Source organism: Bufo bufo, chromosome 11 (assembly GCF_905171765.1).
Source record: "Bufo bufo chromosome 11, aBufBuf1.1, whole genome shotgun sequence".
Lineage (NCBI taxonomy): Eukaryota > Metazoa > Chordata > Amphibia > Anura > Bufonidae > Bufo > Bufo bufo.
Window position 1 is genome coordinate 9,484 of NC_053399.1, and position 130,432 is coordinate 139,915.

At 52.9% G+C, this 130,432-nt stretch overlaps 3 protein-coding genes across 10 annotated transcripts; 1 reads left to right on the forward strand and 2 right to left on the reverse strand.

The window, feature by feature from the left end:
- Nucleotides 1-10,704: 10,704 nt before the first annotated feature.
- Nucleotides 10,705-26,259, reverse strand: LOC120982258 (ephrin-A4-like). Its single transcript, XM_040412273.1, has 6 exons — nucleotides 26,129-26,259; nucleotides 14,042-14,334; nucleotides 11,678-11,746; nucleotides 11,516-11,590; nucleotides 11,198-11,440; nucleotides 10,705-10,941 (listed from the first exon to the last, which is right to left on the reverse strand). Exons 1-5 carry the CDS (start codon nucleotides 26,230-26,232, stop codon nucleotides 11,349-11,351), a joined length of 633 nt encoding a protein of 210 aa, XP_040268207.1. The 5' UTR covers nucleotides 26,233-26,259; the 3' UTR covers nucleotides 10,705-10,941; nucleotides 11,198-11,348.
- A 21,033-nt stretch (nucleotides 26,260-47,292) lies between these two features.
- LOC120982455 (fibrous sheath CABYR-binding protein-like) lies at nucleotides 47,293-49,009 on the forward strand. The gene is made up of 2 exons (XM_040412609.1): nucleotides 47,293-47,745; nucleotides 47,809-49,009. Exons 1-2 carry the CDS (start codon nucleotides 47,503-47,505, stop codon nucleotides 48,892-48,894), a joined length of 1,329 nt encoding a protein of 442 aa, XP_040268543.1. The 5' UTR covers nucleotides 47,293-47,502; the 3' UTR covers nucleotides 48,895-49,009.
- Nucleotides 49,010-50,299: 1,290 nt separating this feature from the next.
- Nucleotides 50,300-105,618, reverse strand: LOC120982454 (disintegrin and metalloproteinase domain-containing protein 15-like). 8 transcript variants are annotated; one of them, XM_040412601.1, is made up of 24 exons: nucleotides 105,496-105,618; nucleotides 99,188-99,285; nucleotides 96,185-96,258; nucleotides 95,577-95,655; nucleotides 92,510-92,586; nucleotides 89,882-90,080; nucleotides 89,758-89,811; nucleotides 81,442-81,513; nucleotides 80,651-80,820; nucleotides 80,495-80,579; nucleotides 80,274-80,416; nucleotides 80,019-80,196; nucleotides 75,457-75,549; nucleotides 75,187-75,382; nucleotides 73,941-74,049; nucleotides 55,000-55,195; nucleotides 54,726-54,797; nucleotides 54,437-54,548; nucleotides 51,797-51,941; nucleotides 51,626-51,722; nucleotides 51,214-51,291; nucleotides 50,973-51,044; nucleotides 50,574-50,698; nucleotides 50,300-50,441 (listed from the first exon to the last, which is right to left on the reverse strand). In XM_040412601.1, exons 1-24 carry the CDS (start codon nucleotides 105,572-105,574, stop codon nucleotides 50,396-50,398), a joined length of 2,649 nt encoding a protein of 882 aa, XP_040268535.1. In that variant the 5' UTR covers nucleotides 105,575-105,618; the 3' UTR covers nucleotides 50,300-50,395. The 8 variants fall into 8 exon arrangements, 7 of the variants coding, with proteins under 7 accessions (XP_040268535.1, XP_040268537.1, XP_040268536.1 ...); XM_040412603.1 differs by lacking the exon at nucleotides 51,214-51,291; XM_040412602.1 differs by lacking the exon at nucleotides 50,973-51,044.
- Nucleotides 105,619-130,432: the final 24,814 nt, after the last annotated feature.

Here is a 130,432-nt window from a genome sequence, read left to right on the forward strand (position 1 = left end):
GGACATATGCAAATTAAACAGTTGAAGGTGTGTTTATTTTAGGTTTCCAGAAGAGGAGGAGTCAGAATAGAAGGGAAGAGCCTCACACCATGTGGAGATCACAGTGGTCACCAGATGTTTATCCAAATTTCTCTTTAACAGCCTGGATAATATGACGTTTTCTTTTCTGCTGCTCCCTTTATGGACATGGAAGAAGAATAACGACATGGTCTATAACAGGGCTGATGCTTTAGAGAAGACCTCCCAAAATAAAAATCAAACATCCCTCATGCCTGTAAACCAGAAAGTCCTAAAAAAAATTGTTACTAAACAAAAAGAAAAAAAATTCCCCCCAATGTTTTAACCTTGAGCCTAAGGCAAAGTCCAGCTACACCTTGTGGAGAAAGAAGCCAAAGAGATTGAGCAACCTGAAGGCCACACATACCCCTTAAGGTATAACCTTGTAGGTAGGAAGGGACAGCAGCAATAACTCAGGGGCCTCCTTTATTGAGACATATATTAAACCTAAGGAGAAGACAATTCATTATAGGAAATTATGCAAATGTATTTGTTGAAGGTGTGTTTATTTTACGCTTGTAGAAGAGGAGGAGTCACAGAGGAGGAGGATCACACAAGCCCTCCCTGTACTCCTTAGATCCAATGTTATTGTGATCCTGACCTGCACAATGGGAGATGTGAATGACTACATGAACAGTGCAAGGAGCTTTTCCTCAAAGTGTACCTTCATTTCTATGGAATTTACATTCTGACAAATCTTGACGGACCAACTGCCGATAGGTGTGATGTCCACAGTGGACCGCAGCTGTCTACAAGACTTCTTTCACCATCAAAAACATGCACTAAGGGTTGGTTCATCACAGGCCTTCTCCATAAGATCCCAGCCCCTCCTGGCCAGAAGGCAACTGCAAAAGACCAGGACCATCCCACACCAAAGCTGGAGAAGAGCCAGTCTTGCTCTTTTTTTTTTTACACCAAGTATTGACCAAAGGCAGCAGTCTACAGGAGATTATAACCCAGCAGAACCCATAAAAATAAAGCAAAACCCAGGAGATCTCCTTTAGTAATACTTCTATTACACCCAAGAAGAAGAGAACACCCATTGGAAGTCTTAGGTCTTAACTAAACAGACCTTTAAACCATCAGACTTCTCCACAGCCCAAAGAGAGCTCTATATATAAGACCTTATACACACAGCACTACCTTCACTGCCATGCTCATTATACCTAGGGAGAGGAGAAGGCGATGCACCATAGGAAATATGCAAATCTGAAGGACTAGTTATACCCTTTTTACAGCTCGTGACTCCTCCCGGTGAGACCAGTGATTCAGACTAGATGACACTTGTAGAAGATCTCCATACACTGAGCAGTACCAGGAGCTTCTCTATAACAGGCTCCTTCCTTTCTATATGTGTAATACTCTCTACAGAGCTGCAGTATCTAAGGCGACTTTCACACCAGCAGTTTTACTGGATCCGGCAGGGTCCAGCAAAAACACTTCCGTTACAACATCTGCATCTGTTTGAACGGATCTGGTTGTATTATCTGTAACATTTTTAACATTGATAAAAACGGATCAATTTTGAACTCCTTTGAAAGTAAGTGGGGGACGGATCTGTTTTCTATCATTTTTGCTCAGAATCCCAGGGTGGAAAGAAAACCACAGCATGCTGAACAGAACGGAATGCATTTTGGAGCGCTCCGTTCACTTCTGTTCAGTTTTGTCCCCATTGACAATGGATGGGGACAAAACTAAAGCATTTTTTTCTGTATTGACCCCCTATGACAGAACTCAATACCGGAAACTATTAATGCTAGTGTGAAAGTAATAATCCTGTCATTTGTGATACTGTCTATATTTCTCTCTACGGGACAAATCTAGTATCTGTACGGAGGAGAGTACGGGTGTGCCCTGACCTCTACTGGACGGGTCTGGTATCCGTACGGAGGAGAGTACGGGTGTGCCCTGACCTCTACTGGACGGGTCTGGTATCCGTACGGAGGAGAGGACGGGTGTGCCCTGCCCTCTACTGGACGGGTCTGGTATCCGTACGGAGGAGAGGACGGGTGTGCCCTGCCCTCTACTGGACGGGTCTGGTATCCGTACGGAGGAGAGGACGGGTGTGCCCTGCCCTCTACTGGACGGGTCTGGTATCCGTACGGAGGAGAGGACGGGTGTGCCCTGCCCTCTACTGGACGGGTCTGGTATCCGTACGGAGGAGAGGACGGGTGTGCCCTGCCCTCTACTGGACGGGTCTGGTATCCGTACGGAGGAGAGGACGGGTGTGCCCTGCCCTCTACTGGACGGGTCTGGTATCCGTACGGAGGAGAGGACGGGTGTGCGCTGCCCTCTACTGGACGGGTCTGGTATCCGTACGGAGGCGAGGACGGGTGTGCCCTGCCCTCTACTGGACGGGTCTGGTATCCGTACGGAGGAGAGGACGGGTGTGCGCTGCCCTCTACTGGACGGATCTGGTATCCGTACGGAGGAGAGAACAGGTCCGGTATCCGTACGGAGGAGAGAACAGGTCTGGTATCCGTACGGAGGAGAAGACGGGTGTGCGCTGCCCTCTACTGGACAGGTCTGGTATCTGTGCGGAGGAGAAGACGGGTGTGTGCTGCCCTCTACTGGACGGGTCTGGTATCTGTGCGGAGAAGACGGGTGTGCGCTGCCCTCTACTGGACGGATCTGGTATCCTTACGGAGGAGAGAACAGGTCTGGTATCCGTACGGAGGAGAGAACAGGTCTGGTATCCATACGGAGGAGAGGACGGGTGTGCGCTGCCCTCTACTGGACAGGTCTGGTATCCTTACGGAGGAGAGAACAGGTCCGGTATCCGTACGGAGGAGAGAACAGGTCTGGTATCCGTACGGAGGAGAAGACGGGTGTGCGCTGCCCTCTACTAGACAGGTCTGGTATCTGTGCGGAGGAGAAGACGGGTGTGTGCTGCCCTCTACTGGACGGGTCTGGTATCTGTGTTGGAGGAGAGGACGGGTCTGTGCTGCCCTCTACTGGACGGGTCTGGTATCTGTGCGTAGGAGAAGACGGGTGTGTGCTGCCCTCTACTGGACGGGTCTGGTATCTGTACGGAGGAGAAGACGGATCTGTGCTGCCCTCTACTGGACGAGTCCGGTATCCGTATGGAGGAGAGAACAGGTTCGGTATCCGTACGGCAGAGAGGACAGGTGTGCGCTACCCTCCACTGGACGGGTCTGGTATTTGTACAGAGGAGAGGACGGGTGTGCGCTGCCCTCTACTGGACGGGTCTGGTATCTCTACGGAGGAGAGGACGGGTGTGCGCTGCCCTCTACTGGACGGGTCTGGTATCTGTACGGAGGAGAGGACGGGTGTGTGCTGCCCTCTACTGGACGGGTCTGGTATCTGTACGGAGGAGAAGACGGGTGTGTGCTGCCCTCTACTGGACGGGTCTGGTATCTGTGCGGAGGAGAAGACTGGTGTGTGCTGCCCTCTACTGGACGAGTCTGGTATCTGTGCGGAGCAGAGGACGGGTGTGTGCTGCCCTCTACTGGACGGGTCTGGTATCTGTGCGGAGGAGAAGACGGGTCTGTGCTGCCCTCTACTGGACGGGTCTGGTATCTGTGCGGAGGAGAAGACGGGTGTGTGCTGCCCTCTACTGGACGGGTCTGGTATCTGTACGGAGGAGAAGACGGGTCTGTGCTGCCCTCTACTGGACGGGTCTGGTATCTGTGCGGAGGAGAAGACGGGTCTGTGCTGCCCTCTACTGGACAGGTCTGGTATCTGTGCGGAGGAGAAGACTGGTGTGTGCTGCCCTCTACTGGACGAGTCTGGTATCTGTGCGGAGGAGAAGACGGGTCTGTGCTGCCCGCTACTGGACGAGTCTGGTATCTGTACGGAGGAGAAGACGGGTCTGTGCTGCCCTCTACTGGACGGGTCTGGTATCTGTGCGGAGGAGAAGACGGGTCTGTGCTGCCCTCTACTGGACGAGTCTGGTATCTGTGCGGAGGAGAGGACGGGTGTGTGCTGCCCTCTACTGGACGGGTCTGGTATCTGTGCGGAGGAGAAGACGGGTCTGTGCTGCCCTCTACTGGACGGGTCTGGTATCTGTACGGAGGAGAAGACGGGTGTGTGCTGCCCTCTACTGGACAGGTCTGGTATCTGTGCGGAGGAGAAGACGGGTCTGTGCTGCCTTCTACTGGACGAGTCTGGTATCTGTACGGAGGAGAAGACGGGTCTGTGCTGCCTTCTACTGGACGAGTCTGGTATCTGTACGGAGGAGAAGACGGGTCTGTGCTGCCCTCTACTGGACGAGTCTGGTATCTGTACGGAGAAGACGGGTCTGTGCTGCCCTCTACTGGACGAGTCTGGTATCTGTGCGGAGGAGAAGACGGGTCTGTGCTGCCCTCTACTGGACAGGTCTGGTATCTGTGCGGAGGAGAAGACTGGTGTGTGCTGCCCTCTACTGGACGGGTCTGGTATCTGTGCGGAGGAGAAGACGGGTCTGTGCTGCCCTCTACTGGACGGGTCTGGTATCTGTACGGAGGAGAAGACGGGTGTGTGCTGCCCTCTACTGGACAGGTCTGGTGTCTGTGCGGAGGAGAAGACGGGTCTGTGCTGCCCTCTACTGGACGAGTCTGGTATCTGTGCGGAGAGAAGACGGGTGTGTGCGCTGCCCTCTACTGGACAGGTCTGGTATCTGTGCGGAGGAGAAGACTGGTGTGTGCTGCCCGCTACTGGACGAGTCTGGTATCTGTGCGGAGGAGAAGACTGGTGTGTGCTGCCCTCTACTGGACGAGTCTGGTATCTGTACGGAGGAGAAGACGGGTCTGTGCTGCCCTCTACTGGACGAGTCTGGTATCTGTGCGGAGGAGAAGACGGGTCTGTGCTGCCCTCTACTGGACGAGTCTGGTATCTGTGCGGAGGAGAAGACTGGTGTGTGCTGCCCTCTACTGGACGGGTCTGGTATCTGTACGGAGGAGAAGACGGGTGTGTGCTGCCCTCTACTGGACGGGTCTGGTATCTGTGCGGAGGAGAAGACGGGTCTGTGCTGCCCTCTACTGGACAGGTCTGGTATCTGTGCGGAGGAGAAGACTGGTGTGTGCTGCCCTCTACTGGACGAGGCTGGTATCTGTGCGGAGGAGAAGACGGGTCTGTGCTGCCCGCTACTGGACGAGTCTGGTATCTGTACGGAGGAGAAGACGGGTCTGTGCTGCCCTCTACTGGACGGGTCTGGTATCTGTGCGGAGGAGAAGACGGGTCTGTGCTGCCCTCTACTGGACGAGTCTGGTATCTGTACGGAGGAGAAGACGAGTCTGGTATCTGTACGGAGAAGACGGGTCTGTGCTGCCCTCTACTGGACGAGTCTGGTATCTGTGCGGAGGAGAAGACGGGTCTGTGCTGCCCTCTACTGGACGGGTCTGGTATCTGTGCGGAGGAGAAGACGGGTCTGTGCTGCCCTCTACTGGACGGGTCTGGTGTCTGTGCGGAGGAGAAGACGGGTCTGTGCTGCCCTCTACTGGACGGGTCTGGTATCTGTGCGGAGGAGAAGACGGGTCTGTGCTGCCCTCTACTGGTCTGGTATCTGTACGGAGGAGAAGACGGGTGTGTGCTGCCCTCTACTGGACAGGTCTGGTATCTGTGCGGAGGAGAAGACGGGTCTGTGCTGCCCTCTACTGGACGAGTCTGGTATCTGTACGGAGGAGAAGACGGGTCTGTGCTGCCCTCTACTGGACGAGTCTGGTATCTGTACGGAGAAGACGGGTCTGTGCTGCCCTCTACTGGACGAGTCTGGTATCTGTGCGGAGGAGAAGACGGGTCTGTGCTGCCCTCTACTGGACAGGTCTGGTATCTGTGCGGAGGAGAAGACTGGTGTGTGCTGCCCTCTACTGGACGGGTCTGGTATCTGTACGGAGGAGAAGACGGGTCTGTGCTGCCCGCTACTGGACGAGTCTGGTATCTGTGCGGAGGAGAGGACAGGTGTGTGCTGCCCTCTACTGGACGGGTCTGGTATCTCTACGGAGGAGAGGACGGGTGTGCGCTGCCCTCTACTGGACGGGTCTGGTATCTGTACGGAGGAGAGGACGGGTCTGTGCTGCCCTCTACTGGACGGGTCTGGTATCTGTACGGAGGAGAAGACGGGTGTGTGCTGCCCTCTACTGGACGGGTCTGGTATCTGTGCGGAGGAGAAGACTGGTGTGTGCTGCCCTCTACTGGACGAGTCTGGTATCTGTGCGGAGCAGAGGACGGGTGTGTGCTGCCCTCTACTGGACGGGTCTGGTATCTGTGCGGAGGAGAAGACGGGTCTGTGCTGCCCTCTACTGGACGGGTCTGGTATCTGTGCGGAGGAGAAGACGGGTCTGTGCTGCCCTCTACTGGACGGGTCTGGTATCTGTGCGGAGAAGAAGACGGGTCTGTGCTGCCCTCTACTGGACAGGTCTGGTATCTGTGCGGAGGAGAAGACTGGTGTGTGCTGCCCTCTACTGGACGAGTCTGGTATCTGTGCGGAGGAGAAGACGGGTCTGTGCTGCCCGCTACTGGACGAGTCTGGTATCTGTACGGAGGAGAAGACGGGTCTGTGCTGCCCTCTACTGGACGGGTCTGGTATCTGTGCGGAGGAGAAGACGGGTCTGTGCTGCCCTCTACTGGACGAGTCTGGTATCTGTGCGGAGGAGAGGACGGGTGTGTGCTGCCCTCTACTGGACGGGTCTGGTATCTGTGCGGAGGAGAAGACGGGTCTGTGCTGCCCTCTACTGGACGGGTCTGGTATCTGTACGGAGGAGAAGACGGGTGTGTGCTGCCCTCTACTGGACAGGTCTGGTATCTGTGCGGAGGAGAAGACGGGTCTGTGCTGCCTTCTACTGGACGAGTCTGGTATCTGTACGGAGGAGAAGACGGGTCTGTGCTGCCTTCTACTGGACGAGTCTGGTATCTGTACGGAGGAGAAGACGGGTCTGTGCTGCCCTCTACTGGACGAGTCTGGTATCTGTACGGAGAAGACGGGTCTGTGCTGCCCTCTACTGGACGAGTCTGGTATCTGTGCGGAGGAGAAGACGGGTCTGTGCTGCCCTCTACTGGACAGGTCTGGTATCTGTGCGGAGGAGAAGACTGGTGTGTGCTGCCCTCTACTGGACGGGTCTGGTATCTGTGCGGAGGAGAAGACGGGTCTGTGCTGCCCTCTACTGGACGGGTCTGGTATCTGTACGGAGGAGAAGACGGGTGTGTGCTGCCCTCTACTGGACAGGTCTGGTGTCTGTGCGGAGGAGAAGACGGGTCTGTGCTGCCCTCTACTGGACGAGTCTGGTATCTGTGCGGAGGAGAAGACGGGTGTGTGCGCTGCCCTCTACTGGACAGGTCTGGTATCTGTGCGGAGGAGAAGACTGGTGTGTGCTGCCCGCTACTGGACGAGTCTGGTATCTGTGCGGAGGAGAAGACTGGTGTGTGCTGCCCTCTACTGGACGAGTCTGGTATCTGTACGGAGGAGAAGACGGGTCTGTGCTGCCCTCTACTGGACGAGTCTGGTATCTGTGCGGAGGAGAAGACGGGTCTGTGCTGCCCTCTACTGGACGGGTCTGGTATCTGTGCGGAGGAGAAGACTGGTGTGTGCTGCCCTCTACTGGACGGGTCTGGTATCTGTACGGAGGAGAAGACGGGTGTGTGCTGCCCTCTACTGGACGAGTCTGGTATCTGTACGGAGGAGAAGACGGGTCTGTGCTGCCCTCTACTGGACGGGTCTGGTATCTGTGCGGAGGAGAGGACGGGTGTGTGCTGCCCTCTACTGGACGGGTCTGGTATCTGTGCGGAGGAGAAGACGGGTCTGTGCTGCCCTCTACTGGACGGGTCTGGTATCTGTACGGAGGAGAAGACGGGTGTGTGCTGCCCTCTACTGGACAGGTCTGGTATCTGTGCGGAGGAGAAGACGGGTCTGTGCTGCCCTCTACTGGACGAGTCTGGTATCTGTACAGGGAGAAGACGGGTCTGTGCTGCCCTCTACTGGACGGGTCTGGTATCTGTGCGGAGGAGAAGACGGGTGTGTGCTGTCCTCTACTGGACGGGTCTGGTATCTGTGCGGAGGAGAAGACGGGTCTGTGCTGCCCTCTACTGTACGGAGGAGAAGACGGGTGTGTGCTGCCCTCTACTGGACGAGTCTGGTATCTGTGCGGAGGAGAAGACGGGTCTGTGCTGCCCTCTACTGGACGAGTCTGGTATCTGTACAGGGGAGAAGACGGGTCTGTGCTGCCCTCTACTGGACGGGTCTGGTATCTGTGCGGAGGAGAAGACGGGTGTGTGCTGTCCTCTACTGGACGGGTCTGGTATCTGTGCGGAGGAGAAGACGGGTCTGTGCTGCCCTCTACTGTACGGAGGAGAAGACGGGTGTGTGCTGCCCTCTACTGGACGAGTCTGGTATCTGTGCGGAGGAGAAGACGGGTCTGTGCTGCCCGCTACTGGACGGGTCTGGTATCTGTGCGGAGGAGAAGACGGGTGTGTGCTGCCCTCTACTGGACGGGTCTGGTATCTGTGCGGAGGAGAAGACGGGTCTGTGCTGCCCTCTACTGGACGAGTCTGGTATCTGTGCGGAGAAGACGGGTGTGTGCTGTCCTCTACTGGACGGGTCTGGTATCTGTGCGGAGGAAGACGGGTGTGTGCTGCCCTCTACTGGACGAGTCTGGTATCTGTGCGGAGGAGAAGACGGGTCTGGTATCTGTACGGAGAGAAGACTGGTGTGCTGCCCTCTACTGGACGGGTCTGGTATCTGTGCGGAGGAGAAGACGGGTCTGTGCTGCCCTCTACTGGACGAGTCTGGTATCTGTGCGGAGAAGACGGGTCTGTGCGCTGCCCTCTACTGGACAGGTCTGGTATCTGTGCGGAGGAGAAGACGGGTGTGTGCTGTCCTCTACTGGACGGGTCTGGTATCTGTGCGGAGGAGAAGACGGGTCTGTGCTGCCCTCACTGTACGGAGGAGAAGACGGGTGTGTGCTGCCCTCTACTGGACGAGTCTGGTATCTGTGCGGAGGAGAAGACGGGTCTGTGCTGCCCGCTACTGGACGGGTCTGGTATCTGTGCGGAGGAGAAGACGGGTGTGTGCTGCCCTCTACTGGACGGGTCTGGTATCTGTGCGGAGGAGAAGACGGGTCTGTGCTGCCCTCTACTGGACGAGTCTGGTATCTGTGCGGAGAAGACGGGTGTGTGCTGTCCTCTACTGGACGGGTCTGGTATCTGTGCGGAGGAGAAGACGGGTGTGTGCTGCCCTCTACTGGACGAGTCTGGTATCTGTGCGGAGGAGAAGACGGGTCTGGTATCTGTACGGAGGAGAAGACTGGTGTGTGCTGCCCTCTACTGGACGGGTCTGGTATCTGTGCGGAGGAGAAGACGGGTCTGTGCTGCCCTCTACTGGACGAGTCTGGTATCTGTGCGGAGAAGACGGGTCTGTGCGCTGCCCTCTACTGGACAGGTCTGGTATCTGTGCGGAGGAGAAGACGGGTGTGTGCTGTCCCTACTGGACGGGTCTGGTATCTGTGCGGAGGAGAAGACGGGTCTGTGCTGCCCTCTACTGTACGGAGGAGAAGACGGGTGTGTGCTGCCCTCTACTGGACGAGTCTGGTATCTGTGCGGAGGAGAAGACGGGTCTGTGCTGCCCTCTACTGGACGGGTCTGGTATCTGTGCGGAGGAGAAGGCGGGTGTGCTGCCCTCTACTGGACGGGTCTGGTATCTGTGCGGAGGAGAAGACGGGTCTGTGCTGCCCTCTACTGGACGAGTCTGGTATCTGTGCGGAGAAGACGGGTGTGTGCTGTCCTCTACTGGACGGGTCTGGTATCTGTGCGGAGGAGAAGACGGGTGTGTGCTGCCCTCTACTGGACGAGTCTGGTATCTGTGCGGAGGAGAAGACGGGTCTGGTATCTGTACGGAGGAGAAGACTGGTGTGTGCTGCCCTCTACTGGACGGGTCTGGTATCTGTGCGGAGGAGAAGACGGGTCTGTGCTGCCCTCTACTGGACGAGTCTGGTATCTGTGCGGAGAAGACGGGTGTGTGCTGTCCTCTACTGGACGAGTCTGGTATCTGTGCGGAGGAGAAGACCGGTCTGTGCTGCCCTCTACTGGACGAGTCTGGTACGTGTTCATGCAGCAGTCTGGAGCTCGTTCATACAGACGGGACATGAATTAGCAGCAGGGCTCGTGTTGTCTCAGGCGGTATTGGCGCTGATGAATGCGATGCAACCAGACTGCCCCGTGGCCTCCGGCACCGCTGCATGAAGATATGCACATACATGTACACAGTGTCGGACTCACAAGTACAATTCATTCAGGGAGCCCACCGTACACAGACGCTACAAGAGGACTGATTCTGGGGGGTGGCGGCCTCTGGACCTAGATCTGACCCTGCCGATGCCTCTATAATTATAGACCGGATCGTCTACACTGCGGTTTTGGAGATGCTGTGCTGCTGGACTGGGGGCCCACCTTCCTCGGGGGATTGGGGGAGAAGCGGACGAGTACCATGCCACGTCTGTAGTATCTGCGACTGCAGCGCCCTCTGCTGTACAGGCGCTCACACCGCAGCTTCAGTCACAGGCAAAGCTCCAACCTGCAGGGATACGGAAACAGCACAGCACTCCAAGGTGCATTGTAATAATCCTGCAGCACATTGCACCACAGAACATCATTTTCCTGAAGCACATCATTCCATTATGCATTGTAATAATCCTGCAGCACATTGCACCAAAAAACGGATCAGTGGCTAATCTTTTATTTTCCACACAATTTCTGACGTAAATCATAAAATCCTGAAATCTTCACAGAAGACAGAAAAGCCCCCAGTGTGGGGGAGGGGCAGCTGCCATATATCTGGGGGTCCTCATCTCAGCATCTCGTCTTCAGTCCTGGGGGCCCGGACCACCGAACACCTCCTGTCCCCTCGACAAACTCTGATCCAGGTCCAGAAAGGAAATCGTGGAGGAGTTACGTGGCCTGAAACAAAGGTCAGCAGACGGTCAGTCCACGCGAGGCTATCAGCCATTTCAGGGTGCACTTCAAACCCTCATCAACTACCATATCTCTGCTTGCTGTCAGTGGGTGGGGGAACAGTTACCTTTCCAATCCATCCTCTCGTCTAGGATGATCACCTACACTGTAACAAACCCACAACTGTCAGCAGGCCAAGGTGAATGCTTCCATTCAGTGACGGTAAGCAGAGATATGTGAACAGGTGAGTCATGGCACCTACCTGGCGGGAGATCGGAGGCGCAAGGTTCGGGGGTCTTTCACTACTCGTTCCGTAATAACGTGTTCAGGAGCCATCAGTGCTGCTGGGAACTCCGTCTACAGGAAGAGTGCGGGGCCCCACGGTCCAGGAGGAAGGGCCCGAGACCCCAGCGTCAGCACCAGAGGAAGATGAGACATAGAGTTAGGAGGAGGACGGAGGAGGTGAGGGGCCCGGCTGAGGAGTTTCCACTCTGCCTCCGGGAATCTGCAAGAAACATAGAACATTGAGGTCGGGGGCCACAGTATCCATATATGCTGTGCACCAAGAACGGCTACTTACCGCCCTGAGAGGGTGACCTCCTGCCAGGTTCCCCGCCCCGAGGCTGTGACTTGGGGACCTCCGTGACGGGCCGGCCTGCAGGAGAAAGACAAAAACAGAGGTCACCCCCCCAAAACTAGTAATGACCCCCATGTAATGCCATTGACCCCAGGAGGCACTTACTTGTGGGCCGACAGCAGACCGTCACGCGGAGCCTCTGACATTTACCTACACTGCCCTCGTCCGGGACCGCTGCAAGAGAGGAGATGGCGTTATATGACCTATATACCACTGGGGGCACCATCAGGCCTCTACAGACCACATCAGGCCTCTATACCACCAGGGGGCGCAGTCCAGCCTAGATATACAGATGACACCAGATATAACATGTATATAATCTATATACCACCAGGGGGCGCAGTCCAGCCTAGATATACAGATGACACCAAATATAACACATACATATAATCTATATACCACCAGGGGGCTCAGTCCAGCCTAGATATACAGATGACACCAGATATAACATGTATATAATCTATATACCACCAGGGGGCGCAGTCCAGCCTCTATATACAGATGACACCAGATATAACATGTATATAATCTATATACCACCAAGGGGCGCAGTCCAGCCTAGATATACAGATGACACCAGATATAACATGTATATAATCTATATACCACCAGGGGGCGCAGTCCAGCCTCTATATACAGATGACACCAGATATAACATGTATATAATCTATATACCACCAGGGGCACAGTCCAGCCTCTATATACAGATGACACCAGATATAACATGTATATAATCTATATACCACCAGGGGGCGCAGTCCAGCCTAGATATACAGATGACACCAGATATAACATGTATATAATCTATATACCACCAGGGGGCAGTCCAGCCTCTATATACAGATGACACCAGATATAACATGTATATAATCTATATACCACCAGGGGGCGCAGTCCAGCCTAGATACAGATGACACCAGATATAACATGTATATAATCTATATACCACCAGGGGGCGCAGTCCAGCCTCTATATACAGATGACACCAGATATAACATGTATATATCTATATACCACCAGGGGCGCAGTCCAGCCTCTATATACAGATGACACCAAATATAACATGTATATAATCTATATACCACCAGGGGGCACAGTCCAGCCTCTATATACAGATGACACCAAATATAACACATACATATAATCTATATACCACCAGGGGGCACAGTCCAGCCTCTATATACAGATGACACCAGATATAACATGTATATAATCTATATACCACCATGGGGCACAGTCCAGCCTAGATATACAGATGACACCAGATCTAACATACATATAAACTATATACCACCAGGGGGCGCACAGTCCAGCCTAGATATACAGATGACACTCGATATAACATGTATATAATCTATATACCACCAGGGGGCGCTGTCTGGATTCTATATACAGATGACACCAGATATAACATGTATATAATCTATATACCACCAGGAGATGTCTGGCCTCTATATACAGATGACACCAGATATAACATGTATATAATCTATATACCACCAGGGGGCGCAGTCCAGCCTAGATATACAGATGACACCAGATATAACAATATAATCTATATACCACCATGGGGCACAGTCCAGCCTAGATATACAGATGACACCAGATCTAACATACATATAATCTATATACCACCAGGGGGCGCACAGTCCAGCCTAATATACAGATGACACTCGATATAACATGTATATAATCTATATACCACCAGGGGGCGCTGTCTGGATTCTATACAGATGACACCAGATATAACATGTATATAATCTATATACCACCAGGGGCACAGTCCAGCCTATATACGGATGACACCAGATATAACATGTATATAATCTATATACCACCATGGGGCACAGTCCAGCCTAGATATACAGATGACACTCGATATAACATGTATATAATCTATATACCACCAGGGGGCACTGTCTGGATTCTATATACAGATGACACCAGATATAACATGTATATAATCTATATACCACCAGGAGATGTCTGGCCTCTATATACAGATGACACCAGATATAACATGTATATAATCTATATACCACCAGGGGGCGCAGTCCAGCCTAGATATACAGATGACACCAGATATAACATGTATATAATCTATATACCACCAGGGGGCGCAGTCCAGCCTCTATATACAGATGACACCAATAAACACATACATATAATCTATATACCACCAGGGGGCACAGTCCAGCCTCTATATACAGATGACACCAGATATAACACATACATATAATCTATATACCACCAGGAGGAGATATCTGGCCTCTATATACAGATGACTAAGATATAACATGTATATAATCTATATACCACCAGGGGGCACAGTCCAGCCTCTATATACAGAGGACACCAGATATAACATGTATATAATCTATATACCACCAGGAGGAGATGTCTGGCCTCGATATACAAATGGTACTTACATCACATCAGGTTTATCGAGGGGGGGGTACAGCTACTTACAGATGTAGTAATAGTCTTGTCCCGCATGGAACTCGAACCCCAGAGAATATGGGGAAAATCTGTGGATCTTCTCGGAGAAATAGATGGGCCCGGCGGGAGCGTGCGGCCGGTTACATGGCCACCGTTTGTGGGACGCAGGGGTCGTGTAGCAGCCCTCATAACCCTCACGGTCCACTATATACAGCATAAAGTTCTCAGTTTGCTCTACAGGAACCTGGAGCTCATAGTGCGGACAATAGATGTCCAAGTAATCGTTAATGGCCACCTGCACCGTGTAGTCCTCCTTCAGGAACCTGCGAGGGACAAAAAAAAAGTAGTCAATGACAGTGCAAAGGGGGCAGAGGGCAGACTGGAATACTACAGAAGTTTAAAGGCAGAAGAATTCCTAAGGGAGAGGAAAGAGACTGGGGATTCCCAAAGGGAGCAGAGGGCCTCTGTAGGAGGTGAGTTAAATAGGGGAGACACATGGAGGGTTTTACAAGGGGAGGAGTGAGACATAGGGCTTCCCGACAGGACCAATGAGATTGGCAGGGACGGATGGATGCTTGGCTCAAAACAGACCAGAAGACTTCAGGACAAGTTTACCCCAATTACCCACCTCAGATATCAGAAGTTATTATCCCTCTGATCATGTCACACCAATCCCTCTTCCGAGGAGGCCGTGGGCATCCAGCCTCCATAGTAGAAAACCATGACTGAGGGTACCAAATAAGGAAGATACTCATTTAGGCCAAGGCAGCGAACATCAGACCAGTGGAAATCCGTCCTTTGGTCTTACGAGTCCATATGAGTATTTTGGCTGTAATTGCTAGTAGCGAAGGTGAATGGACCCCATAGTGAAGAATGAAGGGTGCAACAGAGTGTGGGATGGGGACAATGCTGGAACTGAGGACACACCTAACTAGCTACTATGGTATTCTTCCACCATAACTGGTGCGCATCAACAGGACAAAACCCACCTCCAGGTTGGATAGCAGGGTGACGGGGCTGTGTCACATGACCCGACTATGGATGGAGAGGCCAGAAACTGACATCTGTCCTGCCTTCCTCCTGGGTGGCAACCACATTGAGTTCGAAGGCACAGGGCAGCTTCTGAAGAACATGAGACAGCTTTGTCACGTTGACCTCCACCAGATTTGTTCTGAAATCTGTAAATTTAAGAAACCCAAAAAACTCTTCTAGAAGAAATGGTTTCTGAATCCCTCAGCATTGCATTTATTATAAAAATTTAGCTCACAAGTCATTACTAAAAAGCACCCAGCTGACACAAGCACCCACCGCCTGGCCCTGCTCTCACACGTTATGTTCGCAGGGCGTACAGCCAGGGAGTAAATATTTGTACAAGGAACTTGTATGCGAAAGAGGAATGTGTAAGAGTTCAGAAGGAACACGACAGGCAAGTAACACACCCCTGACTACAAATCCCAGCACGCCCTGAATACAACTATTGGATCATAAGTTTCCTGAGGAGCAGGTCTACAAACCTACACAATGGCGGCAGAAGTCTGTATGCCGAATGCCTCAAAACATCCAGAAGATGACCTGGAAACCTCACAACCAGTGATGACACGATTAAAAAGAACGCAGATGTGTCCCCAAATCCTAACCATCCAAAAATCAGATGTTCCTATGAACCTTCTGTCCTGTTATTGAGAAGGAAAGGGTCAGACCTCACTACAAGGCTGAGGCAGATGTCCTTCTATGGCCATCAAGACCATCCCATGTGACCGACGGAGTTTGGGCTCCTCCACCTTAGGGGTTCTATTCATAAGACCAAAGCAGAGGAAAATGGACAATTTCAACCCTAACAGTTTGTCAAGTGAAAAAAACATTTAGATGACTGATGATGACGACATGTTGCCCAAGGTCAGTTATGGTCAGTGTGAATGGCTTTGTCGGTTGGTAGATCAACCATCAACCTTCTAATGTTTATGGTCACCTTAAGGAAAAACTTCCTCGGTCTTTTATGACCATACACAAGAACTCTGACTTCATAAATGCCAACACCAGCCCCACCCATGGCACAACGCCACATTACACGCGCCTTGCAGGTGTGGATTGATGAGCAGACAGCATGACCCTGCAAGGAATGAGCAGACAATGGAGCTGTTGTCCCCACTGTCGTCATTGGCGGAGGGTAGAGAAGTGGTGAGGCGATGGACGTTACTGGGACCTGCCTTGCAGAGCTGACACGAGGGAGGGATGGTGGCTCCAGGTGTCATGTTTAGCCGGCACAAACCATTCATGTAAAGTTCGAGAATTGTTTCTTTGAAGTTCCAGACATAAGAGCGCAGGGCGTTGGAGCACAAGAACATGGAGGTGTCACACCACTAACTACAGAAGACCCTGCAAATGCCCAACTTCACAACCTCCTGACATGGATTGTCTGAGGTCGCCTCTACGGCCTGAAGCAGAAACTGCAAATCTACAAGACAAGGAAAAGAGAAAGAAAAATGTGCTCCCCATGGAGGAGAGCTTCATTACAATCAGATCTGGCTAAACCAGGCACGGGGGAGGGGAACAGACGAGGGGGAGGGGGCCCGCACCAGCAAGAGCAATCTACATTCTTATAAAACACAAGGGGAAGGTTCAGACTGAGACATCTGAAGAAAAATGTGAAATATTGTTATTAAAAAGGTCAGAGTGTCAAATACACGTCTCATCTACACGTGATCTCTATATAATCCTCACACGTCTCTTCCTCATGTGACCACAGCTCTATATAATCCTCACACGTCTCTTCTTCATGTGACCACAGCTCTATATAATCCTCACATGTCTCTTCTTCATGTGACCACAGCTCTATATAATCCTCACATATCCTTCTTCATGTGACCACAGCTCTATATAATCCTCCACACGTCTCTTCATGTGACCACAGCTCTATATAATCCTCACACGTCTCTTCATGTGACCACAGCTCTATATAATCCTCACACGTCTCTTCTTCTTCATGTGACCACAGCTCTATATAATCCTCACACGTCTCTTCCTCATGTGACCACAGCTCTATATAATCCTCACACGTCTCTTCTTCATGTGACCACAGCTCTATATAATCCTCACACGTCTCTTCCTCATGTGACCACAGCTCTATATAATCCTCACACGTCTCTTCTTCATGTGACCACAGCTCTATATAATCCTCACACGTCTCTTCTTCATGTGACCACAGCTCTATATAATCCTCACATATCTCTTCTTCATGTGACCACAGCTCTATATAATCCTCACATATCTCTTCTTCATGTGACCACAGCTCTATATAATCCTCACACTTCTCTTCATGTGACCACAGCTCTATATAATCCTCACACGTCTCTTCATTGTGACCACAGCTCTATATAATCCTCACACGTCTCTTCTTCTTCATGTGACCACAGCTCTATATAATCCTCACACGTCTCTTCCTCATGTGACCACAGCTCTATACAATCCTCACACGTCTCTTCTTCATGTGACCACAGCTCTATATAATCCTCACATGTCTCTTCATATGACTACAGCTCTATATAATCCTCACACGTCTCTTCTTCTTCATGTGACCACAGCTCTATATAATCCTCACACGTCTCTTCTTCGATGTGACCACAGCTCTATATAATCCTCACACGTCTCTTCTTTATGTGACCACAGCTCTATATAATCCTCAACAACGTCTCTTCATGGTGCCACAGCTCTATATAATCCTCACACGTCTCTTCTTCATGTGACCACAGCTCTATATAATCCTCACACGTCTCTCTTCATGTGACCACAGCTCTATATAATCCACACACGTCTCTTCCTCATGTGACCAACAGCTCTATTAAATCCTCACACGTCTCTTCTTCATGTGACACAGCTCTATATAATCCTCACACGTCTCTTCTTCATGTGACCACAGCTCTATATAATCCTCACACGTCTCTTCTTCTTCATGTGACCACAGCTCTATATAATCCTCACACGTCTCTTCTTCTTCATGTGACCACAGCTCTATATAATCCTCACACGTCTCTTCTTCTTCTTCTTCATGTGACCACAGCTCTATATAATCCTCACACGTCTCTTCATATGACCACAGCTCTATATAATCCTCACACGTCTCTTCTTCTTCATGTGACCACAGCTCTATATAATCCTCACACGTCTCTTCTTCATGTGACCACAGCTCTATATAATCCTCACATCTCTCTTCTTCTTCTCATGTGACCACAGCTCTATATAATCCTCACACGTCTCTTCTTCATGTGACCACAGCTCTATATAATCCTCACACGTCTCTCATATGACCACAGCTCTATATAATCCTCATATGTCTCTTCATGTGACCACAGCTCTATATAATCCTCACACGTCTCTTCTTCATGTGACCACAGTTCTATATAATCCTCACACGTCTCTTCTTCTTCTTCTTCTTCATGTGACCACAGCTCTATATAATCCTCACACGTCTCTTCATATGACCACAGCTCTATATAATCCTCATATGTCTCTTCATGTGACCACAGCTCTATATAATCCTCACACGTCTCTTCTTCATGTGACCACAGTTCTATATAATCCTCACACGTCTCTTCTTCTTCTTCTTCATGTGACCACAGCTCTATATAATCCCTCACACGTCTCTTCATATGACCACAGCTCTATATAATCCTCACATGTCTCTTCTTCTTCATGTGACCACAGCTCTATATAATCCTCACACGTCTCTTCTTCATGTGACCACAGCTCTATATAATCCTCACATCTCTCTTCTTCTTCATGTGACCACAGCTCTATATAATCCTCACACGTCTCTTCATATGACCACAGCTCTATATAAATCCTCATATGGTCTCTTCATGTGACCACAGCTCTATATAATCCTCACTCGTCTCTTCTTCTTCATGTGACCACAGCTCTATATAATCCTCACACGTCTCTTCTTCTTCATGTGACCACAGCTCTATATAATCCTCACACGTCTCTTCTTCATGTGACCACAGCTCTATATAATCCTCACACGTCTCTTCATATGACCACAGCTCTATATAATCCTCATATGTCTCTTCATGTGACCACAGCTCTATATAATCCTCACACGTCTCTTCTTCTTCATGTGACCACAGCTCTATATAATCCTCACACGTCTCTTCTTCTTCATGTGACCACAGATCTATAATCCTCACATATCTCTTCATGTGACCACAGCGCTATATAATCCTCACATCTCTCTTCTTCTTCTTCATGTGACCACAGCTTATATAATCCTCACACGTCTCTTCTTCATGTGACCACAGCTCTATATAATCCTCACATGTCTCTTTTTCATGTGACCACAGCTCTATATAATCCTCACTCGACTCTCTTCTTCTTCATGTGACCACAGCTCTATATATTCCTCACACGTCTCTTCTTCTTCATGTGACCACAGCTCAATATAATCCTCACACGTCTCTTCTTCATGTGACCACAGCTCTATATAATCCTCACACGTCTCTTCTTCTTCATGTGACCACAGCTCTATATAATCCTCACACGTCTTCTTCTTCTTCATGTGACCACAGCTCTATATAATCCTCACACGTCTCTTCTTCATGTGACCACAGCTCTATATAATCCTCACACGTCTCTTCATGTGACCACAGCTCTATATAATCTCACAACGTCTCTTCTTCATGTGACCACAGCTCTATATAATCCTCACACGTCTCTTCTTCTTCATGTGACCACAGCTCTATATAATCCTCGAAGTCTCTTCTTCTTCATGTGACCACAGCTCAATATAATCCTCACACGACTCTTCTCATGTGACCACAGCCTCTATATAATACTCACACGTCTCTTCTTCATGTGACCACAGCTCAAATAAATCCTCACACGTCTCTTCTTCATGTAACCACAGATCTATATAATCCTCACACGTCTCTTCTTCTTCAGTGGACCACAGCTCTATATAATCCTCACACGTCTCTTCTTCTTCATGTGACCACAGCTCTAGATAATCCTTACACGTCTCTTCTTCATGTGACCACAGCTCTATATAATCCTCACACGTCTCTTCTTCTTCATGTGACCACAGCTGTATATAATCCTCACACGTCTCTTCTTCATGTGACCACAGCTCTATATAATCCTCACACGTCTCTTCTTCATGTGACCACAGCTCTATATAATCCTCACACGTCTCTTCTTCATGTGATCACAGCTCAATATAATCTCACATCACGTCTCTTCTTCATGTGACCACAGCTCTATATAATACTCACACGTCTCTTCTTCATGTGACCACAGCTCAATATAATCCTCACACTCTCCTTCTTCATGTGACCACAGCTCTATATAATCCTCACATGTCTCTTCTTCTTCATGTGACACAGCTCTATATAATCCTCACACGTCTCTTCTTCTTCATGTGACCACAGCTCTAGATAATCCTTACACGTCTCTTCTTCATGTGACCACAGCTCTATATAATCCTCACACGTCTCTTCTTCTTCATGTGACCACAGCTGTATATAATCCTCACACGTCTCTTCTTCATGTGACCACAGCTCTATATAATCCTCACACGTCTCTTCTTCATGTGACCACAGCTCTATATAATCCTCACACGTCTCTTCTTCATGTGACCACAGCTCTATATAATCCTCACACATCTCTTCATGTGACCACAGACCCAGAAAACTATACATTCAACCACCAGACGGAGGCCACAAACACATGTGAAGGTGTGGAAGCTTCTGGCATGACTTAGGGCTTCTGGCCCTGAAGACGAGACTTTCTCGCACATCACCTTCTAATGACTGATGGCACAGTCCTGGAAAGCCAGGAGGGCGACCCATAATCTGCCCATTAACAAGCGCTGACACAGCGAGTTCACGGGTCACATGTTTCAATCACTGTAACGTCTTCCCATGTAAACCCTTCCACTGATTGAAAGATCACCATCGGAGGCTCATTAGCGCAGTGATCGCAACTGTTCTCAGGACATACAAGTCATAATTGTCAGCATGTTTACATGGGGCAATGATTGGGAATGAATGATCACTTGGGCAACGGTTGCTCTATGGAGCCTTTCCTTGACACTATGTACAGTCTCCTTTAGAGCGCTCTATGGAGACTTTCCTTGACCCTACGTACAGTCTCCTTCAGAGCGCTCTATGGAGCCTTTCCTTGACCCTACATACAGTCTCCTTTAGAGCGCTCTATGGAGCCTTTCCTTGACCCTATGTACAGTCTCCTTTAGAGCGCTCTATGGAGCCTTTCCTTGACCCTACGTACAGTCTCCTTTAGAGCGTTCTATGGAGCCTTTCCTTGACCCTACATACAGTCTCCTTTAGAGCGTTCTATGGAGCCTTTCCTTGACCCTACGTACAGTCTCCTTTAGAGCGTTCTATGGAGCCTTTCCTTGACCCTACATACAGTCTCCTTTAGAGCGTTCTATGGAGCCTTTCCTTGACCCTACGTACAGTCTCCTTTAGAGCGTTCTATGGAGCCTTTCTTGACACTATGTACAGTCTCCTTTAGAGCGTTCTATGGAGCCTTTCCTTGACCCTACGTACAGTCTCCTTTAGAGCGCTCTATGGAGCCTTTCCTTGACACTATGTACAGTCTCCTTCAGAGCGCTCTATGGAGCCTTTCCTTGACACTATGTACAGTCTCCTTCAGAGCGCTCTATGGAGCCTTTCCTTGACCCTACGTACAGTCTCCTTTAGAGCGCTCTATGGAGACTTTCCTTGACCCTACGTACAGTCTCCTTCAGAGCGCTCTATGGAGCCTTTCCTTGACCCTACGTACAGTCTCCTTTAGAGCGCTCTATGGAAGCTTTTCTGGACCTCGTGTACAGGTGCCTTTAGAGTGCTCTATGGAGACCTGATGTCCCTAGACCATCTGTGGGAGCTTCGGGGGCTAGACCATATGAGAGATCCGCAGCGGGGGGCCCAGTTGGCACCACCACTATCACAAAGCACCATGACATCTCAATACAAATGTTTCTACGAGTGGCAAGTAGGATATGGCACTGCATGGAAGGGACCAATCACAACCACCACTGACCACACAACTGACACCAACTTCAGAAAGACACACCTCACGTCCCAGCACTGCTCGGAACAAGGGCCAAAACATTGATGTCTGGATGGATCGCAGGGAAAAAAAGAAAAAACATAAAACCCATACCCTGCAGAGTACACAGAATCAGGGGCCCCATGCAAAGCTGTCCTCACACCGAGGGGCCCAGCTGGAAACAACATGCACATCTGGTAACTATGAGCCCCACAAACAGCCCCCTGAGCTGTCACTGCAGCCAAATTGGCTGTCACCCAGCGCTGCCACCATGAGACAAGACCAGCCACAGGACTACAACTCCCAGCATGGCCTGCCGCTCATACAGCACAAAGATAAAGTTAGGAAACAAGCAGAGCTGGCGGCAGGGTGCAGAGCCAAGATAAACAGCGCCATCCATCCACGCCGCAGCCTGCGAGACGGCAAAACACAGCCCGCTCCAACATAAGCACAGGGGCCGCTGCCCAGAAAAACAAGCCCTTCCTGGAGGAGGGGAGGGGCATCGGCTCCTGGGGGCTCCGAACCTGATATAGGGGAGCCCACTGCTACAGACAATAGGGGGGCTGGGAAATGATATTCAGCTTCCAGGGCTAAGCCCCCTCTGGTTCTCATTAAAGCCTAAGCCCTCTAACAAAGGGGTGGGGGAGGGAGACAGAGTCACCAGATACAGTGTTAAGGGGTGGGGGAGCGGAAGAAAGCAGATACAGTGAGGGGTAGATAGTGTGTGTGTGTGTGTGTGTGTAAGGGGGGGGGAAGACGGCAGATACAGTGTGTGTGTGTGTGTTTAGGGGGGAGACGGCAGATACAGTGTGTGTGTGTAGGGGGGAGACGGCAGATACAGTGTGTGTGTGTGTGTGTAGGGGGAGACGGCAGATACAGTGTGTGTGTGTAGGGGGGAGACGGCAGATACAGTGTGTGTGTGTAGGGGGGAGACGGCAGATACAGTATGTGTGTGTAGGGGGGAGACGGCAGATACAGTGTGTGTGTAGGGGGGGAGACGGCAGATACAGTGTGTGTGTAGGGGGGAGGACGGCAGATCAGTGTGTGTGTAGGGGGAGACGGCAGATACAGTGTGTGTGTGTGTGTAGGGGGGAGACGGCAGATACAGTGTGTGTGTGTAGGGGGAGACGGCAGATACAGTGTGTGTGTGTAGGGGGGAGACGGCAGATACAGTGTGTGTGTGTAGGGGGGAGACGGCAGATACAGTGTGTGTGGTGGGGGGGGAGACGGCAGATACAGTGTGTATGTGTAGGGGGGAGACGGCAGATACAGTGTGTGTGTAGAGGGGAGACGGCAGATACAGTGTGTGTGTAGGGGGAGACGGCAGATACAGTGTGTGTGTAGGGGGGAGACGGCAGATACAGTGTGTGTGTAGGGGGGAGACGGCAGATACAGTGTGTGTGTAGGGGGAGACGGCAGATACAGTGTGTGTGTCCGTCAGTATAGGGGGGAGACGGCAGATACAGTGTGTGTGTGTAGGGGGAGACGGCAGATACAGTGTGTGTGTAGGGGGGAGACGGCAGATACAGTGTGTTGTAGGGGGGAGACGGCAGATACAGTGTGTGTGTGTGTGTGTGTAGAAGGAGACGGCAGATACAGTGTGTGTGTGTGTGTGTGTGTGTGGGGGAGACGGCAGATACAGTGTGTGTGTGTAGGGGGGAGACGGCAGATACAGTGTGTGTGTAGGGGGAGACGGCAGATACAGTGTGTGTGTGTAGGGGGAGACGGCAGATACAGTGTGTGTGGGGGGAGACGGCAGATACAGTGTGTGTGTGTGGGGGGGAGGCGGCAGATACAGTGTGTGTGTGTGTAGGGGGGAGACGGCAGATACAGTGTGTGTGTGTGTAGGGGAGACGGCCAGATACAGTGTGTGTGTGTGTAGGGGGGAGACGGCAGATACAGTGTGTGTGTGTGTAGGGGGGGAGACGGCAGATACAGTGTGTGTGTGTGTAGGGGGGAGACGGCAGATACAGTGTGTGTGTGTGTAGGGGGGAGACGGCAGATACAGTGTGTGTGTGTAGGGGGGAGACGGCAGATACAGTGTGTGTGTATAGGGGGGAGACGGCAGATACAGTGTGTGTGTGTAGGGGGGAGACGGCAGATACAGTGTGTGTGTATAGGGGGGGAGACGGCAGATACAGTGTGTGTGTGTAGGGGGGAGACGGCAGATACAGTATGTGTGTGTGTGTGTAGGGGGAGACGGCAGATACAGTGTGTGTGTAGGGGGGAGACGGCAGATACAGTGTGTGTGTAGGGGGGAGACGGCAGATACAGTGTGTGTGTAGGGGGAGACGGCAGATACAGTGTGTGTGTAGGGGGGAGACGGCAGATACAGTGTGTGTGTAGGGGGGAGACGGCAGATACAGTGTGTGTGTGTAGGGGGGAGACGGCAGATACAGTGTGTGTGTGTGTAGGGGGGAGACGGCAGATACAGTGTGTGTGCGTAGGGGGGAGACGGCAGATACAGTGTGTGTAGGGGGGAGACGGCAGATACAGTGTGTGTGTAGGGGGAGAGGCAGATACAGTGTGTGTGTAGGGGGGAGACGGCAGATACAGTGTGTGTGTAGGGGGGAGACGGCAGATACAGTGTGTGTGTGTAGGGGGGAGACGGCAGATACAGTATGTGTGTGTGTGTGGAGGGGGAGACGGCAGATACAGTGTGTGTGTAGGGGGAGACGGCAGATACAGTGTGTGTGTAGGGGGAGACGGCAGATACAGTGTGTGTGTAGGGGGGAGACGGCAGATACAGTGTGTGTAGGGGGGAGACGGCAGATACAGTGTGTGTGTAGGGGGAGAGGCAGATACAGTGTGTGTGTAGGGGGGAGACGGCAGATACAGTGTGTGTGTGTAGGGGGGGAGACGGCAGATACAGTGTGTGTGTGTAGGGGGGAGACGGCAGATACAGTGTGTGTGTGTAGGGGGGAGACGGCAGATACAGTGTGTGTGTGTAGGGGGGAGACGGCAGATACAGTGTGTATGTGTAGGGGGGAGACGGCAGATACAGTGTGTGTGTAGGGGGGAGACGGCAGATACAGTGTGTGTGTAGGGGGGAGACGGCAGATACAGTGTGTGTGTGTAGGGGGGGAGACGGCAGATACAGTGTGTGTGTAGGGGGGGAGACGGCAGATACAGTGTGTGTGTGTGTAGGGGGGGAGACGGCAGATACAGTGTGTGTGTAAGGGGGAGACGGCAGATACAGTGTGTGTGTAGGGGGGAGACGGCAGATACAGTGTGTGTGTAGGGGGGAGACGGCAGATACAGTGTGTGTGTAGGGGGGAGACGGCAGATACAGTGTGTGTGTAGGGGGGAGACGGCAGATACAGTGTGTGTGTAGGGGGAGACGGCAGATACAGTGTGTGTGTAGGGGGAGACGGCAGATACAGTGTGTGTGTGTAGGGGGGAGACGGCAGATACAGTGTGTGTGTAGGGGGGAGACGGCAGATACAGTGTGTGTGTAGGGGGGAGACGGCAGATACAGTGTGTGTGTAGGGGGGGTACGGCAAGATACAGTGTGTGTGTAGGGGGAGACGGCAGATACAGTGTGTGTGTAGGGGGGAGACGGCAGATCAGTGTGTGTGTGTAGGGGGGGAGACGGCAGATACAGTGTGTGTAGGGGGGGAGTACGGCAGATACAGTATGTGTGTAGGGGGGAGACGGCAGATACAGTGTGTGTGTAGGGGGAGACGGCAGATACAGTGTGTGTGTAGGGGGGAGACGGCAGATACAGTGTGTGTGTAGGGGGAGACGGCAGATACAGTGTGTGTGTAGGGGGGGAGACGTGCAGATACAGTGTGTGTGTGTAGGGGGAGACGGTCAGATACAGTGTGTGTAGGGGGGAGACGGCAGATACAGTATGTGTGTGTGTGTGTGTCCGTCAGTATGGGGGGGGGGGGGGCACAGTAAACCACTCGGGGGGGGGGGGGGGGGGGGGGGGGGGGGGGGGGGGGGGGGGGGGGGGGGGGGGGGGGGGGGGGGGGGGGGGGGGGGGCACAACCAGTACATTACGGGGGGGGGGGGGGGGGGCCCATTGGGCCTCTCGGGCTCGCGCTCTCTGACCTGGGGTTGCTAGAGTTCCAGTGCACGGCGTGGTGCAGGCTCCGGGCCGGGCTCAGCCGCTCCAGCAGGGCGCACAGACACAGCAGGAGCCCCGGGCCCCTCATCTCTCGGCCGCCGCTTCTCTCTGGGCGGAGGAGTCTCTCAGCAAACTGCAAAGGTACCGGCCCCGCCCACAGGGGCGCAGCTCCAGCCAATCAGCGCCGCCGCCCACAGCCGCTCTACTACAAAGTCTCAGACAAAGTAAAGCTCGGCAATTAACCCGTCACTGCCCGGGCCGCCGCGAGCGAAACACTAACCCCCCCCCCACACACACAACCCCGAAACAATACAGAGCGCCCCGAAACAACACAGAGCTCCCCGAAACTACACAACACAGAGCTCCCCGAAACTACACAACACAGAGCTCCCCGAAACTACACAACACAGAGATCCCCGAAACTACACAACACAGAGCTCCCCGAAACTACACAATCCACAGCTCCCCGAAACTACACAACACAGAGCTCCCCGAAACTACACAACACAGAGATCCCCGAAACTACACAACACAGAGCTCCCCGAAACTACACAATCCACAGCTCCCCGAAACTACACAACACAGAGCTCCCCGAAACTACACAACACAGAGCTCCCCGAAACTACACAACACAGAGCTCCCCGAAACTACACAACACAGAGATCCCCGAAACTACACAACACAGAGCTCCCCGAAACTACACAACACAGAGCTCCCCGAAACTACACAACACAGAGCTCCCCGAAACTACACAACACAGAGCTCCCCGAAACTACACAACCCACAGCTCCCCGAAACTACACAACCCACAGCTCCCCGAAACTACACAACACAGAGCTCCCCGAAACTACACAACACAGAGATCCCCGAAACGACACAACTCAGAGATCCCCGAAACGACACAACTCAGAGATCCCCGAAACGACACAACTCAGAGATCCCCGAAACGACACAACTCAGAGATCCCCGAAACTACACAACACAGAGCTCCCCGAAACTACACAACCCACAGCTCCCCGAAACTACACAACCCACAGCTCCCCGAAACTACACAACACAGAGATCCCCGAAACTACACAACTCAGAGATCCCCGAAACGACACAACTCAGAGATCCCCGAAACGACACAACTCAGAGATCCCCGAAACGACACAACTCAGAGATCCCCGAAACTACACAACACAGAGATCCCCGAAACTATACAACACAGAGCTCCCCGAAACTACACAACACAGAGATCCCCGAAACTACACAACACAGAGATCCTCGAAACTACACAACACAGAGATCCTCGAAACTACACAACTCAGAGATCCCCGAAACTACACGACACAGAGATCCCCGAAACTACACGACACAGAGATCCCCGAAACTACACAACACAGAGATCCCCGGAACTACACAACTCTCTCTCTCCAGACTCCTCCATACACATGCACTCTCAGTACAGCTGACAGCTCTCTCTCCAGACTCCTCCATACACATGCACACTCAGTACAGCTGACAGCTCTCTCTCTCTCTCCAGACTCCCCCATACACATGCACACTCAGTACAGCTGACAGCTCTCTCTCTCCAGACTCCCTCATACACATGCACTCTCAGTACAGCTGACAGCTCTCTCTCCAGACTCCTCCATACACATGCACTCTCAGTACAGCTGACAGCTCTCTCTCCAGACTCCTCCATACACATGCACTCTCAGTACAGCTGACAGCTCTCTCTCCAGACTCCCCCATACACATGCACTCAGTACAGCTGACAGCTCTCTCTCCAGACTCCCCCATACACATGCACTCTCAGTACAGCTGACAGCTCTCTCTCCAGACTCCTCCATACACATGCACTCTCAGTACAGCTGACAGCTCTCTCTCCAGACTCCTCCATACACATGCACTCTCAGTACAGCTGACAGCTCTCTCTCCAGACTCCTCCATACACATGCACTCTCAGTACAGCTGACAGCTCTCTCTCCAGACTCCTCCATACACATGCACTCTCAGTACAGCTGACAGCTCTCTCCCCAGACTCCCCCATACACATGCACTCTCAGTACAGCTGACAGCTCTCTCTCTCTCCAGACTCCCCCATACACATGCACTCTCAGTACAGCTGACAGCTCTCTCTCTAGACTCCCCCATACACATGCACTCTCAGTACAGCTGACAGCTCTCTCTCCAGACTCCTCCATACACATGCACTCTCAGTACAGCTCTCTCTCCAGACTCCCCCATACACATGCACTCTCAGTACAGCTGACAGCTCTCTCTCCAGACTCCTCCATACACATGCACTCTCAGTACAGCTGACAGCTCTCTCCAGACTCCTCCATACACATGCACTCTCAGTACAGCTGACAGCTCTCTCTCCAGACTCCACCATACACATGCACTCTCAGTACAGCTGACAGCTCTCTCTCCAGACTCCCCCATACACATGCACTCTCAGTACAGCTGACAGCTCTCTCTCCAGACTCCTCCATACACATGCACTCTCAGTACAGCTGACAGCTCTCTCTCTCCAGACTCCCCCATACACATGCACTCTCAGTACAGCTGACAGCTCTCTCTCCAGACTCCCCCATACACATGCACTCTCAGTACAGCTGACAGCTCTCTCTCCAGACTCCTCCATACACATGCACTCTCAGTACAGCTGACAGCTCTCTCTCCAGACTCCACCATACACATGCACTCTCAGTACAGCTGACAGCTCTCTCTCCAGACTCCTCCATACACATGCACTCTCAGTACAGCTGACAGCTCTCTGTCTCCAGACTCCTCCATACACATGCACTCTCAGTACAGCTGACAGCTCTCTCTCCAGACTCCTCCATACACATGCACTCTCAGTACAGCTGACAGCTCTCTCTCCAGACTCCCCCATACACATGCACACTCAGTACAGCTGACAGCTCTCTCTCCAGACTCCCCCATACACATGCACTCTCAGTACAGCTGACAGCTCTCTCTCCAGACTCCTCCATACACATGCACTCTGTACAGCTGACAGCTCTCTCCCCAGACTCCCCCATACACATGCACTCTCAGTACAGCTGACAGCTCTCTCTCTAGACTCCCCCATACACATGCACTCTCAGTACAGCTGACAGATCTCTCCCCCCCCATACACATGCACTCTCAGTACAGCTGACAGCTCTCTCTCTCCAGACTCCCCCATACACATGCACTCTCAGTACAGCTGACAGCTCTCTCCAGACTCCTCCATACACATGCACTCTCAGTACAGCTGACAGCTCTCTCTCCAGACTCCCCCATACACATGCACTCTCAGTACAGCTGACAGCTCTCTCTCCAGACTCCACTATACACATGCACTCTCAGTACAGCTGACAGCTCTCTCTCCAGACTCCCCCATACACATGCACTCTCAGTACAGCTGACAGCTCTCTCTCGAGACTCCCCCATACACATGCACTCTCAGTACAGCTGACAGCTCTCTCTCCCCCCCCCCATACACATGCACTCTCAGTACAGCTGACAGCTCTCTCTCTCCAGACTCCCCCATACACATGCACTCTCAGTACAGCTGACAGCTCTCTCTCCAGACTCCCCCATACACATGCACTCTCAGTACAGCTGACAGCTCTCTCTCTCCAGACTCCCCCATACACATGCACTCTCAGTACAGCTGACAGCTCTCTCCCCCCCTCATACACATGCACTCTCAGTACAGCTGACAGCTTTCTCTCCAGACTCCCCCATACACATGCACTCTCAGTACAGCTGACAGCTCTCTCTCCAGACTCCCCCATACACATGCACTCTCAGTACAGCTGACAGCTCTCTCTCTCCAGACTCCCCCATACACATCAACTCTCAGTACAGCTGACAGCTCTCTCTCCAGACTCCTCCATACACATGCACTCTCAGTACAGCTGACAGCTCTCTCTCTCCAGACTCCCCCATACACATGCACTCTCAGTACAGCTGACAGCTCTCTCTCCAGACTCCCCCATACACATGCACTCTCAGTACAGCTGACAGCTCTCTCTCCAGACTCCACCATACACATGCACTCTCAGTACAGCTGACAGCTCTCTCTCCAGACTCCCCCATACACATGCACTCTCAGTACAGCTGACAGCTCTCTCTCGAGACTCCCCCATACACATGCACTCTCAGTACAGCTGACAGCTCTCTCTCCCCCCCCCATACACATGCACTCTCAGTACAGCTGACAGCTCTCTCTCTCCAGACTCCCCCATACACATGCACTCTCAGTACAGCTGACAGCTCTCTCTCCAGACTCCCCCATACACATGCACTCTCAGTACAGCTGACAGCTCTCTCTACAGACTCCTCCATACACATGCACTCTCAGTACAGCTGACAGCTCTCTCTCCCCCCCCATACACATGCACTCTCAGTACAGCTGACAGCTCTCTCTCCAGACTCCCCCATACACATGCACTCTCAGTACAGCTGACAGCTCTCTCTCTCCAGACTCCCCCATACACATGCACTCTCAGTACAGCTGACAGCTCTCTCTCCAGACTCACCCATACACATGCACTCTCAGTACAGCTGACAGCTATCTCTCTCCAGACTCCCCCATACACATGCACTCTCAGTACAGCTGACAGCTCTCTCTCCAGACTCCTCCATACACATGCACTCTCAGTACAGCTGACAGCTCTCTCTCCAGACTCCCCCATACACATGCACTCTCAGTACAGCTGACAGCTCTCTCTCCAGACTCCTCCATACACATGCACTCTCAGTACAGCTGACAGCTCTCTCTCCAGACTCCACCATACACATGCACTCTCAGTACAGCTGACAGCTCTCTCTCCAGACTCCCCCATACACATGCACTCTCAGTACAGCTGACAGCTCTCTCTCGAGACTCCCCCATACACATGCACTCTCAGTACAGCTGACAGCTCTCTCTCCCCCCCCCCCCATACACATGCACTCTCAGTACAGCTGACAGCTCTCTCTCTCCAGACTCCCCCATACACATGCACTCTCAGTACAGCTGACAGCTCTCTCTCCAGACTCCTCCATACACATGCACTCTCAGTACAGCTGACAGCTCTCTGTCTCCAGACTCCTCCATACACATGCACTCTCAGTACAGCTGACAGCTCTCTCTCTAGACTCCCCCATACACATGCACTCTCAGTACAGCTGACAGCTCTCTCTCCAGACTCACCCATACACATGCACTCTCAGTACAGCTGACAGCTCTCTCTCCAGACTCCCCCATACACATGCACTCTCAGTACAGCTGACAGCTCTCTCTCCAGACTCCTCCATACACATGCACTCTCAGTACAGCTGACAGCTCTCTCTCCAGACTCCACCATACACATGCACTCTCAGTACAGCTGACAGCTCTCTCTCCAGACTCCCCCATACACATGCACTCTCAGTACAGCTGACAGCTCTCTCTCGAGACTCCCCCATACACATGCACTCTCAGTACAGCTGACAGCTCTCTCTCCCCCCCCCCCCATACACATGCACTCTCAGTACAGCTGACAGCTCTCTCTCTCCAGACTCCCCCATACACATGCACTCTCAGTACAGCTGACAGCTCTCTCTCCAGACTCCCCCATACACATGCACTCTCAGTACAGCTGACAGCTCTCTCTCCAGACTCCTCCATACACATGCACTCTCAGTACAGCTGACAGCTCTCTCTCTAGACTCCCCCATACACATGCACTCAGTACAGCTGACAGCTCTCTCTCCAGACTCCCCCATACACATGCACTCTCAGTACAGCTGACAGCTCTCTCTCGAGACTCCCCCATACACATGCACTCTCAGTACAGCTGACAGCTCTCTCTCCCCCCCCCCATACACATGCACTCTCAGTACAGCTGACAGCTCTCTCTCTCCAGACTCCCCCATACACATGCACTCTCAGTACAGCTGACAGCTCTCTCTCCAGACTCCCCCATACACATGCACTCTCAGTACAGCTGACAGCTCTCTCTCCAGACTCCTCCATACACATGCACTCTCAGTACAGCTGACAGCTCTCTCTCTAGACTCCCCAATACACATGCACTCAGTACAGCTGACAGCTCTCTCTCCAGACTCCTCCATACACATGCACTCTCAGTACAGCTGACAGCTCTCTCTCCAGACTCCTCCATACACATGCACTCTCAGTACAGCTGACAGCTCTCTCCAGACTCCTCCATACACATGCACTCTCAGTACAGCTGACAGCTCTCTCTCCAGACTCCTCCATACACATGCACTCTCAGTACAGCTGACAACTATCTCTCTCCAGACTCCCCCATACACATGCACTCTCAGTACAGCTGACAGCTCTCTCTCCAGACTCCTCCATACACATGCACTCTCAGTACAGCTGACAGCTCTCTCTCCAGACTCCCCCATACACATGCACTCTCAGTACAGCTGACAGCTCTCTCTCCAGACTCCTCCATACACATGCACTCTCAGTACAGCTGACAGCTCTCTCTCCAGACTCCTCCATACACATGCACTCTCAGTACAGCTGACAGCTCTCTCTCCAGACTCCCCCATACACATGCACTCTCAGTACAGCTGACAGCTCTCTCTCCAGACTCCCCCATACACATGCACTCTCAGTACAGCTGACAGCTCTCTCTCCAGACTCCTCCATACACATGCACTCTCAGTACAGCTGACAGCTCTCTCTCTAGACTCCCCCATACACATGCACTCAGTACAGCTGACAGCTCTCTCTCCAGACTCCCCCATACACATGCACTCTCAGTACAGCTGACAGCTCTCTCTCCAGACTCCTCCATACACATGCACTCTCAGTACAGCTGACAGCTCTCTCTCCAGACTCCACCATACACATGCACTCTCAGTACAGCTGACAGCTCTCTCTCCAGACTCCCCCATACACATGCACTCTCAGTACAGCTGACAGCTCTCTCTCGAGACTCCCCCATACACATGCACTCTCAGTACAGCTGACAGCTCTCTCTCCCCCCCCCCCCCATACACATGCACTCTCAGTACAGCTGACAGCTCTCTCTCTCCAGACTCCCCCATACACATGCACTCTCAGTACAGCTGACAGCTCTCTCTCCAGACTCCCCCATACACATGCACTCTCAGTACAGCTGACAGCTCTCTCTCCAGACTCCTCCATACACATGCACTCTCAGTACAGCTGACAGCTCTCTCTCTAGACTCCCCCATACACATGCACTCAGTACAGCTGACAGCTCTCTCTCCAGACTCCCCCATACACATGCACTCTCAGTACAGCTGACAGCTCTCTCTCCAGACTCCACCATACACATGCACTCTCAGTACAGCTGACAGCTCTCTCTCCAGACTCCACCATACACATGCACTCTCAGTACAGCTGACAGCTCTCTCTCCAGACTCCCCCATACACATGCACTCTCAGTACAGCTGACAGCTCTCTCTCTCCAGACTCCCCCATACACATGCACTCTCAGTACAGCTGACAGCTCTCTCTCCAGACTCACCCATACACATGCACTCTCAGTACAGCTGACAGCTATCTCTCTCCAGACTCCCCCATACACATGCACTCTCAGTACAGCTGACAGCTCTCTCTCCAGACTCCTCCATACACATGCACTCTCAGTACAGCTGACAGCTCTCTCTCCAGACTCCCCCATACACATGCACTCTCAGTACAGCTGACAGCTCTCTCTCCAGACTCCTCCATACACATGCACTCTCAGTACAGCTGACAGCTCTCTCTCCAGACTCCACCATACACATGCACTCTCAGTACAGCTGACAGCTCTCTCTCCAGACTCCCCCATACACATGCACTCTCAGTACAGCTGACAGCTCTCTCTCGAGACTCCCCCATACACATGCACTCTCAGTACAGCTGACAGCTCTCTCTCTCCAGACTCCCCCATACACATGCACTCTCAGTACAGCTGACAGCTCTCTCTCCAGACTCCCCCATACACATGCACTCTCAGTACAGCTGACAGCTCTCTCTCCAGACTCCTCCATACACATGCACTCTCAGTACAGCTGACAGCTCTCTGTCTCCAGACTCCTCCATACACATGCACTCTCAGTACAGCTGACAGCTCTCTCTCTAGACTCCTCCATACACATGCACTCTCAGTACAGCTGACAGCTCTCTCTCCAGACTCCTCCATACACATGCACTCTCAGTACAGCTGACAGCTCTCTGTCTCCAGACTCCTCCATACACATGCACTCTCAGTACAGCTGACAGCTCTCTCTCTAGACTCCTCCATACACATGCACTCTCAGTACAGCTGACAGCTCTCTCTCCAGACTCCTCCATACACATGCACTCTCAGTACAGCTGACAGCTCTCTCCAGACTCCTCCATACACATGCACTCTCAGTACAGCTGACAGCTCTCTCTCCAGACTCCACCATACACATGCACTCTCAGTACAGCTGACAGCTCTCTCTCTCCAGACTCCCCCATACACATGCACTCTCAGTACAGCTGACAGCTCTCTCTCCAGACTCACCCATACACATGCACTCTCAGTACAGCTGACAGCTATCTCTCTCCAGACTCCCCCATACACATGCACTCTCAGTACAGCTGACAGCTCTCTCTCCAGACTCCTCCATACACATGCACTCAGTACAGCTGACAGCTCTCTCTCCAGACTCCCCCATACACATGCACTCTCAGTACAGCTGACAGCTCTCTCTCCAGACTCCTCCATACACATGCACTCTCAGTACAGCTGACAGCTCTCTCTCCAGACTCCACCATACACATGCACTCTCAGTACAGCTGACAGCTCTCTCTCCAGACTCCCCCATACACATGCACTCTCAGTACAGCTGACAGCTCTCTCTCCAGACTCCACCATACACATGCACTCTCAGTACAGCTGACAGCTCTCTCTCCAGACTCCCCCATACACATGCACTCTCAGTACAGCTGACAGCTCTCTCTCCAGACTCCCCCATACACATGCACTCTCAGTACAGCTGACAGCTCTCTCTCCAGACTCCCCCATACACATGCACTCTCAGTACAGCTGACAGCTCTCTCTCGAGACTCCCCCATACACATGCACTCTCAGTACAGCTGACAGCTCTCTCTCCCCCCCCCCCATACACATGCACTCTCAGTACAGCTGACAGCTCTCTCTCTCCAGACTCCCCCATACACATGCACTCTCAGTACAGCTGACAGCTCTCTCTCCAGACTCCCCCATACACATGCACTCTCAGTACAGCTGACAGCTCTCTCTCCAGACTCCTCCATACACATGCACTCTCAGTACAGCTGACAGCTCTCTCTCTAGACTCCTCCATACACATGCACTCTCAGTACAGCTGACAGCTCTCTCTCCAGACTCCTCCATACACATGCACTCTCAGTACAGCTGACAGCTCTCTCCAGACTCCTCCATACACATGCACTCTCAGTACAGCTGACAGCTCTCTCTCCAGACTCCACCATACACATGCACTCTCAGTACAGCTGACAGCTCTCTCTCTCCAGACTCCCCCATACACATGCACTCTCAGTACAGCTGACAGCTCTCTCTCCAGACTCACCCATACACATGCACTATCAGTACAGCTGACAGCTATCTCTCTCCAGACTCCCCCATACACATGCACTCTCAGTACAGCTGACAGCTCTCTCTCCAGACTCCTCCATACACATGCACTCTCAGTACAGCTGACAGCTCTCTCTCCAGACTCCCCCATACACATGCACTCTCAGTACAGCTGACAGCTCTCTCTCCAGACTCCTCCATACACATGCACTCTCAGTACAGCTGACAGCTCTCTCTCCAGACTCCACCATACACATGCACTCTCAGTACAGCTGACAGCTCTCTCTCCAGACTCCCCTATACACATGCACTCTCAGTACAGCTGACAGCTCTCTCTCGAGACTCCCCCATACACATGCACTCTCAGTACAGCTGACAGCTCTCTCTCCCCCCCCCCATACACATGCACTCTCAGTACAGCTGACAGCTCTCTCTCTCCAGACTCCCCCATACACATGCACTCTCAGTACAGCTGACAGCTCTCTCTCCAGACTCCCCCATACACATGCACTCTCAGTACAGCTGACAGCTCTCTCTCCAGACTCCTCCATACACATGCACTCTCAGTACAGCTGACAGCTCTCTGTCTCCAGACTCCTCCATACACATGCACTCTCAGTACAGCTGACAGCTCTCTCTCTAGACTCCTCCATACACATGCACTCTCAGTACAGCTGACAGCTCTCTCTCCAGACTCCTCCATACACATGCACTCTCAGTACAGCTGACAGCTCTCTCCAGACTCCTCCATACACATGCACTCTCAGTACAGCTGACAGCTCTCTCTCCAGACTCCACCATACACATGCACTCTCAGTACAGCTGACAGCTCTCTCTCCAGACTCCCCCATACACATGCACTCTCAGTACAGCTGACAGCTCTCTCTCCAGACTCACCCATACACATGCACTCTCAGTACAGCTGACAGCTCTCTCTCCAGACTCCCCCATACACATGCACTCTCAATACAGCTGACAGCTCTCTCTCTCCAGACTCCCCCATACACATGCACTCTCAGTACAGCTGACAGCTCTCTCTCCAGACTCCTCCATACACATGCACTCTCAGTACAGCTGACAGCTCTCTCTCCAGACTCCTCCATACACATGCACTCTCAGTACAGCTGACAGCTCTCTCTCCAGACTCCCCCATACACATGCACTCTCAGTACAGCTGACAGCTCTCTCTCCAGACTCCTCCATACACATGCACTCTCAGTACAGCTGACAGCTCTCTCTCCAGACTCCCCCATACACATGCACTCTCTGTTAAGATGCTGTTAGACGTCTCTGAATTTCAACGCGTCCGATCCTTTTCTTCCCCCACTTTTGCTGAAAACTGTGGGTTCAGATAATAGTAGTCTATTCGGTTTAGGGGGACTTAAAGGGGTCCCTTCAGAGTATTCCCTGGAGAGTACATGAATATTAGGGAAGCACTAGTTACACCACAGCTACAATGGAAGACAGCGTGCAGGTGAATGATGGAGAGGATGCAGCGCTCTCACAAGCACCACAGCCTCTTCAGCATCGGCGGGGGTGCCAGGAGTCTGACCTCCACCAATCTGACACCGATGGCCAGTCCTGAGGATAGCTCATCAATATCATGAAACTGACCTCCATAATGTGCCTGGGTGCATGCCAACGCTCGGCACCCCCTCCTTCCTGCTGCAAATGGCAGCCTACCAAGCAAAGCAAGGAACACAGGAGGATGACAGGAGAACAAGAGGTACCAATGCAGGCGGCATTAGAGGAAGTCGCCTGTGTAGGGGATGAGCACGCTGTCCACCGGTGATCTCCCCAGCAGCACACACCTTATCTCGGACAGGTAATTGTGCTGCTCCTCAGGCTCCAGTAATTATACAACCACTGTCTGGACAACATGGAGCCAGCAATCTGCTGATAAATGGCTGAGCCGGGATCATGTGACCCCTCAACCCTTCACCTCCCAGATATAATGCACAAGTGTGTAATACCGAGGGTTGAAGGAAGATGGACAAGGGTAGTGTATATTATACAGAGAGCTGATGCCATGTTACCGTCTGGCCCGGTCAGTAGCACTGTGTGACCTCAGGGTCTATGGTCTTATTCTGCTCTCAGGTTTCAGCTATTGGAATGTGATAATTGGATGGAGGAATTCTCCAGATCCTCACCACCCAGGACCCATCTACTGTAAGGACCAGGACGGAGAGTGGACCAGGCTTCACCTCCTCCCTGGCAGAGAAGGAGACAAGAGATGGCCATACTACGGCACCAGCTAAACACTAATCCCCTTGACCTCCCCCCATACATGTACACTCTGGGGGACGCCTCGCAAAAATGCAGAGTGGAATAGAATGCTGCCTAAATGCTGTTCCTCCGGACCCCCCTGTCCTCTCCTCTGGAACCCCCTGTCTTCTCCTGCGGAACCCCCTGTCCTCTCCTCTGGAACCCCCTGTCTTCTCCTGCGGAACCCCCTGTCTTCTCCTGCGGAACCCCCTGTCTTCTCCTGCGGAACCCCCTGTCTTCTCCTCTGGAACCCCCTGTCCTCTCCTCCGGAACCCTCTGTCCTCTCCTCCGGACCCCTCTGTCCTCTTCTCCGGACCCCTCTGTCCTCTTCTCCGGACCCCTCTGTCCTCTCCTCCGGAACCCCCTGTCCTCTCCTCCGGAACCCCCTGTCCTCTTCTCCAGACCCCTCTGTCCTCTTCTCCAGACCCCTCTGTCCTCTTCTCCAGACCCCTCTGTCCTCTTCTCCAGACCCCTCTGTCCTCTTCTCCAGACCCCTCTGTCCTCTTCTCCAGACCCCTCTGTCCTCTTCTCCAGACCCCTCTGTCCTCTTCTCCAGACCCCTCTGTCCTCTTCTCCAGACCCCTCTGTCCTCTTCTCCAGACCCCTCTGTCCTCTTCTCCAGACCCCTCTGTCCTCTTCTCCAGACCCCTCTGTCCTCTTCTCCAGACCCCTCTGTCCTCTTCTCCAGACCCCTCTGTCCTCTTCTCCAGACCCCTCTGTCCTCTTCTCCAGACCCCTCTGTCCTCTTCTCCAGACCCCTCTGTCCTCTTCTCCAGACCCCTCTGTCCTCTTCTCCAGACCCCTCTGTCCTCTTCTCCAGACCCCTCTGTCCTCTTCTCCAGACCCCTCTGTCCTCTTCTCCAGACCCCTCTGTCCTCTTCTCCAGACCCCTCTGTCCTCTTCTCCAGACCCCTCTGTCCTCTTCTCCAGACCCCTCTGTCCTCTTCTCCAGACCCCTCTGTCCTCTTCTCCAGACCCCTCTGTCCTCTTCTCCAGACCCCTCTGTCCTCTTCTCCAGACCCCTCTGTCCTCTTCTCCAGACCCCTCTGTCCTCTTCTCCAGACCCCTCTGTCCTCTTCTCCAGACCCCTCTGTCCTCTTCTCCAGACCCCTCTGTCCTCTTCTCCAGACCCCTCTGTCCTCTTCTCCAGACCCCTCTGTAAGTCACTGGTACCTTCAGTAGATACTTCCACATGCTGATTAGCCTATTGAGTAGAACTATAGTCATGGGGGGACCCATGTTCTGCAACCATCAACCTACTTCTATCTAATATGTACGCTATCTTTAGTGAAACCCCCACCATTAGCCGGTATCTGGTCATTTACTGGACTGGTGTAACTGGTCTGACCCTTGAAGTGCTAATGAGAGGAGCACCTCCCAAATGAAAATTTTCTATGCCAATGATGACAAACCTCCCAATTAGTGCACCCATCCCCCATAACTTAATGAGGGTGAAACTGGCTCCATCCCATTTGCTGCTCCTATCTGGATAGATGAGCCGTCCACAGCGCAGATAAAGTGCGGCTGAAGGATCTGACCCATAGATGATACAAAGGGCAGGGCTGACCCCCCCTCGCTCCAGTGAAAGGGTCTGGTCACCTCACCAGGGTTAGAACTAGAGAAGCTGACGAAGTCGAATTTGTTCTGAATTTCGGATGTCACAGCCCTATCAATACGGCAGCAGTCATCTTAGAGTCTGCCATCGTACTATGTTCAGGGACAGACGTGTATGCAGGCGCTAGGGAGAGTGAAAGAAAAACTATCTGGAAAAAAGGAATAAAGCGATTTACTAACGCAGGGAGAGGATAGTGAGGAACCATTTCACAGGCAGGGAGAGACGTGTGCGGATGCTGGGGAGAGTCATCGGAAAATCCTCATAGTGAAAACCAGCGATTTACAAGTGCAGGGAAAGATGACGGGGATCCAGATAGTGATAACACAGCTCTGTCCTTCCAGCTATTAGATATCGGGCTGCAGGTGCTACGTGAGATATGTCCGAAGGTCACTTTTCCTGTTAACTGCGTTTATTGCCATATTTCACTGCAATACGAGGAAAATAGACGCAGTTCACATTTGGTGTTATTTGCGCTAAAAGCGTTTATTGCCATATTCACACTGGAGTTATTTGGTCAGTTTTGGCCCCGTGACTGCCCCAATAAGTGCAGTGTGCAGTGATTGTAAGAGCGACGCCTGTCATCTGCATGTCATACGGACTGACAGTATTATTACTACCACAGCAGAGTCCCTATGTGTGTTACTACAAGGCACCGTGTTCTACACCGCTATACAGGCACAGTGCTCTACACCGCTATACAGGCACAGTGCTCTACACCGCTATACAGGCACAGTGTTCTACACCGCTATACAGGCACAGTGTTCTACACCGCTATACAGGCACATTGTTCTACACCACTATACAGGCACAGTGTTCTACACCGCTATACAGGCACAGTGTTCTACACCCCTATACAGGCACAGTGTTCTACACCACTATACAGGCACAGTGTTCTACACCGATATACAGGCACAGTGTTCTACACCGCTATACAGGCACAGTGTTCTACACCGCTATACAGACACAGTGTTCTACACCGCTATACAGACACAGTGCTCTACACCGCTATACAGGCACAGTGTTCTACACCGCTATACAGACACAGTGTTCTACACCGCTATACAGGCACAGTGTTCTACACCGATATACAGGCACAGTGTTCTACACCGCTATACAGGCACAGTGTTCTACACCGCTATACAGGCACAGTGTTCTACACCGCTATACAGGCACAGTGTTCTACACCACTATACAGGCACAGTGTTCTACACCACTATACAGGCACAGTGTTCTACACCGATATACAGGCACAGTGTTCTACACCGCTATACAGGCACAGTGTTCTACACCCCTATACAGGCACAGTGTTCTACACCGCTATACAGGCACAGTGTTCTACACCGCTATACAGGCACAGTGTTCTACACCACTATACAGGCACAGTGTTCTACACCACTATACAGGCACAGTGTTCTACACCGATATACAGGCACAGTGTTCTACACCGCTATACAGGCACAGTGTTCTACACCCCTATACAGGCACAGTGTTCTACACCACTATACAGGCACAGTGTTCTACACCGCTATACAGGCACAGTGTTCTACACCACTATACAGGCACAGTGTTCTACACCGCTATACAGGCACAGTGTTCTACACCGCTATACAGGCACAGTGTACTACACCGCTATACAGGCACAGTGTTCTACACCACTATACAGGCACAGTGTTCTACACCACTATACAGGCACAGTGTTCTACACCGCTATACAGGCACAGTGTTCTACACCGCTATACAGGCACAGTGTTCTACACCGCTATACAGGCACAGTGTTCTACACCACTATACAGGCACAGTGTTCTACACCACTATACAGGCACAGTGTTCTACACCGCTATACAGGCACAGTGTTCTACACCGCTATACAGGCACAGTGTTCTACACCGCTATACAGGACCTCTGCAGCCAGGGAATAGCAGTTTTTAATGCGATTCGCCACTAATAAATTCGGATCTAATCAAAATCTATTTGGAAAATTCGGCAAACCGACTGAATCAAGTTTTTGAGAAATTTGCTCATCTCTAGTTATAACGGACATGTCACCAGTGATCCCCAACATCTTCCAGCTCTGCTATCAGTGCAGATGATCAGGAGTGAGGAGACCAGGCAAGGGTCACAGGACATGGCGTACATGATAGTCCAGACTAGGCTGGTACCTGTAGTTCTACATCAAAGCACCTTTATCTGGAGCTTGGAACAGGGTGCGGCCATCTAGGGACAGCCACCGCCCGGGTCATAGTCCCTGGTCTGAGCTTGTTCAACTGTTCCAACATAACACTACATAAAGGAAGGGTATCTAATCCTATCCTCTGTGATACAGTCTGCTGAGCTGTGTATCTAATCCTATCCTGTGCGATACTGTCTGCTGAGCTGTGTATCTAATCCTGTCCTGTGTGATACTGCCTGCTGAGCTGTGTATCTAATCCTATCCTGTGTGATACTGACTGCTGAGCTATGTATCTAATCCTATCCTGTGTGATACTGCCTGCTGAGCTGTGTATCTAATCCTATCCTGTGTGATACTGTCTGCTGAGCTGTGTATCTAATCCTGTCCTGTGTGATACTGTCTGCTGAGCTGTGTATCTAATCCTATCCTGTGTGATACTGTCTGCTGTGTATCTAATCCTATCCTGTGTGATACTGTCTGCTGAGCTGTGTATCTAATCCTATCCTGTGCGATACTGTCTGCTGAGCTGTGTATCTAATCCTATCCTGTGTGATACTGACTGCTGAGCTGTGTATCTAATCCTATCCTGTGTGATACTGCCTGCTGAGCTGTGTATCTAATCCTATCCTGTGTGATACTGTCTGCTGAGCTGTGTATCTAATCCTATCCTGTGTGATACTGTCTGCTGAGCTGTGTATCTAATCCTGTCCTGTGTGATACTGACTGCTGAGCTGTGTATCTAATCCTATCCTGTGTGATACTGTCTGCTGAGCTGTGTATCTAATCCTATCCTGTGTGATACTGTCTGCTGAGCCGTGTATCTAATCCTATCCTGTGTGATACTGTCTGCTGAGCTGTGTATCTAATCCTCTCCTGTGTGATACTGTCTGCTGATCTGTGTATTTAATCCTGTCCTGTGTGATACTGTCTGCTGAGCTGTGTATCTAATCCTCTCCTGTGTGATACAGTCTGCTGAGCTGTGTATCTAATCCTGTCCTGTGTGATACTGTCTGCTGAGCTGTGTATCTAATCCTCTCCTGTGTGATACAGCCTGCTGAGCTATGTATCTAATCCTATCCTGTGATACTGTCTGCTGAGCTGTGTATCTAATCCTGTCCTGTGTGATACTGTCTGCTGAGCTGTGTATCTAATCCTGTCCTGTGTGATACTGTCTGCTGAGAGGTGTATCTAATCCTATCTTGTCTGATACAGTCAGATGTCTTGGTGTATCTATACACAAGTAATATCTAGCCCCAGGAAGCAGTTCTTGAAAGGAAGCTTTCCCTCTGTGGATGTAATGATAAATATATAGCCTCTAGCCTGGACGAGACGCGGCCTTTAGCCTGGGAGAGGGACGAGACGCGGCCTCTAGCCTGGACGAGACGCGGCCTCTAGCCTGGGAGAGGGACGAGACGCGGCCTCTAGTCTGGGAGAGGGACGAGACGCGGCCTCTAGCCTGGGCGAGTGACGAGACGGCGCCTCTAGCCTGGGCGAGTGACGAGACGGCGCCTCTAGCCTGGGCGAGGGACGAAACGCGGCCTCTAGCCTGGGCGAGGGACGAGACGCGGCCTCTAGCCTGGGCGAGGGACGAGACGCGGCCTCTAGCCTGGGCGAGGGACGAGACGCGGCCTCTAGCCTGGGTATTTTATACTCGTTCTCAGCCTGTGCAACAGTAGTGGATTGTCCTCTGTATACTCGTCGCCGGTCCTCGTCTTCTGTATTGTCATTGTTGGCCTGCTCAACACCATAAGTTCCTCCTTAATATACTGGTCGTTGGCCGGTATAACAGCAAGCTCCACCAGTTTATATTCTGCGTCGGCCTGTGTAGCAGCAATGCTTCCTCCTCCTTATACTTTACATTGGCCTGTGTAGCAGCAATGCTTCCTCCTCCTTATACTTTACATCGGCCTGTGTAGCAGCAATGCTTCCTCCTCCTTATACTTTACATCGGCCTGTGTAGCAGCAATGCTTCCTCCTCCTTATACTTTACATTGGCCTGTGTAGCAGCAATGCTTCCTCCTCCTTATACTTTACATTGGCCTGTGTAGCAGCAATGCTTCCTCCTCCTTATACTTTACGTCAGCCTGTGTAGCAGCAATGCTTCCTCCTCCTTATACTTTACATTGGCCTGTGTAGCAGCAATGCTTCCTCCTCCTTATACTTTCCGTCGGCCTGTGTAGCAGCAATGCTTCCTCCTCCTTATACTTTACATTGGCCTGTGTAGCAGCAATGCTTCCTCCTCCTTATACTTTACATTGGCCTGTGTAGCAGCAATGCTTCCTCCTCCTTATACTTTACGTCGGCCTGTGTAGCAGCAATGCTTCCTCCTCCTTATACTTTACATCGGCCTGTGTAGCAGCAATGCTTCCTCTTCCTTATACTTTACATCGGCCTGTGTAGCAGCAATGCTTCCTCCTCCTTATACTTTACGTCGGCCTGTGTAGCAGCAATGCTTCCTCCTCCTTATACTTTACATTGGCCTGTGTAGCAGCAATGCTTCCTCCTCCTTATACTTTACATCGGCCTGTGTAGCAGCAATGCTTCCTCCTCCTTATACTTTACGTCAGCCTGTGTAGCAGCAATGCTTCCTCCTCCTTATACTTTACATTGGCCTGTGTAGCAGCAATGCTTCCTCCTCCTTATACTTTACATTGGCCTGTGTAGCAGCAATGCTTCCTCCTCCTTATACTTTACGTCGGCCTGTGTAGCAGCAATGCTTCCTCCTCCTTATACTTTACATCGGCCTGTGTAGCAGCAATGCTTCCTCCTCCTTATACTTTACGTCGGCCTGTGTAGCAGCAATGCTTCCTCCTCCTTATACTTTATGTCGGCCTGTGTAGCAGCAATGCTTCCTCCTCCTTATACTTTACGTCGGCCTGTGTAGCAGCAATGCTTCCTCCTCCTTATACTTTACGTCGGCCTGTGTAGCAGCAATGCTTCCTCCTCCTTATACTTTACGTCGGCCTGTGTAGCAGCAATGCTTCCTCCTCCTTATACTTTACGTCGGCCTGTGTAGCAGCAATGCTTCCTCTTCCTTATACTTTACATCGGCCTGTGTAGCAGCAATGCTTCCTCCTCCTTATACTTTACGTCGGCCTGTGTAGCAGCAATGCTTCCTCCTCCTTATACTTTACATTGGCCTGTGTAGCAGCAATGCTTCCTCCTCCTTATACTTTACGTCGGCCTGTGTAGCAGCAATGCTTCCTCCTCCTTATACTTTACATCGGCCTGTGTAGCAGCAATGCTTCCTCCTCCTTATACTTTACGTTGGCCTGTGTTGCAGCAATGATTTTTCTGCCGTATAGTTTGCTCGACCCTTTTACTCTCCGGGGTTTCTCTGTCCTCCTGATAGCGGAGCCATAACTGTATGGAGACAGGAGAGATAGGTGTCGTCTTAACGACCGACAACTATTGATGGTGTATGGCAGCTTCTCTCCTCTTCCTCCATATCTGTAGAGGTGTCAATGAGTGAAGGGTGAGCCCCGTATCTACACCTTTCATCACTTGTAGTGGAACGAACTCTTCAATCCCTCAGAACATTCACTTTCGTCAGACACCGGAATGGTCTTCTGCCTTGAAGTGGGGTTTTCTATGGTTTCCGAGGCTTCCAGATGACGATGAGCAGTAACTTTGGGTTGTAAAGATTTTACTTGGGTCTGATCGGGGCCATTACCTCTCACATTCCCCTTAATCTACTTGATACAAAGACAGGGTCCCCAAGATATAAGGGACTGACCCCCGCCCAGTAACTGTCCTCACACTTCAGCCATTGTTCTTCAGACCCGTGGAAAGTCCATATTCTGATTTCCTTTACAACCTTGGCTGGGTGCGATCAGCTGCAGACTCGTACTGTTATAATTTATTACATGTAGTGAAGAGATGACGCCTTGCGAGATTACACGTCAGTGCGCTCACGTATGTTCCTTGACGTTTACCACTTGTACTACTGTGTCCTACGTCCTTTCATCGGCTACGTTCACATCTGCGTTTTTAGTTCCGGTTTTGAGAACTGGCAGAGGATCTCATACCCTGAATTAGAAGGATCCCTTCCACTTAATACATCCTGATGGCTCAGTCTTGGACGGATACGGCTCTATTAAATCAAAACTGAACAAACCTGCTGATCAGGCACGAAAATCCACGCAAGTCAATGGGAGTCTCCTTATGTAACACAAAAAACGGATCAGGCACCATTGACCTACATTGGGGGTCATGACGGATCTGTCTTGCTCTGCATCCCAGGACGGAAAGCAAACCGCAGCACGCTGCTCTCCGTATGAGAACGGATTGTATTCTGGTGACTCCGTTCTGTTCAGTTACGTTTTGTCCCGACTGACAATGAATGGCGACAAAACTGAAGCGTTTTTTCCCCCAGTATTGTGATCCTATGACGGTTCTCAATACCAGAAGATATTAACACTAGTGTGAAAGTCGCCTCAGGGTACGTTCACACTGGCGTTATTCTTTTCCGGCACAGAGTTCCATCCTAGGGGCTCAATACCGGAAAAGAACTGATCAGTTTTCTCCCCATGGATTCTGAATGGAGAGCGATCCGTTCACGATGCAGCAGTTCAGTGCCTCTTACGTTTTATGGCCGGAGATTATACCACAGAATGCCGGATTCCATTGAAATGTATTAATGCCAGATTCGGTACCACCGGATCCAGTTTCCCGATCTGCGCATGCACAGACCTTTAAAAATGTGAAAAAAATAAATACCAGATCTGTTTTTCCGGATGACACCAGAAAGACGGATCCGGTATTGCAATGCATTTGTCAGAGGGATCCGCATCTGGATCCGTCTCACAAATGCATCCATTTGCGTCCGGATTGCTGGATCCGGCAGGCAGTTCCGGTGCCAGAACTGTAGTACCTTACATTGACCTTCATGCTGCTTCCAGACTTTTTTTTTGTTGATCAGTTTTGTCCTCATTGACAATTAATGGGGAAAAACGGAACCGTTAAAGGGTACTTTCACACGAGCATTAATATTCAGTTTTGTCGCCATTCAGTGTCAATAGGGACAAAACGTAACTGAGCACAACAGTCACCAGAATGCGTTCCGTTCTCATACCGGAGAGCAGCGTGCTGCGGTTTTCTTTCAGTCATGGGATGCAGAGAAAGACGGATCCGTCATAAGGAAAACAGAGGTGGTGCGCTCACCTGGAGCCAATAGAAGGACGCACGGACAACGCCGGGAACCTAGGCGTAAAGGTGCGTATCCAAAATGAAAAGAGGGAGAGTCCAGCTTCCAAATATACCTGGTAACTCTAATAATTCAGTGCAGTAAAAACCAAAGACAATCCACGTCTACGCGTTTCAGATCTCGTGATGTTGATCCTTAATCATGACAAAAGAAGGATGGTGTGAACCAGGACTAAATAATGGCCGGCTGGGTCATAGCCACAAGGCAAGTCAATGGGGGCGGATCCGTTTTCTCGGACACAATAGAAAACGGATCCGTCCCCTATTGACTCTCAGTGGAGTCCATGACGGATTGGCTATGTTACAGATAACACAACTGGATTTAAAACGCAAATGTGAAAGTCGCCTTGATTGGACAGAAAGCTGGATTGTGAGCTCCAATGACAAGTTGGCCAATTAACAGAAAACATCAATCGATTTGGAATTGTTTCTTAGGATCTCCAGGCCCTGGTCCACGGGAAAGGTCTGAATGAAGATGTCCGTTCTGGCGGTCACCACAATGACAAGAAAGGACACCACAGATCACAGCAGTCTCTTTATCACATATCATATATACACAACCAGATGTACAAAGCCCGTGCTGTCCACCTACTGCCCCGCCAGTCACAGGAAGAAGTGCTGCCCCCGCCAGACAGTCACCGGAAGAAGTGCTGCCCCCGCCAGACAGTCACCGGAAGAAGTGCTGCCCCCGCCAGACAGTCACCGGAAGAAGTACTGCCCCCGACAAACAGTCACCGGAAGAAGTACTGCCCCCGCCAGACAGTCACAGGAAGAAGTACTGCCCCCGCCAGACAGTCACCGGAAGAAGTACTGCCCCCAACAAACAGTCACCGGAAGAAGTACTGCCCCGCCAGACAGTCACCGGAAGAAGTACTGCCCCCGCCAGTCACCGGAAGAAGTACTGCCCCCCGCCAGACAGTCACAGGAAGAAGTACTGCCCCCGCCAGACAGTCACCGGAAGAAGTACTGCCCCCAACAAACAGTCACCGGAAGAAGTACTGCCCCGCCAGACACAGGAAGAAGTGCTGCCCCCGCCAGACAGTCACCGGAAGAAGTACTGCCCCCGCCAGACAGTCACCGGAAGAAGTACTGCCCCCGCCAGACAGTCACAGGAAGAAGTACTGCCCCCGCCAGACAGTCACAGGAAGAAGTACTGCCCCCAACAAACAGTCACAGGAAGAAGTACTGCCCCCGCCAGACAGTCACAGGAAGAAGTACTGCCCCCAACAAACAGTCACCGGAAGAAGTGCTGCCCCCGCCAGTCACAGGAAGAAGTGCTGCCCCCGCCAGACAGTCACCGGAAGAAGTACTGCCCCCGCCAGACAGTCACAGGAAGAAGTACTGCCCCCGCCAGACAGTCACAGGAAGAAGTACTGCCCCCAACAAACAGTCACCGGAAGAAGTGCTGCCCCCGCCAGACAGTCACAGGAAGAAGTACTGCCCCCGCCAGACAGTCACAGGAAGAAGTACTGCCCCCGCCAGACAGTCACAGGAAGAAGTACTGCCCCCGCCAGACAGTCACCGGAAGAAGTACTGCCCCCGCCAGACAGTCACCGGAAGAAGTACTGCCCCCGCCAGACAGTCACCGGAAGAAGTACTGCCCCCGCCAGACAGTCACCGGAAGAAGTACTGCCCCCGCCAGACAGTCACAGGAAGAAGTACTGCCCCCGCCAGACAGTCACCGGAAGAAGTGCTGCCCCCGCCAGACAGTCACCGGAAGAAGTGCTGCCCCCGCCAGACAGTCACCGGAAGAAGTGCTGCCCCCGCCAGACAGTCACCGGAAGAAGTGCTGCCCCCGCCAGACAGTCACCGGAAGAAGTGCTGCCCCCGACAGACAGTCACAGGAAGAAGTACTGCCCCGCCACACAGTCACAGGAAGAAGTACTGCCCCCACCAGACAGTCACAGGAAGAAGTGCCGCCCTCTGCCTGATGGTCACAGGAAGAAGAAGTGCTGACCTGCCGCTCAGAGGAAGAGCCAGAAGCGCTGCCCTCTACCTGCCGCTCAGAGGACGAGCCAAAGTGCTGCCCTCTACCTGCCGCTCAGAGGACGAGCCAAAGTGCTGCCCTCTACCTGCCGCTCAGAGGAAGAGCCAGAAGCGCTGCCCTCTACCTGCCGCTCAGAGGAAGAGCCAGAAGCCCTGCCCTCTACCTGCCGCTCAGAGGAAGAGCTAGAAGCGCTGCCCTCTACCTGCCGCTCAGAGGAAGAGCCAGAAGCGCTGCCCTCTACCTGCCGCTCAGAGGAAGAGCCAGAAGCGCTGCCCTCTACCTGCCGCTCAGAGGACGAGCCAAAGTGCTGCCCTCTACCTGCCGCTCAGAGGAAGAGCCAGAAGCGCTGCCCTCTACCTGCCGCTCAGAGGAAGAGCCAGAAGCCCTGCCCTCTACCTGCCGCTCAGAGGAAGAGCTAGAAGCCCTGCCCTCTACCTGCCGCTCAGAGGAAGAGCTAGAAGCGCTGCCCTCTACCTGCCGCTCAGAGGAAGAGCCAGAAGCGCTGCCCTCTACCTGCCGCTCAGAGGAAGAGCCAGAAGCGCTGCCCTCTACCTGCCGCTCAGAGGAAGAGCCAGAAGCGCTGCCCTCTACCTGCCGCTCAGAGGAAGAGCCAGAAGCGCTGCCCTCTACCTGCCGCTCAGAGGAAGAGCCAGAAGGGCTGCCCTCTACCTGCCGCTCAGAGGAAGAGCCAGAAGCGCTGCCCTCTACCTGCCGCTCAGAGGAAGAGCCAGAAGGGCTGCCCTCTACCTGCCGCTCAGAGGAAGAGCCAAAGTGCTGCCCTCTACCTGCCGCTCAGAGGAAGAGCCAGAAGCGCTGCCCTCTACCTGCCACTCAGAGGAAGAGCCAGAAGCGCTGCCCTCTACCTGCCACTCAGAGGAAGAGCTAGAAGCGCTGCCCTCTACCTGCCGCTCAGAGGAAGAGCCAGAAGCGCTGCCCTCTACCTGCCGCTCAGAGGAAGAGCCAGAAGCGCTGCCCTCTACCTGCTGCTCAGAGGAAGAGCCAGAAGTGCTGCAGCCTGCTGACCTTTCACAGGAGGTTCTAGAAGAGCTGTCCTCTGTCGGCCATTGATCTGACTGGGCAGAGGTTCAGCCGTCTGCCAGGAGCCATCATCCTATCCCTGCCCAAACCCTTCCCATCACAGTCAGCTCCTGCCGGGGGATGGAGGCAGATATGGAGTGATTCCATTCAGCACACAGTGCGTCGTTCCCTGCCCCTCACCCATCGGGCTCCCCAATTATTGCACGTAAGTATGTAAACTTGGCACACAAACAGTCATTCCAAACGTTCACTCAGCAATATAATAAAAAGGTAAATGTCTCAAAGAAAAGGGGGCCCCACGAGTCCAGCTGAGGGGGTGTACAAAGGCACGCTCGTCCTATATGAGGCAAGCCTCAATGTGCAGTAGTCACTATGCAGTCACTTGCTTCACCCAGGGACTCTCCTGGGGTCTCCTCCGACCTCTTCCACACATTACACTTTGGGGGTTCTTCTCGCATATGGGGGTCGTAGGGCATGCCTAAAAAAACACAACAGAGGAAAATCACAAGATGGCAGCACAAGTGTCAACACATGATAACGGATGTCCTCCCTCACATCAATGAGGAGGTCACCTGTGTGCTGGATGATGTCCCTGCAGAAGGAGTCTTACCGTGCTGGAAGCGCAGCGACATGGTCAGAGAAGGCGTCCACCCCGAGCAGAGGGTCCTGGCACTGCGCTATAGGACTAAGTGGTAATGGCTTCTTGGGAGGAGAGGGTTTGGTAAAAGAAGACACCTGCACAGGAGAAAATGCCCTTGAGATGGATGACTGTGAGCAGACCTGGAAAGTGTGCTCCATAAGTCCAGATACAGAGGAGACATCAGACCCCCCAACAAATCACGGCATCAGCCCCTGAGACGTGAAGATTTCATATTCTCCCACCTTCATCTGATCATGTTTGCCATGTTCACCCCAAGACTTCTGCCCCCCAACGTGTGTCACTTCTCCCCCTGCATTACGCCCCCAATCCCTTCATCCCCACGGAGGTACACAGAGCCTTGCTTGTTACCTGGGCCCGACGTGGAAAGGGGTCCACAGGGAGGGGCCGAGTTGGGGCAGGTGGCCTGTCCTGAGCAGCAGCCTGGATGAAGAGAGCGGCAAGAGTGACTGGCAGCCATGCAGTGCCAAGCAATGAGGGAGGCTCCAGGATTATTGGGGGCAGGGGATTATCAAGAGATGAGACATGCAGAGATTATGACAGGGGTCAGCACCGGCCCACCAGCTCACACCACAGCACCCGAGGTCGTTACCTGGCTGCGCCTCTGAACTGGGTCAGGTGGGAGAGGCTTGGATGGAGGATCGGGCCGGTCACAGCCTTCATAATCAGACTGAGTGGGTGCACAGAAGACCGTGGAGGATGGGGTGACATGGACACGGAGTGTGAGGAGCATAATGGAGGTAAACAGTCACACATTGGTCGAAAGCAGAGAAAAAGAGAAAAACAAGACATGTTAATACTGTAAGAGGTTAGTCCCGTGTTAAGCTTTAGTCTGGAGGTCACACGGAGAACACGTCAAGTGCATGCATGGCCAGCAGTGCTCTTACTAGGACAGACCTAGACCCCTGGACTACTGCTCCTGAGGAGAGAGGTCATGAGACTCCTCCTGTCCCCCGAGGATGAGACAGTGTTATCTGTGGGATGCTGCTGCGTCTTCTTCTCACCTGGTTACTCGCGGACATCACCTGCAGCTCAGTACTCTGTGTCCGGTGCGGTGGTGGTGGCCGCTGGGGTCGGAGCGGGCCGCTGCTGTGGGTGACTCTGTAGGTATAATGTAGAGGGTCACAGGGTGCAGTGTGCTGGCCAGATTACCAGACACAGGGTTACAGCCTCACCTGTACTGACATTTACTGCTACTGCTGAAGACCCCGCACAGCATCCTCTGCAGACATCCCCGTTTCAGGTAACAGAAGAAGAGGACGACAACGAGGCAGATGACCAGGAGAACCAGGAAGACAGTGCCGGCCACTGAACTGCTGGCTGCAAAGAGCGATCAGAAGGATCAGTCGTGTGCGGACAGCAGCGGGCGAACCAGGCGCGCTCTGACAGCAGCGGACGGACCAGGCGCGCTCTGACAGCAGCGGACGGACCAGGCGCGCTCTGACAGCAGCGGACGGACCAGGCGCGCTCTGACAGCAGCGGACGGACCAGGCGCGCTCTGACAGCAGCGGACGGACCAGGCGCGCTCTGACAAAAGCAGACGGAGCAGGCGCGTGCTGACAGAAGCAGACGGAGCAGGCGCGTGCTGACAGAAGCAGACGGAGCAGGCGCGTGCTGACAGAAGCAGACGGAGCAGGCGCGTGCTGACAGAAGCAGACGGAGCAGGCGCGTGCTGACAGAAGCAGACGGAGCAGGCGCGTGCTGACAGAAGCAGACGGAGCAGGCGCGTGCTGACAGAAGCAGACGGAGCAGGCGCGTGCTGACAGAAGCAGACGGAGCAGGCGCGTGCTGACAGAAGCAGACGGAGCAGGCGCGTGCTGACAGAAGCAGACGGAGCAGGCGCGTGCTGACAGAAGCAGACGGAGCAGGCGCGTGCTGACAGAAGCAGACGGAGCAGGCGCGTGCTGACAGAAGCAGACGGAGCAGGCGCGTGCTGACAGAAGCAGACGGAGCAGGCGCGTGCTGACAGAAGCAGACGGAGCAGGCGCGTGCTGACAGAAGCAGGCGCGTGCTGACAGAAGCAGACGGAGCAGGCGCGTGCTGACAGAAGCAGACGGACCAGGCGCGTGCTGACAGAAGCAGACGGAGCAGGCGCGTGCTGACAGAAGCGGACGGAGCAGGCGCGTGCTGACAGAAGCAGACGGAGCAGGCGCGTGCTGACAGAAGCAGACGGAGCAGGCGCGTGCTGACAGAAGCAGACGGAGCAGGCGCGTGCTGACAGAAGCAGACGGAGCAGGCGCGTGCTGACAGAAGCAGACGGAGCAGGCGCGTGCTGACAGAAGCAGACGGAGCAGGCGCGTGCTGACAGAAGCAGACGGAGCAGGCGCGTGCTGACAGAAGCAGACGGAGCAGGCGCGTGCTGACAGAAGCAGACGGAGCAGGCGCGTGCTGACAGAAGCAGACGGAGCAGGCGCGTGCTGACAGAAGCAGACGGACCAGGCGCGTGCTGACAGAAGCAGACGGAGCAGGCGCACGCTGAGAACAGCGGAGGATCAGGCAGGCATTGACAGCAGCGGACGGGCAAGGCACGCGCTGACAGCAGCGGACAGAGCAGGTGTGCGCTGACAGCAGCGGAGGATCAGGCAGGCACTGACAGCAGTGGACAGATCAGGCAGGCGCTGACAGCAATGGATGGATCAGGCAGGCGCTGACACCAGCAGAGGATCAGGCAGGCGCTGACACCAGCAGAGGATCAGGCAGGCGCTGATAGCAGCGGACAGAGCAGGTGTGCGCTGACAGCAGTGGAGGATCGGGCAGGCACTGACAGCAGTGGATGGATCAGGCAGGCACTTACAGCAGTGGATGGATCAGGCAGGCACTGACACCAGTGGACAGATCAGGCAGGCGCTGACAGCAGTGGACGGATCAGGCAGGCACTGACAGCAGTGGACGGATCAGGCAGGCACTGACAGCAGTGGACGGATCAGGCAGGCGCTGACAGCAGCGGAGAGATCAGGCAGGCGCTGACAGCAGTGGATGGATCAGGCAGGCGCTGACACCAGCAGAGGATCAGGCAGGCGCTGACACCAGCAGAGGATCAGGCAGGCGCTGACACCAGCAGAGGAGGATCAGGCAGGCGCTGACAGCAGTGGATGGATCAGGCAGGCACTGACACCAGTGGACAGATCAGGCAGGCACTTACAGCAGTGGACAGATCAGGCAGGCGCTGACACCAGCAGAGGATCAGGCAGGCGCTGACAGCAGCGGACAGAGCAGGCAGGCACTGACACCAGTGGACAGATCAGGCAGGCACTTACAGCAGTGGATGGATCAGGCAGGCACTGACACCAGTGGACAGATCAGGCAGGCACTTACAGCAGCGGATGGATCAGGCAGGCGCTGACAGCAGTGGATGGATCAGGCAGGCACTGACACCAGTGGACAGATCAGGCAGGCACTTACAGCAGTGGATGGATCAGGCAGGCACTTACAGCAGTGGATGGATCAGGCAGGCACTGACACCAGTGGACAGATCAGGCAGGCACTGACACCAATGGATGGATCAGGCAGGCGCTGACCCCAGCAGAGGATCAGGCAGGCGCTGACAGCAGTGGACAGAGCAGGCAGGCACTGACACCAGTGGACAGATCAGGCAGGCACTTACAGCAGCGGATGGATCAGGCAGGCACTGACACCAGTGGACAGATCAGGCAGGCACTTACAGCAGTGGATGGATCAGGCAGGCACTGACACCAATGGATGGATCAGGCAGGCGCTGACCCCAGCAGAGGATCAGGCAGGCGCTGACCGCAGCGGATGGTCAGACAGGTGCTGACAACAGTAGAGGACACTAAAGAAATAAGGCCAAACCTCACCAGAATCCTGGGAAATCGGCCCACTGTCCTGGCTTCCACCATGGCCAGACGAGTCGCAGTGCGGCGGAGCCCAGCCGGGATCGCAGTGACAGTTACCATTACTGTTACACACCTGCAAATCAGAACAAAAGGGAAGATCAAGACTGGGGACTAAGCGCAAGACGGGACTCATGTGGACCGCCAGTGAGCTGCTGTGAGGAAGGGAAGGTAAATGGCTGGTGACATGGACCTCTGTGCGGCTGAGTCAGCAGAGAGGAGAGACAATACACACAGGGACCCCCTCTCTCACCCCATGGCCCCCACATCTGCACGCCTGGGCCTTCAGTTCTGCAGCATCTCGACACTGCCGATTAACACAAACCTAGAACAAGAGGAACATGAGGTAAGTCAATCAGAGAAGGACAGCGGGTGGGGCAGCAGGCACAGTATGGAGGGTATGGAGGTACAATGTCTCATGTGAGACCTCCAGAGAGTCACAAAACCATGACTAGTGATGGGAGAACATGGTCTACATGCCACCAATAGCTCTGGTTAATGGACAACCAGCGGTCTGTAGTACTCACCTGTCCCGGCCTGCACACCGTCCCCGTCTTTACCAGAACAGAGTCCCAAACATCATCTCCCAGATTAAAGTATGTGCCCCGACACGAGACCTCCGTTCCATTCACTGATATCTTCACTGAGATCACTTCTGCACTGGTGCCCAACAGTGGGCGATCTCTGCCACCCAGGCACTGAATGCGGCCACAGAGGACATTCCTGGAAGAGAAACCAAGAGACGAGGTAGGTGGAGCGGATACATACGGCAGGACACACGGTAGGTGGAGCGGATACATACGGCAGGACACACGGTAGGTGGAGCAGATACATACGGCAGGACACACGGTAGGTGGGGCGGATACATACGGCAGGACACACGATATGTGGAGCGGATACATACGGCAGGACACACGGTAGATGGAGCGGATACATACGGCAGGACACACGGTAGGTGGGGCGGATACATACGGCAGGACACACGGTAGGTGGAGCGGATACATACGGCAGGACACACGGTAGGTGGAGCGGATACATACGGCAGGACACACGGTAGGTGGAGCGGATACATACGGCAGGACACACGGTAGGTGGAGCGGATACATACGGCAGGACACACGGTAGGTGGAGCGGATACATACGGCAGGACACACGGTAGGTGGAGCGGATACATACGGCAGGACACACGGTAGGTGGAGCGGATACATACGGCAGGACACACGGTAGATGGAGCGGATACATACGGCAGGACACACGGTAGGTGGGGCGGATACATACGGCAGGACACACGGTAGGTGGAGCGGATACATACGGCAGGACACACGGTAGGTGGCGCGGATACATACGGCAGGACACACGGTAGGTGGGGCGGATACATACGGCAGGACACACGGTAGATGGGGCGGATACATACGGCAGGACACACGGTAGGTGGAGCGGATACATACGGCAGGACACACGGTAGGTGAAGCGGATACATACGGCAGGACACACGGTAGATGGAGCGGATACATACGGCAGGACACACGGTAGGTGGAGCGGATACATACGGCAGGACACACGGTAGGTGGAGCGGATACATACGGCAGGACACACGGTAGGTGGAGCGGATACATACGTCAGGACACACTGTAGATGGAGCGGATACATACGGCAGGACACACGGTAGGTGGAGCGGATACATACGGCAGGACACACGGTAGATGGAGCGGATACATACGGCAGGACACACTGTAGATGGAGCGGATACATACGGCAGGACACACTGTAGGTGGAGCGGATACATACGGCAGGACACACGGTAGGTGGAGCGGATACATACGGCAGGACACACGGTAGGTGGAGCGGATACCTACGGCAGGACACACGGTAGGTGGAGCGGATACATACGGCAGGACACACGGTAGGTGGAGCGGATACATACGGCAGGACACACGGTAGGTGGAGCGGATACATACGGCAGGACACACGGTAGGTGGAGCGGATACATACGGCAGGACACACGGTAGGTGGAGCGGATACATACGGCAGGACACACGGTAGGTGGAGCGGATACATACGGCAGGACACACGGTAGGTGGAGCGGATACATACGGCAGGACACACGGTAGGTGGAGCGGATACATACGGCAGGACACACGGTAGGTGGAGCGGATACATACGGCAGGACACACTGTAGATGGAGCGGATACATACGGCAGGACACACGGTAGATGGAGCGGATACATACGGCAGGACACACGGTAGGTGGAGCGGATACATACGGCAGGACACACGGTAGATGGAGCGGATACATACGGCAGGACACAAGGTAGATGGAGCGGATACATACGGCAGGACACACGGTAGGTGGAGCGGATACATACGGCAGGACACACGGTAGGTGGAGCGGATACATACGGCAGGACACACGGTAGGTGGAGCGGATACATACGGCAGGACACACGGTAGGTGGAGCGGATACATACGGCAGGACACACGGTAGGTGGAGCGGATACATACGGCAGGACACACGGTAGATGGAGCGGATACATACGGCAGGACACACGGTAGGTGGAGCGGATACATACGGCAGGACACACTGTAGGTGGAGCGGATACATACGGCAGGACACACGGTAGGTGGAGCGGATACATACGGCAGGACACACAATAGGTGGAGCGGATACATACGGCAGGACACACGGTAGGTGGAGCGGATACATACGGCAGGACACACGGTAGGTGGAGCGGATACATACGGCAGGACACACGGTAGGTGGAGCGGATACATACGGCAGGACACACGGTAGGTGGGGCGGATACATACGGCAGGACACACGGTAGGTGAAGCGGATACATACGGCAGGACACACGGTAGATGGAGCGGATACATACGGCAGGACACACGGTAGGTGGAGCGGATACATACGGCAGGACACACGGTAGGTGGAGCGGATACATACGGCAGGACACACGGTAGGTGGAGCGGATACATACGGCAGGACACACGGTAGGTGGAGCGGATACATACGGCAGGACACACGGTAGGTGGGGCGGATACATACGGCAGGACACACGGTAGGTGGGGCGGATACATACGGCAGGACACACGGTAGGTGGGGCGGATACATACGGCAGGACACACGGTAGGTGGGGCGGATACATACGGCAGGACACACGGTAGGTGGAGCGGATACATACGGCAGGACACACGGTAGGTGGGGCGGATACATACGGCAGGACACACGGTAGGTGGGGCGGATACATACGGCAGGACACACGGTAGGTGGGGCGGATACATACGGCAGGACACGCGGTAGGTGGAGCGGATACATACGGCAGGACACACGGTAGATGGAGCGGATACATACGGCAGGACACACGGTAGGTGGAGCGGATACATACGGCAGGACACACGGTAGATGGAGCGGATACATACGGCAGGACACACGGTAGGTGGAGCGGATACATACGTCAGGACACACGGTAGATGGAGCGGATACATACGGCAGGACACACGGTAGGTGGAGCGGATACATACGGCAGGACACACGGTAGATGGAGCGGATACATACGGCAGGACACACGGTAGATGGAGCGGATACATACGGCAGGACACGCGGTAGGTGGAGCGGATACATACGGCAGGACACGCGGTAGGTGGAGCGGATACATACGGCAGGACACACGGTAGGTGGAGCGGATACATACGGCAGGACACACGGTAGATGGAGCGGATACATACGGCAGGACACACGGTAGATGGAGCGGATACATACGGCAGGACACACGGTAGGTGGAGCGGATACATACGGCAGGACACGCGGTAGGTGGAGCGGATACATACGGCAGGACACACGGTAGGTGGAGCGGATACATACGGCAGGACACGCGGTAGGTGGAGAGGATACATACGGCAGGACACACGGTAGGTGGAGCGGATACATACGGCAGGACACGGTAGGTGGAGCGGATACATACGGCAGGACACGGTAGGTGGAGCGGATACATACGGCAGGACACACGGTAGATGGGGCGGATACATACGGCAGGACACACGGTAGGTGGAGCGGATACATACGGCAGGACACACGGTAGATGGAGCGGATACATACGGCAGGACACACTGTAGGTGGAGCGGATACATACGGCAGGACACACGGTAGGTGGAGCGGATACATACGGCAGGACACACGGTAGGTGGAGCGGATACATACGGCAGGACACACGGTAGGTGGAGCGGATACATACGGCAGGACACACGGTAGGTGGGGTGGATACATACGGCAGGACACACGGTAGGTGGAGCGGATACATACGGCAGGACACACGGTAGGTGGAGCGCATACATACGGCAGGACACGCGGTAGGTGGAGCGGATACATACGGCAGGACACACGGTAGGTGGAGCGGATACATACGGCAGGACACACGGTAGGTGGAGCGGATACATACGGCAGGACACACGGTAGATGGAGCGGATACATACGGCAGGACACACGGTAGGTGGAGCGGATACATACGGCAGGACACACGGTAGATGGAGCGGATACATACGGCAGGACACACGGTAGGTGGAGCGGATACATACGGCAGGACACACGGTAGATGGAGCGGATACATACGGCAGGACACACGGTAGATGGAGCGGATACATACGGCAGGACACACGGTAGGTGGAGCGGATACATACGGCAGGACACACGGTAGATGGAGCGGATACATACGGCAGGACACACGGTAGATGGAGCGGATACATACGGCAGGACACACGGTAGATGGAGCGGATACATACGGCAGGACACACGGTAGGTGGAGCGGATACATACGGCAGGACACACGGTAGATGGAGCGGATACATACGGCAGGACACACGGTAGATGGAGCGGATACATACGGCAGGACACACGGTAGGTGGAGCGGATACATACGGCAGGACACACGGTAGATGGGGCGGATACATACGGCAGGACACACGGTAGATGGGGCGGATACATACGGCAGGACACACGGTAGGTGGAGCGGATACATACGGCAGGACACACGGTAGGTGGAGCGGATACATACGGCAGGACACACGGTAGGTGGAGCGGATACATACGGCAGGACACACGGTAGGTGGAGCGGATACATACGGCAGGACACACGGTAGGTGGAGCGGATACATACGGCAGGACACACGGTAGATGGAGCGGATACATACGGCAGGACACACGGTAGGTGGAGCGGATACATACGGCAGGACACACTGTAGTGGAGCGGATACATACGGCAGGACACACGGTAGGTGGAGCGGATACATACGGCAGGACACACGGTAGGTGGAGCGGATACATACGGCAGGACACACGGTAGGTGGAGCGGATACATACGGCAGGACACACGGTAGGTGGAGCGGATACATACGGCAGGACACACGGTAGGTGGGGCGGATACATACGGCAGGACACACGGTAGATGGGGCGGATACATACGGCAGGACACACGGTAGGTGGAGCGGATACATACGGCAGGACACACTGTAGGTGGAGCGGATACATACGGCAGGACACACGGTAGGTGGAGCGGATACATACGGCAGGACACACGGTAGGTGGAGCGGATACATACGGCAGGACACACGGTAGGTGGAGCGGATACATACGGCAGGACACACGGTAGGTGGGGCGGATACATACGGCAGGACACACGGTAGATGGGGCGGATACATACGGCAGGACACACGGTAGGTGGAGCGGATACATACGGCAGGACACACTGTAGGTGGAGCGGATACATACGGCAGGACACACGGTAGATGGAGCGGATACATACGGCAGGACACACGGTAGGTGGAGCGGATACATACGGCAGGACACACGGTAGGTGGAGCGGATACATACGGCAGGACACACGGTAGGTGGAGCGGATACATACGGCAGGACACACGGTAGGTGGAGCGGATACATACGGCAGGACACACGGTAGGTGGAGCGGATACATACGGCAGGACACACGGTAGGTGGAGCGGATACATACGGCAGGACACACGGTAGATGGAGCGGATACATACGGCAGGACACACGGTAGGTGGGGCGGATACATACGGCAGGACACACGGTAGATGGGGCGGATACATACGGCAGGACACACGGTAGATGGGGCGGATACATACGGCAGGACACACGGTAGGTGGGGCGGATACATACGGCAGGACACACGGTAGGTGGAGCGGATACATACGGCAGGACACACTGTAGATGGAGCGGATACATACGGCAGGACACACGGTAGATGGAGCGGATACATACGGCAGGACACACGGTAGGTGGGGCGGATACATACGGCAGGACACACGGTAGATGGGGCGGATACATACGGCAGGACACACGGTAGATGGGGCGGATACATACGGCAGGACACACGGTAGATGGGGCGGATACATACGGCAGGACACACGGTAGGTGGAGCGGATACATACGGCAGGACACACGGTAGATGGGGCGGATACATACGGCAGGACACACGGTAGGTGGAGCGGATACATACGGCAGGACACACGGTAGGTGGGGCGGATACATACGGCAGGACACACGGTAGGTGGGGCGGATACATACGGCAGGACACACGGTAGGTGGGGCGGATACATACGGCAGGACACACGGTAGGTGGAGCGGATACATACGGCAGGACACACGGTAGGTGGAGCGGATACATACGGCAGGACACACGGTAGGTGGAGCGGATACATACGGCAGGACACACGGTAGATGGAGCGGATACATACGGCAGGACACACGGTAGGTGGAGCGGATACATACGGCAGGACACGCGGTAGGTAGGGCGGATACATACGGCAGGACACACGGTAGGTGGAGCGGATACATACGGCAGGACACACGGTAGATGGAGCGGATACATACGGCAGGACACGGTAGGTGGAGCGGATACATACGGCAGGACACACGGTAGGTGGAGCGGATACATACGGCAGGACACACAGTAGGTGGAGCGGATACATACGGCAGGACACACGGTAGGTGGAGCGGATACATACGGCAGGACACGCGGTAGGTAGAGCGGATACATACGGCAGGACACACGGTAGGTGGAGCGGATACATACGGCAGGACACACGGTAGGTGGAGCGGATACATACGGCAGGACACACGGTAGGTGGAGCGGATACATACGGCAGGACACACGGTAGGTGGAGCGGATACATACGGCAGGACACACGGTAGATGGAGCGGATACATACGGCAGGACACACGGTAGATGGAGCGGATACATACGGCAGGACACACGGTAGGTGGGGCGGATACATACGGCAGGACACACGGTAGGTGGAGCGGATACATACGGCAGGACACACGATATGTGGAGCGGATACATATGGCAGGACACACGGTAGGTGGAGCGGATACATACGGCAGGACACACGGTAGGTGGAGCGGATACATACGGCAGGACACACGGTAGGTGGGGCGGATACATACGGCAGGACACACGGTAGATGGAGCGGATACATACGTCAGGACACACGGTAGGTGGAGCGGATACATACGGCAGGACACACTGTAGATGGAGCGGATACATACGGCAGGACACACGGTAGGTGGAGCGGATACATACGGCAGGACACACGGTAGGTGGAGCGGATACATACGGCAGGACACACGGTAGGTGGAGCGGATACATACGGCAGGACACACGGTAGGTGGGGCGGATACATACGGCAGGACACACGATATGTGGAGCGGATACATACGGCAGGACACACGGTAGGTGGAGCGGATACATACGGCAGGACACACGGTAGATGGAGCGGATACATACGGCAGGACACACGGTAGGTGGAGCGGATACATACGGCAGGACACACGGTAGATGGAGCGGATACATACGGCAGGACACACGGTAGGTGGGGCGGATACATACGGCAGGACACACGGTAGGTGGGGCGGATACATACGGCAGGACACACGGTAGGTGGAGCGGATACATACGGCAGGACACACGATATGTGGAGCGGATACATACGGCAGGACACACGGTAGGTGGAGCGGATACATACGGCAGGACACACGGTAGGTGGAGCGGATACATACGGCAGGACACACGGTAGGTGGGGCGGATACATACGGCAGGACACACGGTAGGTGGGGCAGTATCTGACCTGCAGCCATGTTTATGCACATGTAGGTATGAGTGGCGGCAGGTATGTTACCCATTTAACCCTTTGTTAACCTCTCACCCTGCATTCCTTCTGTATGGGACAGAGCAGAGCACAGCGCTCACCTACCTCCAGCAGTCACACAGACTATACACACAAGGGGCATGCACTAGCGCTGGTCCCCATCGTCTGACCCCTGCTGGTCAGACAGGGGATAACTTTTCCAGCGGCCAGCAGAGTAACCCTTACATCTACAGGCTGCGGGCGATGCACAAGATTTTTAGATTTAATGTATGTAATCCACATTTCATGATACCAACATTTTGATTCGGTTTCGATACCATAAAAAAGTACTGCGATACCATTCGATACCACGCGAAAAAAAGATAACACCCAAAAAGCAGCGTGCATTCTGCATTTTTAAAAACGTTCGGCCCATAATCGAAGAGTCCTATCCTATATCTTGGGGGGGACAAGGGACTAAAAATAGCGAATCGCGCAGTTTTTATTGATTTTTCTGTTACGGCGCTCACTGAATAGGAGATTTCTTTAAATAGTTTGGACTTTTCGGGCGTGGCGATATGTTTAGTTATGGTTTATAAATTTTATATGTAAAATTGGGAAAGGGGGCGATTTATACTTATTAAATGAAAAACACTGATATAATAACTATCCCCCCCCCCCTTATGGGGCTGGATCCCTTGTCCTATTCCCCCTCTATTGTGGTGACTAGGACCTCACACTCACTGCTGCCCTGGGCTCTGTGCACACAGCAGCAGGGAGCTGACCATGGGCGGCTTCAGCAGCGTCCTGGCTGCCATGGTAACCGATCGGAGCCCCAGGATTACACTGCCAGGGCTCCGATCAGAAGCTGCCACTGCACCACCGATGATGATAACTAACGTTTAATACAAATACATAGCACCCAACCTCTATGACAGGAAGCTGACCATGGGCGGCTTCAGCAGCGTCCTGGCTGCCATGATAACCGATCGGAGCCCCAGGATTACACTGCCAGGGCTCCGATCAGAAGCTGCCACTGCACCACCGATGATGATAACTAACGTTTAATACAAATACATAGCACCCAACCTCTATGACAGGAAGCTGACCATGGGCGGCTTCAGCAGCGTCCTGGCTGCCATGATAACCGATCGGAGCCCCAGGATTACACTGCCAGGGCTCCGATCAGAAGCTGCCACTGCACCACCGATGATGATAACTAACGTTTAATACAAATACATAGCACCCAACCTCTATGACAGGAAGCTGACCATGGGTGGCTTCAGCAGCGTCCTGGCTGCCATGGTATCCGATCGGAGCCCCAGGATTACACAGCTGGGGCTCCGATCAGAAGCTGCCACTGCACCACCGATGATGATAACTAACGTTTTAATACAAATACATAGCACCCAACCTCTATGACAGGGAGCTGCGATCAGCGGCAGTTAACCCCTCAGGTGCCGCACCCAGCTGAATCACAAAGTCGGCACCCACCTCCTGTATTTGTATTAATGGGTTAATTTTTCGTTTCTCTGATATCAAAATAGACCGCAATTTTCAAAAAAAATGTGTATTTTTAACTTTTTCTGGTAAAATTGTTCAAATATAATTACATTTCTATACAAGTTTGTGTCAGAATTTATTGTGCTACATGTCTTTTAAGCAGCTCTGCCTTTCTGAGCACCTGTCATGTTTCTTGAGGTGCTAGAATGCCAGGATAGTATAAATACCCCCCAAATGACCCCAATTTAGAAAGAGGACACCCCAAAGTATTCGCGGAGGGGCATGGTGAGTTCATGTATGATTAAATTTTTTTTCACAAGTTAGCAGAAAATGACACTCTGAGGAAAAATAATAATAACAAAGTTTCCATTTCTGCTAACTTCTGGCAAAAAAAATAAAATCTCCCACGGACTCACTATGCCCCTCAGTGAATACCTTGGGGTGTCTACTTTCCGAAATGGGGTCATTTGTGGGGTGTGTTTACTGTTCTGGCATTTTGGGGGGGGCTAAATTGTGAGCAACCCTGTAAAGCCTAAAGGTACTCGTTGGACTTGCGGCCCCTTTACGCATCTAGGCTGCAAAAGTGTCACACATGTGGTATCGCCGTACTCAGGAGAAGTAGGGCAATGTGTTTTGGGGTGTATTTTTACATATACTCATGCTGTGTGAGAAATATCTCTGTAAATTACAACTTTGTATAAAAAAAATTAAAAAGTTGTCATTTACAGAGATATTTCTCTCACACAGCATGGGTATATGTAAAAATACACCCCAAAACACATTGCCCAACTTCTCCTGAGTACGGCGATACCATATATGTGACACTTTTTTGCAGCCGAAATGCGTAAAGGGGCCCACATTCCAAAGAGCACCTTTAGGATTTCACAGGGCATTTTTACGCATTTGGATTCCAGACTTCTTCTCACGCTTTAGGGCCCCTAAAATGCCAGGGCAGTATAAATACCCCACAAGTGACCCCATTTTGGAAAGAAGACACCCCAAGGTATTCCATGAGGGCATGGCGAGTTCATAGAAGTTTTTTTTTTTGGCACAAGTTAGCGGAAAATGATTTTCTTTTGTTTTTTTATAAGAAAGTCTCCCTTTCCGCTAACTTGTGACAAAAAGTTCAATCTTTCATGGACTCACTATGCCCCTCAGCGAATACCTTGGGGTGTCTTCTTTCCAAAATGGGGTCATTTGTGGGGTGTGTTCACTGTTCTGGCATTACATGTATGGCCAGCATTAGGAGTTTCTGCTATTCTCCTTAGGCCTCATGCACACGACCGTTGTTTGGGTCCGCATCTGAGCCGCCGTTTTGGCGGCTCAGATGCGGACCTATTCATTTCAATGTGGCCACAAAAGATGCGGACAGCACTCCGTGTGCTGTCCGCATCCGTGGCTCCGTTCCGCGGCCCCGCTAAAAAAATATAACATGTCCTATTCTTGTCTGCAATTGCAGACAAGAAAAGGCATTTTCTATATAGTTCTGGCAATGTGCGGATCCGCAAAATGCGGAAAGCACATTGCCGGTGTCCGTGTTTTGTGGATCCGCAAAACACATACGGACGTCTGAATGGAGCCTTACAGGGGGGGTGATCAATGACAGGGGAGTGATCAGGGAGTCTATATGGGGTGATCAGGGGTTAATAAGTGACAGGGGGGGGTGTAGTGGTGTTTGGTGCTACTTCCAGAGCTGCCTGTGTCCTCTGGTGGTCGATCCAAGCAAAAGGGACCAGAGGAGCAGGTAGCAGGTATATTAGACGCTGTTAACAAAACAGCGTCTAATATACCTTTCAGGGGTTAAAAAAAAATCGCATCTCCAGCCTGCCAGCGAACGATCGCCGCTGGCAGGCTGTAGATCTACTCGTTTACCTTCCGATCCTGTGAACGCGCGCCCCTGTGAGCGTGCGTTCACAGGAAATCTCGGCTCACGTGAGATGACGCGCCAATGCGTCAAGGAGGAATAACCCGGCCGCCCGCAGGACGCATCCCTGCGTTGGGCGGTCGGGAGGTGGTTAATAACGGATCCGTTTGGCTCCGCATCGTCAGGCGGACACCAAAACGCTGCAAGATGCGTTTTAGTGTCCGCCTGAAAAGCGCAACGGAGACCAAGCGCAGCCAGACTGATGCATTCTGAGCAGATCCTTATCCATTCAGAATGCACCAGGGCTGAACTGATCCGTTTTGGAGCGCTGAGCCCTGAACGGACCCAGAAACGGCAGTGTGAGAGTAGCCTTAGTTATCATCATTGGTGGCAGCAGTGGTCACAGCCCCTCCTCTCACTTGTCATTGGTGGCAGCAGTGGTCACAGCCCCTCCCCTCCTCTCACTTGTCATTGGTGGCAGCAGTGGTCACAGCCCCTCCCCTCCTCTCACTTGTCATTGGTGGCAGCAGTGGTCACAGCCCCTCCCCTCCTCTCACTTGTCATTGGTGGCAGCAGTGGTCACAGCCCCTCCTCTCACTTGTCATTAGTGGCAGCAGTGGTCCAGCCCCTCCCCTCACTTGTCATTGGTGGCAGCAGTGGTCACAGCCCCTCCCCTCACTTGTCATTAGTGGCAGCAGTGGTCCAGCCCCTCCCCTCACTTGTCATTGGTGGCAGCAGTGGTCACAGCCCCTCCCCTCACTTGTCATTGGTGGCAGCAGTGGTCACAGCCCCTCCCCTCACTTGTCATTGGAGGCAGCAGTGGTCACAGCCCCTCCCCTCACTTGTCATTGGTGGCAGCAGTGGTCACAGCCCCTCCCCTCACTTGTCATTGGTGGCAGCAGTGGTCACAGCCCCTCCTCTCACTTGTCATTGGTGGCAGCAGTGGTCACAGCCCCTCCCCTCACTTGTCATTGGTGGCAGCAGTGGTCACAGCCCCTCCCCTCCTCTCACTTGTCATTGGTGGCAGCAGTGGTCCAGCCCCTCCCCTCACTTGTCATTGGTGGCAGCAGTGGTCACAGCCCCTCCTCTCACTTGTCATTGGTGGCAGCAGTGGTCCAGCCCCTCCCCTCACTTGTCATTGGTGGCAGCAGTGGTCACAGCCCCTCCCCTCACTTGTCATTGGTGGCAGCAGTGGTCCAGCCCCTCCCCTCACTTGTCATTGGTGGCAACAGTGGTCACAGCCCCTCCCCTCACTTGTCATTGGTGGCAGCAGTGGTCACAGCCCCTCCTCTCACTTGTCATTGGTGGCAGCAGTGGTCACAGCCCCTCCTCTCACTTGTCATTGGTGGCAGCAGTGGTCACAGCCCCTCCCCTACTCTCACTTGTCATTGGTGGCAGCAGTGGTCACAGCCCCTCCTCTCACTTGTCATTGGTGGCAGCAGTGGTCACAGCCCCTCCTCTCACTTGTCATTGGTGGCAGCAGTGGTCACAGCCCCTCACTTGTCATTGGTGGCAGCAGTGGTCACAGCCCCTCCTCTCCCTTGTCATTGGTGGCAGCAGTGGTCCAGCCCCTCCCCTCACTTGTCATTGGTGGCAGCAGTGGTCACAGCCCCTCCCCTCACTTGTCATTGGTGGCAGCAGTGGTCACAGCCCCTCCTCTCACTTGTCATTGGTGGCAGCAGTGGTCACAGCCCCTCCTCTCACTTGTCATTGGTGGCAGCAGTGGTCCAGCCCCTCCCCTCACTTGTCATTGGTGGCAGCAGTGGTCACAGCCCCTCCCCTCACTTGTCATTGGTGGCAGCAGTGGTCACAGCCCCTCCTCTCACTTGTCATTGGTGGCAGCAGTGGTCACAGCCCCTCCCCTCCTCTCACTTGTCATTGGTGGCAGCAGTGGTCACAGCCCCTCCTCTCCCTTGTCATTGGTGGCAGCAGTGGTCCAGCCCCTCCCCTCACTTGTCATTGGTGGCAGCAGTGGTCACAGCCCCTCCCCTCACTTGTCATTGGTGGCAGCAGTGGTCACAGCCCCTCCTCTCACTTGTCATTGGTGGCAGCAGTGGTCACAGCCCCTCCTCTCACTTGTCATTGGTGGCAGCAGTGGTCCAGCCCCTCCCCTCACTTGTCATTGGTGGCAGCAGTGGTCACAGCCCCTCCCCTCACTTGTCATTGGTGGCAGCAGTGGTCACAGCCCCTCCCCTCACTTGTCATTGGTGGCAGCAGTGGTCACAGCCCCTCCCCTCACTTGTCATTGGTGGCAGCAGTGGTCACAGCCCCTCCTCTCACTTGTCATTGGTGGCAGCAGTGGTCACAGCCCCTCCCCTACTCTCACTTGTCATTGGTGGCAGCAGTGGTCACAGCCCCTCCCCTCCTCTCACTTGTCATTGGTGGCAGCAGTGGTCACAGCCCCTCCCCTCCTCTCACTTGTCATTGGTGGCAGCAGTGGTCACAGCCCCTCCCCTCCTCTCACTTGTCATTGGTGGCAGCAGTGGTCCAGCCCCTCCCCTCACTTGTCATTGGTGGCAGCAGTGGTCACAGCCCCTCCCCTCCTCTCACTTGTCATTGGTGGCAGCAGTGGTCACAGCCCCTCCCCTCCTCTCACTTGTCATTGGTGGCAGCAGTGGTCACAGCCCCTCCCCTCCTCTCACTTGTCATTGGTGGCAGCAGTGGTCACAGCCCCTCCCCTCACTTGTCATTGGTGGCAGCAGTGGTCACAGCCCCTCCCCTCACTTGTCATTGGTGGCAGCAGTGGTCACAGCCCCTCCCCTCTCTTGTCATTGGTGGCAGCAGTGGTCACAGCCCCTCCCCTCACTTGTCATTGGTGGCAGCAGTGGTCACAGCCCCTCCCCTCACTTGTCATTGGTGGCAGCAGTGGTCACAGCCCCTCCTCTCACTTGTCATTGGTGGCAGCAGTGGTCACAGCCCCTCCCCTCCTCTCACTTGTCATTGGTGGCAGCAGTGGTCACAGCCCCTCCCCTCACTTGTCATTGGTGGCAGCAGTGGTCACAGCCCCTCCCCTCACTTGTCATTGGTGGCAGCAGTGGTCACAGCCCCTCCTCTCACTTGTCATTGGTGGCAGCAGTGGTCACAGCCCCTCCCCTACTCTCACTTGTCATTGGTGGCAGCAGTGGTCACAGCCCCTCCCCTCACTTGTCATTGGTGGCAGCAGTGGTCACAGCCCCTCCCCTCACTTGTCATTGGTGGCAGCAGTGGTCACAGCCCCTCCTCTCACTTGTCATTGGTGGCAGCAGTGGTCACAGCCCCTCCCCTACTCTCACTTGTCATTGGTGGCAGCAGTGGTCACAGCCCCTCCCCTCCTCTCACTTGTCATTGGTGGCAGCAGTGGTCACAGCCCCTCCCCTCCTCTCACTTGTCATTGGTGGCAGCAGTGGTCACAGCCCCTCCCCTCCTCTCACTTGTCATTGGTGGCAGCAGTGGTCACAGCCCCTCCCCTCCTCTCACTTGTCATTGGTGGCAGCAGTGGTCACAGCCCCTCCCCTACTCTCACTTGTCATTGGTGGCAGCAGTGGTCACAGCCCCTCCCCTACTCTCACTTGTCATTGGTGGCAGCATTGGTCACAGCCCCTCCCCTCCTCTCACTTGTCATTGGTGGCAGCAGTGGTCACAGCCCCTCCCCTCCTCTCACTTGTCATTGGTGGCAGCAGTGGTCACAGCCCCTCCCCTCACTTGTCATTGGTGGCAGCAGTGGTCACAGCCCCTCCCCTCCTCTCACTTGTCATTGGTGGCAGCAGTGGTCACAGCCCCTCCTCTCACTTGTCATTGGTGGCAGCAGTGGTCACAGCCCCTCCCCTCACTTGTCATTGGTGGCAGCAGTGGTCACAGCCCCTCCCCTACTCTCACTTGTCATTGGTGGCAGCAGTGGTCACAGCCCCTCCCCTCCTCTCACTTGTCATTGGTGGCAGCAGTGGTCACAGCCCCTCCTCTCACTTGTCATTGGTGGCAGCAGTGGTCACAGCCCCTCCTCTCACTTGTCATTGGTGGCAGCAGTGGTCCAGCCCCTCCCCTCACTTGTCATTGGTGGCAGCAGTGGTCACAGCCCCTCCTCTCACTTGTCATTGGTGGCAGCAGTGGTCACAGCCCCTCCCCTCACTTGCCATTGGTGGCAGCAGTGGTCACAGCCCCTCCTCTCACTTGTCATTGGTGGCAGCAGTGGTCACAGCCCCTCCCCTCCTCTCACTTGCCATTGGTGGCAGCAGTGGTCACAGCCCCTCCTCTCACTTGTCATTGGTGGCAGCAGTGGTCCAGCCCCTCCCCTCACTTGTCATTGGTGGCAACAGTGGTCACAGCCCCTCCCCTCACTTGTCATTGGTGGCAGCAGTGGTCACAGCCCCTCCTCTCACTTGTCATTGGTGGCAGCAGTGGTCACAGCCCCTCCTCTCACTTGTCATTGGTGGCAGCAGTGGTCACAGCCCCTCCCCTACTCTCACTTGTCATTGGTGGCAGCAGTGGTCACAGCCCCTCCTCTCACTTGTCATTGGTGGCAGCAGTGGTCCAGCCCCTCCCCTCACTTGTCATTGGTGGCAGCAGTGGTCACAGCCCCTCCCCTCACTTGTCATTGGTGGCAGCAGTGGTCACAGCCCCTCCTCTCACTTGTCATTGGTGGCAGCAGTGGTCACAGCCCCTCCTCTCACTTGTCATTGGTGGCAGCAGTGGTCACAGCCCCTCCCCTCACTTGTCATTGGTGGCAGCAGTGGTCACAGCCCCTCCCCTCACTTGTCATTGGTGGCAGCAGTGGTCACAGCCCCTCCTCTCACTTGTCATTGGTGGCAGCAGTGGTCACAGCCCCTCCCCTCCTCTCACTTGTCATTGGTGGCAGCAGTGGTCACAGCCCCTCCTCTCCCTTGTCATTGGTGGCAGCAGTGGTCCAGCCCCTCCCCTCACTTGTCATTGGTGGCAGCAGTGGTCACAGCCCCTCCCCTCACTTGTCATTGGTGGCAGCAGTGGTCACAGCCCCTCCTCTCACTTGTCATTGGTGGCAGCAGTGGTCACAGCTAGGGTTGTCCCGATACCACTTTTTTAGGACCGAGTACAAGTACCGATACTTTTTTTCAAGTAGTCACCGATACCGAATACCGATACTTTTTTTAAATGTCATGTGACCGTTTTGGGGGATCTGTGGATGACGCACTGTCATGTGGGGGATCTGTGGATGGCACTGTTATGGGGGACCTGTGGATGGCACTGTTATGGGGGATCTGTGGATGGCACTGTTATGGGGATCTGTGGATGGCACTGTTATGGGGGATCTGTGGATGGCACTGTTATGGGGGATCTGTGGATGGCACTGTTATGGGGGATCTGTGGATGGCGCTGTTATGGGGATCTGTGGATGGTGCTGTTATGGGGGATCTGTGGATGGCACTGTTATGGGGATCTGTGGATGGCACTGTTATGGGGGATCTGTGGATGGCACTGTTATGGGGGATCTGTGGATGGCACTGTTATGGGGGATCTGTGGATGGCACTGTTATGGGGGATCTGTGGATGGCGCTGTTATGGGGATCTGTGGATGGCGCTGTTATGGGGGATCTGTGGATGGCACTGTTATGGGGATCTGTGGATGGCACTGTTATGGGGATCTGTGGATGGCACTGTTATGGGGGATCTGTGGATGGCACTGTTATGGGGATCTGTGGATGGTGCTGTTATGGGGGATCTGTGGATGGCACTGTTATGGGGATCTGTGGATGGCACTGTTATGGGGTGGGATATCTGTGGATGGCATTGTTATGGGGTGGGGGGATCTGAGGATGGCATTGTTATTTGGTGGGGGATCTGTGGATGGAACTGTTATGGGGAGGATCTGTGGATGACACTGCTATATGTCATCCACAGATCCCCCTCATAACAGTGTCCCCCAATACACCGGGCCCCGCCGCTCACCGAAGTATTTATAAACGTGAATCCTTATCCTGTTGTTAAGTTGAACTAACGCTGCCCTCTCCCATGTTCCCCTGTATCCCCCTGTATCCCCACAGCACTTACTTAAGCTTCCATAGCAGGCAGAGCGGACGGCACCAGTAACGTCACTCACTGACGTCGCGCGCCTGCTCCGCCTGCTTCACTCATAAAGTGGTCGGAGCAGACGCTCGACGTCAGTGAGTGACGTTACTGCTGCCGTCTGCTCTGCCTGCTATGGAAGCTTAAGTAAGTGCTGTGGGGATACAGGGGGATACAGGGGAACATGGGAGAGGGCAGCGTTAGTTCAACTTAACAACAGGATAAGGATTCACGTTTATAAATACTTCGGTGAGCGGCGGGGCCCGGTGTAAGAGTACAGTGACTGCACCGGGCCCCGCCCATAGTATTCTATTTATGTATCGGGGCGGGGTATCGGCGGCTGAGTACCGCCGAGAAAACTCGGAATCGGTCCCGATACCGATACTAGTATCGGTATCGGGACAACCCTAGTCACAGCCCCTCCTCTCACTTGTCATTGGTGGCAGCAGTGGTCCAGCCCCTCCCCTCACTTGTCATTGGTGGCAGCAGTGGTCACAGCCCCTCCTCTCACTTGTCATTGGTGGCAGCAGTGGTCCAGCCCCTCCCCTCACTTGTCATTGGTGGCAGCAGTGGTCACAGCCCCTCCCCTCACTTGTCATTGGTGGCAGCAGTGGTCACAGCCCCTCCTCTCACTTGTCATTGGTGGCAGCAGTGGTCACAGCCCCTCCCCTCCTCTCACTTGTCATTGGTGGCAGCAGTGGTCACAGCCCCTCCCCTCCTCTCACTTGTCATTGGTGGCAGCAGTGGTCACAGCCCCTCCCCTCCTCTCACTTGTCATTGGTGGCAGCAGTGGTCACAGCCCCTCCCCTCCTCTCACTTGTCATTGGTGGCAGCAGTGGTCACAGCCCCTCCCCTCCTCTCACTTGTCATTGGTGGCAGCAGTGGTCACAGCCCCTCCCCTACTCTCACTTGTCATTGGTGGCAGCATTGGTCACAGCCCCTCCCCTCCTCTCACTTGTCATTGGTGGCAGCAGTGGTCACAGCCCCTCCCCTCCTCTCACTTGTCATTGGTGGCAGCAGTGGTCACAGCCCCTCCCCTCCTCTCACTTGTCATTGGTGGCAGCAGTGGTCACAGCCCCTCCCCTCCTCTCACTTGTCATTGGTGGCAGCAGTGGTCACAGCCCCTCCTCTCACTTGTCATTGGTGGCAGCAGTGGTCACAGCCCCTCCCCTCACTTGTCATTGGTGGCAGCAGTGGTCACAGCCCCTCCCCTACTCTCACTTGTCATTGGTGGCAGCAGTGGTCACAGCCCCTCCCCTCCTCTCACTTGTCATTGGTGGCAGCAGTGGTCACAGCCCCTCCTCTCACTTGTCATTGGTGGCAGCAGTGGTCACAGCCCCTCCTCTCACTTGTCATTGGTGGCAGCAGTGGTCCAGCCCCTCCCCTCACTTGTCATTGGTGGCAGCAGTGGTCACAGCCCCTCCTCTCACTTGTCATTGGTGGCAGCAGTGGTCACAGCCCCTCCCCTCACTTGTCATTGGTGGCAGCAGTGGTCACAGCCCCTCCCCTACTCTCACTTGTCATTGGTGGCAGCAGTGGTCACAGCCCCTCCCCTCCTCTCACTTGTCATTGGTGGCAGCAGTGGTCACAGCCCCTCCTCTCACTTGTCATTGGTGGCAGCAGTGGTCACAGCCCCTCCTCTCACTTGTCATTGGTGGCAGCAGTGGTCCAGCCCCTCCCCTCACTTGTCATTGGTGGCAGCAGTGGTCACAGCCCCTCCTCTCACTTGTCATTGGTGGCAGCAGTGGTCACAGCCCCTCCTCTCACTTGTCATTGGTGGCAGCAGTGGTCACAGCCCCTCCTCTCACTTGTCATTGGTGGCAGCAGCGGCACATAACATGGTGCGCGCTGACGCAGTAGCACAGCCTAGTATCGGTAAAAAATATAAAATCCCGGTATCGATTGGCACAACGCGCACTTACAGCCTGCGCTCCTATGCCGGGGTACCTGGGGCCGCAGGGCAGGTAGGAGCCGTTTGTCGCTCGTCCACAGTTTCCATATTTGTCTCCTCTCACGTTCACTTTAGCAAAACAGGAATCCGGTGCTGGAGAAGACCCTGCGGGAGAAGAAAGGTGAGGGCTGCAGGAGCATGCTGCAAATTCATCTCTGGTAGCCCCCTGGAGCTCCAAGACCCACCCGCCCACTGACCTCATATCCACCAGGACCCCATACGTCTTGGCACTGTTTCTGGAGGGTCCGGCACCCCCGCCCACTGGCCTCATGCCCCCATGTACGGTGGCTTACCAGGACCCCATACGTCTTGGCACTGTTTCTGGAGGATCCGGCACGCCCAGCCACACCCCTCCGCCCACTTGCCTCATGCCCCCATGTACGGTGGCTTACCAGGACCCCATACGTCTTGGCACTGTTTCTGGAGGATCCGGCACGCCCAGCCACACCCCTCCGCCCACTGGCCTCATGCCCCCATGTACGGTGGCTTACCAGGACCCCATATGTCGTGGCACTGCTTTTGGAGGATCCGGCACGCCCGCCCACACCCTGCCGCTCACTGGCCTTGTCCCCCCTGTCCTGTGACCTACCAGGACCCCATACGTCTTGGTACTGTTTCTGGAGGGTCCGGCACCCCCGCCCACTGGCCTCATGCCCCCATGTACGGTGGCTTACCAGGACCCCATACGTCTTGGCACTGTTTCTGGAGGGTCCGGCACGCCCAGCCACACCCCTCCGCCCACTTGCCTCATGCCCCCATGTACGGTGGCTTACCAGGACCCCATATGTCGTGGCACTGCTTTTGGAGGATCCGGCACGCCCGCCCACACCCTGCCGCTCACTGGCCTTGTCCCCCCTGTCCTGTCACCTACCAGGACCCCATACGTCTTGGTACTGTTTCTGGAGGGTCCGGCACCCCAGCCAACTGGCCTCATGCCCCCATGTACGGTGGCTTACCAGGACCCCATATGTCGTGGCACTGCTTTTGGAGGATCCGGCATGCCCGCCCACACCCTGCCGCTCACTGGCCTTGTCCCCCCTGTCCTGTGACCTACCAGGGCGCCATACGTCTTGGAACTGTTTCTGGAGGATCCGGCAATACTGCCCACATCCCCCCGGTCACTGGTCTTGTGACCCCATGTCCTATGGCCTACCATGTCTTGGCACTGTTTCTGGAGGATCTGGCACCCCCGCCCACATCCCTCTGCGCACTGGCCTTGTGCCCCCACGTCCTGTGGCTTACCAGGACCCCATATGTCGAGGCACTGTTTCTGGAGGGTCCGGCATTCTCCTTGGTAGCAGTGTGCATGCCCGCTTTCACAGGGCTCCCCATTCTGCAGGTAGACATTGGCGGGGCAGTGAGGAGACACTCCATTGCAGTACTCCGGGAGATCACACTCCCCCAAAGGCTGCCGACATAATGTCCCGGGGGACTTTACCTGCGGAGAGCAGCGTCAGGACCGTCACCACAAGGAACATGGCAATAACCAGAGCAGAGAGCAGCATGACTTACCTTACACTGCTCACAACACAACCCATCTGAGGCGCACTCAGCCCCGGGCATCAGCTGGCAGCTGCTGGCATTACAGCAAGGATCCAAGCACTCCTGCGGGTAAAGGAATGGTAAGCAGCATGGAGTGGGGGACACCAGAGCGGCAAGTGACAGCCGCTTCAGCCATATTAGAACATTCATTCCATTACACTGAATGCCCCCCAAACCACACTGAAAGCACATGGCAATGCCGCTCGGTAGAAAAGGACAGCACCTCCTGAAGACGGAGAAACAGGACTCTTCAGGCGCAGCGTCTACGACTGCAGAACAGGAGTCATGGAGGGGCTGTTCCCATTGTGGACAGATCCACTGGACCTGCACCTCTGCTCCTCCACCCTGCTCCGCCAGACCCTCCACCCCTGCTCCGCCCGACCCTCCACCCCTGCTCCTCCACCCTGCTCCGCCAGACCCTCCACCCCTGCTCCGCCAGACCCTCCACCCCTGCTCCTCCACCCTGCTCCGCCAGACCCTCCACCCCTGCTCCGCCAGACCCTCCACCCCTGCTCCGCCAGACCCTCCACCCTGCTCCGCCCTTGCTCCTCCAGACCCTCCACCCCTGCTCCTGCAGACCCTCCACCCCTGCACCTCTGCTCCTCCCGACCCTGCACCCCTGCTCCTCCCGACCCTCCACCCCTGCTCCTCCCGACCCTCCACCCCTGCTCCTCCCGACCCTGCACCCCTGCTCCTCCCGACCCTCCACCCCTGCTCCTCCCGACCCTCCACCCCTGCTCCTCCCGACCCTGCACCCCTGCTCCTCCCGACCCTGCACCCCTGCTCCTCCCGACCCTGCACCCCTGCTCCTCCCGACCTTGAACCCCTGCTCCTCCGGACCCTGCACCCCTGCTCCTCCGGACCCTCCACCCCTGCTCCTCCGGACCCTCCACCCCTGCGCCTCCCAAACCTCCCCCCCTGCTCATCCCGACCTGCACCCCTGCTCCTCCCGACCCTCCACCCCTGCTCCTCCCGACCCTCCACCCCTGCTCCTCCACCCTGCTCCACCAGACCCTCCACCTCTGCTCCTCCACCCCTGCTCCTCCTGACCCTGCACCTCTGCTCCTCCCGACCCTCCACCCCTGCTCCTCCCGACCCTCCACCCCTGCTCCTTCCGACCCTGCACCCCTGCTCCTCCCGACCCTGCACCCCTGCTCCTCCCAACCCTCCACCCCTGCTCCTCCCAACCCTCCACCCCTGCTCCTCCCAACCCTCCACCCCTGCTCCTCCCAACCCTCCACCCCTGCTCCTCCCAATCCTCCACCCCTGCTCCTCCCGACCTGCACCCCTGCTCCTCCCGACCTGCACCTCCTGACCTCCAATCCTTCTCCTCCCGACACCTGCTCCTCCCGACCCTCCACCCCTGCTCCTCCACCCTGCTCCACCAGACCCTCCACCTCTGCACCTCTGCTCCTCCACCCCTGCTCCTCCTGACCCTGCACCTCTGCTCCTCCCGACCCTCCACCCCTGCTCCTCCCGACCCTCCACCCCTGCTCCTCCCGACCCTCCACCCCTGCTCCTCCCGACCCTCCACCCCTGCTCCTCCGGACCCTCCACCCCTGCTCCTCCGGACCCTCCACCCCTGCTCCTCCCGACCTGCACCTCCTGACCTCCAATCCTTCTCCTCCCGACCCTGCTCCTCCCGACTCTCCACCCCTGCTCCTCCCGACCCTCCACATCTGCTCCTCACAACCCTGCACCTCTGCTCCTCCCGACCTGCACCTCCTGACCTCCAATCCTTCTCCTCCCGACCCTCCACCCCTGCTCCTCCCGACCCTGCACCTCTGCTCCTCCCGACCCTGCACCCCTGAGCCTCCCAACCCTGCACCCCTGAGCCTCCCGACCCTCCACCCCTGCTCCTCCCGACCCTGAACCCCTGTTTCTCCGGACCCTCCACCCCTGCTCCTCCGGACCCTCCACCCCTGCTCCTCCACCCTGCTCCACCAGACCCTCCACCTCTGCACCTCTGCTCCTCCACCCCTGCTCCTCCTGACCCTGCACCTCTGCTCCTCCCGACCCTCCACCCCTGCTCCTCCCGACCCTCCACCCCTGCTCCTTCCGACCCTGCACCCCTGCTCCTACAGACCCTGCACCTCCCAACCCTGCACCCCTGCTCCTCCCAACCCTCCACCCCTGCTCCTCCCAACCCTCCACCCCTGCTCCTCCCAACCCTCCACCCCTGCTCCTCCCAACCCTCCACCCCTGCTCCTCCCGACCTGCACCCCTGCTCCTCCCGACCTGCACCTCCCGACCTCCAATCCTTCTCCTCCCGACACCTGCTCCTCCCGACCCTCCACCCCTGCTCCTCCACCCTGCTCCACCAGACCCTCCACCTCTGCACCTCTGCTCCTCCACCCCTGCTCCTCCTGACCCTGCACCCCTGCTCCTCCCGACCTTGAACCCCTGCTCCTCCGGACCCTGCACCCCTGCTCCTCCGGACCCTGCACCCCTGCTCCTCCGGACCCTCCACCCCTGCTCCTCCGGACCCTCCACCCCTGCTCCTCCCGACCTGCACCTCCTGACCTCCAATCCTTCTCCTCCCGACCCTGCTCCTCCCGACTCTCCACCCCTGCTCCTCCCGACCCTCCACATCTGCTCCTCACAACCCTGCACCTCTGCTCCTCCCGACCTGCACCTCCTGACCTCCAATCCTTCTCCTCCCGACCCTCCACCCCTGCTCCTCCCGACCCTGCACCTCTGCTCCTCCCGACCCTGCACCCCTGAGCCTCCCGACCCTGCACCCCTGAGCCTCCCAACCCTCCACCCCTGCTCCTCCCGACCCTGAACCCCTGTTTCTCCGGACCCTCCACCCCTGCTCCTCCGGACCCTCCACCCCTGCTCCTCCGGACCCTCCACCCCTGCTCCTCCGGACCCTCCACCCCTGCTCCTCCCAATCCTCCACCCCTGCTCCTCCCGACCTGCACCCCTGAGCCTCCCAAACCTCCCCCCCTGCTCATCCCGACCTGCACCCCTGCTCCTCCCGACACTCCACCCCTGCTCCTCCCGACCCTCCACCCCTGCTCCTCCACCAGACCCTCCACCCCTGCTCCTCCACCCTTGCTCCTCCAGACCCTCCACCCCTGCTCCTGCAGACCCTCCACCTCTGCTCCTCCACCCCTGCACCTCTGCTCCTCCCGACCCTCCACCCCTGCTCCTCCACCCTGCTCCACCAGACCCTCCACCCCTGCTCCGCCAGACCCTCCACCTCTGCTCCTCCACCCTGCTCCGCCCTTGCTCCTCCAGACCCTCCACCCCTGCTCCTGCAGACCCTCCACCCCTGCTCCTCCCGACCCTCCACCCCTGCTCCTTCCGACCCTCCACCCCTGCTCCTACAGACCCTGCTCCTACAGACCCTGCACCCCTGCTCCTCCCAACCCTCCACCCCTGCTCCTCCCAACCCTCCACCCCTGCTCCTCCCAATCCTCCACCCCTGCTCCTCCCGACCTGCACCTCCTGACCTCCAATCCTTCTCCTCCCGACCCTCCACCCCTGCTCCTCCCGACCCTCCACCCCTGCTCCTCCCGACTCTTCACCTCTGCTCCTCCCGACCCTGCACCTCTGCTCCTCCCGACCTGCACCTCCTGACCACCAATCCTTCTCCTCCCGACCCTCCACCTCTGCTCCTCCCGACCCTGCACCCGAGCCTCCCGACCCTGCACCCCTGAGCCTCCCGACCCTCCACCCCTGCTCCTCCCGACCCTCCACCTCTGCTCCTCCACCCTTGCTCCTCCAGACCCTCCACCCCTGCTCCTGCAGACCCTCCACCTCTGCTCCTCCACCCCTGCTCCTCTGCTCCTCCCGACCCTCCACCCCTGCTCCTCCCGACCCTCCACCCCTGCTCCTCCCGACCCTCCACCCCTGCTCCTCCCGACCCTCCACCCCTGCTCCTCCCGACCTGCACCTCCTGACCTCCAATCCTTCTCCTCCCGACACCTGCTCCTCCCGACCCTCCACCCCTGCTCCTCCCGACCCTCCACCCCTGCTCCTCCCGACCTGCACCTCCTGACCTCCAATCCTTCTCCTCCCGACACCTGCTCCTCCCGACCCTCCACCCCTGCTCCTCCCGACCCTGCACCTCTGCTCCTCCCGACCTGCACCTCCTGACCTCCAATCCTTCTGCTCCCGACCCTCCACCCCTGCTCCTCCCGACCCTCCACCTCTGCTCCTCCCGACCCTGCACCCCTGAGCCTCCCGACCCTCCACCCCTGCTCCTCCTGACCCTGAACCCCTGCTCCTCCGGACCCTCCACCCCTGCTCCTCCCGATCCTCCACCCCTGCTCCTCCCGATCCTCCACCCCTGCTCCTCCCGATCCTCCACCCCTGCTCCTCCCGATCCTCCACCCCTGCTCCTCCCGATCCTCCACCCCTGCTCCTCCCGATCCTCCACCCCTGCTCCTCCCAAACCTCCCCCCCTGCACCCCTGCTCCTCCCGACCCTCCACCCCTGCTCCTCCTGACCCTGAACCTCTGCTCCTCCCGACCTGCACCCTTGCTCACACCTCACCTGCAGCAGCCCCGATGCCCCCTCCTCACCTGCAGCAGGCCGCAGTCACACTGCTCCCCTTTCTCCACCAGCAAGTTTCCACATGTGGCCCTCCCGTACAGGCTGCCCGGGCTGGGCAGGTTATACAGGCAGAGGCCTCCTCCTTGGCGCAGACTGGAGATCAGGTCTTTCCTGCTGCAGTTACTGAACTCCAGGCCCGGCATAAACCTGGCAAAGAAATCACACCCATCAGGAGCACTGCCCATGCCCTGGCTGATGGCAGCGCCTCACCCCCTGACACTCACCCTGTGGACTGCGCCATTATCCACTGTTTTCCCATCTTTGGCTGCCCGCACGTCCCGTCTCCGACATCGTGATTCAAGCCCAGATTGTGCCCCAGTTCATGTGCCATTGTGGACGCCACAGCTAGAACGCTCACAGAGTGATCCTGTACAGAGGGAGCAGAGTGACAGGAGGGGCCGCAGCCAGACAGGATCATGTAGATCCCCTTCAGATCATCACTTACCCTTGTGACCCCTCCAGAGCGATCCACCGTGCACATAGAGTTGATTGTGGCCATGCCAACAGAAGAGTCTTTAAATGTCACCCCCCTGCAGAGACATAAAGAGTTAATATGCGGACCCCACGTCACCTCGTGGTCACACGCAGGAGAGACACATACGTTAGGAGCTGAGCGTTATCATGATGTACTCGGCGGACCAGATCCTTCTCTCTCCAGGCCAGGAACCTGTTCAGAGTCTCAGCGGGATCTTCACTGACTGAGATCAGGTCCTTCTGGCTCCAGACCTCCACCATGACCAGCACCACCCGGAGATTCAGCGTGCGGTAAAACTGGGAGAGGAGAAGTGACGTCATAATGGAGTCTCACAGCATGGGAGACACAGGAATCGTAAATACAAAGGAGAAGAGACTCTGGGGTGCACAGGAGAGACGGGTACAGAGGAGGAGAGACCATGGGGTGCACAGGAGTGACGGGTACAGGGGAGGAGAGACCATGGGGTGCACAGGAGTGACGGGTACAGGGGAGGAGAGACCATGGGGTGCACAGGAGTGACGGGTACAGGGGAGGAGAGACCATGGGGTGCACAGGAGTGACGGGTACAGGGGAGGAGAGACCATGGGGTGCACAGGAGTGACGGGTACAGGGGAGGAGAGACCATGGGGTGCACAGGAGTGACGGGTACAGGGGAGGAGAGACCATGGGGTGCACAGGAGTGACGGGTACAGGGGAGGAGAGACCATGGGGTGCACAGGAGTGACGGGTACAGGGGAGGAGAGACCATGGGGTGCACAGGAGTGACGGGTACAGGGGAGAAGAGACCATGGGGTGCACAGGAGTGACGGGTACAGAGGAGGAGAGACCATGGGGTGCACAGGAGTGACGGGTACAGAGGAGGAGAGACCATGGGGTGCACAGATATATTAAATGATGTAGTATATTTGGCTACTCACAGCATCCACCCTGTTGGCGATCTCCATCATCCTGACATGGAGGCCCCTCAAATCCTGGTGAAGCATGGTGAACTACAAAAACAGACAGTGGAGATATGTGACCGTTCACACTCACCTCACTACACAGTATAAGAACAGACAGTGGTGATATGTGACCGTTCACACTCACTACACAGTATAAGAACAGACAGTGGTGATATGTGACCGTTCACACTCACTACACAGTGTAAGAACAGACAGTGGAGATATGTGACCGTTCACACTCACCTCACTACACAGTATAAGAACAGACAGTGGAGATATGTGACCGTTCACACTTACCTCACTACACAGTATAAGAACAGACAGTGGTGATATGTGACCGTTCACACTCACCTCACTACACAGTATAAGAACAGACAGTGGAGATATGTGACCGTTCACACTCACCTCACTACACAGTATAAGAACAGACAGTGGTGATATGTGACCGTTCACACTCACCTCACTACACAGTATAAGAACAGACAGTGATGATATGTGGCCGTTCACACTCACCTCACTACACAGTGTAAGAACAGACAGTGATGATATGTGGCCGTTCACACTCACCTCACTACACAGTATAAGAACAGACAGTGATGATATGTGACCGTTCACACTCACCTCACTACACAGTATAAGAACAGACAGTGATGATATGTGACCGTTCACACTCACCTCACTACACAGTATAAGAACAGACAGTGGTGATATGTGACCGTTCACACTCACCTCACTACACAGTATAAGAACAGACAGTGATGATATGTGACCGTTCACACTCACCTCACTACACAGTATAAGAACAGACAGTGGTGATATGTGACCGTTCACACTCACTACACAGTATAAGAACAGACAGTGATGATATGTGGCCGTTCACACTCACACTCACTACATAGTATAAGAACAGACAGTGGTGATATGTGACCGTTCACACTCACCTCACTACACAGTATAAGAACAGACAGTGATGATATGTGACCGTTCACACTCACCTCACTACACAGTGTAAGAACAGACAGTGCTGATATGTGACCGTTCACACTCACCTCACTACACAGTATAAGAACAGACAGTGGTGATATGTGACCATTCACACTCACCTCACTACACAGTATAAGAACAGACAGTGGTGATATGTGGCCGTTCACACTCACCTCACTACACAGTATAAGAACAGACAGTGGTGATATGTGACCGTTCACACTCACCTCACTACACAGTATAAGAACAGACAGTGATGATATGTGACCGTTCACACTCACACTCACTACATAGTATAAGAACAGACAGTGGTGATATGTGACCGTTCACACTCACCTCACTACACAGTATAAGAACAGACAGTGATGATATGTGACCGTTCACACTCACCTCACTACACAGTGTAAGAACAGACAGTGCTGATATGTGACCGTTCACACTCACCTCACTATACAGTATAAGAACAGACAGTGGTGATATGTGACCGTTCACACTCACCTCACTACACAGTATAAGAACAGACAGTGGTGATATGTGACCGTTCACACTCACCTCACTACACAGTATAAGAACAGACAGTGGTGATATGTGACCGTTCACACTCACCTCACTACACAGTATAAGAACAGACAGTGATGATATGTGACCGTTCACACTCACCTCACTACACAGTATAAGAACAGACAGTGGTGATATGTGGCCGTTCACACTCACCTCACTACACAGTGTAAGAACAGACAGTGGTGATATGTGACCGTTCACACTCACTACATAGTATAAGAACAGACAGTGATGATATGTGACCGTTCACACTCACCTCACTACACAGTATAAGAACAGACAGTGGTGATATGTGACCGTTCACACTCACCTCACTACACAGTGTAAGAACAGACAGTAATGATATGTGACCGTTCACACTCACTACACAGTATAAGAACAGACAATAGTGATATGTGACCGTTCACACTCACCTCACTACACAGTATAAGAACAGACAGTGGTGATATGTGACCGTTCACACTCACCTCACTACACAGTATAAGAACAGACAGTGATGATATGTGACCGTTCACACTCACTACACAGTATAAGAACAGACAGTGGTGATATGTGGCCGTTCACACTCACCTCACTACACAGTATAAGAACAGACAGTGGTGATATGTGACCGTTCACACTCACCTCACTACACAGTATAAGAACAGACAGTGATGATATGTGACCGTTCACACTCACCTCACTACACAGTATAAGAACAGACAGTGGTGATATGTGACCGTTCACACTCACCTCACTACACAGTATAAGAACAGACAGTGATGATATGTGACCGTTCACACTCACCTCACTACACAGTATAAGAACAGACAGTGGTGATATGTGACCGTTCACACTCACTACACAGTATAAGAACAGACAGTGATGATATGTGGCCGTTCACACTCACACTCACTACATAGTATAAGAACAGACAGTGGTGATATGTGACCGTTCACACTCACCTCACTACACAGTGTAAGAACAGACAGTGCTGATATGTGACCGTTCACACTCACCTCACTATACAGTATAAGAACAGACAGTGGTGATATGTGACCGTTCACACTCACCTCACTACACAGTATAAGAACAGACAGTGGTGATATGTGACCGTTCACACTCACCTCACTACACAGTATAAGAACAGACAGTGGTGATATGTGACCGTTCACACTCACCTCACTACACAGTATAAGAACAGACAGTGGTGATATGTGACCGTTCACACTCACCTCACTACACAGTATAAGAACAGACAGTGGTGATATGTGACCGTTCACACTCACCTCACTACACAGTATAAGAACAGACAGTGATGATATGTGACCGTTCACACTCACCTCACTACACAGTATAAGAACAGACAGTGGTGATATGTGGCCGTTCACACTCACCTCACTACACAGTGTAAGAACAGACAGTGGTGATATGTGACCGTTCACACTCACTACATAGTATAAGAACAGACAGTGATGATATGTGACCGTTCACACTCACTACACAGTATAAGAACAGACAGTGGTGATATGTGGCCGTTCACACTCACCTCACTACACAGTATAAGAACAGACAGTGGTGATATGTGACCGTTCACACTCACCTCACTACACAGTATAAGAACAGACAGTGATGATATGTGACCGTTCACACTCACCTCACTACACAGTATAAGAACAGACAGTGGTGATATGTGACCGTTCACACTCACTACACAGTATAAGAACAGACAGTGATGATATGTGGCCGTTCACACTCACACTCACTACATAGTATAAGAACAGACAGTGGTGATATGTGACCGTTCACACTCACCTCACTACACAGTATAAGAACAGACAGTGATGATATGTGACCGTTCACACTCACCTCACTACACAGTGTAAGAACAGACAGTGCTGATATGTGACCGTTCACACTCACCTCACTACACAGTATAAGAACAGACAGTGGTGATATGTGACCATTCACACTCACCTCACTACACAGTATAAGAACAGACAGTGGTGATATGTGGCCGTTCACACTCACCTCACTACACAGTATAAGAACAGACAGTGGTGATATGTGACCGTTCACACTCACCTCACTACACAGTATAAGAACAGACAGTGATGATATGTGACCGTTCACACTCACACTCACTACATAGTATAAGAACAGACAGTGGTGATATGTGACCGTTCACACTCACCTCACTACACAGTATAAGAACAGACAGTGATGATATGTGACCGTTCACACTCACCTCACTACACAGTGTAAGAACAGACAGTGCTGATATGTGACCGTTCACACTCACCTCACTATACAGTATAAGAACAGACAGTGGTGATATGTGACCGTTCACACTCACCTCACTACACAGTATAAGAACAGACAGTGGTGATATGTGACCGTTCACACTCACCTCACTACACAGTATAAGAACAGACAGTGGTGATATGTGACCGTTCACACTCACCTCACTACACAGTATAAGAACAGACAGTGATGATATGTGACCGTTCACACTCACCTCACTACACAGTATAAGAACAGACAGTGGTGATATGTGGCCGTTCACACTCACCTCACTACACAGTGTAAGAACAGACAGTGGTGATATGTGACCGTTCACACTCACTACATAGTATAAGAACAGACAGTGATGATATGTGACCGTTCACACTCACCTCACTACACAGTATAAGAACAGACAGTGGTGATATGTGACCGTTCACACTCACCTCACTACACAGTGTAAGAACAGACAGTAATGATATGTGACCGTTCACACTCACTACACAGTATAAGAACAGACAATAGTGATATGTGACCGTTCACACTCACTACACAGTATAAGAACAGACAGTGGTGATATGTGGCCGTTCACACTCACCTCACTACACAGTATAAGAACAGACAGTGATGATATGTGACCGTTCACACTCACTACACAGTATAAGAACAGACAGTGGTGATATGTGGCCGTTCACACTCACCTCACTACACAGTATAAGAACAGACAGTGGTGATATGTGACCGTTCACACTCACCTCACTACACAGTATAAGAACAGACAGTGATGATATGTGACCGTTCACACTCACCTCACTACACAGTATAAGAACAGACAGTGGTGATATGTGACCGTTCACACTCACCTCACTACACAGTATAAGAACAGACAGTGATGATATGTGACCGTTCACACTCACCTCACTACACAGTATAAGAACAGACAGTGGTGATATGTGACCGTTCACACTCACTACACAGTATAAGAACAGACAGTGATGATATGTGGCCGTTCACACTCACACTCACTACATAGTATAAGAACAGACAGTGGTGATATGTGACCGTTCACACTCACCTCACTACACAGTGTAAGAACAGACAGTGCTGATATGTGACCGTTCACACTCACCTCACTATACAGTATAAGAACAGACAGTGGTGATATGTGACCGTTCACACTCACCTCACTACACAGTATAAGAACAGACAGTGGTGATATGTGACCGTTCACACTCACCTCACTACACAGTATAAGAACAGACAGTGGTGATATGTGACCGTTCACACTCACCTCACTACACAGTATAAGAACAGACAGTGGTGATATGTGACCGTTCACACTCACCTCACTACACAGTATAAGAACAGACAGTGGTGATATGTGACCGTTCACACTCACCTCACTACACAGTATAAGAACAGACAGTGATGATATGTGGCCGTTCACACTCACCTCACTACACAGTATAAGAACAGACAGTGGTGATATGTGGCCGTTCACACTCACCTCACTACACAGTGTAAGAACAGACAGTGGTGATATGTGACCGTTCACACTCACTACATAGTATAAGAACAGACAGTGATGATATGTGACCGTTCACACTCACTACACAGTATAAGAACAGACAGTGGTGATATGTGGCCGTTCACACTCACCTCACTACACAGTATAAGAACAGACAGTGGTGATATGTGACCGTTCACACTCACCTCACTACACAGTATAAGAACAGACAGTGGTGATATGTGACCGTTCACACTCACCTCACTACACAGTATAAGAACAGACAGTGATGATATGTGACCGTTCACACTTACCTCACTACACAGTATAAGAACAGACAGTGATGATATGTGGCCGTTCACACTCACCTCACTACACAGTATAAGAACAGACAGTGGTGATATGTGACCGTTCACACTCACCTCACTACACAGTGTAAGAACAGACAGTGGTGATATGTGACCGTTCACACTCACCTCACTACACAGTGTAAGAACAGACAGTGATGATATGTGGCCGTTCACACTCACCTCACTACACAGTATAAGAACAGACAGTGATGATATGTGGCCGTTCACACTCACCTCACTACACAGTATAAGAACAGACAGTGGTGATATGTGACCGTTCACACTCACTACACAGTATAAGAACAGACAGTAGTGATATGTGACCGTTCACACTCACCTCACTACACAGTATAAGAACAGACAGTGATGATATGTGACCGTTCACACTCACCTCACTAAACAGTATAAGAACAGACAGTGGTGATATGTGACCGTTCACACTCACCTCACTACACAGTATAAGAACAGACAGTGGAGATATGTGACCGTTCACACTCACTACACAGTATAAGAACAGACAGTGGTGATATGTGACCGTTCACACTCACCTCACTACACAGTATAAGAACAGACAGTGGTGATATGTGGCCGTTCACACTCACCTCACTACACAGTATAAGAACAGACAGTGGAGATATGTGGCCGTTCACACTCACCTCACTACACAGTGTAAGAACAGACAGTGGTGATATGTGACCGTTCACACTCACCTCACTACACAGTATAAGAACAGACAGTGGTGATATGTGACCGTTCACACTCACCTCACTACACAGTATAAGAACAGACAGTGGTGATATGTGACCGTTCACACTCACCTCACTACACAGTATAAGAACAGACAGTGATGATATGTGACCGTTCACACTCACCTCACTACACAGTATAAGAACAGACAGTGATGATATGTGACCGTTCACACTCACCTCACTACACAGTGTAAGAACAGACAGTGATGATATGTGACCGTTCACACTCACCTCACTACACAGTATAAGAACAGACAGTGGTGATATGTGACCGTTCACACTCACCTCACTACACAGTATAAGAACAGACAGTGGTGATATGTGACCGTTCACACTCACCTCACTACACAGTATAAGAACAGACAGTGATGATATGTGGCCGTTCACACTCACCTCACTACACAGTATAAGAACAGACAGTGATGATATGTGACCGTTCACACTCACCTCACTACACAGTGTAAGAACAGACAGTGATGATATGTGACCGTTCACACTCACCTCACTACACAGTATAAGAACAGACAGTGGTGATATGTGACCGTTCACACTCACCTCACTACACAGTATAAGAACAGACAGTGGTGATATGTGACCGTTCACACTCACCTCACTACACAGTATAAGAACAGACAGTGATGATATGTGGCCGTTCACACTCACCTCACTACACAGTATAAGAACAGACAGTGCTGATATGTGACCGTTCACACTCACTACACAGTATAAGAACAGACAGTGATGATATGTGGCCGTTCACACTCACCTCACTACACAGTATAAGAACAGACAGTGATGATATGTGACCGTTCACACTCACCTCACTACACAGTATAAGAACAGACAGTGATGATATGTGACCGTTCACACTCACCTCACTACACAGTATAAGAACAGACAGTGGTGATATGTGACCGTTCACACTCACCTCACTACACAGTATAAGAACAGACAGTGATGATATGTGGCCGTTCACACTCACCTCACTACACAGTATAAGAACAGACAGTGGTGATATGTGGCCGTTCACACTCACCTCACTACACAGTATAAGAACAGACAGTGGAGATATGTGGCCGTTCACACTCACCTCACTACACAGTGTAAGAACAGACAGTGGTGATATGTGACCGTTCACACTCACCTCACTACACAGTATAAGAACAGACAGTGGTGATATGTGGCCGTTCACACTCACCTCACTACACAGTATAAGAACAGACAGTGATGATATGTGACCGTTCACACTCACCTCACTACACAGTGTAAGAACAGACAGTGATGATATGTGACCGTTCACACTCACCTCACTACACAGTATAAGAACAGACAGTGGTGATATGTGACCGTTCACACTCACCTCACTACACAGTATAAGAACAGACAGTGATGATATGTGGCCGTTCACACTCACCTCACTACACAGTATAAGAACAGACAGTGCTGATATGTGACCGTTCACACTCACTACACAGTATAAGAACAGACAGTGATGATATGTGGCCGTTCACACTCACCTCACTACACAGTATAAGAACAGACAGTGATGATATGTGACCGTTCACACTCACCTCACTACACAGTATAAGAACAGACAGTGATGATATGTGACCGTTCACACTCACCTCACTACACAGTATAAGAACAGACAGTGGTGATATGTGACCGTTCACACTCACCTCACTACACAGTGTAAGAACAGACAGTGATGATATGTGACCGTTCACACTCACCTCACTACACAGTATAAGAACAGACAGTGGTGATATGTGCCCGTTCACACTCACCTCACTACACAGTATAAGAACAGACAGTGGTGATATGTGACCGTTCACACTCACCTCACTACACAGTGTAAGAACAGACCGTTCACACTCACCTCACTATTATCGGCCACCATTACCAGTTCCACGTACTTCACCTCACTTTCCACCTGTGGGGACACAAATCATTAGACCCTCATGTGGTCGTGCTACCCTGGACCCCAGTAGACTGCCCCTCACCCGGTGTGGACGTGCACTCTCATCGGATAAGCTGAGCAGCACTCTCCCGGGTCTCTTGTTCACAGCTGTATCTTCCTCGTGCGTCTCACGCGTGATGTTCTTTTTCTCGATGATGAGGCGCACTATGTGTTTGTGGGAGCGGGTCCCCTGGGCTGGCTCAATGCTGAACCACTGCTCCGCAGGCAGGATGACGGTCCCCCTGGAGAGAGGAGACAGCGCTACAAGTGATGTACACAGACCCCTAGACAAGTAGGATTGTATTACATGGGGGGCTGTGAGCCTGTACATACAGGGCGGGGGATGGTGGGTGGAGCAGACGTCTCCTGAAGACCCCCACATTACCAATCCAGGACATACGAGGACTGTATTATATGGGGGGCACTGACTCTCACACATCATCCTGTATATACAGGGGAGAGCAGACGTCTCCTGAAGACCCCCACATTACCAATCCAGGACATGCGAGGACTGTATTATATGGGGGGCACTGACTCTCACACATCATCCTGTATATACAGGGGGAGAGCAGACGTCTCCTGAAGACCCCCACATTACCAATCCAGGACATACGAGGACTGTATTATATGGGGGGCACTGACTCTCATACATCATCCTGTATATACAGGGGGAGAGCAGACGTCTCCTGAAGACCCCCACATTACCAATCCAGGACATACGAGGACTGTATTATATGGGGGGCACTGACTCTCACACATCATCCTGTATATACAGGGGGAGAGCAGACGTCTCCTGAAGACCCCCACATTACCAATCCAGGACATACGAGGACTGTATTATATGGGGGGCACTGACTCTCACACATCATCCTGTATATACAGGGGAGAGCAGATGTCTCCTGAAGACCCCCACATTACCAATCCAGGACATACGAGGACTGTATTATATGGGGGGCACTGACTCTCACACATCATCCTGTATATACAGGGGGAGAGCAGACGTCTCCTGAAGACCCCCACATTACCAATCCAGGACATACGAGGACTGTATTATATGGGGGGCACTGACTCTCACACATCATCCTGTATATACAGGGGGAGAGCAGACGTCTCCTGAAGACCCCCACATTACCAATCCAGGACATGCGAGGACTGTATTATATGGGGGGCACTGACTCTCACACATCATCCTGTATATACAGAGGAGAGCAGACGTCTCCTGAAGACCCCACATTACCAATCCAGGACATACGAGGACTGTATTATATGGGGGGCACTGACTCTCACACATCATCCTGTATATACAGGGGGAGAGCAGACGTCTCCTGAAGACCCCCACATTACCAATCCAGGACATACGAGGACTGTATTATATGGGGGGCACTGACTCTCACACATCATCCTGTATATACAGGGGGAGAGCAGACGTCTCCTGAAGACCCCCACATTACCAATCCAGGATATACGAGGACTGTATTATATGGGGGGCACTGACTCTCACACATCATCCTGTATATACAGAGGAGAGCAGACGTCTCCTGAAGACCCCCACATTACCAATCCAGGACATACGAGGACTGTATTATATGGGGGGCACTGACTCTCACACATCATCCTGTATATACAGGGGGAGAGCAGACGTCTCCTGAAGACCCCCACATTACCAATCCAGGACATACGAGGACTGTATTATATGGGGGGCACTGACTCTCACACATCATCCTGTATATACAGAGGAGAGCAGACGTCTCCTGAAGACCCCCACATTACCAATCCAGGACATACGAGGACTGTATTATATGGGGGGCACTGACTCTCACACATCATCCTGTATATACAGGGGGAGAGCAGACGTCTCCTGAAGACCCCCACATTACCAATCCAGGACATACGAGGACTGTATTATATGGGGGGCACTGACTCTCACACATCATCCTGTATATACAGGGGAGAGCAGACGTCTCCTGAAGACCCCCACATTACCAATCCAGGACATACGAGGACTGTATTATATGGGGGGCACTGACTCTCACACATCATCCTGTATATACAGGGGGAGAGCAGACGTCTCCTGAAGACCCCCACATTACCAATCCAGGACATACGAGGACTGTATTATATGGGGGGCACTGACTCTCACACATCATCCTGTATATACAGGGGGAGAGCAGACGTCTCCTGAAGACCCCCACATTACCAATCCAGGACATGCGAGGACTGTATTATATGGGGGGCACTGACTCTCACACATCATCCTGTATATACAGGGGGAGAGCAGACGTCTCCTGAAGACCCCCACATTACCAATCCAGGACATACGAGGACTGTATTATATGGGGGGCACTGACTCTCACACATCATCCTGTATATACAGGGGGAGAGCAGACGTCTCCTGAAGACCCCCACATTACCAATCCAGGACATGCGAGGACTGTATTATATGGGGGGCACTGACTCTCACACATCATCCTGTATATACAGGGGGAGAGCAGACGTCTCCTGAAGACCCCCACATTACCAATCCAGGACATACGAGGACTGTATTATATGGGGGGCACTGACTCTCACACATCATCCTGTATATACAGGGGAGAGCAGACGTCTCCTGAAGACCCCCGATACTCCCACTGCCAGCACACAAGTGTCTCAGACAGGGCAGATGGTGGAATACCTGAGGCCGGAGCACAGGCTGAGGTCGCTCCAGGGGCCATCGCGTCCCACCAGAGTCCCGTGGTAGTAACAGTTCACCTGGAGAAACAGAAATCAGAGTAAAGGCGCCGTCCGCCCATCTAAAGCACAGCAACCAATCACAATGATGGGAAAGAAAGTACAGCCCAGGAGTGGGTGGTCGTATCACCTCTTAGATTGTGGTGCACGTGGGAAGGACCCCCTGCACCACAATGGACGTCCAGATCCTCGCAACCATGGGCGAAAAATATGAGGGTCCCCTTACCTGATGAGGTCTCCGCGCACCCACAGAGGGACATACGAGGGTCCCCTTACCTGATGAGGTCTCTGCACACCCACAGAGGCACATACGAGGGTCCCCTTACATGATGAGGTCTCCGCGCACCCACAGAGGGACATACGAGGGTCCCCTTACATGATGAGGTCTCCGAGCACACACAGAGGGACATACGAGGGTCCCCTTACCTGATGAGGTCTCCGCGCACCCACAGAGAGACATACGAGGGTCTCCTTACCTGATGAGGTCTCCGCGCACCCACAGAGGGACATACAAGGGTCCCCTTACATGATGAGGTCTCCGCGCACCCACAGAGGGACATACGAGGGTCCCCTTACATGATGAGGTCTCCGCGCACCCACAGGGACATACGAGGGTCCTCTTACCTGATGAGGTCTCCGCGCACCCACAGAGGGACATACGAGGGTCCTCTTACCTGATGAGGTCTCCGCACACCCCAGAGGGACATACGAGGGTCCTCTTACATGATGAGGTCTCCGCACACCCCAGAGGGACATACGAGGGTCCTCTTACCTGATGAGGTCTCCGCACACACACAGAGGGACATACAAGGGTCCCCTTACATGATGAGGTCTCCGCGCACCCACAGAGGGACATACGAGGGTCCCCTTACATGATGAGGTCTCCGCGCACCCACAGAGGGACATACAAGGGTCCCCTTACATGATGAGGTCTCCGCGCACGCACAGAGGGACATACGAGGGTCCTCTTACCTGATGAGGTCTCCGTGCACCCACAGAGAGACATACGAGGGTTCCCCTTACATGATGAGGTCTCCGCGCACACCCACAGGGACATACGAGGCTCCTCTTACCTGATGAGGTCTCCGCGCACCCACAGAGAGACATACGAGGGTCCCCTTACCTGATGAGGTCTCCGCGCACCCACAGAGAGACATACGAGGGTCCTCTTACATGATGAGGTCTCCGCGCACCCACAGAGACATACGAGGGTCCTCTTACCTGATGAGGTCTCCGCACACCACAGAGGGACATACGAGGGTCCTCTTACATGATGAGGTCTCCGCGCACCCACAGAGGCACATACGAGGGTCTCCTTACCTGATGAGGTCTCCGCACACCCCAGAGGGACATACGAGGGTCCTCTTACATGATGAGGTCTCCGCGCACCCACAGAGGGACATACGAGGGTCCTCTTACATGATGAGGTCTCCGCGCACCCACAGAGGGACATACGAGGCTCCTCTTACCTGATGAGGTCTCCGCGCACCCACAGAGAGACATACGAGGGTCCTCTTACATGATGAGGTCTCCGCGCACCCAGAGGGACATACGAGGGTCCTCTTACCTGATGAGGTCTCCGCACACCCCAGAGGGACATACGAGGGTCCTCTTACATGATGAGGTCTCCGAGCACCCACAGAGGGACATACGAGGGTCCTCTTACATGATGAGGTCTCCGCGCACCCACAGAGAGACATACGAAGGTCCTCTTACCTGATGAGGTCTCCGCGCACCCACAGAGGGACATACGAGGGTCCTCTTACATGATGAGGTCTCCGCGCACCCACAGAGAGACATACGAGGCTCCTCTTACCTGATGAGGTCTCCGCGCACCCACAGAGGGACATACGAGGGTCCTCTTACCTGATGAGGTCTCCGCACACCACAGAGGGACATACGAGGGTCCTCTTACATGATGAGGTCTCCGCGCACCCACAGAGGCACATACGAGGGTCCTCTTACCTGATGAGGTCTCCGCGCACCCACAGAGGGACATACGAGGGTCCTCTTACATGATGAGGTCTCCGCGCACCCACAGAGGCACATACGAGGGTCTCCTTACCTGATGAGGTCTCCGCGCACCCACAGAGAGACATACGAGGGTCCTCTTACCTGATGAGGTTTCCGCGCACCCACAGAGGGACATACGAGGGTCCTCTTACATGATGAGGTCTCCGCGCACCCACAGAGGGACATACGAGGGTCCTCTTACATGATGAGGTCTCCGCGCACCCACAGAGGCACATACGAGGGTCCTCTTACCTGATGAGGTCTCCGCACACCACAGAGGGACATACGAGGGTCCTCTTACATGATGAGGTCTCCGCGCACCCACAGAGGCACATACGAGGGTCCTCTTACCTGATGAGGTCTCCGCACACCACAGAGGGACATACGAGGGTCCTCTTACATGATGAGGTCTCCGCGCACCCACAGAGGCACATACGAGGGTCTCCTTACCTGATGAGGTCTCCGCGCACCCACAGAGAGACATACGAGGGTCCTCTTACCTGATGAGGTCTCCGCGCACCCACAGAGGGACATACGAGGGTCCTCTTACATGATGAGGTCTCCGCGCACCCACAGAGGGACATACGAGGGTCCTCTTACATGATGAGGTCTCCGCGCACCCACAGAGGCACATACGAGGGTCCTCTTACCTGATGAGGTCTCCGCACACCACAGAGGGACATACGAGGGTCCTCTTACATGATGAGGTCTCCGCGCACCCACAGAGGCACATACGAGGGTCCTCTTACCTGATGAGGTCTCCGCACACCACAGAGGGACATACGAGGGTCCTCTTACATGATGAGGTCTCCGCGCACCCACAGAGGCACATACGAGGGTCTCCTTACCTGATGAGGTCTCCGCGCACCCACAGAGAGACATACGAGGGTCCTCTTACCTGATGAGGTCTCCGCGCACCCACAGAGGGACATACGAGGGTCCTCTTACATGATGAGGTCTCCGCGCACCCACAGAGGGACATACGAGGCTCCTCTTACCTGATGAGGTCTCCGTTCTGTGACACGGCGACCATCGGGATGGTAATAGCTGACAGTGTGAAAGTCCGGCAGTAACTGTCTGGAAGAAAAAGTGAGGAAAGAGTTAAACTCTATAACTACAACACAAACTGGCTCTATACATGTGCAGATGTAGCAGAGCCAAGAGAAAAATTCTGACACTTTCTAATTGTTTTCCATTTTCAGGATCTCTGCTTACTAACTGATCCCCTGACTAAATTCACTGACAGCAAGCATAATCCTGAGATGCCTCCTCAGCATGTGTGAACAGGACTGACCCGCTCACAGTCAGGGGGCGCTGTGGCCACAGGCAGGGTGATGCCCATTATCCAGCCGCCATCTGCATTCCTCTTCCTATGGGCTAAGCACATCTATTTCCTGAGGCCCCGCTCCCTGACACCTTCCTAGCCTCCCCCCAGCCCTGACACCTTCCTAGCCTGCCCCTTCCCCCCATCTCCTCAAAGAACGAGAGGAAACGCTTTCCGGACATAGTGTAAATAAAACATTGCTACACTAACCCCCATCATTGTGTGCAGAAAACTCCCATCCTGTAGTGCCCATGTGCTCCTGCAGGTGTGGTGAGCACTCACCGGCTCCGGTGCAGATCCATGTGGGCGCTCCGTGTGCCCAGCGCCAGGCTCAGCTGCAGGCGGTCAGGAAGAGTCTGAGGAGAACAACAGATCAGGGATTATCCACCAGCGATGGTCGGGGGGAGACATTTACATGCAGCGATCTCCTCCACAGTACAGGGAGCAGTGATCACTAAAGCCATCGCTCACCCCGATGCGGTCTTGTGGTTTGCCGATTGTTATTAGAAGCCATGATCTGCAGCTGGTAAACAAAAGATTTGGACTATCCGACGTACGTTCACAGGGCAATCGGCGGCAGTATAAGCGTCCATTCACACGGACACCGACCTCACATCGCCGGCACTCTCATAGAAAATTGCGGAACGGAGGTGCGGATCCACAAATGCGGACAGCACATTCCGGACCCATTGAAAATGAATGGGTCCGCAGGAGAGAGAAGGTGCAGGGCAGGGATCAGGCACGTGCACACAGACCACTGAGGAGTAAGGAGCGGGCCGCGGCCCGGGGGAAAAAGGCGACGTGGGGGAGGGCAGGTGAGAAGCCTGCAGAGGGCGGGTGAGAAGCCTGCAGAGGGCGGGTGAGAAGCCTGCAGAGGGCGGGTGAGAAGCCTGCAGAGGGCGGGTGAGAAGCCTGCAGAGGGCGGGTGAGAAGCCTGCAGAGGGCGGGGGAGAAGCCTGCAGAGGGCGGGTGAGAAGCCTGCAGAGGGCGGGTGAGAAGCCTGCAGAGGGCGGGTGAGAAGCCTGCAGAGGGCGGGTGAGAAGCCTGCAGAGGGCGGGTGAGAAGCCTGCAGAGGGCGGGTGAGAAGCCTGCAGAGGGCGGGTGAGAAGCCTGCAGCATTTCCAAGATGGAGGAACAAGCTTCCATCTATTTGAAGGTGACAATGTCCACAGATACATCCGGGGGGGCGGGGGGCCCCGTCCACAGATACATCCGGGGGGGGGGACCCCGTCCACAGATACATCCGGGGGGGGGGACCCCGTCCACAGATACATCCGGGGGGGGGGACCCCGTCCACAGATACATCCGGGGGGGGGGGGGACCCCGCCCCCAGATACATCCGGGGGGGGGGGGGACCCCGTCCACAGATACATCCGGGGAGGGGGGGACCCCGTCCACAGATACATCCGGGGGGGGCGACCCCGTCCACAGATACATCCGGGGGGGGGGACCCCGTCCACAGATACATCCGGGGGGGGGGGACCCCGTCCACAGATACATCCGGGGGGGGGGGGGACCCCGTCCACAGATACATCCGGGGGGGGGGACCCCGTCCACAGATACATCCGGGGGGGGGGGACCCCGTCCACAGATACAGCCGGGGGGGGGGGACCCCGTCCACAGATACATCCGGGGGGGACGACCCCGTCCACAGATACATCCGGGGGGGGGGGGGGGGGGGGGACCCCGTCCACAGATACATCCGGGGGGGGGGGGGGGGGACCCCGTCCACAGATACATCCGGGGGGGGGGGGACCCCGTCCACAGATACATCCGGGGGGGGGGGGGGGGGACCCCGTCCACAGATACATCCGGGGGGGGGGGGGGGGACCCCGTCCACAGATACATCCGGGGGGGGGACCCCGTCCACAGATACATCCGGGGGGGGGGGGGGGGGGACCCCGTCCACAGATACATCCGGGGGGGGGGGGGGACCCCGTCCACAGATATATCCGGGGGGGGGGGGACCCCGTCCACAGATACATCCGGGGGGGGGGGGGCCCCCGTCCACAGATACATCCGGGGGGGGGGGGGACCCCGTCCACAGATACATCCGGGGGGGGGGGGGGGACCCCGTCCACAGATACATCCGGGGGGGGGGGGGGGGACCCCATCCACAGATATATCCGGGGGGGGGGACCCCGTCCACAGATATATCCGGGGGGGGGACCCCGTCCACAGATATATCCGGGGGGGGGACCCCGTCCACAGATACATCCGGGGGGGGGGACCCCGTCCACAGATACATCCGGGGGGGGGACCCCGTCCACAGATACATCCGGGGGGGGGACCCCGTCCACAGATACATCCGGGGGGGGGGACCCCGTCCACAGATACATCCGGGGGGGGACCCCGTCCACAGATACATCCGGGGGGGGGCCCCGTCCACAGATACATCCGGGGGGGGGGCCCCGTCCACAGATACATCCGGGGGGGGGGGGGGGGGGGGGCCCGTCCACATCCAGGGGTCTATCTTGCCTGCACTGTAACACACGTGTCTACAGGCCCCCAGCGTCCAGTAGATGAGCGGTGTTCATGACCTCCACGCTTCCAGAACATATTACATGTCAGGGGTCACGTGTCCTCTGGGCGGCAGTCCCTAGGGCCACATACTGGGCGGCACTGTACACCCCACCTTGTAGATTGTGGACAGAGCCAGGCCGCTCCTGGGGCTCAGAGGAGCAGAGACGTGGAAGATATGTGCAGCACAGAGGATTAGGAAGTGAGAGGTGGGTGTACCCGCACGCCCATCCCCCATCATTGTTCCAGGGTGCAGGAGGAAGGAACCCCTCCCTGTGAAGCTGACATGTCTGTGAAACCCCCGGCCACGGGGAGAGGAGGAAGCGTCTCATTCCTTCCAGGGCCGTGCAACACCGACAGAAGACGAGGGGGAGGAGCCTGGTCACCACCTCACCTGTAATACTGGGAGACAGCTCCGCCCAGAACCGCTGCATCACCACACTCTGTGTGAACCAGCAAGCTCAGGATGAACACTGCACCAGATAAAGGGAATCAAGGAGGACACTGCCCACTACAACTCCCAATCTCCACTCCGGACCCCACCACCACCTACTTGACACTTCAAATCTCTCCTGATATGAGCTCCTTCACTACAGGGACAGACATGACACTATTGCCACTATGAAGGATGATGGGGGTGCTGATCCTGTGGCACAGATACTAAAATGACATGGTTACTGTCTGGCCGATGGAGCAGATCTCCAACAAGGGGGTCATCAGCAGAAGGGTGGTCCGCTGATACAGGTGGGATGAGGAGAGGCCCACCTGAAGGACATCATCCAGGGTCAGCGGGCGCCCGTCACAGCTCAGCTCCGGAACCACCTCCCAGTGTGGGGTCTGCAGAGACGCAGGACTACCCTCATCTGAAAGAGAGAAAAGATGGGGGTTATGATGAGCCTCTGGGTATTAGTCAGTATGATAACATGTAACCCCCCCACACACAGCTGAGGTCAGCCACCCTCAGGACCACCCCTCACATCCTGACCGAGTGAGGGACTCCGGCACTGAAAGGGTTACAGTTCCAGAAAGAGCACAACGAGGAGGGGCAGATTGTGTCTCATTCACATCTGGAGGAGCGGACGGGGCCCGACTAGGACGGGGCCACACCCAGTGCAGAGCAGTACAGAGAGACCCTGAGAGGCTGCCCCGGGGGGCACTGTACCATCACAGAGACCCAGAGACCCTGAGAGGCTGCCCCGGGGGGCACTGTACCATCACAGAGACCCTGAGAGGCTGCCCCGAGGGGCACTGTACCATCACAGAGACCCAGAGACCCAGAGAGGCTGCCCCGGGGGGCACCGTACCATCACAGAGACCCAGAGACCCAGAGAGGCTGCCCCGGGGAGCACCGTACCATCACAGAGACCCAGAGACCCTGAGAGGCTGCCCCGGGGGGCACCGTACCATCACAGAGACCCAGAGACCCTGAGAGGCTGCCCCGGGGGGCACCGTACCATCACAGAGACCCTGAGAGGCTGCCCCGGGGGGCACCGTACCATCACAGAGACCCAGGGTCTCCTCACACGCACAGTGACGGGTCTCCTCACACGCACAGTGACGGGTCTCCTCACACGCACAGTGACGGGTCTCCTCACACGCACAGTGACGGGTCTCCTCACACGCACAGTGACGGGTCTCCTCACACGCACAGTGACGGGTCTCCTCACACGCACAGTGACGGGTCTCCTCACACGCACAGTGACGGGTCTCCTCACACGCACAGTGACGGGTCTCCTCACACGCACAGTGACGGGTCTCCTCACACGCACAGTGACGGGTCTCCTCACACGCACAGTGACGGGTCTCCTCACACGCACAGTGACGGGTCTCCTCACACGCACAGTGACGGGTCTCCTCACACGCACAGTGACGGGTCTCCTCACACGCACAGTGACGGGTCTCCTCACACGCACAGTGACGGGTCTCCTCACACGCACAGTGACGGGTCTCCTCACACGCACAGTGACGGGTCTCCTCACACGCACAGTGACGGGTCTCCTCACACGCACAGTGACGGGTCTCCTCACACGCACAGTGACGGGTCTCCTCACACGCACAGTGACGGGTCTCCTCACACGCACAGTGACGGGTCTCCTCACACGCACAGTGACGGGTCTCCTCACACGCACAGTGACGGGTCTCCTCACACGCACAGTGACGGGTCTCCTCACACGCACAGTGACGGGTCTCCTCACACGCACAGTGACGGGTCTCCTCACACGCACAGTGACGGGTCTCCTCACACGCACAGTGACGGGTCTCCTCACACGCACAGTGACGGGTCTCCTCACACGCACAGTGACGGGTCTCCTCACACGCACAGTGACGGGTCTCCTCACACGCACAGTGACGGGTCTCCTCACACGCACAGTGACGGGTCTCCTCACACGCACAGTGACGGGTCTCCTCACACGCACAGTGACGGGTCTCCTCACACACACAGTGACGGGTCTCCTCACACACACAGTGACGGGTCTCCTCACTCACACAGTGACGGGTCTCCTCACTCACACAGTGACGGGTCTCCTCACACACACACAGGTCTCCTCACACACACAGTGACGGGTCTCCTCACACACACAGTGACGGGTCTCCTCACACACACAGTGACGGGTCTCCTCACACACACAGTGACGGGTCTCCTCACACACACAGTGACGGGTCTCCTCACACGCACAGTGACGGGTCTCCTCACACGCACAGTGACGGGTCTCCTCACACACACAGTGACGGGTCTCCTCACACACACAGTGACGGGTCTCCTCACACACACAGTGACGGGTCTCCTCACTCACACAGTGACGGGTCTCCTCACTCACACAGTGACGGGTCTCCTCACACACACACAGGTCTCCTCACACACACAGTGACGGGTCTCCTCACACACACAGTGACGGGTCTCCTCACACACACAGTGACGGGTCTCCTCACACACACAGGTCTCCTCACACGCACAGTGACGGGTCTCCTCACACACACAGTGACGGGTCTCCTCACACACACAGTGACGGGTCTCCTCACACACACAGTGACGGGTCTCCTCACACACACAGTGACGGGTCTCCTCACACACACAGTGACGGGTCTCCTCACACACACAGTGACGGGTCTCCTCACACACACAGTGACGGGTCTCCTCACACACACAGGTCTCCTCACACGCACAGTGACGGGTCTCCTCACACACACAGTGACGGGTCTCCTCACACACACAGTGACGGGTCTCCTCACACACACAGTGACGGGTCTCCTCACACACACAGTGACGGGTCTCCTCACACACAGGTCTCCTCACACACACAGTGACGGGTCTCCTCTCACACACAGTGACGGGTCTCCTCACACACACAGTGACGGGTCTCCTCACACGCACAGTGACGGGTCTCCTCACACGCACAGTGACGGGTCTCCTCACACACACAGTGACGGGTCTCCTCACACACACAGTGACGGGTCTCCTCACACACACAGTGACGGGTCTCCTCACACACACAGTGACGGGTCTCCTCACACACACAGTGACGGGTCTCCTCACACACACAGTGACGGGTCTCCTCACACACACAGTGACGGGTCTCCTCACACACACAGTGACGGGTCTCCTCACACACACAGTGACGGGTCTCCTCACACACACAGTGACGGGTCTCCTCACACACACAGTGACGGGTCTCCTCACACACAGGTCTCCTCACACGCACAGTGACGGGTCTCCTCACACACACAGTGACGGGTCTCCTCACACACACAGTGACGGGTCTCCTCACACACACAGTGACGGGTCTCCTCACACACACAGTGACGGGTCTCCTCACACACAGTGACGGGTCTCCTCACACACACAGTGACGGGTCTCCTCACACACAGGTCTCCTCACACGCACAGTGACGGGTCTCCTCACACGCACAGTGACGGGTCTCCTCACACGCACAGTGACGGGTCTCCTCACACGCACAGTGACGGGTCTCCTCACACGCACAGTGACGGGTCTCCTCACACGCACAGTGACGGGTCTCCTCACACGCACAGTGACGGGTCTCCTCACACGCACAGTGACGGGTCTCCTCACACGCACAGTGACGGGTCTCCTCACACGCACAGTGACGGGTCTCCTCACACGCACAGTGACGGGTCTCCTCACACGCACAGTGACGGGTCTCCTCACACGCACAGTGACGGGTCTCCTCACACGCACAGTGACGGGTCTCCTCACACGCACAGTGACGGGTCTCCTCACACGCACAGTGACGGGTCTCCTCACACACACAGTGACGGGTCTCCTCACACACACAGTGACGGGTCTCCTCACACACACAGGTCTCCTCACACGCACAGTGACGGGTCTCCTCACACGCACAGTGACGGGTCTCCTCACACGCACAGTGACGGGTCTCCTCACACGCACAGTGACGGGTCTCCTCACACGCACAGTGACGGGTCTCCTCACACGCACAGTGACGGGTCTCCTCACACGCACAGTGACGGGTCTCCTCACACGCACAGTGACGGGTCTCCTCACACGCACAGTGACGGGTCTCCTCACACGCACAGTGACGGGTCTCCTCACACGCACAGTGACGGGTCTCCTCACACGCACAGTGACGGGTCTCCTCACACGCACAGTGACGGGTCTCCTCACACGCACAGTGACGGGTCTCCTCACACGCACAGTGACGGGTCTCCTCACACGCACAGTGACGGGTCTCCTCACACGCACAGTGACGGGTCTCCTCACACGCACAGTGACGGGTCTCCTCACACGCACAGTGACGGGTCTCCTCACACGCACAGTGACGGGTCTCCTCACACGCACAGTGACGGGTCTCCTCACACGCACAGTGACGGGTCTCCTCACACGCACAGTGACGGGTCTCCTCACACGCACAGTGACGGGTCTCCTCACACGCACAGTGACGGGTCTCCTCACACGCACAGTGACGGGTCTCCTCACACGCACAGTGACGGGTCTCCTCACACGCACAGTGACGGGTCTCCTCACACGCACAGTGACGGGTCTCCTCACACGCACAGTGACGGGTCTCCTCACACGCACAGTGACGGGTCTCCTCACACGCACAGTGACGGGTCTCCTCACACGCACAGTGACGGGTCTCCTCACACGCACAGTGACGGGTCTCCTCACACGCACAGTGACGGGTCTCCTCACACGCACAGTGACGGGTCTCCTCACACACACAGTGACGGGTCTCCTCACACACAGGTCTCCTCACACGCACAGTGACGGGTCTCCTCACACACACAGTGACGGGTCTCCTCACACACACAGTGACGGGTCTCCTCACACACACAGTGACGGGTCTCCTCACACACACAGTGACGGGTCTCCTCACACACAGTGACGGGTCTCCTCACACGCACAGTGACGGGTCTCCTCACACACACAGGTCTCCTCACACACACAGTGACGGGTCTCCTCACTCACACAGTGACGGGTCTCCTCACACACACAGTGACGGGTCTCCTCACACACACAGTGACGGGTCTCCTCACACACACAGTGACGGGTCTCCTCACACACACAGTGACGGGTCTCCTCACACGCACAGTGACGGGTCTCCTCACACACACAGTGACGGGTCTCCTCACACACACAGTGACGGGTCTCCTCACACACAGTGACGGGTCTCCTCACACACAGTGACGGGTCTCCTCACACACAGTGACGGGTCTCCTCACACGCACAGTGACGGGTCTCCTCACACACACAGGTCTCCTCACACACACAGTGACGGGTCTCCTCACACACACAGTGACGGGTCTCCTCACACACACAGTGACGGGTCTCCTCACACACACAGTGACGGGTCTCCTCACACGCACAGTGACGGGTCTCCTCACACGCACAGTGACGGGTCTCCTCACACACACAGTGACGGGTCTCCTCACACACACAGTGACGGGTCTCCTCACACACACAGTGACGGGTCTCCTCACACACAGGTCTCCTCACACGCACAGTGACGGGTCTCCTCACACACAGGTCTCCTCACACACACAGTGACGGGTCTCCTCACACACACAGTGACGGGTCTCCTCACACACACAGTGACGGGTCTCCTCACACACACAGTGACGGGTCTCCTCACACACACAGTGACGGGTCTCCTCACACACACAGTGACGGGTCTCCTCACACACACAGTGACGGGTCTCCTCACACGCACAGTGACGGGTCTCCTCACACACAGTGACGGGTCTCCTCACACACAGTGACGGGTCTCCTCACACACAGTGACGGGTCTCCTCACACGCACAGTGACGGGTCTCCTCACACACACAGGTCTCCTCACACACACAGTGACGGGTCTCCTCACACACACAGTGACGGGTCTCCTCACACACACAGGTCTCCTCACACGCACAGTGACGGGTCTCCTCACACACACAGTGACAGGTCTCCTCACACGCACAGTGACGGGTCTCCTCACACACAGTGACGGGTCTCCTCACACACAGTGACGGGTCTCCTCACACACAGTGACGGGTCTCCTCACACGCACAGTGACGGGTCTCCTCACACACACAGGTCTCCTCACACACACAGTGACGGGTCTCCTCACACACACAGTGACGGGTCTCCTCACACACACAGTGACGGGTCTCCTCACACACACAGTGACGGGTCTCCTCACACGCACAGTGACGGGTCTCCTCACACGCACAGTGACGGGTCTCCTCACACACACAGTGACGGGTCTCCTCACACACACAGTGACGGGTCTCCTCACACACACAGTGACGGGTCTCCTCACACACAGGTCTCCTCACACGCACAGTGACGGGTCTCCTCACACACAGGTCTCCTCACACACACAGTGACGGGTCTCCTCACACACACAGTGACGGGTCTCCTCACACACACAGTGACGGGTCTCCTCACACACACAGTGACGGGTCTCCTCACACACACAGTGACGGGTCTCCTCACACACACAGTGACGGGTCTCCTCACACACACAGTGACGGGTCTCCTCACACACACAGTGACGGGTCTCCTCACACACACAGTGACGGGTCTCCTCACACACACAGTGACGGGTCTCCTCACACACCTGCCGTCCTCCTCCTCAGGCTCCCGCCCGGACGTCCCGCGCTCAGGCCCAGCACGAGCAGCCACAGCCGGAGCCTCATCCTCCGCTCTCCCGGCAGTAGTGAGGGACAGGCCGGGAAGTGCTGGAAGAGCAGAGGAACAGCGGACGGGGCGGGGCCAATGTCTAGGGGGCGGGGCCAATGTCTAGAGGGCGGGAAAATCTGACCAGAGCAGAGAGAGCTGCAGTTTATGTGACAGGACAAGTATGTGAGGGGAAGGTACATGTATGTGACAGGACGGTACAAGTATGTGACAGGAAGGGACATGTATGTGACAGGACATGTATGTATGTGACAGGACGATATATGTATGTGACAGGACAAGTATGTGACAGGACGGTACATGTATGTGACAGGACGGTACATGTATGTGACAGGACGGTACATGTATGTGACAGGACGATATATGTATGTGACAGGACGGTACATGTATGTGACAGGACGATATATGTATGTGACAGGACGGTACATGTATGTGACAGGACGATATATGTATGTGACAGGACGATATATGTATGTGACAGGACGGTACATGTATGTGACAGGACGATATATGTATGTGACAGGACGGTACATGTATGTGACAGGACGGTACATGTATGTGACAGGACGATATATGTATGTGACAGGACGGTACATGTATGTGACAGGACGATATATGTATGTGACAGGACGGTACATGTATGTGACAGGACGGTACATGTATGTGACAGGACGATATATGTATGTGACAGGACGGTACATGTATGTGACAGGACGGTACATGTATGTGACAGGACGGTACATGTATGTGACAGGACAAGTATGTGACAGGACGGTACATGTATGTGACAGGACAAGTATGTGACAGGACGGTACATGTATGTGACAGGACAAGTATGTGACAGGACGGTACATGTATGTGACAGGACAAGTATGTGACAGGACGGTATATGTATGTGACAGGACAAGTATGTGACAGGACGATATATGTATGTGACAGGACAGTACATGTATGTGACAGGACAAGTATGTGACAGGACGATATATGTATGTGACAGGACAAGTATGTGACAGGACAAGTATGTGACAGGACAAGTATGTGACAGGACGGTACATGTATGTGACAGGACAAGTATGTGACAGGACGGTATATGTATGTGACAGGACAAGTATGTGACAGGACGGTACATGTATGTGACAGTACATGTATGTGACAGGACAAGTATGTGACAGGACAAGTATGTGACAGGACAAGTATGTGACAGGACGGTACATGTATGTGACAGTACATGTATGTGACATGACAAGTATGTGACAGGACAAGTATGTGACAGGACAAGTATGTGACAGGACAAGTATGTGACAGGACAAGTATGTGACAGGACGATATATGTATGTGACAGGACAAGTATGTGACAGGACAGTACATGTATGTGACAGGAATATATATGTATGTGACAGGACGATATATGTATGTGACAGGACAAGTATGTGACAGGACGGTACATGTATGTGACAGTACATGTATGTGACAGGACAAGTATGTGACAGGAAGATATATGTATGTGACAGGACAAGTATGTGACAGGACAGTACATGTATGTGACAGGAATATATATGTATGTGACAGGACAAGTATGTGACAGGACGATATATGTATGTGACAGGACGGTACATGTATGTGACAGTACATGTATGTGACAGGACAAGTATGTGACAGGACAAGTATGTGACAGGACAAGTATGTGACAGGACGATATATGTATGTGACAGGACGATATATGTATGTGACAGGACAAGTATGTGACAGGACAGTACATGTATGTGACAGGAAGGGACATGTATGTGACAGGACAAGTATGTGACAGGAAGATATATGTATGTGACAGGACAAGTATGTGACAGGACGGTATATGTATGTGACAGTACATGTATGTGACAGGACAAGTATGTGACAGGACAGTACATGTATGTGACAGGAAGGGACATGTATGTGACAGGACAGTACATGTATGTAACAGGAAGGGACATGTATGTGACAGGACAAGTATGTGACAGGACAAGTATGTGACAGGACGATATATGTATGTGACAGGAAGGGACATGTATGTGACAGGACAAGTATGTGACAGGACGGTATATGTATGTGACAGGACAGTACATGTATGTGACAGGACAAGTATGTGACAGGAAAGGACATGTATGTGACAGGACGGTACATGTATGTGACAGGACGGTACATGTATGTGACAGGAAGGTATATGTATGTGACAGGACGGTATATGTATGTGACAGGACGGTATATGTATGTGACAGGACGATATATGTATGTGACAGGAAGATATATGTATGTGACAGGACGGTATATGTATGTGACAGGAAGATATATGTATGTGACAGGACGGTATATGTATGTGACAGGAAGATATATGTATGTGACAGGAAGATATATGTATGTGACAGGACGATATATATATATGTGACAGGACAAGTATGTGACAGGACGATATATGTATGTGACAGGACAAGTATGTGACAGGACAGTACATGTATGTGACAGTACATGTATGTGACAGGACGATATATGTATGTGACAGGACAAGTATGTGACAGGACGATATATGTATGTGACAGGACAAGTATGTGACAGGAAGATATATGTATGTGACAGGACGATATATGTATGTGACAGGACAGTACATGTATGTGACAGGAAGATATATGTATGTGACAGGACAAGTATGTGACAGGAAGATATATGTATGTGACAGGACAAGTATGTGACAGGAAGATATATGTATGTGACAGGACGATATATGTATGTGACAGGAAGATATATGTATGTGACAGGACAAGTATGTGACAGGAAGATATATGTATGTGACAGGACGATATATGTATGTGACAGGACGGTATATGTATGTGACAGGAAGATATATGTATGTGACAGGACAGTACATGTATATGACAGGACGGTACATGTATGTGACAGGAAGATATATGTATGTGACAGGACAAGTATGTGACAGGACGATATATGTATGTGACAGTACATGTATGTGACAGGAAGGGACATGTATGTGACAGGACAAGTATGTGACAGGACAAGTATGTGACAGGACGATATATGTATGTGACAGGAAGGGACATGTATGTGACAGGACAAGTATGTGACAGGAAGGGACATGTATGTGACAGGACGGTACATGTATGTGACAGGACGGTACATGTATATGACAGGAAGGTATATGTATGTGACAGGACGGTATATGTATGTGACAGGACGGTATATGTATGTGACAGGAAGATATATGTATGTGACAGGACGATATATGTATGTGACAGGACAAGTATGTGACAGGACGATATATGTATGTGACAGGACAAGTATGTGACAGGAAGGGACATGTATGTGACAGGACGGTACATGTATGTGACAGGACTGTATATGTATGTGACAGGACGGTATATGTATGTGACAGGAAGATATATGTATGTGACAGGACGGTACATGTATGTGACAGGAAGGTACATGTATGTGACAGGACGGTATATGTATGTGACAGGACGATATATGTTTGTGACAGGACGATATATGTATGTGACAGGACGATATATGTATGTGACAGGACGGTATATGTATGTGACAGGACGGTACATGTATGTGACAGGAAGGTATATGTATGTGACAGGACGGTATATGTATGTGACAGGACAAGTATGTGACAGGACGATATATGTATGTGACAGGACAAGTAAGTGACAGGACGATATATGTATGTGACAGGACAAGTATGTGACAGGACGGTATATGTATGTGACAGGAAGATATATGTATGTGACAGGACGGTATATGTATGTGACAGGAAGATATATATATGTGACAGGAAGATATATGTATGTGACAGGACGATATATATATGTGACAGGACAAGTATGTGACAGGACGATATATGTATGTGACAGGACGATATATGTATGTGACAGGACGATATATATATGTGACAGGACAAGTATGTGACAGGACGATATATGTATGTGACAGGACAAGTATGTGACAGGACAAGTATGTGACAGGACAGTACATGTATGTGACAGTACATGTATGTGACAGGACGATATATGTATGTGACAGTACATGTATGTGACAGGACGATATATGTATGTGACAGTACATGTATGTGACAGGACGATATATGTAGGTGACAGGACAAGTATGTGACAGGACGATATATGTATGTGACAGGACAAGTATGTGACAGGACGGTATATGTATGTGACAGTACATGTATGTGACAGGAAGATATATGTATGTGACAGGACAAGTATGTGACAGGACGATATATGTATGTGACAGGACAGTACATGTATGTGACAGTACATGTATGTGACAGGACGATATATGTATGTGACAGGACAAGTATGTGACAGGAAGATATATGTATGTGACAGGACGATATATGTATGTGACAGGACAGTACATGTATGTGACAGGAAGATATATGTATGTGACAGGACAAGTATGTGACAGGACGATATATGTATGTGACAGGACGATATATGTATGTGACAGGACGATATATGTATGTGACAGGACGATATATGTATGTGACAGGACAAGTATGTGACAGGACGATATATGTATGTGACAGGACGATATATGTATGTTACAGGACAAGTATGTGACAGGACAGTACATGTATGTGACAGGACAGTACATGTATGTGACAGGACAGTACATGTATGTGACAGGACAAGTATGTGACAGGAAGATATATGAATGTTACAGGACAAGTATGTGACAGGACAGTACATGTATGTGACAGGACAAGTATGTGACAGGAAGATATATGAATGTGACAGGACAAGTATGTGACAGGACAGTACATGTATGTGACAGGACAAGTATGTGACAGGACGATATATGTATGTGACAGGACAAGTATGTGACAGGACGGTACATGTATGTGACAGTACATGTATGTGACAGGACAAGTATGTGACAGGACGGTATATGTATGTGACAGTACATGTATGTGACAGGACGATATATGTATGTGACAGGACAAGTATGTGACAGTAAGGGACATGTATGTGACAGGACAAGTATGTGACAGGACGGTATATGTATGTGACAGGACAGTACATGTATGTGACAGGACGGGACATGTATGTGACAGGACGGTACATGTATGTGACAGGACGGTACATGTATGTGACAGGAAGGTATATGTATGTGACAGGACGGTATATGTATGTGACAGGACGGTATATGTATGTGACAGGAAGATATATGTATGTGACAGGAAGATATATGTATGTGACAGGACGATATATGTATGTGACAGGACAAGTATGTGACAGGACGATATATGTATGTGACAGGACAAGTATGTGACAGGAAGGGACATGTATGTGACAGGACAAGTATGTGACAGGACGATATATGTATGTGACAGGACAAGTATGTGACAGGACGGTATATGTATGTGACAGGAAGATATATGTATGTGACAGGACGATATATGTATGTGACAGGAAGATATATGTATGTGACAGGACGATATATGTATGTGACAGGACAAGTATGTGACAGGACGATATATGTATGTGACAGGACAAGTATGTGACAGGACAGTACATGTATGTGACAGGACAAGTATGTGACAGGACGGTACATGTATGTGACAGGACAAGTATGTGACAGGACGGTACATGTATGTGACAGGACAAGTATGTGACATGACGATATATGTATGTGACAGGACAAGTATGTGACAGGAAGGGACATGTATGTGACAGGACAAGTATGTGACAGGACGGGACATGTATGTGACAGGAAGGGACATGTATGTGACAGGACTATACATGTATGTGACAGGAAGGGACATGTATGTGACAGGAAGGGACATGTATGTGACAGGACAAGTATGTGACAGTACATGTATGTGACAGGACAGTACATGTATGTGACAGGAAGGTATATGTATGTGACAGGACGGTATATGTATGTGACAGGAAGATATATGTATGTGACAGGACGATATATGTATGTGACAGGACAAGTATGTGACAGGAAGGGACATGTATGTGACAGGACAAGTATGTGACAGGACAGTACATGTATGTGACAGGACGATATATGTATGTGACAGGACAAGTATGTGACAGGAAGGGACATGTATGTGACAGGACGGTACATGTATGTGACAGGACGGTATATGTATGTGACAGGAAGGTATATGTATGTGACAGGACGGTATATGTTTGTGACAGGACGATATATGTATGTGACAGGACGATATATGTATGTGACAGGACGATATATGTATGTGACAGGACTGTATATGTATGTGACAGGACGGTATATGTATGTGACAGGAAGGTATATGTATGTGACAGGACGATATATGTATGTGACAGGACGGTATATGTATGTGACAGGACGATATATGTTTGTGACAGGACGATATATGTATGTGACAGGACGATATATGTATGTGACAGGACGGTATATGTATGTGACAGGACAAGTATGTGACAGGACAAGTATGTGACAGGACGGTATATGTATGTGACAGGACAAGTATGTGACAGGACGATATATGTATGTGACAGGACAAGTATGTGACAGGACGATATATGTATGTGACAGGACAAGTATGTGACAGGACGGTACATGTATGTGACAGGACAAGTATGTGACAGGAAGGGACATGTATGTGACAGGAAGGGACATGTATGTGACAGGACAAGTATGTGACAGTACATGTATGTGACAGGACGGTACATGTATGTGACAGGACAAGTATGTGACAGGACGGGACATGTATGTGACAGGAAGGGACATGTATGTGACAGGAAGGGACATGTATGTGACAGGACAAGTATGTGACAGTACATGTATGTGACAGGACAAGTATGTAACAGGACGGTACATGTATGTGACAGGACGATATATGTATGTGACAGGACTGTATATGTATGTGACAGGACGGTATATGTATGTGACAGGAAGGTATATGTATGTGACAGGACGGTATATGTATGTGACAGGACGATATATGTTTGTGACAGGACGATATATGTATGTGACAGGACAAGTATGTGACAGGACGGTATATGTATGTGACAGGACAAGTATGTGACAGGACGGTATATGTATGTGACAGGACAAGTATGTGACAGGACGATATATGTATGTGACAGGACGATATATGTATGTGACAGGACAAGTATGTGACAGGAAGGGACATGTATGTGACAGGAAGGGACATGTATGTGACAGGACAAGTATGTGACAGTACATGTATGTGACAGGACGGTACATGTATGTGACAGGACAAGTATGTGACAGGACGGGACATGTATGTGACAGGAAGGGACATGTATGTGACAGGAAGGGACATGTATGTGACAGGACAAGTATGTGACAGTACATGTATGTGACAGGACAAGTATGTAACAGGACGGTACATGTATGTGACAGGACGGTACATGTATGTGACAGGAAAAGTATGTGACAGGACGGTACATGTATGTGACAGGAAGGGACATGTATGTGACAGTACATGTATGTGACAGGACAAGTATGTGACAGGAAGGGACATGTATGTGACAGGACGGTACATGTATGTGACAGGACGGTACATGTATGTGACAGGAAGGTATATGTATGTGACAGGACAGTATATGTATGTGACAGGACGGTATATGTATGTGACAGGAAGATATATGTATGTGACAGGACAATATATGTATGTGACAGGACAAGTATGTGACAGGAAGGGACATGTATGTGACAGGACAAGTATGTGACAGGACGGTATATGTATGTGACAGGACAAGTATGTGACAGGACAGTACATGTATGTGACAGGACGATATATGTATGTGACAGGACAAGTATGTGACAGGAAGGGACATGTATGTGACAGGACGGTACATGTATGTGACAGGACTGTATATGTATGTGACAGGACGGTATATGTATGTGACAGGAAGATATATGTATGTGACAGGACGATATATGTATGTGACAGGACAAGTATGTGACAGGACGATATATGTATGTGACAGGACAAGTATGTGACAGGAAGGGACATGTATGTGACAGGTCAAGTATGTGACAGGACAGTACATGTATGTGACAGGACAAGTATGTGACAGGAAGGGACATGTATGTGACAGGACGGTACATGTATGTGACAGGACTGTATATGTATGTGACAGGACGGTATATGTATGTGACAGGACAAGTATGTGACAGGACAGTACATGTATGTGACAGGACGATATATGTATGTGACAGGACAAGTATGTGACAGGAAGGGACATGTATGTGACAGGACGGTACATGTATGTGACAGGACTGTATATGTATGTGACAGGACGGTATATGTATGTGACAGGAAGATATATGTATGTGACAGGACAGTACATGTATGTGACAGGACGGTATATGTATGTGACAGGACGATATATGTTTGTGACAGGACGATATATGTATGTGACAGGACGATATATGTATGTGACAGGACGGTATATGTATGTGACAGGACGGTACATGTATGTGACAGGAAGGTATATGTATGTGACAGGACGGTATATGTATGTGACAGGACAAGTATGTGACAGGACGATATATGTATGTGACAGGACAAGTATGTGACAGGACGATATATGTATGTGACAGGACAAGTATGTGACAGGACGGTATATGTATGTGACAGGAAGATATATGTATGTGACAGGACGGTATATGTATGTGACAGGAAGATATATATATGTGACAGGAAGATATATGTATGTGACAGGACGATATATATATGTGACAGGACAAGTATGTGACAGGACGATATATGTATGTGACAGGACGATATATATATGTGACAGGACAAGTATGTGACAGGACGATATATGTATGTGACAGGACAAGTATGTGACAGGACGATATATGTATGTGACAGGACAAGTATGTGACAGGACGGTATATGTATGTGACAGGACAAGTATGTGACAGGACGATATATGTATGTGACAGGACAAGTATGTGACAGGACAGTACATGTATGTGACAGGACAATATATGTATGTGACAGTACATGTATGTGACAGGACGATATATGTATGTGACAGTACATGTATGTGACAGGACGATATATTTATGTGACAGGACAAGTATGTGACAGGACGATATATGTATGTGACAGGACAAGTATGTGACAGGACGGTATATGTATGTGACAGTACATGTATGTGACAGGAAGATATATGTATGTGACAGGACAAGTATGTGACAGGACGATATATGTATGTGACAGGACAGTACATGTATGTGACAGTACATGTATGTGACAGGACGATATATGTATGTGACAGGACAGTACATGTATGTGACAGGAAGATATATGTATGTGACAGGACAAGTATGTGACAGGACGATATATGTATGTGACAGGACGATATATGTATGTGACAGGACGATATATGTATGTGACAGGACGATATATATATGTGACAGGACAAGTATGTGACAGGAAGGTATATGTATGTGACAGGACGATATATGTATGTGACAGGACAAGTATGTGACAGGACAGTACATGTATGTGACAGGACAGTACATGTATGTGACAGGACAGTACATGTATGTGACAGGACAAGTATGTGACAGAAGGATATATGAATGTGACAGGACAAGTATGTGACAGGACGGTATATGTATGTGACAGTACATGTATGTGACAGGACGATATATGTATGTGACAGGACAAGTATGTGACAGGACAGTACATGTATGTGACAGGACAAGTATGTGACAGGACGGTATATGTATGTGACAGGACAGTACATGTATGTGACAGGACGGGACATGTATGTGACAGGACGGTACATGTATGTGACAGGACGGTACATGTATGTGACAGGAAGGTATATGTATGTGACAGGACGGTATATGTATGTGACAGGACGGTATATGTATGTGACAGGACGGTATATGTATGTGACAGGAAGATATATGTATGTGACAGGACGATATATGTATGTGACAGGAAGGGACATGTATGTGACAGGACAAGTATGTGACAGGACGATATATGTATGTGACAGGACAAGTATGTGACAGGACGGTATATGTATGTGACAGGACAAGTATGTGACAGGACGATATATGTATGTGACAGGACAAGTATGTGACAGGACAGTACATGTATGTGACAGGACAAGTATGTGACAGGACGGTACATGTATGTGACAGGACAAGTATGTGACAGGACGATATATGTATGTGACAGGACAAGTATGTGACAGGAAGGGACATGTATGTGACAGGAAGGGACATGTATGTGACAGGACTATACATGTATGTGACAGGAAGGGACATGTATGTGACAGGAAGGGACATGTATGTGACAGGACAAGTATGTGACAGTACATGTATGTGACAGGACAGTACATGTATGTGACAGGACAGTACATGTATGTGACAGGAAGGTATATGTATGTGACAGGACGGTATATGTATGTGACAGGACGGTATATGTATGTGACAGGAAGATATATGTATGTGACAGGACGATATATGTATGTGACAGGACAAGTATGTGACAGGAAGGGACATGTATGTGACAGGACAAGTATGTGACAGGACAGTACATGTATGTGACAGGACGATATATGTATGTGACAGGACAAGTATGTGACAGGAAGGGACATGTATGTGACAGGACGGTACATGTATGTGACAGGACGGTATATGTATGTGACAGGAAGGTATATGTATGTGACAGGACGGTATATGTTTGTGACAGGACGATATATGTATGTGACAGGACGATATATGTATGTGACAGGACGATATATGTATGTGACAGGACTGTATATGTATGTGACAGGACGGTATATGTATGTGACAGGAAGGTATATGTATGTGACAGGACGGTATATGTATGTGACAGGACGATATATGTTTGTGACAGGACGATATATGTATGTGACAGGACGATATATGTATGTGACAGGACGGTATATGTATGTGACAGGACAAGTATGTGACAGGACGATATATGTATGTGACAGGACAAGTATGTGACAGGACGATATATGTATGTGACAGGACAAGTATGTGACAGGACGGTACATGTATGTGACAGGACAAGTATGTGACAGGACGATATATGTATGTGACAGGACGATATATGTATGTGACAGGACGGTATATGTATGTGACAGGACAAGTATGTGACAGGACGATATATGTATGTGACAGGACAAGTATGTGACAGGACGGTACATGTATGTGACAGGACAAGTATGTGACAGGACGATATATGTATGTGACAGGACAAGTATGTGACAGGAAGGGACATGTATGTGACAGGAAGGGACATGTATGTGACAGGACTATACATGTATGTGACAGGAAGGGACATGTATGTGACAGGAAGGGACATGTATGTGACAGGACAAGTATGTGACAGTACATGTATGTGACAGGACAGTACATGTATGTGACAGGACAGTACATGTATGTGACAGGAAGGTATATGTATGTGACAGGACGGTATATGTATGTGACAGGACGGTATATGTATGTGACAGGAAGATATATGTATGTGACAGGACGATATATGTATGTGACAGGACAAGTATGTGACAGGAAGGGACATGTATGTGACAGGACAAGTATGTGACAGGACAGTACATGTATGTGACAGGACGATATATGTATGTGACAGGACAAGTATGTGACAGGAAGGGACATGTATGTGACAGGACGGTACATGTATGTGACAGGACGGTATATGTATGTGACAGGAAGGTATATGTATGTGACAGGACGGTATATGTTTGTGACAGGACGATATATGTATGTGACAGGACGATATATGTATGTGACAGGACGATATATGTATGTGACAGGACTGTATATGTATGTGACAGGACGGTATATGTATGTGACAGGAAGGTATATGTATGTGACAGGACGGTATATGTATGTGACAGGACGATATATGTTTGTGACAGGACGATATATGTATGTGACAGGACGATATATGTATGTGACAGGACGGTATATGTATGTGACAGGACAAGTATGTGACAGGACGATATATGTATGTGACAGGACAAGTATGTGACAGGACGATATATGTATGTGACAGGACAAGTATGTGACAGGACGGTACATGTATGTGACAGGACAAGTATGTGACAGGACGATATATGTATGTGACAGGACGATATATGTATGTGACAGGACGGTATATGTATGTGACAGGACAAGTATGTGACAGGACGATATATGTATGTGACAGGACAAGTATGTGACAGGACGGTACATGTATGTGACAGGACAAGTATGTGACAGGACGATATATGTATGTGACAGGACAAGTATGTGACAGGAAGGGACATGTATGTGACAGGAAGGGACATGTATGTGACAGGACTATACATGTATGTGACAGGAAGGGACATGTATGTGACAGGAAGGGACATGTATGTGACAGGACAAGTATGTGACAGTACATGTATGTGACAGGACAGTACATGTATGTGACAGGACAGTACATGTATGTGACAGGAAGGTATATGTATGTGACAGGACGGTATATGTATGTGACAGGACGGTATATGTATGTGACAGGAAGATATATGTATGTGACAGGACGATATATGTATGTGACAGGACAAGTATGTGACAGGAAGGGACATGTATGTGACAGGACAAGTATGTGACAGGACAGTACATGTATGTGACAGGACGATATATGTATGTGACAGGACAAGTATGTGACAGGAAGGGACATGTATGTGACAGGACGGTACATGTATGTGACAGGACGGTATATGTATGTGACAGGAAGGTATATGTATGTGACAGGACGGTATATGTTTGTGACAGGACGATATATGTATGTGACAGGACAAGTATGTGACAGGACGATATATGTATGTGACAGGACAAGTATGTGACAGGACGGTATATGTATGTGACAGGAAGATATATGTATGTGACAGGACGGTATATGTATGTGACAGGAAGATATATGTATGTGACAGGACGATATATGTTTGTGACAGGACGATATATGTATGTGACAGGACGATATATGTATGTGACAGGACGGTATATGTATGTGACAGGACAAGTATGTGACAGGACGATATATGTATGTGACAGGACAAGTATGTGACAGGACGGTACATGTATGTGACAGGACAAGTATGTGACAGGACGATATATGTATGTGACAGGACAAGTATGTGACAGGAAGGGACATGTATGTGACAGGAAGGGACATGTATGTGACAGGACTATACATGTATGTGACAGGAAGGGACATGTATGTGACAGGAAGGGACATGTATGTGACAGGACAAGTATGTGACAGTACATGTATGTGACAGGACAGTACATGTATGTGACAGGACAGTACATGTATGTGACAGGAAGGTATATGTATGTGACAGGACGGTACATGTATGTGACAGGACGGTATATGTATGTGACAGGACGGTACATGTATGTGACAGGACGATATATGTATGTGACAGGACAAGTATGTGACAGGACGATATATGTATGTGACAGGACAAGTATGTGACAGGAAGGGACATGTATGTGACAGGAAGGGACATGTATGTGACAGGACGGTACATGTATGTGACAGGACGGTATATGTATGTGACAGGACGGTATATGTATGTGACAGGAAGATATATGTATGTGACAGGACGATATATGTATGTGACAGGACAAGTATGTGACAGGAAGGGACATGTATGTGACAGGACAAGTATGTGACAGGACAGTACATGTATGTGACAGGACGATATATGTATGTGACAGGACAAGTATGTGACAGGACGATATATGTATGTGACAGGACAAGTATGTGACAGGACGATATATGTATGTGACAGGACAAGTATGTGACAGGAAGGGACATGTATGTGACAGGAAGGGACATGTATGTGACAGGACTATACATGTATGTGACAGGAAGGGACATGTATGTGACAGGAAGGGACATGTATGTGACAGGACAAGTATGTGACAGTACATGTATGTGACAGGACAGTACATGTATGTGACAGGACAGTACATGTATGTGACAGGAAGGTATATGTATGTGACAGGACGGTATATGTATGTGACAGGACGGTATATGTATGTGACAGGAAGATATATGTATGTGACAGGACGATATATGTATGTGACAGGACAAGTATGTGACAGGAAGGGACATGTATGTGACAGGACAAGTATGTGACAGGACAGTACATGTATGTGACAGGACGATATATGTATGTGACAGGACAAGTATGTGACAGGAAGGGACATGTATGTGACAGGACGGTACATGTATGTGACAGGACGGTATATGTATGTGACAGGAAGGTATATGTATGTGACAGGACGGTATATGTTTGTGACAGGACGATATATGTATGTGACAGGACGATATATGTATGTGACAGGACGATATATGTATGTGACAGGACTGTATATGTATGTGACAGGACGGTATATGTATGTGACAGGAAGGTATATGTATGTGACAGGACGGTATATGTATGTGACAGGACAAGTATGTGACAGGACAGTACATGTATGTGACAGGACGATATATGTATGTGACAGGACAAGTATGTGACAGGAAGGGACATGTATGTGACAGGACGGTACATGTATGTGACAGGACGGTATATGTATGTGACAGGACGGTATATGTATGTGACAGGACGGTATATGTTTGTGACAGGACGATATATGTATGTGACAGGACGATATATGTATGTGACAGGACGATATATGTATGTGACAGGACTGTACATGTATGTGACAGGACGGTACATGTATGTGACAGGACGGTATATGTATGTGACAGGAAGGTATATGTATGTGACAGGACGATATATGTTTGTGACAGGACGATATATGTATGTGACAGGACGATATATGTATGTGACAGGACGGTATATGTATGTGACAGGACAAGTATGTGACAGGACGATATATGTATGTGACAGGACAAGTATGTGACAGGACGGTATATGTATGTGACAGGACAAGTATGTGACAGGACGGTACATGTATGTGACAGGACAAGTATGTGACAGGAAGGGACATGTATGTGACAGGAAGGGACATGTATGTGACAGGACAAGTATGTGACAGTACATTTATGTGACAGGACGGTACATGTATGTGACAGGACAAGTATGTGACAGGAAGGGACATGTATGTGACAGGAAGGGACATGTATGTGACAGTACATGTATGTGACAGGACGGTACATGTATGTGACAGGACAAGTATGTGACAGGACGGGACATGTATGTGACAGGAAGGGACATGTATGTGACAGGAAGGGACATGTATGTGACAGGACAAGTATGTGACAGTACATGTATGTGACAGGACAAGTATGTGACAGGACGGTACATGTATGTGACAGGACGGTATATGTATGTGACAGGAAGATATATGTATGTGACAGGACAGTACATGTATGTGACAGGACGGTACATTTATGTGACAGGACAGTACATGTATGTGACAGGACAAGTATGTGACAGGAAGGGACATGTATGTGACAGGAAGGTATATGTATATGACAGGCAAAAACATTGTTTTTTGCCTGTTGAGCCGTAGGAACGCGCTGTAAAGCGCTCAGGTGTGAACCTAGCACCATTCTCCGCATTCTAGTGGATGCTCCTCACTGTTTAGCGGTCCGTCCCTTATTTCCTTCAGAAAACACTTTAATCCAATATGCAAATTAGGTCTGAAGGTGCCCGGGGGCGGCGTCCAAGCGGCCGGTGCCCTATTCAAATGAAACCCCTCCCCTTTCACCCCTCAGTCCGGCCCTAGGTTCTTCTTATTACCGCCTCTCTTCAGTGTGAAATGCAGCGCCTGCGCCGTGCTTCCGAATCGCTGCGCACAGCATTACCTATTATGGGCATCGGCATCCGAGCGTTTATTGCACATGCGCTGGCACCAACATCCCGATCTAGCCAGCGATTTGGATGCACGGCGCAGGCGCGGCATTTCACACTGAAGGGAGGCGGTAATAAGAAGAACCTAGGGCCGGCCTGAGTGTTTAACCCCTTACGGACACATGACGTACCGGTACGGCATGTTTCCCGAGTCATTAAGGACACATGACGTACCGGTACGGCATGTTTCCCGAGTCCTTAAGGACACATGACGTATCGGTACGGCATGTTTCCCAAGTCCTTAAGGACACATGACGTACCGGTACGGCATGTTTCCCAAGTCCTTAAGGACACATGACGTATCGGTACGGCATGTTTCCCAAGTCCTTACGGACACATGACGTACCGGTACGGCATGTTTCCCAAGTCCTTACGGACACATGACGTATCGGTACGGCATGTTTCCCAAGTCCTTACGGACACATGACGTACCGGTACGTCATGTGTTGTTCCGATCACCGGCGGGCGGTGATCGGAACAAGGTGCCTGCTCAAATCATTGAGCAGGCACCTCGGCTAAATGCGCAGGGGGGGGTCCCGTGATTCCCCCCCCCCGTGTCGGCGATCGCCGCAAACCGCAGATCAATTAAAAAAAAATCCTACCCTACCCAAGGTAATCGCCCAAAAACTGAAAAAATTATGGCTCTCAGAATATGGAAACACTAAAACATGATTTTTTTTGCTTCAAAAATGAAATCATTGTGTAAAACTTACATAAATAAAAATAAGTATACATATTAGGTATCGCCGCATCCGTGACAACCTGGTCTATAAAAATATCACATGACCTAACCTGTCAGATGAATGTTGTAAATAACAAAAAATAAAAACTGTGCCAAAAACTTGTTATCACAAAAAGTGTAATATAGAGCAACCAAAAATCATATGTACCCTAAACTAGTACCAACAATACTGCCACCCTATCCCGGAGTTTCTAAAATGGGGTCACTTTTTTGGAGTTTCTACTCTAGGGGTGCATCAGGGGGGCTTCAAATGGGACATGGTGTCAAAAAACCAGTCCAGCAAAATCTGCCTTCCTAAAACCGTATGGCGTTCCTTCCCTCCTGCGCCCTGCCGTGTGCCCGTACAGCGGTTTACGACCACATATGGGGTGTTTCTGTAAACTACAGAATCAGGGCCATAAATATTGAGTTTGGTTTGGCTGTTAACCCTTGCTTTGTAACCGGAAAAAAAATATAAAAATGGAAAATCTGCCAAAAAAGGGAAATTGTGAAATTGTATCTCTATTTTCCATTAATTCTTGTGGAACACCTAAAGGGTTAACGATGTTTGTAAAATCAGTTTTGAATACCATGAGGGGTGTAGTTTATAGAATGGGGTCATTTTTGGGTGGTTTCTATTATGTAAGCCTCGCAAAGTGACTTCAGACCTGAACTGGTCCCTAAAAATTGGGTTTTTGAAAATTTCTGAAGAATTTCAAGGTTTGCTTCTAAACTTCTAAGCCTTGTAACATCTCCAAAAAATAAAATATCATTCCCAAAATGATCCAAACATGAAGTAGACATATGGGGAATGTAAAGTAATAGCTATTTTTGGAGGTATTACTATGTATTATACAAGTAGAGAAATTGAAACTTGGAAATTTGCAATTTTTTGCAAATTTTTGGTAAATTTGGTATTTTTTTATAAATAAAAATGAATTTTTTTTACTTTATTCTACCAGTGTCATGAAGTACAATATGTGACGGAAAAACAATCTCAGAACGGCCTGGATAAGTCAAAGCGTTTTACAGTTATCAGCACTTAAAGTGACACTGGTCAGATATGCAAAAAATGTCCGGGTCCTTACGATGAAATAGGGCTGAGTCCTTAAGGGGTTAAAGGGGAGGGGTTTGAAGAGTGAAGAGGGGCCTGGGCACCGGCCGCTTGGACGCCGCCCCCGGGCACCTTCAGACCCAATTTGCATATTGAATAAAAGTGTTTTTTGAAGGAAATAAGGGACGGACAGCTAAACAGTAAGGAGCATCCACATATGGGGACTATAATGCGGAGAATGGTGTTAGTGTTCTAGAACGGTCAGTATAGGTGAAAGACTCCTTTTAAAGTTACTTTTATTCAACCAGCAAGTAATTTTTTGAGGGGAAATGACATCGGTGTCTCCCAAAAGATAATGACGATGGACAAGAGGCATTAATGTGGAAAAAACATTTCTCAGCTTTTATTTACATTTGAGCAAAAAGTGTCCAGTCCAAGATTATTCATCCCCTTCTCAATAATCAATAGAAAAGCCTTTATTGGCTGTTACAGCGATCAGACGCTTCCTATGATAGCACTGTATATAGGACAGGACATGTATATAGGGCAGGACAGTACATGTATGGGAGGGGGGACATGTACATAGGAACGTACATGTATGTGAGGTGCGGGGAATAGGGATTCATTTTGGCAGTCAGACAAAGGACAAGTTCTTGGTTCAAAACATCAGTGTTTATTCACACGTGAAAGAAAAACAAAAACACAAGTTGCTTGGTGATCGTTCACACACATGAAAAGTTCATATACAAAACATTCCCCTTTTCTCCTGGGTGTTACTTCACACCCTGTTGGAAGTTCTGGCTTGTCAAGTCCACAGGCAGGCGTTAGGCGGCTGTTCACCCTCACAGGTCTGAGCCCTCCAGATCCCACCACAGCCCTCAGATCCCAGCACACAGCCCTCAGATCCCAGCACAGCCCTCAGATCACAGCACAGCCCTCAGATCCCAGCACACAGCCCTCAGATCCCAGCACAGCCCTCAGATCACCGCACAGCCCTCAGATCCCAGCACACAGCCCTCAGATCACCGCACAGCCCTCAGATCCCAGCACAGCCCTCAGATCCCAGCACACAGCCCTCAGATCCCAGCACACAGCCCTCAGATCCCAGCACAGCCCTCAGATCACCGCACGGCCCTCAGATCCCAGCACACAGCCCTCAGATCCCAGCACAGCCCTCAGATCACCGCACAGCCCTCAGATCCCAGCACACAGCCCTCAGATCCCAGCACACAGCCCTCAGATCACTGCACAGCCCTCAGATCCCAGCACAGCCCTCAGATCCCAGCGCACAGCCCTCAGATCCCAGCACACAGCCCTCAGATCCCAGCACACAGCCCTCAGATCCCAGCACACAGCCCTCAGATCCCAGCACACAGCCCTCAGATCCCAGCACACAGCCCTCAGATCCCAGCACAGCCCTCAGATCACCGCACAGCCCTCAGATCCCAGCACAGCCCTCAGATCACAGCCCTCAGATCACCGCACAGCCCTCAGATCCCAGCACAGCCCTCAGATCACCGCACAGCCCTCAGATCACAGCACACAGCCCTCAGATCACCGCACAACCATCAGATCCCAGCACACAGCCCTCAGATCCCAGCACACAGCCCTCAGATCCCAGCACACAGCCCTCAGATCCCAGCACACAGCCCTCAGATGCCAGCACACAGCCCTCAGATGCCAGCACACAGCCCTCAGATGCCAGCACACAGCCCTCAGATCCCAGCACAGCCCTCAGATCACTGCACAGCCCTCAGATCACCGCACAGCCCTCAGATCCCAGCACACAGCCCTCAGATCCCAGCACACAGCCCTCAGATCCCAGCACACAGCCCTCAGATCCCAGCACAGCCCTCAGATCACAGCACACAGCCCTCAGTTCCCAGCACACAGCCCTCAGATCCCAGCACACAGCCCTCAGATCACAGCACACAGCCCTCAGATCCCAGCACAGCCCTCAGATCACCGCACAGCCCTCAGATCCCAGCACAGCCCTCAGATCCGAGCACACAGCCCTCAGATCCCAGCACAGCCCTCAGATCACCGCACAGCCCTCAGATCCCAGCACAGCCCTCAGATCACCGCACAGCCCTCAGATCCCAGCACATCCCTCAGATCACCGCACAGCCCTCAGATCACAGCACACAGCCCTCAGATCCCAGCACACAGCCCTCAGATCCCAGCACACAGCCCTCAGATAACCGCACAGCCCTCAGATCCCAGCACACAGCCCTCAGATCCCAGCACACAGCCCTCAGATCCCAGCACACAGCCCTCAGATCCCAGCACAGCCCTCAGATCCCAGCACACAGCCCTCAGATCACCGCACAGCCCTCAGATCCCAGCACACAGCCCTCAGATCCCAGCACAGCCCTCAGATCACCGCACAGCCCTCAGATCCCAGCACAGCCCTCAGATCACCGCACAGCCCTCAGATCACAGCACACAGCCCTCAGATCACCGCACAACCATCAGATCCCAGCACACAGCCCTCAGATCCCAGCACACAGCCCTCAGATCCCAGCACACAGCCCTCAGATCCCAGCACACAGCCCTCAGATCCCAGCACACAGCCCTCAGATGCCAGCACACAGCCCTCAGATGCCAGCACACAGCCCTCAGATGCCAGCACACAGCCCTCAGATCCCAGCACAGCCCTCAGATCACTGCACAGCCCTCAGATCACCGCACAGCCCTCAGATCCCAGCACACAGCCCTCAGATCCCAGCACACAGCCCTCAGATCCCAGCACACAGCCCTCAGATCCCAGCACACAGCCCTCAGATCACAGCACACAGCCCTCAGTTCCCAGCACACAGCCCTCAGATCCCAGCACACAGCCCTCAGATCACAGCACACAGCCCTCAGATCCCAGCACAGCCCTCAGATCACCGCACAGCCCTCAGATCCCAGCACAGCCCTCAGATCCGAGCACACAGCCCTCAGATCCCAACACAGCCCTCAGATCCCAGCACAGCCCTCAGATCACCGCACAGCCCTCAGATCCCAGCACAGCCCTCAGATCACCGCACAGCCCTCAGATCCCAGCACATCCCTCAGATCACCGCACAGCCCTCAGATCACAGCACACAGCCCTCAGATCCCAGCACACAGCCCTCAGATCCCAGCACACAGCCCTCAGATCCCAGCACACAGCCCTCAGATAACCGCACAGCCCTCAGATCCCAGCACACAGCCCTCAGATCCCAGCACACAGCCCTCAGATCCCAGCACACAGCCCTCAGATCCCAGCACACAGCCCTCAGATCACCGCACAGCCCTCAGATCCCAGCACACAGCCCTCAGATCCCAGCACAGCCCCCAGCACACAGCCCTCAGATCCCAGCACACAGCCCTCAGATCCCAGCACACAGCCCTTAGATCCCAGCACACAGCCCTCAGATCCCAGCACAGCCCTCAGATCCCAGCACAGCCCTCAGATCCCAGCACAGCCCTCAGATCCCAGCACAGCCCTCAGATCACCGCACAGCCCTCAGATCACAGCCCTCAGATCCCAGCACACAGCCCTCAGATCACAGCCCTCAGATCCCAGCACAGCCTTCAGATCCCAGCACAGCCCTCAGATCACCGCACAGCCCTCAGATCCCAGCACAGCCCTCAGATCCGAGCACACAGCCCTCAGATCCCAGCACACAGCCCTCAGATCCCAGCACACAGCCCTCAGATCACCGCACAGCCCTCAGATCACCGCACAGCCCTCAGATCACAGCACACAGCCCTCAGATCACAGCACACAGCCCTCAGATCCCAGCACACAGCCCTCAGATCCCAGCACACAGCCCTCAGATCACCGCACAGCCCTCAGATCACCGCACAGCCCTCAGATCACAGCACACAGCCCTCAGATCACAGCACACAGCCCTCAGATCCCAGCACACAGCCCTCAGATCCCAGCACACAGCCCTCAGATCCCAGCACAGCCCTCAGATCCCAGCACAGCCCTCAGATCACCGCACAGCCCTCAGATCCCAGCACAGCCCTCAGATCCGAGCACACAGCCCTCAGATCCCAGCACAGCCCTCAGATCCCAGCACACAGCCTGCAGATCCCAGCACACAGCCCGCAGATCCCAGCACACAGCCCTCAGATCACCGCACAGCCCTCAGATCCCAGCACACAGCCCTCAGATCCCAGCACACAGCCCTCAGATCCCAGCACACAGCCCTCAGATCCCAGCACACAGCCCTCAGATCCCAGCACACAGCCCTCAGATCCCAGCACAGCCCTCAGATCCCAGCACAGCCCTCAGATCCCAGCACAGCCCTCAGATCACCGCACAGCCCTCAGATCCCAGCACAGCCCTCAGATCCGAGCACACAGCCCTCAGATCCCAGCACAGCCCTCAGATCACCGCACAGCCCTCAGATCCCAGCACAGCCCTCAGATCACCGCACAGCCCTCAGATCCCAGCACAGCCCTCAGATCCCAGCACAGCCCTCAGATCCCAGCACACAGCCCTCAGATCCCAGCACAGCCCTCAGATCCCAGCACACAGCCCGCAGATCCCAGCACACAGCCCACAGATCCCAGCACACAGCCCTCAGATCACCGCACAGCCCTCAGATCCCAGCACACAGCCCTCAGATCCCAGCACACAGCCCTCAGATCCCAGCACAGCCCTCAGATCCGAGCACACAGCCCTCAGATCCCAGCACAGCCCTCAGATCACCGCACAGCCCTCAGATCCCAGCACAGCCCTCAGATCCGAGCACACAGCCCTCAGATCCCAGCACAGCCCTCAGATCCCAGCACACAGCCCGCAGATCCCAGCACACAGCCCGCAGATCCCAGCACACAGCCCTCAGATCACCGCACAGCCCTCAGATCCCAGCACAGCCCTCAGATCCCAGCACACAGCCCCCAGCACACAGCCCTCAGATCACCGCACAGCCCTCAGATCCCAGCACACAGCCCTCAGATCCCAGCACACAGCCCTCAGATCCCAGCACACAGCCCTCAGATCACAGCACAGCCCTCAGATCACAGCACAGCCCTCAGATCCCAGCACAGCCCTCAGATCCCAGCACACAGCCCCCAGATCACAGCATAGAGCCCTCAGATCACCTCACAGCCCTCAGATCACCGCACAGCCCTCAGATCCCAGCACACAGCCCTCAGATCCCAGCACACAGCCCTCAGATCCCAGCACAGCCCTCAGATCACCGCACAGCCCTCAGATCCGAGCACACAGCCCTCAGATCCCAGCACAGCCCTCAGATCCGAGCACACAGCCCTCAGATCCCAGCACAGCCCTCAGATCCCAGCACACAGCCCGCAGATCCCAGCACACAGCCCGCAGATCCCAGCACAGCCCTCAGATCCCAGCACACAGCCCTCAGATCCCAGCACACAGCCCTCAGATCACCGCACAGCCCTCAGATCCCAGCACACAGCCCTCAGATCCCAGCACACAGCCCTCAGATCACAGCACAGCCCTCAGATCCCAGCACAGCCCTCAGATCCCAGCACACAGCCCTCAGATCACAGCACAGAGCCCTCAGATCCCAGCACACAGCCCTCAGATCCCAGCACACAGCCCTCAGATCCCAGCACACAGCCCTCAGATCACAGCACAGCCCTCAGATCCCAGCACAGCCCTCAGATCCCAGCACAGCCCTCAGATCCCAGCACAGCCCTCAGATCCCAGCACACAGCCCCCTGATCACAGCACAGAGCCCTCAGATCACCTCACAGCCCTCAGATCACCGCACAGCCCTCAGATCCCAGCACAGAGCCCTCAGATCACCGCACAGCCCTCAGATCACAGCACACAGCCCTCAGATCACAGCACAGAGCCCTCAGATCACCTCACAGCCCTCAGATCACCGCACAGCCCTCAGATCACAGCACACAGCCCTCAGATCACAGCACACAGCCCTCAGATCCCAGCACACAGCCCTCAGATCCCAGCACACAGCCCTCAGATCACAGCACAGAGCCCTCAGATCACCGCACAGCCCTCAGATCACAGCACATCCCTCAGATCACCACACAGCCCTCAGATCACCGCACAGCCCTCAGATCACCGCACAGCCCTCAGATCACAGCACAGCCCTCAGATCCCAGCACAGCCCTCAGATCACAGCACAGAGCCCTCAGATCACCTCACAGCCCTCAGATCACCGCACAGCCCTCAGATCACAGCACACAGCCCTCAGATCCCAGCACAGAGCCCTCAGATCACCTCACAGCCCTCAGATCACCGCACAGCCCTCAGATCACCGCACAGCCCTCAGATCCCAGCACAGAGCCCTCAGATCCCAGCACACAGCCCTCAGATCACAGCACAGCCCTCAGATCACAGCACACAGCCCTCAGATCACAGCACACAGACTCCTGAGCTCCACTGTCAGAGGGAGGTAATCCTCTCCACCTGCCAGTGCTGGCTGTTTTATACCTGGCAAAACCCAGGAACCTCAGTGACACGTACCTATCATCCACAATGATTCCTTGTACCTCCTTACAGGGGGGGAGACATGTAAATAAGACAGGACAGTACATATATGTGAGGGGAGGACATGTATATAGTACATGTATGTGAGAGGAGAACATGTATATAGGACAGTACATGTGTATAGGACTGTACATGTATGGGAGGGGAGGACATGTATATAGGACAGGACATGTATGTAAGGGAAGACATGTTTTTAGGACAGGACATGTATGTGAGGGGGACATGTATATAGGACAGGACATGTATGTGAGGGGAGGACATATTTATAGGACAGAACATGTATGTAAAGGGGAGGACATGTATGTGAGGGGACATGTATGCAAGGGGAGGACATGTACATAGGACATGTGCAATATGTATCGTGTGTGGTGTTGACTGTAGTACACGTAGCATCAGGCAGGGTGTTTTGTATGTTGTAGCCGTGTTCAGCTTTCTGCACTGATTGGCTGCTTTGTATGTCTTCACAGCAGCAGACACACTGCTCCAGATCCTCTGCTGAGCTGCAGTCATTTCTTCATCGGGCACTAGATGTCACTGGGGAGCCATGTCCTGAGACTGCACTGTGTGCTGAGGTAAAGGATAGAGGAACTTACATGATGTGTGTCATACATGTCGCGTGTAGCGCTCCTGTTACTGATTTCCATCAGTCCATCTCTACTC

Coding starts and splice junctions, on each gene's coding strand:
- LOC120982454 (XM_040412601.1), bottom strand. CDS start 105,574: ATGAGGCTCCGGCTGTGGCTGCTCGTGCTGGGCCTGAGCGCGGGACGT. Junction 74,050..75,186: donor CCTCGACATATGGGGTCCTG/GTAAGCCACAGG, acceptor CTTCTCCCGCAG/GGTCTTCTCCAGCACCGGAT. Junction 55,196..73,940: donor TACCTGCCCTGCGGCCCCAG/GTACCCCGGCAT, acceptor TTTCTCTTCCAG/GAATGTCCTCTGTGGCCGCA.
- LOC120982258 (XM_040412273.1), bottom strand. CDS start 26,232: ATGAGGGGCCCGGGGCTCCTGCTGTGTCTGTGCGCCCTGCTGGAGCGG. Junction 14,335..26,128: donor TGGAACTCTAGCAACCCCAG/GTCAGAGAGCGC, acceptor TGTCCCTCGCAG/GTTCCTGAAGGAGGACTACA. Junction 11,747..14,041: donor ACAAGACTATTACTACATCT/GTAAGTAGCTGT, acceptor CCTCTCTTGCAG/CGGTCCCGGACGAGGGCAGT.
- LOC120982455 (XM_040412609.1), top strand. CDS start 47,503: ATGTACAAAGCCCGTGCTGTCCACCTACTGCCCCGCCAGTCACAGGAA. Junction 47,746..47,808: donor CCAGACAGTCACCGGAAGAA/GTACTGCCCCCA, acceptor TCACCGGAAGAA/GTACTGCCCCCGCCAGTCAC.